This window comes from Balaenoptera acutorostrata, chromosome 5, assembly GCF_949987535.1.
Source record: "Balaenoptera acutorostrata chromosome 5, mBalAcu1.1, whole genome shotgun sequence".
NCBI lineage: Eukaryota > Metazoa > Chordata > Mammalia > Artiodactyla > Balaenopteridae > Balaenoptera > Balaenoptera acutorostrata.
This window is the reverse complement of record NC_080068.1, coordinates 108,364,412-108,508,590: the sequence shown is the minus strand read 5'-3', so window position 1 is coordinate 108,508,590 and position 144,179 is coordinate 108,364,412. Positions and strand designations below refer to the sequence as shown.

Genomic DNA, 144,179 nt, shown 5'->3' with positions numbered 1-144,179 from the left:
TTTCTTAGATTCCACATATAAGTGATATCATATGATATTTGTCTTTCTCTGTCTGACTTACTTCACTTAGTATGGTAATCTCTAGGTCCATCCATGTTGCTGCAAATATCATTATTCAAATTAGGCTGCTTTTTATGATATCAAATAATTTGGCTTAATTTTTAGTGTCTAGCTAGACTAACCATGGAATAAAGTTTTAAATGGTAAAACTGCAAGATATCAGTTAAACATCTACCTGTTTTATAAAAGATATTATTTTTCAGTAAATATTCAACTATCTTGCTTGAGGACAAAATAGGTATCTATGTGGCTAATACAAGTGAAATAATAACTTGATGTTTAAGTATCTTAGTTACCTAAAATAATTATTATATCAACAAATATGAGTCACAGCTTATATAAACAAAACAATTGATCTGGTTAATAATTTTAAAATTTTAAACAATTATTTTGTCATTTATGTAAATATAATTTAGCCTTACTAATAATATCTTACATTCAAGCTTGTGTAGTTATACCCTATAAAAGATAAGGATGAAATCTGAAATTATTTTTTAGGAAGGCATTCTATTACACATAAGTTAATATCTTATTGAAAGGCACTGTTTCACTCATTTATGAATGCTCCTATTATGTATTCTGTAATCCCAGAGTCTTTAGCAACATAACAAAATGTCTTGACATTCCCTTCCCCCTCCCTGCCATTCCCAAAGAAGATAGAAAGGTTCTTTATGAAATTCAGTCATTTTTCTTGAATAAATGGTCCTTGCATTTTGTAAGCCTTTAATTAATTTCCAGAGCTCTAAAAAAGTTGATTTTAACAAATTTGCCAGTTATCATTGCTTTTTTTTGAAGAGTGGATTTTCAGAAGTCCTTACTTTGATATTCTGGAAGTGTTTCTATACTTGATTCTATTTTAACATTTTTAATCTTGAGTTCTGATTTTTGATTACTAGTATATAGATAAGTCATTGTTTTATATATTTATTTTGTATACAGTTTCCTTGCAAAACTTGTTTAATTCTAGTAGCTTTAAAAAAATATATTTCACTAAATTTCCTGCATAGGCCATCATGTCTTTTTGCTTTCCAATTTCAATGCCTTTTATTTCTTTTCCTTGTGTTGGAAGCTCCAGCATAACATCAAATAGAAGCAATAAAAGTGGATCTGTGTGCCTTGATTCTGATTTTCAAAGAAGAGTGTTCAAGTTTTCACCATTAAGTATGAGGTAATCTGTATATTTTTTGTAGATTCCCTTTGTCAAATTGGGGAAGTGGCTAAGATGTTTATATAAGGAGTGGATATACGGTGTTGTCAAATGCTTTTTATGTATCTGTTAAGATGATCATATGGTTTTTCTTCTTCAGTTGGTTAATATGGTTAACTACATTTATTGATTTATGAATGTTGAATCAATCTTGAACTTCTGTGATAACTACCATTTGGCAATTAATGTTTTAGCCTTTTGATGCATTGTTGGATTCCATTTGCTCAAATTTTGCTACAAAATACCTCACTTACTTTCTTGAGGGTTATTGGTCTATAGTTCAATATTCTAGAATAATTTGCATAAAATTGGTAATATTTATTCCTTAAATATTAAGTAGAATTCACCAGTAAAGCCATTTGGACCTGGAGTTTTCTTTGTGGGAATCCAATTCATTTAATATAGTGCTATTCTGATTATCTGTTTCTTATTGAGTGAGCTTTAGTAGTTTGTGTTTTTCAAGGATTTGTCCACCTCATCTGGGTAGTAGAATTTTTTGGCATAAGGCTGTCTATAATATTCACGTATTTTCTTTTTTAATATCTGTAGATATTGTAGTGCTGATACCTCCTTAATTCCTAACACGGATAACTTTTGTCGTGTCACTTTTTCCCAAATCATTTAGGCTGAAGGTTTACCAATTTTACTGATATTCTCAAAGAGCCAGCTTTTGGTTATTTTGGTTTTCTCTACTAGATTTTTCTTTTTATTTCACTGGTTTTTCAGTCTAACATTTCTTATGCTTAGTTTGGGGTTTTTGTTCTTGTTCTTCTAAAAATTTTTTGTGGTGGCAGCTGAGTTCATGTATTTGGGAACTTATTTTCTAGTAATGACATTTTGTGATACCAATTTCTAAGTGTTCTTTTAGCTGCATCCCAAATAATTTTATATCCTGTATCTTCATTTCTATTTAGTTGAAAATATTTTCTAATTTTTTGTTTGATTCTTTTATGGAATAATGAATTATTTAACGGTCTTATTTAATTATAAATATTTTAGGATTTTTCAGATATCTTTCAGTTATTGACTTCTATTTTAATCCCATTTTGAGCAGAGAACAACTCTATATGACTTGAATTCTTTTAAATTTATTGAAACTTGTGTTATGGCTTCAAATATAGTCTATCTTAAAAAAGATTCTGGGCTTCCCTGGTGGCGCAGTGGTTGAGAATCTGCCTGCCAATGCAGGGCACACGGGTTCGAGCCCTGGTCTGGGAAGATCCCACATGCCGCGGAGCAGCTAGGCCCGTGAGCCACAATTACTGAGCCTGCGCGTCTGGAGCCTGTGCTCTGCAACAAGAGAGGCCGCGATAATGAGAGGCCCGCGCACCGCGATGAAGAGTGGCCCCCAAACTTGCCGCAACTAGAGAAAGCCCTCACACAGAAACGAAGACCAGACACAGCCATAAATAAATAAATAAATAAGTTAAAAAAAAAAGTTAAAAAAAAAAAAAGATTCTGTACACACTTTAAAAGAATATGTATTCTATTGTTATTGGTGGAGTGAACACTAAAAACACTTTACTGGGGTAAAATATAAATAACTAAATTTTAGTGTAATATAAACTCAGTAGTGGTTGCTAGTGTAGAGGAAGGTAGTGAATTTGTGTTCAGGTTTATCTGACTAATATTTGATCCTTTCCAAATTCTATGTTATCGTCTAAATCACTTTTAATCCTAAGCCTCATTCTTTTTTCCTTAAAAAAAGAGGGGGATTAATAATGCTTACATTACAATTTGGCCTTGATTATTTATCATGGGTGTAAATTTCTAAAACCAAGCTACTCACCTATTTGTTCTATTGAATAATAAGCTATAGAGGAGCAGGGAGCATGTCTCTACTGCTAAAAGAGTTTATCAACTGTGCCTAGGATACTGCCTGTCAAATAGTAGACACTCTGAGTATTTGTTCCAGTTTCCCTTGTTACTCAGTATTAGAATGCTCTCATAACTATCCATTAAAATCTATTTATGTGTGTGCTTTTTATTTCATCCTTCATATAATTTAGTTTACTCTTAATAGATAAAAAATATTTCCCAGCTTCAATGATGAGTCATACCTGAGAGAAGAACAAATTATGGAAATTGTGTACTAATACGTGATTTGTGATGGCCCATGTTGCCTCTACCTTTTAAAAAAGTTTTATTTATCTGTGATTCTTTGAAAAATGTCATAAAGCTCTCTGTGAGTAGTCATTTGACCTACTAAGAATAAGGGTACATTTAAAATAATGAAAATAAATATCATTTGTAATAATAAATCATAAGTCAATGAACATCTTATTTTTATAGCTCATTTCCTCTCAGATTTACTTGGCTGGAAATGTAGAGTGGTTGATCAAAACCACATTATGAAACCCTTTAAACCTCTTTAACATTGCCTGTCTCTACCATGAGGCTGGCAAAGCTAAATCTCATTTTTTAGTCTCCTTTCAAACTTAGGGTTGTCTATGTGACATAGCCTTGCACAAGGAAGGATTCCAGTGAGAAGGCTGTTACTTTACTGATAAACGCATATAGATGCTACCTGACTTTTTGCTTGATTTATTTGGGGAGGTTGCACCTTTTTTTGCCTTGAATAAGAACACAAAGTCTATAGATCTAACGGTCATGAACAGAGATCATCATATAAGAATGGCAGAACATAAAGATGGAGATGATCTAGGTCTTCTTATGGAATTATCTGGTAGAGAGTTCAACATTACCAAGTACTCAAATCTAAATTTCTTCCATGTGAGAAAAATATAACAGGAATTATTGTTTGTGTCTTGCTGTTAGTTCAGGCCATATTTCTAACCGATAAAGTTGACTTTCCTGACAAGCAAATAGTATAAATTCACACTTATTATTTATTTTAGGGTTAACATAATATTTAGAACTTTTTGACTCCTAGTTATTATCTTTAGTATGGGAAATGAAGAGAGAAATAATTAATAGTCAGATAGAATCTGTCTTTCAGAGAAGTTTGGACAATCAAAATTAAAGTGATATATATCATATAAATTAATTTATATTGCATGTATTAATATAGATACTACCAAGTGCTTAACACTTCCATACACCCAAAGCCTAGTCCTGGTCCTTTGAACCCTCATAGTTAAATCACCTTATACTTACTTAATCTTTCAGGTAGGTAAAAGTGTTTTCACATATCATCTCAATCATTGAAAAGTCCTGTGAAGGTGAATATTTTTATCCCATTTTTTTAACAGATAAATACATATAATAGTCTTTCTGATTCAAGCTAGTTAACTAAAACAGAAAGTTTTCCTTTCGTCTTTCTGAATCCATAAAAATAAAATTATAGAAATACAAGTAATAAACTTACTAAATGTGTTAAGATCAAATAACATTCCCCCCAAAATAAAACCATGAAGTTTTGTTTAAAGATATAAAAGAAATCACAAATAAATGTAGAGATTTCTCATGTTTCTCTATGGACAAATTTGATATTGTAAATATATTATTTCCTCTAAACACAGTCTATGAATTCAAAAGAATTCCAAACAAATCTCAAAGGACTCCTCATGGAACTTGAAAATGAATTCTAAAGTTAGTTTGAAAGAGAGAGAATTGTTAAAGAACAGCTAATTTAGAAAGTTAAAAATAATAGGGCAGTAATTACCAGGTTATTAAAAACATATACATATGGTTTTGGTGTAGGAATACTTATGGGATCAATGGACCAGAATGGTGAATACAGATACTGATTTCTGTTAATGTGAGAATTTAACATAAGAGAAATAGGGCATTTATTTTTTTGTAGATGAAATTTGACACTATTTTACAAATGGTTGTGGAAAAAATGGCTGTCCGTTTGGAAAAAAATATTAGATTTCTATCTCAAAGCATTTATCACATTCTAGACAAACTACAAATGCATGTTAAATACACACACACACACATACACACACACACACACACAAACTATAAAAACATTCAAGGAAAATACCTTAAGACAGAAAACTTCTTCCCAGGACAAAATTCAATATCATCAGAGGAAAGATTGTCAAATTTGACTACCAAAACACTAAAACCTTCTTTACAACAAAGATAGCAAAAAGTTAATGGACAAATGAACATGTGGGAAAATATTTGCAACATAAATTAATATTCATATCTACAAAAAGCTCCTACAAATATAAACTAAAAGATAAATGCCTCAATAGATAAGTGCATAAGGATCAATAGATAAATATATAAAGGTTATGAGCCAGGTAATTAATAGTAGAAGTACAACTGGCTAATAAAAATAAGAATTTCAACTTTAGTATTTATCAGGAAGACACAAATTAAAAACAAGGATATAATATTATTCACCCATCAGACTTTTTAAATTTCTATTTCTTGTCTGATTACTGTGGCTGGACTTCGAATACTATGTTAAATAGAACTGGTGAGAGTGGGTATCCTTGTCTTGTTCCTGATTTTAGAGCAAAGTCTTTCAGCTTTTCACCATTGAGTATGATGTTCTTTGTGAGTTTGTCATAAATGGACTTTATTTTGTTGAGATATGTTCCCTTTATGCCAAATTTGTTGAGAGTTATCATTAATGAGTGTTGAATTTTGTTAAATGCTTTTTCTGCATCTATTGAGATGATCATGCGATTTTTATTCATTGTGTTAATGTAGTGTATCACATTGATTGATTTGCAGATAGTTAACGGTCCTTGTATCCCTGGAATAAATCCAACTTGATCATCCTTTTTATATATTGTTATGATCTTTTTTATATATTATTAAATATGGTTTGCCAATATTTTGTTGAGGATTTTTGCATCTATATTCATCAAAGATATTGGCCTGTAATTTTCTTTCTTTTTTTTTGGTAGCGTCTTTATCTGCTTTTGTTATCAGAGTAATGGTTGCTTGGTAGAATGAATTTGGGAGTGTTTCCTTCTCTTCAATTTTTTGAAATAGTTTGAGAAGGATAGCTGTTAACTCTCCTTTATATATTTGGTAGAATTCCCCTGTGAGGCATCCAGTCCTGGAATTTTGTTTGTTGGGAGTTTTTGATTACTGAGTCAATTTCCATACAAGTGATTGGTCTGTTCAGATTATCTATTTCTTCCTGATTCATTCTTGGAAACTTATGTTTCTAGGAATTTATCTATTTCTTCTTGGTTGTCCAATTTATTTAGTCTTGATATGTCTTGCTGCGGGTCTCTTTGAGTTCATCTTGGTTGAAACTCTTTGTTTCCTGTACCTGGATATCTGTTTTCTTCTTCAGGTTTGGGAAGTTTTCAGCCATAATTTCATCAAATACATTTTCTACGCCTTTCTCTCTCTCTCACTTCCTTCTGGGGCCCTTGTAATACAAATTTTAAGATGCTTAATATTGCTTCAGAGGTCCCTTAAATTATCCTCATTTTTAAAAATTTGTTTTTCTTTTCCCTGTTCTGACAGGGGAATTTCCATTATTCTATCTTCCACATCACTTATGCATGTATCGCCTAATCTGCTGTTAAGTTCTACTGCGTTTTCCTTTCCGTTATTTTTTCTTCAGCTTTGACCAGTTCTTTATAAACATTTTCTAGGTTTTTGTAAAATTTCTCACTGTGTTCATCTATTCTTTTCCTCAGTTCAGTTAGCATTCCTATTACTATTGCTTTGAACTATTTATCAAACAAATTATCTCTGTTTCATTAGGGTTTTTTCCCAGCAGTTTTTTCTTTGTTCTTTTGTTTGAAACACATTCATCTGTCTTCTCATTTTGTTTAACTTTCTCTGTTCTTATGAAATTAAGTGAAAAAATTACCTATCCCACTCCTGAAGGTGTGTCCTTGTGTGAGAGTATCCCCATGTAGTCTTGTGTGCCCAGTGGCTTTGGTGGGAGAGCTGGATCTGAAGTGAGCATGGACTACGTCTTCTCCCAGGGTATGCTGGAAACCACTACCTTGCTGGGAAGTAGGGCTAAAGTTTAAGGGGCTAGAGCCAGAGCCAGGTCCAAGCTGAGGTTTCTCCTATGCTCAACAGCCGTCACTGTCGTATCAGGGGATGGGTTGGGGCTCGAGGGCTGGAACAGGGAGTCCTGAGGTAGTTGGGTCTCTCCCAGGTGTAAAGGCAGTCAGTTGTTGCCTCAGTTTGGGGCTGCATTTCTGTGCTTGTTTCATTTTTCCCTATTGTGCATGCCTTAGTTAGAGGCTGGGTCAGCCTGGAGGGGTTGGTTCCACACCACTGAGCTGACCCCACCCCCACCCAGTTGTGCACACGGTTGCTGGCTCTGGTGATGGCACTCTCCACCCTGAAGCTAGCCTCACTCCCTTTAGAGTGTGTGCAAGGACAGGGGAGCTGGCAATGGCTACCTCCACCCTGGTCAGAGGTAAGGTTGGTGTCCAAGCTTCCTCCATTCCCTCCAAGTATGCACATTCTCATTGGCAATGGCAGACTCCACCTTAGTGGGGAGCAGCACTGTAGCAAGAGGGGCTCAAGCAGGAGCCCAGTGCAGATTGTTGGGGGCACACTGGGGTAGTCCTGGCAAGATGGCCAGAGTCCCAGGCAATTTTCAATACGCTGCCTCTGCTCTGTGATTGGGAGTAAGCAAGTCTGCATGTACCCTCTTCAAGAGCAGAGTCTTGGTTTCTTACAGCTCTCCAGTAAGTCCAAATGGTTTTCAAACCAGCTAAGGGAGCTCGTCTCCCCAATATCAGACACCAGGCCTGGGGTGCCTAATATGTGGCTCAAATCCCTTGCTCCCCAGGGAGGATCCTCTAGTCTTTGAAATCCCCATCCTCTTGTGTGTCCCCCACTCGGGGTGCAAGTATGCACATCACTTCTCCCTTCCTACCAGAGTCCATATGGATCTTTTTTTACAGCCTTGGTTGTAGAAAGGCTGTTCTGCTAGTCTCCCAGTCAATTTCATTGAGTCGCTCTATATTTAGTTGTAGTTTTGATGTTTTAGTGAAGGGAGGTAAGCCCAGTGTCATCCTACTCTGCCATCCTGATCTCTCCTAAATCTTAATTCTTAAATGAATCATCCTAAACATTAAACATCAGCTTAATTCATTATAAATCAGAACCATTATAAGTTTGATTTACCCAATCTCATTGACACTGACTCCAAATTTTTTACGTATGGGGGAATAAGATTGTCGATATGCAACTTACATGAATTTGTACTGCTTCCTACTATGTCTCTGGCATATTTGCCTAGAGCTGATAAAAATATTTATTCGTTATGTAAACTGATAGCAGTCTCATTAGGTCCTGGAGATAGAATAATGACTTACATTTAATGAATTCTATAACTGAAAATGAAATGAAGCAAACATTTTCACACATGGCTGGTAGATACATAAATTCATGTAAGTTTTCTGGATAGCAATTTAATAATATATATCAAGATCCTTAGAGATGCTCAGAACTTTGACTCACAATTCTGTGAAAAATAATTAAAACTAAGGTAAAACAGAAAAAAGATTAAGATTTATGTACAAATATGTTCATCTTAATATAATCTGTAATCGCTGAAAATAAGTATTAAATAGTTGCAAGACTATTAATCAATTTTAACTAAATAAATTACAAAGAGAGTAAAACTAAGCAAGGGACAAAGCTAGAAGAGATACATACAAACTTATGTGTATATGTATATGGACACATAAGAAAACATTATTTTAATTTGTAATGTTAACAAATTTTAAAAATAAATCTTCAGTGGAGAATTATACCAGAACAAAGATTCTGGGAAACTCTTTGTAACAAAACTTGACAGCTATATGTTTATAATGTATTGTAATTTGTTTTGCTTCCAGTAAAACTACTGTTGTTGGTTTTGTTTCCCTCTTCTCCTCCATCATAAAGTCAATAAGTTTAAAGTTTCCCTCATGTGTCAACAACTTAGCAGGAATGATGATTTCATCATGGTGAATAAAGAAAATAAGAAGCTAGAACCATTAAATTTCATGGTCTAGTGCTTGAAAAATTGCTGGTGTTTATCTTATGTAATGACAATAAATATGTAGTATATTTATTGCTAAATATATTGATGTTTCTGTTGTAATGATGTTTAATGTTCTGAATTGTAAAATGTTTTATTAAAGCTCTATTATTTAATTTAACTTGAAGTATGAAAAGTTTATTAAATACTGAACACAATTTTTTATTTCTTAAATTGTTTGAGGGTAGGATTGGTAAGGAAAGCTATGATTTTTTTATGAAGTATATAAAAATGTTAAAAGAACAGTGGAAAGGAAATGCACAAAAGAAACTGTGTCAGAATATTACAATGAGCTTTCACATCTATTTTGTCTTACTGACACTACTTTTTAAAATATATCTGAAATCTGATGAATTCTCAGTATCTCTACTTCCACTACCATATCCCAGCCAACAATTTTTGCCTAGCCTACCATGATAGATATGTTCTCCTTTATTTCACGTGGTTCCTGTAATTCCGATAAAATGCAAGTCATTAAGTTCACATTATATCACTTAATGCTGAAATTTGTCCAATAACTTAAACTTGCCTTAAAAGAAAAAGAAGACCTACACAGTCTTTGTTATCTGTCATCTTATATCTCCAAAATCAATTACCACTTTAATCTTAACGTTTCACTCCACTTCAGCCAGACTGGCCATCTTGAGATGCTTTAAACATTTCCCTGCCTCAGTGCCTTTGCCAATTCCTACAGCTTTTCCTCCAAATATTTCCATGATTCACTGGCTCTCTTCCTTTGGTTTTTGCTAAACATCATCTTCTCAGAAAGACAAGCCTCTATCACCGTACCCTGTATTCCTTTTCTTTACTGAGTATCATAACTTGACTTTAATTTTTTTGAGTTTTAATATTTTTCTCCCTCTGGGGCAGAGATTTGTCCATTTCTGTTTGCTTGTTTTAAGATACTGTATCCAAAGTATATAGAATAGTGTTCTACACATAATAAGATTTATATTAGTTAAATCAAAGCGTGAATTTATCCTTAATAGATTATGATTATAAAGGTATCATACTGACTTTATAATTAAGGGCACTAAGTCTAGAGAAGCTTTTACTTGGTGAAGTGCGGAAGCTCACTCCCAGAACCCAGAGCTATGTCATTCTGAAAGGTATACCCTTTGGCATCACACTGAATGAACTCATTCCACTTTATAGACCTGAATCATCTGTGGATCTTTGTAAAAATATACATACCTGAGCTTCATCCAGGAAATGTTGATTCAGTAGGTCTGAATTGAGGTTCCACAGATAAGACTGGTATGCAACCAAGATTGCATAATATTTTATATATATATGTACTATTACATACTTTTAGAATTTTTGTGTCAATAATAATATACTATTACATATATGTATAAGTAATATACATTGTATATATATTAATGAATACACTATTATATATATCACCATAGCAACTACAATTATATATGATACATATGATATTGTGTATATATACAATATGCACATATGTAACAATGTATATTGTGTATATATACAATACATACATATATAATAGTGTATATATATAAATGATATATATCATATAAAATTAGACTCAATATATAGGTCACAATGTTGACATATATATGTAATAGTATAAATATATATACAATATATTATATTACATATGCATATGCAATAGTGTTACAAATATGTAATGTTACATATTACACATGTAATAGTGTGTGTATACAATATCATATACTGTATATATGATATTATGTATATTAACTCAATATTCATGACAATCTTGATTATATATCTTTCTTGAATTTCTATTTAAACGTATTTTTCTCGCTGGGAAAAAAAGTGGGAAGAATTCAACCCATAAAGGAAGCTGTTTTTTCCAATTCAGAAGAAAACTAACATCTCATTTTGGACATTTCAAAGATTACCTCATCTTGAAAGTGTTTTTGAAAGCCAACACCTGGAGATAAGCACAAAATGAACATGTAGTTTTAAAGGGAGCTCCGGAGAAAGTTGTATCCGATGGAGAGAAAAGTTAATAGGATTAAAAGCTTAATTTCAAGACCAAGTGACTAATTGTACTGGCAGTAAACATAAATCTAGTACTATAGGGAGGCCAGATGTATAGCAGTAAAGACCATGCTGAATCCTCGTTCTGCAACCTGCTACTTATGTGACCTTGGGCAAATTACTCCACTCTATATTTGATTTTGCCTAACTGAAGATTGTTGTGAATATTAAATGAGTTAATGCATGTCAAGTGCTTGGGAAAACGCTTGACACACAGTAAGCACTATGTGAATGCTTGTTATTTTAATTTTTACAAGCTGGGGAAGATATAGCCCCAGAATTAAACAAATAAACAAACAAACAAATATCCTTCCTCAGGGAGTATTAATTCCTGTATGCCTGATTGTCTTCACATATATCAATTAAAAGTTGTTCAAAATATTAGAAGTGTTGGAAATTAAATCATTTTTAAATTATTAAAAATCCAGAAAAATAGAGTAAATAATAGCAGTGATCATAAATACCTTTGTCTTTCAGTACATAGTATAACCTTGATAACTTTTGTTAAATAAATGAGTGAATTTATTATAAACAACATATTTAATAGGAATTCTGAAGATGAAGAGACCTCTGTTAGCTGAGGTGACCTGTGAAGATTTCAAGAGCCCAGAAAACACAGTGCAGCAATTTTCAATGTATCTAAGGTCTTTGCCTTTTACTAACATATTCCTAGTTGGAAGCAGTTGGGAACATTGTTTTAACAATGATAATACTACTCTCTCCAGTAGCCAGCACTTGGCTACAATGCAATACATATTATCTTGCAAAAACCAGAAAAACTGAAAATATGTCCCTTATTTTTCTTATATTGAAGAATATTGACTACATATGCTTCTCCTTGATTTCAATCTTCCAAGTAGTTTATTCCAAAAGCACCTATACCTAGTGGCATTATCTTCATCAAAATAGATGGCATTTTCCTATTGCAGGAAGCATTGGCACAACTCTGTATAAATAAGGTTGAATATTCTGTATAATCATTTTCTCTGCTGTGTTCTCTTTTACTTACAAAAATCAATATTATAGTTGGCCTCTGCACTGATAATCCACTCAGAGAGAACTCATATTATCTAGTAATACATAGGAAACATAGGTCTATTATTTAATGTTTAATGTAAATTAATACAACTTATTTTTCTTAGTTTTTAAACTAATATTTTCAGATGTAAATGAGGCCCCTGAGAACATAGACAGAATTTACTATGCCCATTTGCTCATTTAATAACTGCTCATACAAGTAAAATACTGAAAAAATGGCACAGAGGTAGTACTCATATTAACCTAGTTGAAACCATTTGGAATTTGGTGAAAAAAAATCAAATGATTAATCTGAATTCAGCCACCATTTACCATATCACAGACTTCAAAGACACCACAAGCATATCATGGATTATAGACACATCATAAACTGAAGGTGAATATTTTAATACCCCCTCTTCATTTCAAGGATACTTAAGGAAGGAAAACTCAAAAAATCTTCAGTGGATGAAACCACAAACATGACAGACCATTTTTCTTCACCAGTTTTAAAGAATTCATGGTTTCCTTTAAGTGTTCCATAATATTTTTTTAAAATTTTTATTGGAGTATAGTTGATTTACAATGTTGTGTTAGTTTCAGGTGTACAGCAAAGTGAATCAGTTATACATATACACATAGCCATTTTTTTTAGATTCTTTTCCCATATAGGCCATTACAGAGTATTGAGTAGAGTTCCCTGTGCTATATATAACATTTTATATGGATTATAAAAATATTATTTTTCTTATTTTTCTTCTTGACGCATCCCTGTGATCTCACTGTTTGTTCATTAGGATTTGTAGAATCCAAATTAACTGATAATATTATTTGTATGTGTTAAATAGATGATTTGAAGAAAATTTCCCAACTAATCTTTCTCCCTCCAACTTCCTTCTAGCACTCCCTACAGCCCAGCTACCTCTACTGCAACTATTAGCTTCCTAAAATTATGAAAAACATACATTTAATAGCATCACTCCACCTCTTAAGTTTCTCCTCAATGGTTTCCCAATGCTTTTAGTATAAAGGTCAAAGTTCTTAGTATGAGATACAAAGCCCTTTGTGGATCTGACCCTAGTTTACATAATCTCAGATCAAACTATCCAGCTCACACTTCGTGCTCCAATAATACTCTCTTGTGTCTGTGGTTTTGCACTCATCGTGTTTATTATGCTGGGAATAACTTTTTTTTTCATTACTTATCCAGCTAAATTCTAGTCACTTTCAAACTTCAGCTCCAGTTGTACCTTTCTAAGAAGAACTTCCCCAAGAGTTAGTAATTTCCCATCTTCTTTGCTCCTTAACTACCCAGTGCACACTCCCATTATACTATTTCTCCTGGTGACTTGCAATTTTTATTGGGTCTATGTGCCCCAATAAAGTCTGAGTGCAGTATTTTAGTATCCATATTATAGGTACAACACACAGAGTTGTATATATACAACAAGAGTTTTATATATACAAAAATTATACATATATATATATATATATATACACAATCAGTTAATGTATATTGAATTAATTACTCAACCACCACTTCTTATGGGTTAAAAAAAATTCCCTTTTGTCTGATTCTTCCTTGAGGTTAATGGCAGTAAAGTTCTTTCTTGAGAACTATACTAAAACTGTACACTCGCAGTAGCTAATATTTCTAACCCATCATATTTGAATTTAATTTTTCACTTAGTTAACCTTAATATTTTAAGCACAGCATAGCACAATAGTAATAAAAGTTCTGTGTATTATTATACAATGATTTTCCTGGAGGTGATATAGTATGGTAGAAAGAAAATGGAAATTTAAATTTAAAAAAAATCATGATAATGTCATAATATTACAAATTGGTTTCACTGTTATCTACTGATACACTAATAATTATTCTGTGAATTAAAGAATTCTTCGGCTAATAAACTTTCTAAGAACTACCAGAACTTAACATAGACTTTATACTAATAAAACTCTTTGCTTATTTGGTCATTTCATGAGTTCAGCTGCATTTAAAAGAGACTCAACTACAGCGGCTTTAGCCAACATGTTTCACAAACAAGAAATCCCATGTATAGTGGCTTTAGTAGGTTTACAAAGCATCACTGTCTTAGATTTGTTCTAACTTCTGCTCCACCACTCTCATAATTACCTCATATTACCAAGATGGCAGTCACCACTCACCCTCTCATCTGAATTTCAAGCAGGAAGAAGAAGGAAATGCCAAAGGGCTTTCAGAAGTCACCAGAAAGATTCCCACTGAAATTGCATTGACCAGAACTGACAACTTATCCTAGCTGAAGGGAGGCTGAAATATGATTTCTGGCTATTGTTGTTGCAATCAAAACTGGGCTTCTGTGAGTAAAGAATATAGGCATATTGGATATTGGATAAGCAGCTATCAGTGACTTCCATTATCATAAAACCATTTTTTGTTCACAAATGTCAAGGGACATTAATATACCATGAGGCAATTCTTAGAATAATGGTGCTTTAAAAACAAGTTAGAAACTAAATCTATGTACCTATCTTCTCCCACACAACCCTCCACCCCAAATTATCAGATATAAAATATTATAAAGCATAATTTATGAATTTCATCATATTAAATCAAAGTAAAATTCTTGGAATGAAATACAAATTGAAACTTTTCTTGTAGAAAAGAGCCTTTGCAATAGGAACAAAATGATTATAAAATCAATTGAAAATGGTTTATAAAACTTATGAAGTATCTTTTAGAAACAATTTCTTCCTTTGTGCATTATAATATTATGCTAAGTATATGGTAATGTCAATTCATGTTTTATGTGTAATTCTACCACTGCTTTGTAGCATTTACATAACTTAAAGTTTAAAATATCCTGCTTTTTGTTTAAAAGTTTCAGAAAAAAATTTTCCTAGAATCTTTGCCAAGAGTTGTGACATCACGAAATTTGTTTTAGCCCCTCTGTAGAAGTCATAGACTATTCCCCCACTCAACCTTACATGTAACCCTGTGATAATCCTCCCAACTGTGACTGCCTGCTGGATGTTCATCGTTCTTGTTTCAAGAGGGCAGGCATTGCTATGCTATGCACTGTATCTCTACCACACCACACGAGACATTTAATGAATACTAGCTGAATGGAAGCAATGCTTCAATAAACTAATACATTGTGAGACTCACACCAGATTAAACAAATCTGATTTCCTCTTCATTACCTTTAGAATATTCTGGCTATTCTGGGAACAATAAAAACTTGCTGTCTGTTTCGACAATCAGAAAGACAGATCAAAAAGACTTGGAGAACTACCGCTGTCAGAACACTGTGGTTATTTAAATTGTATTCAACATCTGTAAGAAAAGAGTAATTATGCCAATAACGTCATATTAATTGGAGATAAGGAAAAAATTCCTAAATTAGCAGCACCAAATAAAGCATTAACTGGAGTTCATTAAAATTTTAAGTTCTTCAAATTTTGATTTATTATAATCAGTATACTAACTTACTATTTTGCTTATTCACTATTATCAATAGACCAATATTGTGTTACGCCAGAGAGCCAAATACTACCTACAATTCAAAATCCTTTCACTTCCCTGAGCTCCTTTTTTTTCCCCACCAGCTATCTCTAATGATTAATAGCAATGCTTTGTGTTCATGCTATTACTCCATATTCAATAATAAAGAATAATTATTTTCTCTCTTTTTATAGTAGTACATATAAAATAATGCTTGAATTGTTTTATTATAATGAATTATTTTAAAAGATAAAGATGTATATAATGAGGACAAGTGGAGTGAATAAACAGAGAAGAGAAAAAGAATAATGCAAGTGGAGAGAAAATGAGAGTTTAGAGAGCAGTAAGGAAGTACAGTACATCTGCATTGGAGGAGGAAAGACTGGGGAAGACTGACACGAAACACTTTTCTAGTCTAACTTTCCAAATGGAGCTGGAATAAAGCTTCCCACTTTAAAAGTAAGACAATTCTCACATGCACCAAGGGGTGCAATCATTTCTGTCTCATCTCTTACTTTAAACTTAAAGTGCAAATAATAGCCCTATTATGAGTTCTAGAGAAAATGGGAGCAGAGAAGCCAATTTAAAATTGGTTATTTAGGCAAATGTTCTTGTTGAAGCTTCACAACTGTTGATCACCAGTATCTTCATTTATTACATCTCTGGTAGGTACTTAAATTAACAATATCTTTCAGTTTATGAATTTTAAAAAATCTCTTACATATGTAGAGCCTTTAAAATGAAGTAAATATAAGACAATTTATCACTCTATCAAAAATATATAATTGTGCACCCTGGTTTTTATTATGAAAAAATAGTATATCAATATCATTATTTTGAAATTTTGCCTTTGAACATTTTTACATGTAATTTCAAAGTTTTATTTCTTTAGGTATCTATTAAGTCCTTGAATTAATGTTATTTATAATCAAAGCATTCCACTAATAACAGTTCTCCTTTTAATTGTATATGCAGTAATCATTTCTCAAATTTTCCTCAAAACCATGCTATGCATTAACAAATAAGTCTACTAGGACTACAAATAGTCAAAAAAATACAGAGAAAACTTGCAAGCATTTCCATGTAGTACAGAAAAAACATTAGAGTCTCTCAAAGTCTCTGACATGACATTACTTAATGTTCAGTGACAATTTTAAATTAGTTTGTGGGACAAATGACAAAAAGCAGCCTCTATGATCAGTGGTCAATATATTGTGGCATGCAGCAATATTTACAGCTGAAAAAAGAACCAGAATATATAATCTTGTGATATCTTTTTATTTGGCATCTCAGCTTAATGTATAAGATATTTTACCAGGGCTAACTAGTTTATTGTGGTGGATGAGTATGTATTTTATATAGTTATCTCTTGCCTCCAAGTAACTCACTTCATTCTATGTTCTGTGTCTAAATTTGCTCAACTCTATAGTTGGAATATATGAATAAGTATTATCTTCATGCTGAGGTTAGGTTGACAAAAATCCTTTTGCTAGGTCAATCAAAGGTACTAAACCTGTGAAGTGAAACATCACAGACCAAAAGATATAATAAACTAAAGGATCAAAAAATTGGACTTACACTAAACAAAATGGTTTTATGTTTATGTCTGGGTAAACTCCTTTATGCAGTAAAAATCTTCATATGCTTTATACTAAAAATTTTTAAATCTGAGCTTTCAATAATGAAAACACTTCATAAATGAAAGTATCTTCTTACTCTCAAATATAGTCTTCCAATAGGATAAGACTCTAGTAACCATGAATGTGTTTGAATATATGAATAATCCTTGAACAACAGCAAAAATCCAAACTTCCCAAGCAATTTACTTCCAGTTTCATCAAAATGTAGTTGAGGAAGTAATTTCTTCCAGTCAGATATCTGGGTTTATTCTGGAGCCATTGCTTACCAGCTGTGTGACCTAGAACAAATTATTGCTCCTTAGCTTTCTCATGTCCGAGATAGAAATATGCCCTCTGAAATATTATCTAATATCTACCTCACAAGTGTGACAGAACTATTAAAAGATAGAACACAGGCAGAGGGTTTAGAAAGGGGCCAGCACACATAAAATTCTGAATAAATTCCAGATGTTATTATTTTTGTCATTCCTATTATTATTACCAATTGTTTTCCAAGTAATACACTTTGGTTGCTGATGTTCAACTAATTAACCAGTATTCTGTGAGTTCTCTTAGAAGTTAATGGATCATCTCTGCCTACTCTAGAAAATTAGAATTAGTAAGTAATATTGGACGAATGGACCCACAAAGGCCAGTCAAATTCTGGCACTCATACTCCTTCCCTCAAGAGAGGGAAGGCTTCAGGACAGTTGAAAGCACAGGAAAATCAATGACAAAAGAAAACAAAACACAGTCTAGTCCACTTGGATTTGAGTATCAAACTCTGATCTTAGGAATAATGTAGAGAGGAGCTAGCATACTGGCTTAAGTAGGGGATTTAAGGAACTTCTCTCCCTTCTAGGTCTTGGCCTGAATCTTTAAAATTTACCAGAATCGTCTTAGTAACTTTGAAGAAGAGAGTAAAAGGTAAGTAAGACGGCTGGGTGTTATCCTGTGTGGGAACAGTCTGGGCTCTTCACCACAAAAGGGAGAAGAAGCACTCCATACCTTTATGCATGACCTTCTAATTCAGCAGCTCCAACAACTTGCAATCATGGCTCAATCAGACTTCAAATCTGACAATCTGTAGCAACAGCCTGAGGCTGGAATCAACTAAAAGTTTATTTACTCATATGTCTGGCAGTGGATTCTGGCTGTCTTGTGGGACCTCAGCTGAGACTTCCCCATGACCTCTTCATGAGGCCTTGACTTCCTCATAATATGGCTGCTTCAGAGTAATCTAACTTCTTAAATAGCATTTCAGGGCTCCAAAAGCAAATGTCCCAGTGACAAGTTCATTACCTCTTCTGACATAGCCTTTGTAGTCATGCAGTATTACTTCCACTGCATTCTATTCATTATAATTGACTCAAAAGCCCACTTAGAATTCAAGGGAAGAGGATGAGAAGGGTGTCAAGATCAAATTGTCAAAGAACACACAGGATGGGAAATATTAGTGTAGCCATCTTTGTAAAATGTCATCTGTCACAAAGATATAGCATTACAATATATGAATAATATAGATCATATTAAAGAGCAAATAAATTAATCGCCAAATTTTGGAAATACACTATGAGTCTGAATGAATTTTAGGAAGTGTAGGCATCAGTGAAATGCCTACACTTAGGAGCAAATAACCTTATGGAAGAGACTGGCCCTGAATTGGACCTTGAAATATATGTGGTATCCTTTAACAATTCCTATAAACTTCAGAAAAAAGTACATATTAATGCCCAGCTGGTCTCCATTTTCCATTTAGAACAAGTTATAGTCTGCAATTTCTTATTAGAGCTAGTATTTAAAAGAGGTAGGAAACTTTAGTATTACTGACAATGACAAATATGAGAGTAAGAACTTCTAAAATAGGCTAAAACATAGTTATTAATATAATAACAATTTTCCTAATATAGCTAATAAAAAATTTTGTTTAATTATGGAAAAGAACAAAATCCTCAGGTTGTCACAAAATCCCAGATTAAAGAAATAAAGATAGCAACTATAAAGACTCCTCACTGAAAGAATATCAATGAATGGATTGTTCCATTTCATGTTAAATACCTTTTGAACAATACTTTTTGAGTATGTTTAAATAACTTGGAAGGTAAGAGAAAAAAAATCCTGCCAGCCAGCCTGATTCAAAACAAAGGACTCACTTTACATAAGATATTTTCTGAACATCAGTTGCTAGAAATAGCATTCTTTCTCTGAAAAACTAGAAAAGATGAATTTACTTTCAAAAAATCAATTTATAATACAGAAAATTGTTGCCTGAAATATTCTGAATACACTAAACCTAGTGGCTAAGGATATTATTAATTACTAGATAGTAGTAAAGTTTCAAATATAAAAATGAAACTGAAATTATATCAAATTTAAAAAATCAAAATGATTTACATTACAAAATGATATTTCTTTATTGAACAGATATGTCTGCTTGTGAAACACATCTAAGAATTATAAAGCGCACTGAGCCACAGATAAGATGGCTTAGCCAATAGGCCATTTTTTGGTTGTTTTTCGTTTTTAAATTTTTATTGGAGTATAGTTGCTTTACAACGTTGTGTTAGTTTCTACTGTACAGCAAAGTGAATCACCTATACGTATACATATATCCCCTCTTTTTAGGATTTCCTTCCCATTTAGGTCACCACAGAGCACTGAGTAGAGTTCCCTGTGCTATACAGCAGGTTCTCATTAGTTATCTATTTTATGCATAATATCAATAGCGTATATATGTCAATCCCCATCTCCCAATTAATCCCACAGCCCCCTAACCCCCCTGGTATCCATACATTTTTTTCTCTGCATCTGTGTCTCTATTTCTGCTTTGTAAATAAGATCATCTATCTACACCATTTTTCTAGATTCCATATATATGCGTTATTATACAATATTTGTTTTTCTCTTTCTGACTTACTTCACTCTGCATGACAGTCTCTGGTCCATCCACATCTCTACAAATGACCCAATTTCTTTCTTTTAATGGCTGAGTAATATTTCATTTTATATATGTACCACATCTTCTTTATCCATTCCTCTGTTGATGGACACTTAGGTTGCTTCCATGTCCTGGTTATTGTAAATAGTGCTGCAATGAACATTGTGGTACAGGTGTCTTTTTGAACTATGGTTTTCTCAGGATATATGCCCAGTAGTGGGATTGCTGGGTCGTATGGTAGTTCTATTTTTAGGTTTTTAAGGAATCTCCACACTGTTCTCCATAGTGGCTGTATCAATTTACATTCCCACCAACAGTGCAAGAGGGTTCCCTTTTCTCCACACCCTCTCCAGCATTTATTGTTTGTAGATTTTTTGCTGATGGCCATTCTGACTGGTGTGAGGTGATACCTCATTGTAGTTTTGATTTGCATTTCTCTAATGATAGTGATGTTGAGCATCCTTACATGTGTTTGTTGGCAATCTGAATATCTTCTTTGGAGAAATGTCTATTTAGGTCTTCTGCCCATTTTTGGATTGGATTCTTTGTTTTTTTGATATTGAGCTGCATGAGCTGCTTGTATATTTTGGAGATTAGTCCTTTGTCAGTTGCTTCATTGCAAATATTTTCTCCCATTTTTAGGGTTGTCTTTTCATCTTGTTTATAGTTTCCTTTGCTGTGCAAAAGATTTTAAGTTTCATTAGGTCCCATTTGTTTATTTTTGTTTTTATTTCCATTTCTCTAGGAGGTGGGTCAAAAAGGATCTTGCTGTGATTTATGTCATAGAGTGTTCTGCCTATGTTTTCCTCTAAGAGTGTTATAGTGTCTGGCCTTACATTTAGGTCTTTAATCCATTTTGAGCTTATTTTTGCATACAGTGTTAGGGAGTGTTCTAATTTCATTCTTTTACATGTAGCTGTCCAGTTTTTCCAGCACCACTTATTGAAGAGGCTGTCTTTTCTCCATTGTATATTCTTGCCTCCTTTATCAAAGATAAGGTGACCATATGTGTGTGGGTTTACCTCTGGACTTTCTATCCTGTTCCATTGATCTATATTTCTGTTTTTGAGCCAGTACCATACAGTCTTTTTTTTTTTTTTTTTTTGGCTTTGTTGGGTCTTTGTTGCTGCATACAGGCTTTCTCTAGTTGTGGTGAGTGGGGGCTACTCTTCGTTGCAGTGCATGGGCTTCTCATTGCAGTGGCTTCTCTTGTTGTGGAGCATGGGCTCTAGGCGTGCAGGCTTCAGTAGTTGTGGTGCATGGGCTTAGTTGCTCCGCGGCATGTGGGATCTTCCCAGACCAGGGATCGAACCTGTGTCCCCTGCACTGGCAGGTGGATTCTTTTTTTTTAATTAATTAATTTATTTATTTATATTTGGCTGTGTTGGGTCTTCGTTTCTGTGTGAGGGCTTTCTCTAGTTGTGGCAAGCAGGGGCCACTCTTCATCGCGGTGCGCAGGCCTCTCACTATCGCAGCCTCTTTTGTTGCAGAGAACAGGCTTCAGACACGCAGGCTCAGTAATTGTGGCTCACGGGCGCAGTTGCTCCGTGGCATGTGGGATCTTCCCAGACCAGGGCTCGAACCCGTGTCCCCTGCATTAGCAGGCAGACTCTCAACCACTGCGCCACCAGGGAAGCCCTGGCAGGTGGATTCTTAACCACTGCACCACCAGGGAAGGTCTACCATACTGTCTTGATTACCGTAGCTTTGTAGTATAGTCTGAAGTCAGGGAGCCTGACTCCTTCAGCTCTGTTTTTCTTTCTCAAGATTGCTTTGGCTAATCATGGTCTTTTGTATTTCCATACAAATTACAAAATTTTTTGTTCTAGTTCTGTGAAAAGTGCCATTGGTAATTTGATAGGGACTGCATTGACTCTGTAGATTTCTTTGGGTAGTATAGTCATTTTCATAATATTGATTCTTCCAATCCAAGAACATGGTATATCTCTCCATCTATTTGTGTCATCTTTGATTTCTTTCATCAGTGTCTTATAGTTTTTCATATACAGGTATTTTGCCTCCTTAGGTAGGTTTATTCCTAGGTATTTTATTCTTTTTGTTGCAGTGGTGAATGGGATTGTTTCCTTAATTTCTCTTTCTGATATTCTGTTGTTAGTGTATAGGAATGCAAGAGATTTCTGTGTATTAATTTTGTATCCTGCAACTTTACTAAATTTATTGATTAGTTCTAGTAGTTTTCTGGTGGCATCTTTAGGATTTTCAATGTATAGTATCATGTCATCTGCCAACAGTGACACTTTTACTTCTTCTTTTCCAATTTGATTCCTTTTATTTCTTTTTCTTCTATGATTGCTGTGGCCAGGACTTCCAAAACTATGTTGAATAATAGTGGCAAGAGTGGGCACCCTCAATAGACCGTTTTTGAAACAGTGGATCTTCAGCAGGCTGGGCTTTATCCACCAAGATTTGGTATCATTTTCCCTTGACCATTACAATTTTTGTTTATATGATGAGTCCTGCATTGCTCTTAACCTTCTTGCTACTTTGTGCAATTACATCTTGCAGTCTTCCATCTGGCATAGTATTGTCAAAATGTTATTCAAATAAAAAACTGCATTTGCTCCCTTTGGACTACCCACATTTGAAAACTCTAGTTATATTTCTCACCAAGCAACCCTGTCCATTCCTTTTCTTGCCTTGAAAGTGTAACAAAGTACTAAAGCACACAGTGCCTTTTTTGTTTCTATTTCAAGTTTACACAATTCAACATAAACTTTCTAGAAGACACTTCTAGATTTTTAATAATCCTGTATAAAATATAATCTATTTTAATTTCACATAATCATTTTAAAGCATGACAATGTTTATTGAATACACTATGAAATACTTCAATATTGCTAGATATGCATTCCTTTAAAAATAATACATAGCAAGAATCATTAGTTTGACAGTACACAAAAGCATGGCAGAAATATATGAAATAGATGTTCTAAAAATTTACTAGTAGACTTCAAGCTTCAGCTCTGACATGCAAAGATCTTGAAAGTCTTCACTCCTATCCTTACAATGAGAAATAGTTGGACAAGCGGAAATTTGATGACTTTGTTTAGACCTATCAGAGAATTGAGGTCATAGGGCAAATGCCACCCTGAAATGTGGAAAGAGATGTGTATACAGAGAGATACAACAGCCAAGATTTGCTTATCTGGAGCAGAAGCATACAGAGCTATAATGCTGAAGATACGTATGGCAAGAATTGTTGGAGACTGAGGACGGACTAGCATAAGAGGAGGGCTATAGTTTTAGAGGAACTCACACTTTCATGGGCTTCCCCTCCAAGAATCCTACCAGGTATTCATTGTGCGGCTACAGGAAAGATCCCGTTGTGGTTCTGTCAGAGTGAGGAGAAGAGTGACCACTGTGAAATACTCCCAAAACCTTCTCCAGACAGAAGCTGTCTCTCCAGGGGAAAGAACTTTGAAGCACAATTCTGAAATCCTATTTCAGCTCGATAAAGGGAATTCCTGCCTACTCCAGCCCTTCCTACCTTCCTGTCTCAACTACAGGGAAAAACTATAATTGACAGGGGACAGGGCTTTAAGGATATAAATTAGGAATTCTTTAGACAGGAAGGGAATAGGTGACAAAATTTTAAAAAAAAGAAACTATAAACTGGAAGAGGATCAAAAACACTGTGAAGGTCACAGCCTGAGGCAAAGTCCCACTAAAAGACTGAGAAATAATCAAAGGATTATAGAAAGTTTTCCCTCCCCGACACCTTACCATCCCTGCAAAAGGGCTCCACTATAATAATAGTAATTACAACTGAAAGAGCTGCAAAGCTGACTCTCTCTGAGGAACAATACATAGAGAAGCCTCTAGGACAGGAGAGAAGACAAAAATGAGGACATTAGAGGAATTTGAAGACTGTGGTACCTATAGCTACAACAAACATTAAACACAGTCCGACTACAAGACAGAGGAGCATAAATCCTCACACTAAAGGCCTATTTATTTTATTTCCTATTACTCAATACAACATGTACAGCTCTCAACAAAAAATCATAAGGCATGCAAAAAAGTGAAAACACACCATCAGAAAAGACAACACAATCATCTGAACTAGACTCAAATATTACACATATGTTGAAGTCATCAGAACAGAAATCAAAATATTACAATTAATGCTAAGGGCTTGTGAAAGAGTCCTCATGACGACCCTCAAGCTCCATGATTCCCTAGAAGGACTCTCAGGACTCAGGAAAAGCTGTTATACTCACAATAAGTTTATTACAGTGAAAGAATACAGATAAAAATCAGCAAATGAAAAGATACATGGAGCAAAGTCCTGAAGAAAAGAGGCACATGCTTCCAGGTGTCCTCCCCCAGGGATTCATGCAGGGCTGCACTTAATTCTCCCAGAAATATGTGAGAACACATGAGGAGTGATGCCAACAAGGGAATCTCATTCAAGCCTTGATGTCTTGAGTTCTTTTTTTTTTTTTTTTTAAAGCAAGGCAATGCTTTTTTTCTTTTTTTTAATTTTTTTTTTTAATTTTTTAAAATTTTTGGCTGTGTTGGGTCTCCGTTTCTGTGCGAGGGCTTTCTCTAGTTGTGGCAAGCGGGGGCCACTCTTCATCGCGGTGCGCGGGCCTCTCACTGTCACGGCCTCTCCCATTGCGGAGCACAGGCTCCAGACAGACGCACAGGCTCAGTAGTTGTGGCTCACGGGCCTAGTTGCTCCGCGGCATGTGGGATCCTCCCAGACCAGGGCTCGAACCCATGTCCCCTGCATTGGCAGGCAGATTCTCAACCACCGCGCCACCAGGGAAGCCCTCTTGAGTTCTTTTTGGAGATCAGTCACACAGGCATGCAGCAACCACGTGACTTAGCTACTCAGATTCCAGATCCCCCCGCCAAAAATAAAGCATTACATATATGTTAGAATAACTACAATACGAAAAGCTAAAAATAAAAATTGTTGGCAAGGATGCAGAGCAACAAGAACTTTCATTCCTTGCTGGTGGGAATGTGAAATGGTACAGCCATTTTGAGAGACAGTTTGGGAATTTTTTACAATGCTAAACATACTCTTACCATGATCCAGCAATGGCAATCCTAGGTACTTCCACAACTGATTTGAAAACTCATATCCACATGAAAGCCAGAACATAAATGTTTATAGCAGCTTTATTCATAATCACCAAATACTGGAAGAAATCAAGATGTCCTTCCACAGGAAAATGGATAAACAAACTGTGAGACATCCACACAATGGAATAATAGTCAATGATAAAAAGGAATAAGTGATATATCAAGTCCCACAAAAACATGGATGAATTTAAATGTATGTTGCTAAGTGAAGGAATTCAGCCTGAAAGTGCCATAGGATTTCATTTTTATGATATTCTGGAAAAGGTAAACTACAAATTTGATAAACAGATCAGTGGTTGCAGTGGTTTTCAGGGTTTTGTGGAAGAAGGATACTTTTAGAGTGGTTAAGCTATGATACGTAATACTGTAATACTGGATAACGTTACTCTTTGCATTTGTCTAAACCCATGATAATGTACAACCACAGAATAAATCTTAATGTATGCAAATTAAATTTTAAAATCGTTTACAAGTTTGGGAGAATCCCACAATGGAATGCAGACTGTGACAAAAGAATCTAACTGTATTAAAAAATGTATTAAATAACCTCATTTATGAGGATGGAAGAGAAAGCTCTGATCTAAGCAACTTTGGAAATGACTGGAAATTGTTTAAAGGTAAAAGAAAGTACACATAAGCACCTGTACTCTAATTGTTTTCTCACAGACAAGTTAACAATTCTGTAATCACTATACAAATATAATGGAATTGAACAATTAAGTAAATTAATGTCTGATGGTGAAATCCAGGTTTATCACAGTTGGAATGGAACATTATAGACAAGCAAAGAGAAGGCTAGAAAGATCCATGCAGTACTAGATTAGAGTTAGAGACATTAATACTAATACATATTTAGACGAATAGGGAGAAAGATGGATACATATAGAAATATTTGTCAAAGTGGGAATATACAAAGGCTAGTATTTACACATATACTTCCTTGCTCTGTCCTCTAAGCGGGTCTAGAAGCAAGAATAGCCCAGTAGCAATAAACATATTCAGAGCCCAGATTTTAGTTTCTAATACCATTCTCCAATCAAAAGAAACAGGGCTCCTCAGATAAATGTCTGATTCTTAAGGTGGGTCAGGAAATATACCTGATGACGCTAGACCATCTTAGAGTGCCAGAAAGTAAGAAAAAGCTGAAAAATAATAATAATACCACAACAATGGTAATTCAAAGGGACAGAGAAGCCAACTAAAAGAGCTCAATGGCCAAAGCTGGAATAATTTGAGCAAAAAATAAAGACAAAGTGGTACTAAATTATAACCCGAAGTATAAAATAAATATCCATGACTCAATACTGATATAAATAAATAATTTAATAAATAAATACATGGGTGATAAGAGAAAAATACCCCATGGAGAAGAATTCCAAATAATTTATGTAGCTACTCTGCCCTCAAGGAGGTGAAGCATAACTCCAATTCATAATTATGGGCTGCACATAGTGAGTACTGCCAAAGAATACAATATGGAAAGGGAGAAAAATATGAGAGGGACCTTCAAGATGGTGGAGGAGTAAGATGTGGAGATCACCTTCCTCCCCACAAATACATCAAAAAATACATCTACATGTGGAACAACTCCTACAGAACACCTACTGAACACTGGCAAAAGACCTCAGACTTCCCAAAAGGGAAGAAACTCCCCACGTACCTGGATAGGGTAAAAGAAAAAAGGAAAAACAGAGACAAAAGAATAGGGACAGGACCTGCACATCTGGAAGGGAGCTGTGAAGGAGGAAAAGTTTCCACACACTAGGAAGATCCTTCACTGGTGGAGACAGGGGGTGGGGGGTGGAGAAGCTTTGGAGCCACCTAGGAGAGTGCAGCAACACGGGTGCAGAGGGCAAAGCGGAGAGATTCCTGCACAGAGGATCAGTGCTGACCTGCACTCACCAGCCTGAGAGGCTTGTCTGCTCACACGCTGGGGTTGGGGGGTGGCTGGGAGCTGAGGTTTAGGCTTCGGAGATCAGACCCCAGGGAGAGGACTGGGGTTGGCTGCATGAACCCAGCCTGAAGGGGGCTAGTGCACCACAGCTAGCCGGGAGGGAGTCCGGGAAAAAGTTTGGAACTGCCTAAGAGTCAAGAGACCATTGTTTCGGGGATGCGAAGAGAGGGGACTCAGAACACTGACTAAATGAGCTCCAGAGATGGGCGCAAGCTGTGGCTATCAGCATGGACACCAGAGATGGGCATGAAACGCTAAGGCTGCTGCTGCAGCCACCAAGCCTGTGTGCAAGCACAGATCACTATCCACACCTCACCTCCCAGGAGCCTATGCAGCCCGCCACTGCCAGGGTCACGTGATCCAGGGATAACCTCCCCAGGAGAACACACGGAGTGCCTCAGGCTGTTGCAATGACACATCAGCCTCTGCAGCCGCAGGCTCGCCCTGAATTCCATACCCCTCCGTCCCCCAAGCCTGAGTGAGCCAGAGCCACCTAATCAGCTGCTCCTTCAACCCCGTCCTGTCTGAGCGAAGAACAGACGCCCTCAGGTGACCTACATGCAGAGGCGGGGCTAAATCCAAAGCTGAAACCCAGGAGCTGTGCGAACAAAGAGAAAGGGAAAGTTCTCTCAGGAGCAGCGGATTAAATCTCCACAATCAACTCGATGTACCCTGCATCTGTGGAATACCTGAATAGACAACGAATCATCCCAAAATTGAGGAGGTGGACTTTGGGAGCAACTGTAGACTTGGGGATTGCTTTCTGCATCTAATTTGTTCCTGGCTTTATGTTTATATTAGTTTAGTATTTAGAGCTTATTATCACTAGTAGATTTGTTTATCGATTTGCTTGCTCCCTTCCTTTCTTTATATATATGTTTTTTTTTTCTTCCTTTTTCTCTTTTTGTGAGTGAATATGTATGCTTCTTTGAGTGATTTTTTTTCTGTATAGGTTTGCTTTTACCATTTGTCCTAGGGTTCTGTCTCTCCATTTTTTTTATTATAGTTTTCAGTGCTTGTTATCATTGGTGGATTTGTTTATTGGTTTGGTTGCTCTCTCTTTTTTCTTACCTTTTTTAAAATTTAATAATTTTTTTTTACTTTTTATTTTAATCATTTTATTTTATTTTAATTTTTTTCTTTCTTCCTTTGCCCCCCCCCCTCCTTTTTCTTCTGAGGCATGTGGTTGACAGGGTCTTGCTGCTCTGGACAGGTGTCAGGCCTGAGACTCTGAGGTGGGAAAGCCAAGTTGAGGACATTGGTCCACCAGAGACCTCCCAGCCCCTCATAATATCAAATGGTGAGAGCTCTCCCAGAAGTCTCTGTCTCAATGCTAAGACCCAGCTCCAATCAACGACCAGCAAGCTCCAGTGTTGGACACCCCATGGCAAACAACTAGCAAGACAGGTACACAAACTCACCCATTAACAGAGAGGCTGCCTAAAATCATACTAAGTTCACAGACACCCCAAAACACACCACTGGACTTGGTCCTGCCCACCAGAAAGACAAGATACAGCCTCATCCACCAGAACACAGGCACCAGTCCCCTCCACCAGCAAGCCTACACAACCCACTGAATCAACCATACCCACTGGGAGCAGACACCAAAAACAATGGCAACTACGAACTTGCAGCCTATGAAAAGGAGACCCCAAACACAGTAAGTTAAGCAAAATGAGAAGACAGAGAAATACACAGCAGATGAAGGAGCAAGGTAAAATCCCACCAGACCAAGCAAATGAAGAGGAAATAGGCAGTCTACCTGAAAAAGAATTCAGAGTAATGGCAGTAAATATGATCCAAAATCTCGGAATTAGAATGGAGAAAATACAAGAAACGTTTAACAAGGACCTAGAAGAACTAAAGAGCAAACAAACAATGATGAACAACACAATAAATGAAACTAAAAATTCTCTAGAAGGAATCAATAGCGGAATAACAGAGGCAGAAGAAAGGATAAGTGACCTGGAAGATAAAATAGTGGCAATAACTACCGCAGAGCAGAATAAAGAAAAAGGATTGAAAAGAATTGAAAACTGTCTCAGAGACCACTGGGACAACATTAAATGCACCAACATTCGAATTATAGGGGTCTCAGAAGAAGAAGAGAAAAAGAAAGGGTCTGAGAAAATATATGAAGAGATTACAGTTGAAAACTTCTCTAATATGGAAAAGGAAATAGTCAGTCAAGTCCAGGAAGTGCAGAGACTCCCATACAGGATAAATTGAAGGAGAAACACGCCAAGACACATATTATTCAAATGATCGAAAATTAAATACAAAGAAAAACTATTAAAAGCCAAAGAGAAAATCAACAAATAACATACAAGGGAATCCCCATAAGGTTAACAGCTGATCTTTCAGCAGAAACTCTGCAAGCCAGAAGGAAGTAGCAGGATACTTAAAGTGATGAAAGGGAAGAACCTACAACCAAGATTACTGTACCCAGCAAGGATCTCATTAATATTCAATGGAGAAATTAAAACCTTTACAATGAAGCAAAAGTGAAGAGAATTCAGCATCACCAAACCAGCTTTACAACAAATGCTAAAGGAACTTCTAGGCAGGAAACACAAGAGAAGGAAAAGACCTACCAGAAAAAACCTAGAATAATTAAGAAAATGGTAATAGGAACATACATATCAATACCTACCTTAAATGTAAATGCATTAAATGCTCCCACCAAAAGACACAGACTGGCTGAATGGATATAAAACAAGGCCCGTATATATGCAGTTTACAAGAGAGCCACTTCAGACCTAGGGACACATACAGACTGAAAGTGAGGGGATGGTAAAAGATATTCCATGCAAATGGAAATCAAAAGAAAGCTGGAGTAGCAATTCTCATATTAGACAAAATCGACTTTTAAATAGACTATTACAAGAGACAAAGAAGGACACTACATAATGATCAAGGGATCAATCCAAGAAGAAGATATAACAATTGTAAATATTTATGCACCCAACATAGGAGCACCTCAGGGCATAAGGCAAAGGCTAACAGCCATAAAAGGGGAAATCTACAGTAACACAATCATAGTAGGGGACTTTAACACCCTACCTTCACCAATGGACAGATCAGCCAAAATGAAAATAAATAAGGAAACACAAGCTTTAAATGACACATTGAACACGATGTACTTAATTGATATTTATAGGACATTCCATCCAAAAAAAAAAAAGAATACACTTTCTTCTCAAGTGCTCATGGAACATTCTGCAGGATAGATCATATCTTGGGTCACAAATCAAGCCTTGGTAAATTTAAGAAAATTGAAATCATATCAGGTATCTTTTCGAACCACAAGGCTATAAGACTAGATATCAATTACAGGAAAACAACTGTAAAAAATACAAACACATGGAGGCTAAACAATACGCTACTACATAACCAAGAGATCACTGAAGAAATCAAAGAGGAAATCAAAAAACACCTAGAAACAAATGACAATGAAAACGCGACGATTCAAAACCTATGGCATGCAGCAAAACACTTTTAAGAGGGAAGTTTATAGCAATACAATCCTACCTCAAAACCCAAGAAACATCTCAAATAAACAAACTTTACACCTAAAGCAATCAGAGAAAGAAGAACAAAAAATTACGCCACAGTTAGCAGAAGGAAAGAAATCATAAAGATCAGATCAGAAATAAACGAAAAAGAAAGGAAGGAAAGATCAAAAAAAATAAAAGCTGGTTCTTTGAGAAGATAAACAAAATTCATAAACCATTAGCCAGACTCATCAAGAAAAAAGGGGAGAAGACTCAAATCAACAGAATTAGAAATGAAAAAGGAGAAGTAACAAGTGACACTGCAGAAATATGAAGGATCATGAGAGACTACTACTAGCAATTATGTGCCAATAAAATGGACAACCTGGAAGAAATGGACAAATTCTTAGAAAAGCACAACCTTCTGAGACTGAACCAGGAAGAAACAGAATATATAAACAGACCAATCACAAGCACTGAAATTGAAACTGTAATTAAAAATCTTCCAACAAACAAAAGCCCAGGACCAGATGGCTTCACAGGTGAATTCTATCAAACATTTAGAGAAGAGCTAACACCTATCCTTCTCAAACTCTTCCAAAATATAGCAGAGGGAGGAACACTCCCAAACTCATTCTATGAGGCCACCATCACCCTGATACCAAAACCAGACAAAGATGTCAAAAAAAAAGAAAACTACAGGCCAATATCACTGATGAACAGAGATGCAAAAATCCTCAACATACTAGCAAACAGAATCCAATAGCACATTAAAAGGCTCATACACCATGATGAAATGGAGTTTATCCCAGGAATGCAGCAATTCTTCAATATACGCAAATCAACCAATGTGATAAACCATATTAACAAATTGAAGGAGAAAAACTATATGATCATCTCAACAGAGGCAGAAAAAGCTTTTGAAAAAATTCAACACCATTTATGATAAAAACCCTACAGAAAGTAGGCATAGAGGGAACTTACCTCAACATAATAAATACCATATATATGACAAACCCACAGTCAACATCATTCTCAATGGTGAAAAACTGAAACCATTTTCACTAAGATCAGGAACAAGAAAAGGTTGCCCACTTTCACCACTATTAGTCAACATATTTTTGGAAGCTTTAGCCAGAGAAATCAGAGAAGAAAAAGAAATAAAAGGAATCCAAATCGGAAAAGAAGAAGTAAAACTGTCACTGTTTGCAGATGACATGATACTATCCATAGAGAATCCTAAAGATGCTACCAGAAAACTACTAGAGCTAATTAATGAATTTGGTAAAGTAGCAGGATACAAAATTAATGCACAGAAATCTCTTGCATTCCTATACACTAATGATGAAAAATCTGAAAGAGAAATTAAGGAAACACTCCCAGTTACCATTGCAACAAAAAGAATAAAATACCTAGGAATAAACTTACCTAAGGAGACAAAAGACCTGTATGCAAAAAACTACAAGACCCTGATGAAAGAAATTAAAGATGACACAAACAGATGGAGAGATATAACACGTTTTTGGATTGGAAGAATCAACATTGTGAAAATGACTATACTACCCAAAGCAATCTAAAGATTCAATGCAATCTCTCTCAAACTACCAATGGCATTTTTAACAGAACTAGAACAAATAATTTCACAATGTGTATGGAAACACAAAAGACCCCGAATAGCCAAAGCAATCTTAAGAAAGAAAAATGGAGCTGGAGGAAACAGGCTCCCTGACTTCAGACTATACTACAAAGCTACAGTAATCAAGACAGTATGGTAGTGGCACAAAAACAGAAAGATAGATCAATGGAACAGTAGAGAAAGCCCAGAGATAAACCCACACTCATATCATCACCTTATCTTTGATAAAGGAGGCAAGAATATACAATGGAGAAAAGACAGCCTCTTCAATAAGTGGTGCTGGGAAAACTGGACAGCTACATGTAAAAGAATGAAATTAGAACACTCCTTAACACTGTATACAAAAATAAAATCAAAATAGATTAAAGACCTAAATGTAAGGCCAGACACTATAAAACTCCTAGAGGAAAACATAGGCAGAACACTCTGTGACATAAATCACAGCAAGATCCTTTTTGACCCACCTCCTAGAGAAACAGAAATAAAAACAAAAGTAAACAAATGGGACCTAATGAAACTTAAAATCTTTTGCACAGCAAAGGAAACTATAAACAACATGAAAAGACAACCCTCAAATTGGGAGAAAATATTTGCAAACAAAGCAACTGACAAAGGATTAATCTCCAAAATATACAAGCAGCTCATGCAGCTCAATATCAAAAAAATAAACAATTCAGTACAAAAATGGGCAGAAGACCTAAAAAGACATTTCTCCAAAGAAGATATTCAGATTGCCAACAAACACATGTAAGGATGTTCAACATCACTAATCATTAGAGAAATGCAAATCAAAACTACAATGAGGTATCACCTCACACCAGTCAGAATGGACATCAGCAAAAAATCTACAAACAATAAATGCTGGAGAGGGTGTGGAGAAAAGGGAACCCTCTTGCACTGTTGGTGGGAAAGTATATTGAATCAGCCACTCTGGAGAACAGTATGGAGGTTCCTTATAAAACCTAAAAATAGAACTACCATATGACACAGCAATCCCACTACTGGGCATATACCCTGAGAAAACCATACTTCAAAAATATTTATGTACCACATTGTTCATTGCAGCACTATTTACAATAGCCAGGGCATGGAAGCAACCTAAGTGTCCATCGATAGATGAATGGATAAAGAAGATATGGCACATATATACAATGGAATATTACTCAGCCATAAAAAGAAACGAAACTGAGTTATTTGTAGTGAGGTGGATGGATCTAGAGTCTGTCATACAGAGTGAAGTAAGTCAGAAAGAGAGAAACAAATACCTTATGATAACACATATATATAGAATCTAAAAAAAAATGATTCTGAAGAACCTAGGGGCAGGACAGGAATAAAGACACAGATGTAGAGAATGGACTTGAGGACATGGGGAGGGGGAAGGGTAAGCTGGGATGAAGTGAGAGAGTGGCATGGACATATATACACTACCAAATGTAAAATAGATAGCTAGTGGGAAGCAGCCACATAGCACAGGGAGATCAGCTCGGTGCTTTGTGACCACCTAGAGGGGTGGAATAGGGAGGGTGGGAGGGACACATAAGAGGGAGGTGATATGGGGATATATGTATACGAATAGCTGATTCACTTTGTGATACAGCAGAAACTAACACACTATTGTAAAGCAATTATACTCCAATAAAGATGTTTAAAAAAATATGAGGAAATTTAAAGTAGTTAAACTTGACAAACACTACCTCAGTCAAGTTATCAAGGCCAACACCAACAATGATAATGCATATTAATAGCATGTATACTTGACATCATATAGTGAGAATGGCACTTTATCTCTGGGGTCTCCTCCCCAAGCCTTGTAACCTCAGTCTAATCCTAAGAGAAGCACCTATTAAACCCACATTTAGAGGCATTTTATAAAATACCAAACCAGTATCTCTCAAAACAGTCAAGGTCATCATAAACAAGGAAAGTGTGAGAAACTCTCACAGTCTAGAAGAGCCTAAAGGACATGATAACTAAATATATTATATTAAGGTAGCCTGGATGGCATTCTGGAATAGAAAAATGACATTAGGCAAATACTAAGGAAACCTGAAGAATATATGTACTTTAGTTTATAATAATGTATCAATATGGTTGGTTAGTTTTAACAAATGTTTCATTCTAATATAAGATTTTTAACAGTAAAGCATGGTTATCAGCTACATGTAAAATTTCTGTATTAGCTTTGTAACTTTTCTGTAAATTTAAAACTATTCTAGGAAAAAAATTGTCTTTAACATGATTACAATCATGAATTGATTATACTCTTAGGGGAAAGAATGGAGGTAAATTATTGAGTTTTAGAGATTTTTTTTCATAGAGAGTATCCTAAGAATAATCATTGTTTACATTTCATCATCAATATTAGAGACAAAATATATTTATTGCCAAAATGTTCATTCCTTATACTTCTTGTGCTTGTACATCGATGTACATAAATTTAGGTGCTAAAACTCCATCTTTGATTCAATAATTCAGTGCATGCCATTGATCCCATTATTAGTTGATTACTACCACCTCTGTGCATGAATGAGTGGTAGCATATCCATACACTACTCAGGCTATCTATGTTTAAGGCTAAGACACCTGATATCAAGCATGTGACTACTTAAAATTACACAAACATAAATAAGTTACATAAAATTAAAATTACATAAACTGGTATTAATTTGGTTGGAGAAAAAGTTTCTGACTTCTAAAAAATATATCAGTAGTCTTTACAATTTGGATTCCATATAAACTGACAGCAGTATTAGCATTAAGAGAGTGGAATCTTCTTGATTCTGCTATCTTTCATGTCTTTTGAGCTAATCCTACATTATAACAAGAAAGTGGAAGAGAAGCCATAGAAATCCATGAGAGAGAAATGGAACAGATGAGTAGATAGCAACAAATTATTGAAAATGTGCCCAACCCTAAGATTCACTCTAGAACAGATTTTTTTTCCTTTTGACACTTTCTCATCTATTATCCCTATATTAAGTCAGAATAAATATGTTTAAAAACAAGGTCTATCTGATATAAATATAGTATCTCCCGTAACACAACAATCCTAAAAGGCAGATAATAGTAATGTCTCCTTTACAGATTAAGAAATTGAAACAAAAAGAGATTAAGTGATTTACCCACAGGTATACAACAAATAGATAAGAATATCAAAATATAACTGAGGAAGATTATATCAGACTTTGCACATCTAAAGTACTGTGAAAAAATTGCTGCTGCTTGTTATCTCTGTCTTCTTAACATTTTTTTAATCTGTTCCCTACACCCTGTCTCCAACACTCTCTATCCACTGCTATTTCCTAAATTCAGGGGCCGTTACTTTTCATCCAGACTTACAATAGCCTATCATGCCCTTCCCCACTCATTGCAGCCTCATTACAATAAATTATTGCATTTATAAATATGATAAAAATACTTGCATGAAAATTTTTATTTTTGATCAAATGTAATGTACATCAAAATTTCTTGCATTAGAACAGTAATTATTTAAAGAATAAATTATAGCTTTCAATGTTTTAAAAACAATGCTCAGATAGCTTGGTTACCAGCTCACACATTTAAAAATCTAGTGAGTTCATACGGTGCAAAAGGGACTCAAAGCTAATTGACTAATGACTACATTACTTATGTTAACATAACTATTTGTTCTATAAAATGTTTATATATTTTCATTCTGTTTTATGAATTACAGCTCTATCTAAGGCCTCTTCCTTTTGAAAGAAATAAGTGCAGTAGAAGACTATATCATTGTCACATTTCATTAGGCAACCTGGCAGTAGTCACTCTGTGGTGTTTTTTGTTTTTTTGCTTTTGTTGAATATAGCTACTGGCATGGTTTATCACCTCTTTCCAAAAACTACTGAATAGTCATTGGGTACACCTCCCTCAAGCCATGTAGCACCCAAGGAATTACTTTTATGATAAAGTAAACTGAAAATAGTCTGACTATAAGAAATATTAAAAGAATACCTACATGTTAATAGAAGCATTAAACAATGTGTAAAATTTCCTTTTTGTGAGCATTTGCGCATCAATTGATAATGGTTGCCTGAATTAAATATTACATTGAGACTATGAAATGATGATTTTTCTAACTATATGATTCCTTATAAATGTGTTAGTTGGTATTTTTCCATAAAGAGGTCTTCTGTCCTCTGCCACTTTTTTTAGTATTGAAAAGGACACATGATTTCCTTGTATTCAATATATGTATTACTATCGTTATTATTTTCCAATGCTGACTGACCCAGTTTGACCAGTGGATGCCCCTTCAAGCTGGCTCTCTGCCCTTTTGCTCTGATTCTATCAATCTTTAAATACCTCCTTGTTTTCACCATAACAAGATAGAATAAGAATGCCACAAAGTGTATTTTAAGCAAAAGAAACGTGACTTTCCACTTCTCTGATTCCTATTGTGACCTCTTTCAGCATGTAATACATTTGGTCGTTTAATATTATATTTCCTTACACAATGCCACATGCAGTGTAGATACTCCAAAAAATATATATTGCAAAAATGAATTAATTGTGCATTTGTTGAGACAGTATTTAATTTTACTTCCCTTAAAGACAGATTGTGTGCAATATGCACAATCATCTTCAATAATACTTGTTAAATTAAATTAAATTATTAGAAACACAAAAGTGCTGTATAGTGCTCTGGTGTTAGTTATTAAAACTTTGACCCCTTGTAAACAGAAAAGGGTCCATTTGACCAAAACCTGGGAGTAAATTGCTCACATCATTTAATCCATTTTAGGCCTGAAAATTTTGATTCTAACAACCAGATAAGTTTCACCCAGCTCAATATCTGAAAGACTCCTTTTACAGAGAGGATTAAAAATAGCAAAATATTTGTTGAGAATGACTGAACCAAATTCTAGTGCCTGAGTTATATATAGTTTCTTATGTGTGCATATAAAAAAATTATGTGTGTTCTTATATATGCTTTTCCTAATCTTGCAAAGAAACAAATAATAATCCTTTACCAAAATGTCCTTATTGTTTCTATGTGTAATCAATACACAATTATCAATGAGTTATTTTAATTTGTTTTTTCATAGTAAGTGTTTAAGTCTATGTGTATTTTATACTTAATGCACACCTCAATTTGGACTGACCACATTTCCAGGCCTCACTAGCCACATGTGACTAGTGGCCACTATGGTTTTTTTGTTTGTTTGTTTGTTTTTCACAATCATACCTTACTTTATATCATGGACTTCAAATTCTTTAACTACAATGGATTTTTACTTAATTTCAAGTAAAATCTGTAGCTGGATATTACATTATACTGTAATATACTTGCTTTTAAAAATGGTTTTATTGATAATATATTTTAAGAGCAAAATCATATAAAAGGTGATTTGATTAAAAGTTAACTTTTAAAATTACAAAAATGCTGCAACTTTATTCTACAAAAGTGGAAAAAAAAGGTAAAGAAAAAAAATCTAAAAATTACCCTTAATCCCATTTTTCTTTTTAATTGGGGTATAGTTGTTTTATGATATTGTGTTACTTTCTACAATACAGCAAAGTGAAGTAGAGTTCCCTGTGCTATAGAGCAGGTTCTTATTAGTTATCTATTTTATACATATTAGTTTATGTACGTCAATCCCAATCTCCCAATTCACCCCACCCCCCATCCCCATCCCCCACTTTCCCCCCTTGGTATCCATACATTTGTTCTCTACATCTGTGTCTTTATTTCTGCCTTGCAAACTGGTTCATCTGTACCATTTTTCTAGATTCCACATATATGCATTAATATACAATGTTTGTTTTTCTCTTTCTGACTTACTTAACTCTGTATGACATTCTCTAAGTCCATCCATGTCTCTACAAAGGACCCAAGTTAATTCATTTTTATGGCTGAGTAATATTCCATTGTATATATGTACCACATCTTCTTCATCCATTCCTCTGTTGATGGACATTAAGGTTGCTTCCATGACCTGGCTATTGTAAATAGTGCTGCAATGAAGACTGGGTGCGTGTGTCTTTTTGAATTATGGTTTTCACTGGGAATATGCCCAGGAGTGGGATTGCTGGGTCATATGGTAATTCTATTTTTAGTTTTTTAAGGAACCTCCATACTGTTCTCCATAGTGGCTGTATCAATTTACATTCCCACCAACAGTGCAAGAGGGTTCCCTTTTCTCCACACCCTTTCCAGCATTTGTTGTTTGCAGATTTTCTGATGATGCCCATTCTAACTGGTGTGAGGTGATACCTCACTGTAGTTTTGCTTTGCATTTCTCTAATAATTAGTGATGTTGAGCAGATTTTCATGTGCTTCTTAGCCATCAGTATGTCTTCTTTGGAGAAATGTCTATTTAGGTGTTCTGCCCATTTTTGGATTGGGGTGTTTGCTTTTTTGATATTGAGCTTCATGAGCTGCTTGTATATTTTGGAGATTAATCCCTTGTCCACTGATTTGTTTGAAAATATCTTCTCCCATTCTGAAGGTTCTCTTTTCATCTTGTTTATAGTTTCCTTTGCTGTGCAAAAGCTTTTAAGTTTCATTAGGTCCCATTTGTTTATTTTTGTTTTTATTTTCATTACTCTAGGAGCTGGGTCAAAAAAGATCTTTTTGTGATTTATGTCAAAGAGTGTTCTTCCTATGTTTTCCTCTAAGAGTTTTATAGTGTCTACTCTTACATTCAGGCTTTAATCCATTTTGAGTTTTTTTTTTGTGTATGGTGTTCAGGAGTGTTCTAATTTCATTATTTTATGTGTAGCTCTCCAGTTTTCCCAGGTCCACTTAGAAGAGGCTGTCTTTTCTCCATTGTATATCCTTGCCTCCTTTGTCATAGAGAAGCTGACCATAGGGGGATGGGTTTATCTCTGGGCTTTCTATCCTGTTCCATTGATCTATATTTCTGTTTTTGTGCCAGTATCATATTGTCTTGATTACTGTAGCTTTGTAGTATAGTCTGAAGTCAGGGAGTCTGATTCCTCCAGCTCTGGTTTTTTTTTTTTTTTTTCTCAAGATTGCTTTGGTTATTCAGGGCCTTTTTTGTTGCCATACAAATTTTAAGATTTTTTGTTCTAGTTCTGTAAAAAATGCCATTGGTAATTTGATAGGGATTGCATTGAATATGTAGATTGTTTTGGGTAGTACAGTCATTTTCACAACATTGATTCTTCCAGTCCAAGAACAAGGTATATCTCACCAGCTGTTTGTGTCATCTTTGATTTCTTTCATCAGTGTTTTATATTTTTCTGAATACAGGTCTTTTACCTCCTTAGGTATGTTTATTCCTAGGTATTTTATTTTTTTGTTGCAATGGCAGATGGGATGGTTTCCTTAATTTCTCTTTCTGATCTTTTGTTGTTAGTGTATAGGAAAGCAAGTGATTTCTGGGCATTAATTTTATACCCTGCAACTTTACCAAATTCACTGATTAGCTCTAATAGTTTTCTGGTAGCATCTTTAGGATATTCTATGTATAGTATCATGTCATCTGCAAACAGTGACAGTTTACTTCTTCTTTTCCAATTTGCATTCATTTTATTTCTTTTTCTTCTCTGATTGCCATGGCTAGGACTTCCAAAACTATGTTGAATAATAGTGGTGAAAGTGGGCAACCTTGTCTTATTCCTGATCTTAGAGGAAATGTTTTCAGTTTTTCACCAATGAGAATATTGTTTGTTGTTGATTTGTTGTATATGGCCTTTATTATGTTGAGGTATTTTCCCTCAATGCCCACTCTGGAGAGCATTTTATCATAAATCGGTGTTGAATTTTGTCAAAAGCTCTTTCTGCATCTATTGAGATGATTATATGGTTTTTATTCTTCAATTTGTTAATATGGTGTATCACATTGATTGATTTGCCTATACTGAAAAAGCCTTGCATCCCTGGGATAAATCCCACTTGATTATGGTGTATGATCCTTTTAATGTGTTGTTGGATTCTGTTTGCTAGTATTTTGTTGAGGATTTTTGCATCACTGTTCATCAGTGATATTGGCCTGTAGTTTTCTTTTTTTGTGACATCTTTGTCTGGTTTTGGTATCAGGGCGATGGTGGCCTTGTAGAATGTGTTTGGGAGTGGTCCTCCCTCTGCCATATTCTGGAAGAGTTTGAAGAGGATAGGTGTTATCTCTTCTCTAAATGTTTGAAAGAATTCGCCTGTGAAGCCATCTGGTCCTGGGCTTTTGTTTGTTGGAAGATTTTTAATCACAGTTTCAATTTCAGTGCTTGTGATTTGTCTGTTTATATATTCTATTTCTTCCTGGTTCAGTCTCAGAAGGCTGTGCTTTTCTAAGAATTTGTCTATTTCTTCCAGGTTGCCCACTTTATTGGCATATACTTGCTAGTAGTAGTCTCTCACGATCCTTTGTATTTCTGCAGTGTCAGTTGTTATTTCTCCTTTGTCATTTCTACTTCTGTTGATTTGAGTCTTCTCCCTTTTTTTCTTGATGAGTCTGGCTAATGGTTTATGAATTTTGTTTATTTTCTCAAAGAACCAGCTTTTATTTTTATTGCTCTTTCTTATTGTTTCCTTCATTTCCTTTTCATTTATTTCTGATATGATCTTTATGATTTCTTTCCTTCTGCTAACTTTGGGGTTTCTTTGTTGTTCTTCTTCTTCTTTGCTTTAGGTGTAAGGTTAGGTTGTTTGAGATTTTTCTTGTTTCTTGAGGTAGGATTATATTGCTATAAACTTCCCTCTTAAAACTGCTTTTGCTGCATGCCATAGGTTTTGCATCGTCGCGTTTTCATGGTCATTTGTTTCTAGGTGTTTTTTGATTTCCTCTTTGATTTCTCCAGTGATCTCCTGGTTATTTAGTAGCATATTGTTTAGCCTCCATGTGTTTGTGTTTTTTACGGTTTTTTTCCTGTAATTTATTTTTAATCTCATAGCGTTGTGGTTGGAAAAGATGCTGCATGCGATTTCAATTTTCTTAAATTTACCGAGGCTTGATTTGTGACCCAAGATGTGATCTATCCTGGAGAATGTTCCATGAGCACTTGAGAAGAAAGTGTATTCTGTTGTTTTTGGATGGAATGACTATAAATATCAATTAAATATATCTGGTCTATTTTGTCATTTAAAGCTTGTGTTTCCTTATTAATTTCCTGTCTGGATGATATGTCCATTGGTGTAAGTGAGGTGTTAAAATCCCCCACTATTATTGTGTTACTGTTTATTTCCTCTTTTATAGCTGTTAGCAGTTGCCTTATGTATTGAGGTGCTCCTATGTTGGGTGCATATATATTTATAATTTTTATATCTTCTTCTTAGATTGATCCCTTGATAATTATGTAGTGTCCTTCCTTGTCTCTTGTAACATTCTTTATTTGAAAGTCTATTTTATCTGATATGAGTATTGCTACTCCAGCTTTCTTTTGATTTCCATTTGCATGGAATGTCTTTTTCCATCCCCTCACTTTCAGCCTGTATGTGTCACTAGGTCTGAACTGGGTCTCTCGTCGACAGCATATATATGGGTCTTGTTTTTGTATCCATTCAGCCAGTCTGTGTCTTTTGGTTGGAACATTTAATCCATTCACATTTAAGGTAATTATCGATATGTTTGTTCCTATGACCATTTTCTTAATTGTTTTGGGTTTGTTTTTGTAGGTCCTTTTCTTCTCTGTGTTTCCCGCTTAGAGAAGTTCCTTTAGCATTTGTCGTAGAGCTGGCTTGGTGGTGCTGAATTCTCTTAGTGTTTGCTTGTCTGTAAAGCTTTTGATTTCTCCATCGAATCTGAATGAAATCCTTGCAGGGTAGAGTATTCTTGTTTGTAGGTTCTTCCCTTTCATCACTTTAAATATATCATACCACTCCCTTCTGGCTTGCAGAGTTTCTGCTGGGAAATCAGCTGTTAACCTTATGGGAGTTCCCTTGTATGTTATTTGTCTTTTTTCCCTTGTTGCTTTTAATAATTTTTCTTTGCCTTTAATTTTTGTCAATTTCATTACTATGTGTCTTGGTGCTTCTTCTTGGGTTTATCCTGCCTGGGCCTCTCTGCATTTCCTGGACTTGGGTGGCTATTTCCTTTCCCATGTTAGGGAAGTTTTCAACTATAATCTCTTGAAATATTTTCTTGGTCCTTTCTCTCTTCTCCTTCTGGGACTCCTATAATGCAAATTTTGATGTGTTTAATGTTGTCCCAGATGTCTCTTAGGCTGTCTTCATTTCTTTTCATTCTTTTTTCTTTATTCTGTTCCATGGTAGTGATTTCCACCATTCTGTCTTCCAGGTCACTTATCTGTTCTTCTGCCTCAGTTATTCTGCTATTGATTCCTTCTAGTGTATTTTTCATTTCAGTTATTTTATTGTTCAGCTCTGTTTGTTTGTTCTTTAATTCTTCTAGGTCTTTGTTAAACATTTCTTGCATCTTCTCAATCTTTGCCTCCATTCTTTTTCCGAGGTCCTGGATCATCTTCAGTATCATTATTCTGAATTCTTTTTCTGGAAGGTTGCCTATCTCCACTTCATTTAGTTGTTTTCCTTGGGTTTTATATTGTTTCTTCATCTGGGACATTGTCCTCTGTCTTTTCATTTTATCTATCTTTCTGTGGTTGTGGTTTTTGCTCTGAGGGCTGCAGGATTTTAGTTCTTCTTTCTTCTGTTGTCTGCCCTTCTGGTGGATGAGGCTAGAGGCTTGTGCAAGCTTCCTGATGGGAGGGGCTGGTGGGGGGTAGAACTGGGTGTTGCTCTGGTGGGCAGAGCTCAGTAAAACTTTAATCCACTTGTCTGCTGATGGGTGGGGCTGTGTTCGCTCCCTGTTGGTTGTTTGGCTTGAGGCGACCCAGCATTGGAGCCTACAGGTTCTTTGGTGGGGCTAATGGTGGACTCTGGGAGGGCTCATGCCAATGAGTACTTCCCAGAATTTCTGCTGTCAGTGTTTTTGTCCCTGTGGTGAGCCACAGCTGCCCCCCACCTCTGCAGGAGACCCTCTGACACTAGCAGAGGTTCAGTCTCCTATGGGGTCACTGTTCTTTCCCCCTGGGTTCTGGTGCACACACTACTTTGTGTGTGCCCTCCAAGTGTGGAGTCTCTGTTTCCCCCCAGTCCTGTTGAAGTCCTGCAATCAAATCCTGCTGGCCTTCAAAGTCCAGTTCTCTGGGGATTCCTCCTCCCATTGCCAGACCCCCAGGTTGGGAAGTCTGACGTGGGGCTCAGAACCTTCACTCCAGTTGGTGGACTTCTGTGGTATAACTGATCTCTGGTTTGTGAGTCACCCACCCAGCAGATACGCAATTTGATTTTATTGTGATTGCACCCCTCCTACCAACTCATTGCGGCTTCTCCTTTGTCTTTGGATGTGGGGTATCTTTTTTGGTGAGTTCCAGTGTCTTTCTGTCAATGATTGTTAGTGGTTCAAGTGGCCACTAAGTTTGCGCAGACTTAATATCTTACTATTTGCCTATGTTCTTGCTCAAACTGAAGCCTTTAAGTATTGTTTTTTTTGTTTGTTTCCTTGTTCTGCCATTGTTATCTACTAAAGTTTTGCTTTAGACTAAAACTCTCCAATTCAAGATGGTCAACTGCTTTGCAGTTAATGAAATCATTTTTGTTTTGCTGAAGCTTTCTGCGTTTCTATATCTGAGAGTTCCATCTTACATCTGTGCTACTCTTCAGTGGATGTGGTATTCTCTGTAAATTGTGTTTTTATCTACATGCTTTGGAAAGAAATGACTTAATTTTTAGTGGAAAAAATAATGACCCATCCTTGTAATAATCCTATGAAACACTTCTAAATAACACTATTAAACATCCTCTTGCAAGAAAGAGTAAATTGGCATTATCTTGTAATCACTTCACAGGAAGAATAAATTTGATCCAATTTGAGCTCATTCAACTCTCCAAAATGCAAATTAACAATTTAGCTTTCTAATATATTCAAAGCAATTAATGTGTACTTATGACCAGTGGGTTTTGTTACTTACTCAACCCAATCTGGACAGTCTCTTACTGGAATTGGTCATAATAACCTCTCTCCCTTGAGATCACCAGGCCCTCCTGAGCAGTGTTTTTAAATGTTGTACTGATGGATTTTTCTTCCTTTAAATAAAAACTTTAAAGATAATATTTAATTATATTGAAGAGAGAAAAAAGGGCCTCAATCACTTTCTCTTATTTTTTCTCCTTCAGGCTTCAGATAAATTCTCTATGGCAGCACTATGGAGGTGAAAAACACAGTGAGAAAACAACTAGTTTACAGCAATTAAGAAGACTTAGAAATTCACATACATGTAGAGAAAATTTTCATCTTATTCCAAATCCTCCAATAGCTGTTGTAACTACCTATGCCATCCAAAATCAGATCCTAGCCAATTAAATATAAGTATAATCTGTAGAGCTATTTTTATGTTTCATTAGGTTATGTTTCCACAAAAATTTATACTGAAAACCTTGAGTATTTATAGAAATAAAACAAGTTCACACAGCATTATCACAGCTTCTGTTTTCTTGCTATCTTGCTTTTCATAGTATAGTTCTTGATATATTGCTTTTCTGTTGCATGCTTCTAAAAACTAATGAGAAACCTTTCCACTATAAGCAAGCTATATTCAGACTCTTTGGTGGGCACCAACTAAAATAGGAGGCATCATACAAAAATACTGAACGAAGTGGGGAGATAAAGTTGGCTATAAATAATGCCAAGGATAACATGTATTCTGAGATCATAGATTCTAGCTTCAAGAGCATTTATTGTTATTTCTTTTCTTCACTATATGACTCCCTTCAGTAAAGCTATTCTAGTAAGTTAGTGGAAATATTATTTTGTTCAAAATACTATTAGTTCCAATTCCATGGATCAAAAAAATGTGTAAAAATATATACGATTTTTAAAAAATGATTCAGGGAATTCCCTGGTGGTCCAGTGATTAGGACTCTGTGCTTCCACTGCAGGGAACAGAGGTTCGATCCCTGGTCAGGGAACTAAGACCCTGCAAGTCACGCAGCACGGCCAAATAACTAAATAAATAAAATTTAAAAATCAGAGGGGGGCCTTCAAGATGGTGGAGGAGTACAACATGGAGATCACCTTCCTCCCCACAAATACATCAGAAATACATCTTCATGTGGAACAACTCCTACAGAACACCTACTGAATGTTGGCAGAAGACCTCAGACTTCCCAAAAGGCAAGAAATTCCCCATGTACCTGGGTCGGGCAAAAGAAAAAAGAAAAAACAGAGACAAAACAATAGGGACAGGACCTACACCTCTGGGAGGGAGCTGTGAAGGAGGAAAAGTTTCCACACACTAGGAAGACTCTTCACTGGCAGAGACAGAGGGGTGAGCCGGCGGAAGCTTTGGAGCCACGGAGGAAAGCACAGCAACAGGGGTTCAGAGGGCAAAGTGGAGAGATTCCCACACAGAGGATTAGTGCCGACCAGCACTCACCAGCCTGAGAGGCTTGTCTGCTCACCCGCAGGGATGGGTGGGGGCTGGGAGCTGAGGCTTGGGCTTTGGAGGTCAGATTCCAGGAGGGGACTGGGGTTGGCTGTATGAACACAGCCTGAAGGGGACTAGTGAGCCACAGGTAGCCACAGGAAAAATGTCTGGACCTGCCTAAGAGGCAAGAGACCATTGTTTCAGGGTGCATGAGAAGTGGGGACTCCTTCCCCATTTGCCCACAGAAGGCAGAGCACCGCCTAAATGGGCTCTAGAAATGGGTGCAAGTTGCAGCTATCAGCTCAGACCCCAGAGATTTCCATGAAATGCTAATGTTGCTGCTGCAGCCACCAAGAATCCTATGTGCAAGCACAGGTCACTATCCACACCCCCTGGAAGCCTGTGCAGCATGCCACTGCCAGGGTCCCATGATCCAGGGACAAGTTCCCCAGGAGAACAGACGGTGCACCTCAGGCTGTTGCAATGTCACGCTGGCCTCTACTGCTGCAGCTTTGTCCTGCATTCCAATTATAAACACCAAACCCCTACCTCTCCCCGGCCTGAATGAGAAAGAGCCCCTTAATCAGCTGTTGCTTTAACCCCATCCTGTCTGGGAGGGAACAGATGCCTGAGGGCGACCTACACGCAGAGGTGGGGCCAAAACCAAAGCTGAACTCCAGGAGCTGTGCGAACAAAGAAGAGAAAGGGAAATCTCTCCATGCACCCTCAGTAGCAGCAGATTAAATCCCCACAATCAACTGGATGTACCCTGCATCTGTGGAATACATGAATAGAAAACAAATCATCCCAAAATTGAGGCAGTGGACTTTGGAAGCAACTGTAGACTCGGGGTTTGCTGTCTGCGACTGATTTGTTTCTGATTTTTAGGTTTATCTTAGTATAGTTTTTATTGCTTGTTATCATTGGTGGATTTGTTTGTTGGTTTGGTTGTTCTCTTCTTTATTATTATTTTAAAAAATTTTTATTTTAATATCTCTTTTATTATTATTAAAAAAAATTTTTTCTTTCATTTTTTTCTCCCTTTTCCTCTGAGCTATGTGGCTGACAGGGTCTTGGTCCGCTGGCTGGGTGTCAGGCCTGAGCCTCTGAGGTGGGAGAGCTTAGTTCAGGACACTGGACCACAAGAGACATCCCAGCCCCTCGTAATATCACTTGGCGAGAGCTCACACAGAGATCTCCGTCTCAAAGCTAAGACCCAGCTGCACCCAATGGCCAGCAAGACCCAGTGCTGGATGTCCCATGCCAAACAACTAGCAAGACAGGAACACAACCCCACCCACTAGCAGAGAGGCTGCCTAAAATCATAATAATGCCACAGACACCCCAAAGCACACCACTGGACATTGCCCTGCCTAACATAAAGACAAGACCCAGCCCCACCCACCAGAACACAGGCACAAGTCCCCTCCACCAAGAAGCCTACACAAGCCACTGAACCAACCACACCCACTGGTGGCAGACAACAAAAACAACGGGAACTACAAACTTGCAGATTCCAAAAAGGAGACCCCAAACACAGTAAGTTAAACACATGAGAAGACAGAGAAATATGCAGCAGATGAAGGAGCAAGGTAAGGTAAAAACCCACCAGACCAAACAAATGAAGAGGAAATAGGCAGTCTACCTGAAAAAGAATTCAGAGTAATAAAGGAAAGATGATCCAAAATCTTGGAAATAGAATGGAGAAAATAAAAGAAACCGTTTAACAAGGACCTAGAAGAACTAAAGAGCAAACAAACAATGATGAACAACACAATAAACAAAACTGAAAATTCTCTAGAAGGAATCAATAGCAGAATAACTGAGGCAGAAGAACGGATAAGGGACCTGGAAGATAAAGTAGTGGAAATAACTACCACAAAACAGAATAAAGAAAAAAGAATGAAAAGAATTGAGAACAGTCTCAGAGACCTCTGGGACAACATTTCATGCACCAATATGCGAATTATAGGGGTCCCAGAAGAAGAGAAAAAGAAAGGGTCTGAGAAAATATTTGAAGAGATTATACTTGAAAACTTCCCTAATATAGGAAAGAAAATAGTCAATCAAGTCTAGGAGGCACAGAGAGTCCCATACAGGATGAGTCCAAGGAGAAACATGCCAAGACACATATTAATCAAACTATCAAAAATTAAATACAAAGAAAAACATATTAAAAGCAGCAAGGGAAAAGCAACAAATGACATACAAGGGAATCCCCATAAGATTAACTGCTGATCTTTCAACGGAAACTCTGCAAGCCAGAAGGGAGTGGCAGGACATATTTAAAGTGATGAAAGTGAAAAACCTACAGCCAAGATTACTCTACCCAGCAAGGATCTCATTCAGATTCAATAGAGAAATTAAAACCTTTACAGACAAGCAAAAGTTAAGAGAATTCAGCACCACCAAACCAGCTTTACAACAAATGCTAAAGGAACTTCTCTAGGCAGGAAATACAAGAGAAGGAAAAGACCTACTAGAACAAACCCAAATCAATTAAGTAAATGGTAATAGGAACATACATATTGATAATTACCTTAAATGTAAATGGATCAAATGCTCCAACCAAAAGACATAGACTAGCTGAATGGATACAAAATCAAGACCTGTATATATGCTGTGTACAAGAGACCCACTTCAGACCTAGGGACACATACAGACTGAAAGTGAGAGGATGGAAAAAGATATTCCATGCATATGGAAAGCAAAAGAAAGCTGGAGTAGCAATTCTCATATCAGACAAAATAGACTATAAAATACAGACTATTACAAGAGACAAAGATGGACACTACATAATGATCAAGGGATCAATCCAAGAAGAAGATATAACAATTGTAAATATTTATGCACCCAACATAGGAGCACCTCAATACATAAGGCAAATGCTAACAGCCATAAAAGGGGAAATCGACAATAACACAATAATAGTTGGGGACTTTAACACCCCACTGTCACCAATGGGCAGATCATTCAAAATGAAAATAAATAAGGAAACACAAGCTTTAAATGACACATTAAATAAGATGGACTTAATTGATGTTTATAGGACATTCCATCCAAAAACAACAGAATACACTTTCTTCTCAAGTGCTCATGGAACATTCTCCAGGATAGAGCATATCTTGGGTCACAAATCAAGCCTTGGTAAATTTAAGAAAAGTGAAATTATATCAAGTATCTTTTCTGACCACAAGGCTATAAGACTAGATATTAATTACAGGAAAAAACCTGTAAAAAATACAAACACATGGAAGTTAAACAATACGCTACTAAATAACCAAGAGATCACTGAAGAAATCAAAGAGCAAATCAAAAAATACCTGGAAACAAATGACAATGAAAACATGACAACCCAAAACCTATGGGATGCAGCAAAAGCAATTTTAAGAGGGAAGTTTATAACAATACAATGCCTAAGGAAACAAGAAACACCTCAAATAAACAACCTAACCTTACACCTGAAGCAATTAGAGAAAGAAGAGCACACACAAAAAAACCCAAAGTTAGCAGAAGAAAAGAAATCATAAAGATCAGATCAGAAATAAATGAAAAAGAAATGAAGGAAATGATAGGAAAGATCAATAAAAATAAAAGCTCTTTCTTTGAAAGCTGAGCAAAACTGAAAAACCATTAGACAGTCTCATCAAGAAAAAAAGGGAGAAGACTCAAACCAATAGAATTAGAAATGAAAAAGGAGAATTAACAACTGACACTGCAGAAATACAAATGATCATGAGAGATTACTACAAGCAAGTGTATGCCAATAAAATGGACAACCTGGAAGAAATGGACAAATTCTTAGAAAAGCACAACCTTCTGAGACTGAACCAGGAAGAAATAGAAAATATAAACAGACAAATCATAAACACTGAACTTGAAACTGATTAAAAATCTTCCAACAAACAAAAGCCCAGGACCAGATGGCTTCACAGGTGAATTATATCAAACCAATCCTTCTCAAACTCTTCCAAAATATAGCAGAGGGAGGAAAACTCCCAAACTCATTCTACAAGGCTACCATCACCCTGATACCAAAACCAGACAAAGATGTCACAAAAAAAGAAAACTACAGGCCAATATCACTGATGAGCAGTGATGCAAAAATCCTCAACAACATACCAGCAAACAGAATCCAACAGCACATTAAAAGGATCATACAACCATGATCAAGTGGGGTTTATCCCAGGAATGCAAGGATTCTTCAATATATGCAAATCAATCAATGTGATGCCCCATATTAACAAACTGAAGGAGAAAAACCATGTGATCATCTCAATAGATGCAGAAAAAGCTTTTGACAAAATTCAACACCCATTTATGATAAAAACCCTACAGAAAGTAGGCATAGAGGGAACTTAACTCAACATAATAAAGGCCATATATGACAAACCCACATCCAACATCATTCTCAATGGTGAAAAACTGAAACCATTTCCACTAAGGTCAGGAACAAGACAAGGTTGCCCACTCTCACCAGTATTAGTCAACATAGTTTTGGAAGTTTTAGCCACATCATTCAGAGACGAAAAAGAAATAAGGGGAATAAAAATCAGAAAAGAAGAAGTAAAACTGTCTCTGTTTTCAGATAACATGATGCTATACATAGAGAATCCTAAAGATGTGAGCAGAAAACTACTAGAGCTAAGCAATGAATTTGGTAAAGCAGCAGGATACAAAATTAATGCACAGAAATCTCTTGCATTCCTATACACTAATGATGAACAATCTGAAAGAGAAATTAAGGAAACACTCCCAGTTACCACTGCAACAAAAAGAATAAAATATCTAGGAATAGACCTACCTAAGGAGACTAAAGACCTGTATGCAGAAAACTATAATACACTGATGAAAGAAATTAAAGGTGATACAAACTGATGGAGAGATATACCATGTTCTTGGATTGGAAGAATCAACATTGCGAAAATGACTATACTACCCAAAGCAATCTACAGATTCAATGCAATCCCTATCAAACTACCAATGGCATTTCTCACAGAACTAGAACAAAAAATTTCACAATTTGTATGGAAACACAAAAGATCCAGAACAGCCAAAGCAATCTTGAGAAAGAAAACCGGAGCTGGAGGAATCAGACTATATTACAAAGCTACAGTAATCAAGACAGTATGATACTGGCACAAAAACAGAAGTATAGATCAATGGAACAGGACAGAAAGCCCAGAGATAAACCCATGCACATATGGTCACCGTATCTTTGATAAAGGAGGCAAGAATATACAATGGAGAAAAGACAGCCTCTTCAATAAGTGGTGCTGGGAAAACTGGACCGCTACATGTAAAAGAGTGAAATTAGAACACTCCTTAATACCATACACAAAAATAAACTCAAAATGGATTAAAGACCTAAATGTAAGGCCAGACACTATAAAACTCTTAGAAGAAAACATAGGCAGAACACTCTATGACATAAATCACAGCAAGATCTTTTTTGACCCACCTCTTAGAGAAAGGAAAATAAAAACAAAAATAAACAAATGGGACCTAATGAAACTTAAAAGCTTTTGCACAGCAAAGGAAACCATAAACAAGCTGAAAAGACAACCCTCAGAATGGGAGAAAATATTTGCAAATGAAGCAACTGACAAAGGATTCATCTCCAAAATATACAAGCAGCTCATGCAGCTCAATATCAAAAAAACAAAAAACCTAACCCAAAAATGGGCAGAAGACCTAAAAAGACAGTTCTCCAAAGAAGATATACCTATTGCCAACAAACACATGAAAGGATCCTCAACATCACTAATCATTAGAGAAATGCAAATCAAAACTACAATGGGGTATCACCTCACACTGGTCAGAATGGCCATCATCAAAATATCTACAAACAATAAGTGTTGGGGAGGGTGTGGAGAAAAGGGAACCCTCTTGCACTGTTGGTGGGAATGTCAATTGACACAGTATGGAGGTTCCTTAAAAAACTAAAAATAGAACTAACGTACGACCCAGCAATCCCATTACTGGGCATATACCCTGAGAAGTCCATAATTCAAAAAGAGTCATGTACCACAATGTTCACTGCAGCTCTATTTACAATAGCCAGGACATGGAAGCAACCTAAGTGTCCATCGATGGATGAATGGATAAAGAAGATGTCGCACATATATACAATGGAATATTACTCAGCCATAAAAAGAAACGAAACTGAGTTATGTGTAGTGAGGTGGATGTACCTAGAGACTGTCATACAGAGTGAAGTAAGTCAGAAAGAGAAAAACAAATACCTTATGCTAACACATATTTATGGAGTCTAAAAAAAAAAAAAGGTTCTGAAGAACCTAGGGGCAGGACAGGAATAAAAACGCAGACATAGAGAATGGACTTGAGGACACGGGGAGGGGGAAGTGTAAGCTGGGAGAAAGTGAGACAGTGGCATGGACTTATATATACTACCAAATGTAAAAGAGATAGCTAGTGGGAAGCAGCCGCATAGCACAGGGATATCAGTTCAGTACTCTGTGACCACCTAGAGGGGTGGGATAGGGACGGTGGGAGGGAGATGCAAGAGGGAGGAAATATGGGGATATATGTATACATATAGCTGATTCACTTTGTTGTACAGCAGACACTAGCACAACATTGTAAACCAATTATACTCCAATAAAGATTTTTTAAAAAATAATAAAATAAATAAGTAAATAAATATAAGCTTTCACTTGAAAAAATAAATGAATAAAAAATAAAAATCATTCAAACGAGTAAAAGATTTTCATTACTGAGTTTGTTTTTCAAAGAAAATATTGAGGACTTTTTTTCACGTTTTGGTATGAATTTAAACATTTAAAATATAATATTTTCAGGCAGTTTTTTGTTGTTCTTTGAAGCAGAAATGAAAATGCAAAATTTCTAAATATAAATAGTTGTTTATATATATGGTTTTCTTTTAAATGTTAATCTTTCATTAAAAAAAGAATGCAAAAGTTAAAGGGATTTATATTATATGAGGAAGAAATTTGTTTCACATTCAGGTAGCAGAGGTTTAACAAACAATTCCTTAAAAAATTGTAAAACACAGAATGATCTTCACATGTACCCTTTTGAAATGCTGGCCTCTGCAATCAATTAAATATTTATTTAGCTCTTATACTGTGCATTGTGTATCTCTTACACGCATATGGTGAAGAAATTTTTAAGTTATAAAGTTCATTCTCTGCTCTCAGGAATATTATTAGCATATTCTTGAATTTATATTTTACATTAGAGTAGAGTATAATGGCTCTACTGAGGTAGATGTAAAGGGATTCTGAGAACAAAACTAACTGAACAAGGAGGTCTTCCTTCCTCCCTGCTTTCTCTCCCTTCCAGCCTTCTCTCTTGAACCAACTGGTTTCTGAGGCCTTCAGAGTGTTTCATTCAGGTGTTCTGGAATCTCTACTGAGAATAAGTATTCTCACCTACGGGAGGGGGTGTGTTTGGAGACCACTTTGAAAGAGATACTATATTGCAAAGCCACAATTCACTATCTGGACATAAATTTATTCTAAGAGATCTGCAGGTGCCATTGGGAATAGAATAATATCTGGCAGCTCGACTATGCCTAGCCTTTCTGGCCCCAAGAAGGCAATTAAGAGTTAGAAGGAGTTACTCTGTTATTTCTGCTTCTTAGGATAGAAAAGTAGAAGGAAATAGGCTTTCTTCTATTGCCTCAGAAAGATCCAGTTGCCTAGGGAGAGAAAGATGAGTTAAACAGAAGAATATCCAGCAAAATAGAGCTGATGGAAGAGGCTCTTGAATACAGGAGAAACTTGAACTTAAAAATGATTATTATGGTGATTATACGAATTGAGAACATTTTGCTGTGGCTTACCAGCTTAAGGAATCAGTAGATTAATTGAATGAGGAGACAGAAACAGCTGTAACTTAAGTTAGTGGCTTGGAAAATCAAGTTAACAAATATCTAAATCATAGAGCAAAATTGTAGAGAAATGGATATAATGAAGAAAAAGGTGAGAAGATTGGAGAATATATTAATGGCACATGAAGTATAAATAATAGTAGTTAAATTTTTTTAATGAAGGCACAGATGCAGAAGGATAAAAATTAAGCTATGAATAGAAGAAAATGTCCTCAAGATGGAGAGAAACAAAGTTTGAGGATTGAAAAAACTCACAGCTGGTCATGTCATTTCTGAATTTTAAAGAATCTGAACTCTAGGAATAAAAAAATAATAAGCACAGAAGTTTACCAATAGAAGTAAAATGCTTATCTACAAAAAATGAAACAAGAAATTTATATTGGAATCTTTATTTATAATACTGGAAGCTAAAAAACAGACTAGTATCTACAAAGTACTATGAAAGTGGGATGCAACACATGAAACTTGAAGACGGAGAAAACTAAGAAAAAATAGTGGTGAGAAATAAATTTTACAATATATTATAAAATGAGATAAAAATATTCATCAACAGACAAATGTGCATTAAAATTGATAATTAGTTTTCTTGAAACAGAGAGCTATACTTCAGGGGATATTAAAATAAAATTAAAGATCAAAAATACTAAACTACCTCATCAAACAAAGAAGTCGGAACAATGCTGAAGAGGGGAGAGAATAGAAGAGAGTGAGGAGAAAGAAATTGAGTTACGCCTATCAACCCTGTTTGACAGCCAGCCAGCTGCTCCTTAGCTTCCTAGATGATGGACAAATGATCACAGATGCATGAATAAGCAAGTTTTCCCCTTCTAAATCCATAACATTTTCTATAACAGCACTGCTGAGATTTTTTTTTTTTATCTATCAGTTATCTAAAGCTCATTTTCTAGATACATTGCTGGTTCACTGGCTATTGCCCTATAAATGTTAAAAATCTATATTATCATTGACCGGTCACAGTACAGATGCTTTCCAGATGAAGTGTCAACCCTCTGCTCTTGAGACATTTGTAAACCATGTTGAATTTTTAGCATCTTCAGATAACTGATTATTGGGTGACTCCCATTTAGCCAGAATGTTAGATAGTTCCTCAGGAAGATTTAACGAAGGACCCGAAGAATAATAGTCATGTGCTCATTTATTTGGTTGGTACCCTCAGTGCTTTCCCCTGTTGCATGTTCTTGAATATACCATTTCCACTTTCTGAGGAAAGACTCTGTGCACTTCCCACACTGTTGGGATGATGATTTGCTGTAACACAGGCCACAACAGGTATTTCAGGTCGCAGAATAACTGCATGTTATTCAACAATAGAAGCAGTTTTAATTAAAGCTGAAGAACTAGTTAGCAATTGCTAACTAGGCATGACAGTATGTTGAGCAGCAGTGTCCAGCAATACTAATAAAGTTTCTTCACTATCCCCCAAGCCATTTTATCTATAAAAACACAAATGGCTTGTCAACTCCTGGTGACTCAATTGCTCCTTCTCTAAGGGAACTGGATTAAGTGATCTCTATAGTCCCTCTAAAATAAGAGACCTTTGAATACTTTGAGTTAATTTTTCTCTCCCTTGATGTTATTTCTTCAGCCATCCAAGGAAATTTTTTATGTAGATGAAACAATCAGTTTCTTCTAAGCCCATAGAGAACAATTGTCTGAAGAGTTATAAACTCTTGTCTGAAGAGATATTTCTATAAATAAACTGCACCTTTTTATAAGTTTACTCTCTAAGGTTTCAGAGACACAGTCTTATTTATAGCTCAGCAGACATTTTTTATTGTCAAACAACAAATTGTAGCACCTGAAAAAGAGAGTGGTAATCTCTGAAAAGGCTATGATCAGAATTTTCCCATTTTAAGAGTGATTTACTCAGACTTTTTCGTCTCACTTACACATGATCTATCTTAACATAATAAACTAGAAAAAATCTCAGTGAATCTATTAGTCTGTTATTTCCAGAGAAATAATTTATAGATCTGGATAAAGGATTAATACCTGCTGAATAGAATGCAAGACATCAGGGTTAGCTTAAAGGTCTGCCAGGTAGAATGGAAATTATAAGCATAATCTCCTAAGGTAAAAAGAAAAAAAAAAAACTATTATGTAACCCTAATTTTCATACCACCACTGAGACTCAGGAAGATGGCACAAACAAGAGGGTAAATGTGGTCTTCTGTTACCCGGACATCGTTGTAGTCCTGCTAATTTAAGCCAACAGGGAAATATGTCAGGGGCAGAAGCAACGCATCTTCTCTGTGGCTGGGGAATGTGGTGTCAGTGGGAGAAAATGGACAGGGAAGGGAAGTACAGCATAAAGATCTTTTATAACAGAACTCCACCAATTGAAAAATTAGTGCATGCAGCACACACACACACACACACACACACACACACACAATCATCAATGTACAATTTATATCTTTGTTCTACTTTACTAACATGTAAATTTAAAAATATGTACTAATAACATAAAACATTTAAAGGACAAGATAAAGAATAAAAATAATAAAAGTTCAAATAGGTCCTCCCGCATCCTAATGAATCATCTCTAGCACTACATGGAGTATGTGCACCTCACTTGGAGACCAAAGGTATAAGGGAGAGATGCTAGGGTTAGAACCATTTATATTCACTTAGATGGAATAATGCTTCCCATTTCATCATTTTATAAATATTGTTATTCCTAGAGATTTTTAAATGTTATTTTTCTCAGCCTTTTCATATTTTCATACTGGTTTGTTTTATATAAACTTAATATATTTTCAAAACCTTACAAGAATTTTGAATCTAGAGCTTCAACTACTCTGGGAATTTTGCTTTGCCACAGAAAACCACAACAATAATGAGACTATGATGGTTGTTTCAAGGTTAATATAATTCTCCCATATTTAAGCATCAAATTAAAATGAATTTACTTCATAGATTAGAAAATGCATTTTTCTTAAAATATCCCTACAAAATTAAGATTGATGCTCCTGTTAATTAAAGACAGAGAGACAGAGAGAGAGAGAGAAATAACTTCCTGCCCTTGATCACATAACTTTGTAAATCCTAGATTCTACCACCATTAGATATTTGTCCTGTTTCCTAGAAATCCCTGATCTTTTTCAGTCAAGTAATTTGATCCTATCAGGAATCTGATTTTTCAGATTAATAATGAAACCATGGAGTAAAATACCCTCATAGGTGTTTTGTTTCTGTGGGAAATTGATAAGAACTCATTTCCATTGAAAATATCTACTTGGTATGGGAGTATAAATTAAATATAAATTGAATTGTAAATAGTTTTAAAATTGTTCCCCTTTACTTTCCCTTTCATCTTGTTAACTTTTAAGAAATATCGGTGTATTGTTTGTTTGTTTCACCCTGTCTATTTTACACTCTCTATGTGATGTTTTGATGTAGAAAACTACATTAGCCTCTTCCAGTGACTTCCCAATTAAATTGAGGTCAGAGAGTAGGTGATTAAGACTATATATGTTGCTGTTGAAACATCTGGATTTGAATCCTGGTCCTGCTAGTTAAGTTTCAAATTACTTCTCTCACTTTCCTCACTCATAAAATAGAGACATTATTCACAATTACGGCACTTTTTAAAAGTTGCATTAATAAAAACAGCACATATGGGGGAAAAGGACTAGTGACACCTCTCAAAATTTATATAATTTAGTTACAAGAGCACTAACAAAAGTTGCAATCAGTACTGGAGGAGAGACTTTGGACTACTGAAGCAAGTTTCTCAGCATGACTGGAGGCAGCCTCAGCAGATACAAAAAATGTACCAACTTCCCAATATAGTTATCATTCCCTCATTTGCCAAACATATGTGAACTAGCACCTACAAATACTTCAGTATCAAGTGTCATATCTTTAGATATTGAAACACTGAGGAGCTTCAAACATTCTCACGAGAGAAGATAGGATTTTATGGGAAGAAAAAAAGGGAAGATATCTATGTTTCAGTCAATTAGAAAATATATCAATACTATAAAACCTAGGACAGCCATTTCTGCATACACCTGCTGACTCCCAACTGCATAGGCAGCCATGGAAGTAGCAAGGTTGCTAACTAGTTTGTAGAGTTTGCGAGGGAAATGGCTATGCAGCATCATTAATATCATTTTTAATTAATTACGGAAGTAAGGAGAATTTTCATATCTATGAACAAAGCTACTTTGTGTAAATAGAGATTACATGCTAAGATGCTACATGTATATTTTCAAGACTATTGTCAATGGCCTCATCTTTCCTTTTTATTTTTGAATATTTTAAATATATGTAATATATTCATGCAATCATGCAATATATATAATTTGTAAATAAATAAAGATACATTATTGACAGTATATGCTTTCTTTTCACCTCTTGATCAATAACTTGTAGAATACTACACTAGTCAGCATATAATAGTACAAAGATTAGAATGTAATATGTACCTGAGAGAGTTAGTTATATTTGAATTTTTAATCTAAACCATGCTTAGATTAAACCATGTCAAATGCTGATTTGTTTATAGATTATGTTCTTAGAAATCTTCTTAGACCACTAAGAACATTTGGGAATAAATTTGTATCCAGAAAATTTTGTGCACTACTATGAGTAAATTTGACCTATATTCTCCTTAATATACTTCCATTTTTGTGGAGCCTGTGCAGTGATCAGATTTCAAATGAAAAATTATGCCAGCCATAAATGAAGCATATGTGAATAAAGATATCAGCACCTCCTATACATAATAATTTCTGATTCCTCCTTTAAATGAATGTGTGGCACAGAAATTATATACCAATCATGCAATCCTATAATTCTACTTAATTATAATTATAATTAACTCTGATCCAGTTAACAGATAGGAGATCTCCAAGGAGCTCTTATATTGAGTATTAAAAAGAAGCTGAATTATTCCACTACACACCTCCCTCAAATTCAGCAGTTGTTAAATTTATAGTAATAGATACTTTGATGGTTTTGAAAGATTATAATTTTTCTCTTAATTATGTCACCTGTATCTCTTGAATAAACATGGGAAACCCAGTGTCTGCAGATGTCTGACTTATCACACATACTTACTTGAATATAACCCTTTCTCCTCTTACACAAAAAAGTAAACAAATCCTAATGTGACTAGAATTATTTTGTAATTCATTTGTATGAGTATGTTTTTATTTCTTTGGAAAATTGTCTCCAAATTACTTGAAAGTAAAAATGCAGGTGGCAAAATTATCATCACTATATAATTCTATGGAATTATATCAAATACGCATTTAATTTTCTAAAATTCCAATATACTTGGAAAATAAAGAAGGTAAAAAGGAATGACATGTAGGGAGAAAAGAAAGGAGGGAGAGAAATAATTTACATTGTTCAGATAATACACTTCTCATTTCTTTCAGTTAGCATAATCCCAGGGAGAATAGGAGATGGGAGATAGGAATCTTCAATTTAGTCATTCTCAACTCTCACTGTGTAAAGGTTTTGTACAAACAAGTATGATTCTAATGTTTAAATGAGCATTTTATACCATCTGGACTTTAAATACAATCTAATACTTCATCTTGTGCTAAACTGAAGAAGATGCAATATATTCCAGCTTGAAGACTAGCTATTTTATTCGTTAGGAAATATGGTGTGTGTACATATTATACTTTATAGGTGATATAGAGAACTCTCAAGTGTGACTTTAATAATGTGACTTTCTCTTCAGATTGTAGTAGCCAATCCTCATGTAATCTGTGACTATGTTGTACATGTATATGTTTAAAAACATTGGCAGTGAGGGTATCAGTCATTTCTAAGTCATCACTGTGGGTCATATCTATATGCTGTAGTCCATGGTCCCAGTCTTTAAACCGTGGCTACTCCAGTCTGCCTTTGTTGGTTGGGTTAATTCTAAAGAAATTATCTGTTTGCTTGTTTGTTTGTTGATTTGTTGGAGTTTTGTTTGTCTTCTACAAAACACTCATCAGTGCTATACTTAAAACCCTGCATGTTTGAAAATGTCTTTCTGTTATCTTTATATTTGAAAAGAATTTAATCAATGGGATAAATTTTTTCAAACACACTTTTATTTCCCTAAGAATTTTTAAGAATTCCTTAACTCTATTCCAGCAAGCAATGTTATTGTGTAATATTTTGAGACCAGAATGATTTATTAAACGTACAGGTAATTTTTTTTGCCTGTTACGTCTAATGTTATTTCCTTATCCATAAATCCAGTGGTCTAGTAATTTCACTTGAATACATCTTGAATTGATTCTTTTGTATAAATTTTGGTTGTGACATAATGAATTTTTCTGACTCTAGCTTTTTTTAGGAACAGTTTCCTGTTTTAAGTAAAATTCACATAACATAAAATTTTATGTTTTAAAATTTTAGGCAAAATTTACAAAACATAAAATCCACCATTTTAATCATTTTAAAGTGTACAGTTCAGTGGTATTTAGTACATTCACAAAGTTGTGCAACCATCATCTCTAATTTTGGAATATTTAAAACATGCTCTTAAATGACAGGATAAAAGCACCTCTTTGAAAACACCAGGATTAATTTTTTGGACATGTTAAAATTATTTTACATGTATTCCTTTTACATTTTTGACCTTGTAAATATAGCTCCAATATACATTCTTGTGTAATTTTGTCTGAATTTCTGATTACTTCCTTACATCAAATCACTAGGAGTGAAATTATTGAACTCAAGGAGTGAGATTATTATTAAGATTCCTGATATATATTGCTTTATATCATACCAATTTCTATTTCCTTAATAATTTATACACCAGCTTTGAGGGCTATTAAGAGCACTTGGTAATTTGAAGGGGAGAGGGACTCATGGTTTTTTTACTTATTGTTTCCCACCGAGTGCTTGGTTTGTAATATCTATACACAGCAGATGAGTTGTCATTCTCTAATTTAAAACTCTTCTTAAATCAAACCTTAAATAAATGTTAAAACCTTCAACATTGAATTTGTTCAAACATTGTGAGTGAGTTAATTTCTGGATACTGTGAAGTTTCTCCCTCTATTACCATCTCTGTGGTCTTGCACAAATTAACCTCTTGAAGTCTCCGTTTTCTCATCTGTAAAGTAGGTACCTCCTGTACTTTAGTAGTATTTAAGGATGAAGTAAAATCTATGTCACTACACTGCCTTGCAGAATAAATGCTCCATAAATAAGGTATTTTAATTAAATTAAATGTAAAATCAATCTTTAAAAGGTAATATATTTTCATAGTATCTGTCCCCAAGAAAAAGGTACAGTACATTTAGAAAAACTCTATAGTCAAGCTGCATCAAAGCATAAGTCCTGTACAATTTCTATGCCTAGAACAGCACCTAGCATACAATAGAAGCTCAATAAATATTTTCTGACTGAGTGAATGCTGAGTAGCTTCTTGCCACACCACTGGAGGTTTCAAGTCTTTTATAAACCCAGGGAAAAAAATCATCTTTCCAGCTAAAGCCTATAAAAAAAGATCTGTTTGTAAATATCCAAACTTATGAGCATTTGTTGTGTCCTGTTAGAAAGAAAAAGAAAGAAAGAAAGAGGGGGAGAGAGAGAAGGAGGGAGGGAGGGAGGGAGGAAGGAAGGAAGGGAGAAAAGAAAGGAAAAGAAAAAAAAAAAGAAAATTATACCAGAGAAATAAGAGTTACGTAACTGAATCATGATACAAAATGACAAAAATGAGTAAAACAAGAAAGTTAATATAAGGTTCTGTTTTGTGAAAATTGTACATTTTCAAGGAAAGTTAATTATAATATAAAATTAATATAGTCCTCTGTATGGTGACATATTTTTTCTTTCTACTAATATGCAGTTAGAGGGCGTGAGAGAAATATTTCTAGTGAGGTTACCCAGAAATAGAAGAAAATCCTCATTTTCAATATATATTTTGTATAAAAGGGGAACAAAAACTGAAGTTTTGTGAATATTTAATATGATATTTTGTTACAAGGAATGAATGTGGTATTCAAATACTCTGTGTGCGTGTGTGTGTAAATCAAATGAATTCATAAAACCATGCCATTCTATTAAGTGTACAAGAATATGTAAGTATCTTGAGACAATTACGAACTTACTATCAAAATAAAATCTAATAAGATCTTCTGTGACTCTAGTGATAATGGTAGATAGTATTAACCTCAAGGTCTCTGGGATAAGGGGGAAAAAGACCAGTGCGTCATTTCTTAAGTAAAATGTACCAGTGTATTTTCCTACATAAAACAGAATTACTTCTTCCTAACATCATTGAAAACATGGACTAACTTCTAAAATTACCATTTTCAATACAACATAAATTTCACCTATAAATAACAAACCCAATAAAATAAACTTTATTTCGGAAAGGTCATATTTTTATAAATCAAATGTGCTCATAAATAATTCAATTTAGGGTTGTTAATTTCATGTAATATATAGAAAGAAGAGCTGGTCTATTAAGCATTTAGTAACTCCAATAACATATACTTGTTATAGATTCTAAGCTAGCCATCTGAATAAAGTTCATACTCGGCTCTTAAATGTCTTGTAGTTTAATTGGGAAGACATACAGGTAAATCAATAATTACAGGATGTTGTGAAAAGAGCCAACCTAATGACAGAAACAGGGTACTATGATAGACTGCCCCATCATAAGAAGCTTCTCCAAAAAGAAGGAAATAATCAAAATGAAATCTAAAGAACAGGTGATAAATTACAGGAAGGGAAAAGGTATTCCAGGAAGAGGGACCAGAACTGTGAAAACATGATGTATAAAAGAATAAGATATGTTGGAAGAATTGCCAGTAGTTTTAGATAGTTAAAAAGAAGAACAATGCAAGGGAGAAGTAAAAAATGAAGTTAAAAAAGCAAACAGGGACCTAATAATAAAGGGCCTTGTTGCTTTCCACTGAAAGCCTTTTGGCAGGGAAATGATTGATCTAATTTATGTTTAGAAAGATCTCTCTAAGCCATTGTAAAGAATAGTTGACAGGAGCAGTACTGACTAAAATCAGCAGTGATCCATTCACAAGAGTGATCCATTATGAGCCTGTCACAGAGTCCACAGATGAAGTAATAGAGGTTGAAAGTAGGAATCCACCAGCGGACACTTTCCTACTTTAAATATCTATTACTTCTTCTGTGGATGTAAGAACTTATAAGAATGCTGAATCTATTCTACTGGAGTTGGTAAGAGATTGGATTTGTGGAATAAGGAGAGAAAGACAGATGCAAAAAAAACCTAGAATAATTCCCCAGTTTCTAGTTTGGAGAATTAAATTCAGCCAGATTTATTTCCTTATTAACATGGGGAAAAAATGGAAAGAACAGGTTTAAGACCTTGAAGGTGAGTTCAATTTGGGTACTGTAGAGTCTGAAGTGACTGTAGAACATCTGAAGGGAAACGTCCAGTAGGTAGCTGAGTATATGAGCATGGAGAAGTAGATCTGGTAGACAACAAGACTAATGGTAGCAAAGATCTGCATTTGCATAAAGTAGATATCTCAGGGAGAGTATATAGAGTAATAAAGGCAAAGGATCAAGAAAGTAATCTTTGAAAACACTAAAAATAAATGGTAGGCAGGGGAAGTGAAGCCTTAAAATATATTGTTTGGATGTAGGGAGGAAGGAGAAAGCAGCAGACAGTTGTTCCATGGCCTTGTAGAGGGAGAGAAAGTTAAGAATGAAGAAATTAATAATAATATTGTGGGTTACATGGTGAGGAAGTGGGGTGCGGCTGTAAAAAATACTAAAAAATGTGAAATTGGCTGTGAAATTGGGTAGTAGATAGAGGCTGGAAGAATTGTGAGGTACACAGTAGTAAAAACCTGAATTGCCTTTAAGAGACTATTAGAAATATGGTTGTAAAAGGGGATTCTGGTGAGATCTCAGAAGAAAGTAAGGTAGTAAAAACCTAAATTGCCTTGCAGAGACTGTTAGAAATAAGGTTGTTACAGGGGATTCTGGTGAGATCTCAGAAGAAAATAAGAAATAGGTTATTGGAAACTGGAAGAAATGTTATCTTTGTTATAAACTTGGCTGAATGGTGTTTTGCTTTTGGAAAGTAGAACTTGTAACTGATGAACTTGGATATTTAGCTGAGGAGATTTCTAAGCAAAGCATGGAAGGTCAGGCTTGGTTTCTACTTGCTGCTTGTAAGGAAGTGCAAGAGGAAAGTGGTAACTTGAGCAAGGCACTGCTAAGCAAAAAGGAACTAGAAAACTTGGGAACGTTTGTAAAATTCTCAGCCTGTCCATATGGCAAAAGATGAGAATACTGTGCTCTGGAGAAAACACCAAGACTGTGGCTGGACTAACTTTTGCTGGAAAGATTAGGCATGTGATGGATCCAAACAGCCATCTTAGCAGAAACACTGCTATCCTGGACTGAAGCAGACAGAGACAGGATGAAATGAAGAAGGGCTGCTGGACTTCTGGAATTCTGTAGGCAGGAAAAAGGAAACGGATTACTAGAGACACTAGGCTGTAAGTGTGTGTTGCCTTTCAGGAAAAGGGAAGAACAACTCCGAAGGTGGCTGAGAGGCCAGCAGGGACGGCACCTCCTCAGTTCTAGAGAATAGGGTTACCACCTCCTTGGGCCAACAGGATGGGACCACCTCAAGCTAAGATGGCAGGACCACCACCAAGAGCCCAGAGGCAGGAACCAATAGGGCCTTGGTGGCCCCAGAGACAGGGACTGATGGACCCTCCACAGACCCAGAGGACAGAGCACCAAGCCACAGAAGATAATTCTCATGCCTTACATCTAATGGATTTTGTCTCGCTCGATTGTGAACTTTCTTTAAACCTGTGATTCCTTTATTCTGTCCATTATCTCCCTTTTCAAATGGGAATGCCTATTCCATGCCTGTCCCACGATTGTATTTTGGAAATAGATAACTTGCTTTCTAGTTTCAAAGATCCACAGATAGAGAGGAATTTTGCCAGAGGATGGACTATACCCAGAGTTTTAATGCTTACCTGAATTAGATGATAAGATTTGGGGCCTTTTGAGTTCATATTTAAATAAGATTTTGGACTTATAGTTGACATTGGAATAGGTAAAACTTTGGAGCATGTTGGGATAAAGTGAACACCTTTTATATAGGTGAAGACATAATTTGGAAATAGGGTCTTTGCAGATATAAGCAAGTTAAGATGAGGTATACTGGTTTGTGGTTGGCCTTAATTAAATGACTGATGTCTTTATAAGAAAACGGTAATTTGGACACATAAAAACACACAGGGAGGTGATGTAAAGACACACAAGAAGAATATCATGTGATGACAAGCAGAGATTGGAGTAATGTTATCTACAAACACAGGAACACTGAAGATTGCTAGCAAACAGCAGATACTAGGAGAGAGACATGGAACAGGTTCTCCCTCAGAGCTTCCAGAAAAAAAACAGCCTTGCTTACATCCTGATTTCAGATTTCCAACCTCCCAAACTGTGAGAGAATAAATTCTGTTTTAAGCTGTTCAGTTTGTGGTAATGTGTTATGACAGCCCTAGGAAACTAATGCAAATGTCAAATGCTAATGTTACAGAGAGGTCAATAAAGTTAAGAATGGAAAGTGGAAATCTGTTTAACATGCAGGTAATTGATAGGACAGAGCACTGACAAAAGAGTATTAAGAATTTTAATACCTCAAGATATTGTGAGTGAGGAAGTGGAAATATTAAATTTAGCTATTTTGTTTAAAAAGCTCATCTAGAAATAAAATAAGAGAGAGAAAAGCGGTAACTAAAATGGAATGTGGTCAGGAAAGGGTTATTTAATGTAGATTCTTGGATATGTCTCAATCCTAAAGAAAAAAAAAAAAGAAAAGAGGTGTTCAAGAGAGAGAGAAAGGATAAGAATTGTTGAAAGAACACGTAGTACAGATGAAAGAAGATAAACCACTTTCACAGAGACAATAATAAATGACTTAAAGATGGATGAAATGCACAGAAATGTGAAGTTCTTGGCTGGTGGTCTTACTTTTATCAGATAAACTGTAAATAACATCATTTGCTGAGCATAGAGAGGAAGATGGAGAAGAAAGAGAACTGCAGAACAGCTGAGAACCGATCACAGGCCCACATGGAAAGAGGGTCCGGTAGACAGCAAGAATTGCTAAGTAGCTGTCTACACAATTAACTGGAGATGATCAATTGTTGATTGTCAGCAATACTCAGCAGCCTGATTGTCAGAGTCCATAACTCAGAGGGTGGAAATGAGCCAGTGTAACTGCAAAGCAGGTACGATGAAATAATAAAGGGAAAAAATAAAGCAAGCAGCAAAGAGTGGACTATCAGGATCTGACATTGGTAAAAAGAAAAAAATATCTCAACATAGTGGGAAACTATGAACACACTGAAGCTAAAAGTGTGAGAGAACTGTCGCACGGAAGATTATTGTCAGAGACAGAAATCTGGAAATTTGACTTTTTCTTTCCGAAAATAACTCTTCCACTAGCCAAGCAACACTACCCGAAATTCCACCCTGATATGTTTATTTTTAGGAGGCCTGTTAAAATAAAAACACAAGCATGAAATATGCCATATTGTTTCCTCGAGTTGTAAAAGAGGAAAAAATAATTAATATATGACCAGCATCCATTCTATTAATATAAATTGTTAGCAAATTACTGGGGCACATCACCAGTATGTATTCTAAGCAAAAATATGGAGAGTAAATAACATTTGGAAGAAATGTAATCTATTATGCATAATAAAATAGGCTAATATTTCTTGGTCATTAGGAATAAACTGCAAGTACTCACATAAATGATCGTAATTTGTACTACAATTATTCAGTCAAACCAAGATTTACACACTATTATCTAAAACCTATTAATGTCTCCTAGGATACCATGCTTGGCTTATTTTCCAGGATCCTCATACATTTGCATAGGTGCATACTCACACACACTCCCAGGTTTTAAATGTGGGAGCATAGGATTCTCTCTAAGTTACCTTCTAGTGGGTTAACGTTTTCTCAGCCTCCCTGCTCCTTTCCTCAGTAGTCCAAGGCTAAGGCTTTTGGAGTTCTTACGGTAAGTGAAAGAGGATGAGAAAGAATTAGGAAACAAGAAGAGTAGGCTCAGATAAGAGTAAGATTCAGATTCTGGAGCTACTATGGTCAGATTATTCACCAAATTCTCTTAGTTGGGAAACTTCCTCCTTAACCATTATCTCCTAAACCTTCCCGTTTTTCAAGGCATAAGTTTCTGCTAAGTCTGTCTTTCTTTTTGGCACTTCATTTTATCCTCACAAAGAAATGTTTTAAGCAAAGTTAACAGAATCCAGTAGGCACACATCCTCCTACTTAGTTACATACTCCCATTTTTCTCTGCATCTTCCTATTCTACTACCCTTAACACTTGCTTTAATGTCAAAAACACTACTAGACTACAGGCTCCATGAGGACAGGGTTTGTATCTGGTTGTCTCATTGCTACATCCCTAGTATTTGGTACAGCTTTGGAAGGAAGTACACTCAATACACATTGAAGGAATGACTGAAGCAACGCATGAGCAATAACTACTCTACTGGGACACAGGGAAAGTCTCTCTATGTAAGGCAGATCTAAAAGGAAAGCCATGAGCTGGATCCCTCTCTTCCTCTGAAAGAAAACAACTCTTTAAACGCCTTTCATTGTAACTTCTTCTAATTCTATCACCAATCAATTTTTGTCCTATCTTCTACTCATGTTTAAGTCCAATAAGGACAAAATCACAACTTATAACGCTCTGTATGGATAAGTAAAACAGCAGTGTAAACTGAATAGATTTCTACACAACTAATTTTACAACTGTAAATATTTGATCAAAATATGCATAATTACCAAACCACATCATGACCCATTTTGTAATCTTGATAAATGGTGTGTTTCATACAAAGGAATTTTTTTTAACAATTCTCCATTGATTTCATTAGGGAAGAAAGAGGCTTTCACTTGTAACTCAAGTAATTTCCCAAGATGGTGAATTAACAGAAAGAAGTAATTTGCCTTTCAAAAGAAAACAATTTAATTTAGAATTAATAAGCAGGAAGTGTGGAGTCTGTTAACTTATGATTTATCACATGTTTTTGCAGGTCTTTCTGGGAAGAAATAGCAAATAATAACCTTTGATAATTATCATTTTCAGCATGCATTTATTTTGAAGTAGGGTTGTGTCCACAGAATTATTATCAGGTTGCCTCAAACTTACTTCTATACACTTTTTGTCATAAAAAATATAAGAAGGAAAATATTATTTATTACCAATCACCCTAAGTTCACTTATGCAATAATCCAGGTTTTTAAAGAATAGGTACTTAACTGGGAAACTAAAGAATACAGTGTGCACAAATCACAAGCTACTTTCTCTTGAAGCAAATAAAACTTGCTCTCAAATACATCTTACCTGGCAATGTTTAGATGAAATGCACATTGTAACAAGAGAGAAGGGCACTAACATTTATTGAGGTCTCCCTCCTGCCTGGTATTGTCGAAAGGCTGTTGAAACTACTCATCCCCATCATTACCCTGAAAATTAGATTTTTTAAAAATCTTCATTCTCAAGTGAGGAAATCAAAGCTCAAAGAGTTCAAGTGGGGGAAAAAAAAAAAGAGTTCAAGTGTTTTGGGGGGATTGCTAAAATACGTGTAACCCTAAACCTCTTCTCACCTGCCCCCCAAGAGACTAATAAAAGAGAGTCTTGGCCCCAGAACATCTTAATAAATTGCCTGTGAGATCCACCTAAGCACAGGCTCCAGCTTGCACTCCACCAAACACTCCAGCTCACCTGCTCTCACCCAAAGCTCAGAAGTCAGGCCTGCCTGTCTGCCCAGGAAATTAAGGTTATTCTTGCATCCTCATCAGTGTGTCCTCATGGTCAGGCCCTGAAAACTAAGGCTCCAAATGTCCAAAACCGTATAGCCATGTGTATGTATTTAGATTGCTTACAGGATACTTTCATCCCAGAGAAATGAAGAAATTCAAGTCTTGCCCTTGTGTTTCAAGAAAATCTACATCTTGGAATTTCTGATTTACCCTCATTGTTTTATGGCATTCCAACCTGAGCAGAATCCTCCAGGAAAAACCGTAGTCTCTCTCTGCCTGGGGGAGAGGAGGGGTCGGATTTCTGGTGATAGAGATTAGAGGAAGAGGGGAAATGGGTGGATTTGGGAAGGGGGAACGAGAAGAAACAGGATCTGAGAAGGGAGAATAGAAACACACGAGCAGAAAGTTGAGTGAAATTCCAAAAACCAGTGGCACCTAACAAAGCGCGCGGCTCTCGGTGCCCACAGTCCGCAGCCGGCCGCACCCACACATGCTCTAGCCCTAGCTGAAAAATCCCCGGGGACCGTGCCTTTGCTTTACGGGTGAATGGCTTAATTGGTTTAGAAAAGAATAGTCCACAGTAAATGTCTGAAAGCAGGGACCTCAGCAAAATATCTTGAAGTTAAAAGACGAAAAACAATCTTGCAATGATTCTAATTACGTATGAAAAAGTGCAGCCCTTCCTTCAGCGTATCAACCCGCCGAGTAGCGAATGAATGAAACCCAAAGGGCGGGGGTGGAGGAAAGGAGGGCAATCGTATCCCAAGAAGGGGCTCGTCAGCTCCGCACAACGTCACGGAAGCAGGGCACTATGACAAACTATAAAGCTCGCAGCAGCCCCCGATGCTCAGCGCTCCAGCCGGTGCCCGGGAACTCGCGCAGGGGCGACCCCGGAGTTCTCCGCGGGCGACAGCTCTTAGCATCTCTTTTTCCGACTGTCTCATCCTTCCTGCCTGCTAGATTCGCAGACTCCTCGGAGAAAGTGCCTCCCTTCTCCCCATCACCTGCAGGTTCAAAGCATACCTTAACCAGCAAGGGCTGTGGGTACCTTTCTACCTCGCTTTCAGGCGGGGCTGAGGTCCACTCCGCAGCAAAGCTACCGGGAAGCAGAGAAGAACTTCGGGGGAGACGGCCCGGGCGGACAGCGGGTGAGTCAGGGGAGCCGGGTTGCCGACCCATCGCTATGGTCTCGCTCCCCGTAGCCGCGAACTGGACGGACGGGGGAACAGCGGGGGCGGACGCCGGGAACCCGAGTGCCGCGCTCGAGGCTGGGGCAGCCGCGGGAGAGGCTGAGCCTGAGTGGCTGCAACTGCTCGTCCAAGCCGGCAATCTTTCCGCTTCCTCCTCCACGCTGGGACTGGCCGCGGCCTCGGCGGCGCCTTCGCAGTTCCGGGCCAACCTCACCAACCAGTTCGTGCAGCCGTCTTGGCGCATTGCGCTCTGGTCCCTAGCATACGGCGTGGTGGTGGCCGTGGCGGTCTTCGGGAATCTCATCGTCATCTGGATCATCCTGGCCCACAAGCGCATGCGGACCGTCACCAACTACTTCCTCGTGAACTTGGCTTTCTCCGACGCCTCCATGGCCGCCTTCAACACCTTGGTCAACTTCATCTATGCGCTTCACAGCGAGTGGTACTTTGGCGCCAACTACTGTCGCTTCCAGAACTTCTTTCCTATCACAGCGGTGTTCGCCAGCATCTACTCTATGACTGCCATTGCAGTGGACAGGTGAGGAGAAGACCGGGAGGAAGGAGGAGGAGGAGGGAGAGAGAGGGGCTGGGCGGTGGGATAAGGTTACAAAGGAAATGGTGACAAAATGGGTTTGATAAAAGGAAAGGGACCAGGAAAAAGTTCTTGAAGAAAGGAGGTCACTAACGCATTTGTAGTCCTCTAATGGCTGAACTGGTTTCTGCTTCTATGGCCTCCCCACTCCCACCCTAATCCCCTGATCCCCATTAAGGGCATCTAGAAGGACTGAAGAAGGTGAATGAGAGAGACGGGGAAAATCTGTCATTCCAAGTAGGACAAACTCAGCTAGAAACGCTTAGTACTCGCACATTTTCTCAGATGGCTTCAAGCAATTGCCACAAAAATTGTTATCTGTAAAATGTACTTTGTGGCCTTCCTTCTGTCAGTCATTATTCTGTCAGAGAAATGAATGATAAGTTACCCTTCTCCTCCCTCTGGTTTGCTGGTCCTCATCACCACCCAACCCCTTCCCCATCCTTGCCCCAAGGCCAACACTGGTTTGGTCTCCCAGTCATGGAGGATCCATCAGAGGCAACAAGCTCAGCTAGCAGTTTCCACAGTGTTTCAGGTAGTTTTCACTTCCAGTAGTCTGTGAAAGCCATGAGATGGGTAAACCCTGTGTCTGGAAGATGGCATCCAAATCATTCAAATGATGGGCAACAAAAAGTCCAAAGAATAAGTGGTTAAGAAATGAGGCACACCACTTTATAACTGTTGAAGATAATCTTTTAGAATGTCCCCCCATCTACAGTGGGGATTCTGAGATTCTCAAGCAATTTTAAGAAGCTGGAGAGACCTCCAACAGTTGTCCTCATGTTCCAGTTTATGAAATTTCTGTGTGTATTTTCTTTCTCATATTGAACATTTCGGACTATGCATACTGTGTTAACACAATGGTAAACCTCTACCTGTTACTGATAGTTACATTTTAATTCAATATTATGCTAAAAAAGAAACACACCAGTTGATTTTAGTCTTCATTTTGTGATTGGCAGCTTGCAAGGGGGATGCATGGAGGCGGGGGGAGGGGATTGAAGTCACTTTAACTTCAAGTAACAATGTTCTCATCTGTGAAAAGAAAAAAACACTTTTTTTCTATATTAACAAACTTGTTCAAAATAAAATGAGGCTTAATATTAATTCTTACTACATTAAGCCACCATTATGAGAAAAAAATAAGAAAAAACTACTTTTTTTTTCCATAAGTCCATCCTCTGTGTTTACTATTTTGAAATAGTGAGCACAGAGGTCTCGATGACATAAAGCTTTAGAAACAATTTTCAAATGCCACGCCCAGGGGGTTAAATTGAAGGAGCAGTGGTTAGTTGCCACTGACTAGGATAAGGAAGCATAAAACCACATTTTAAAAGCCTCTGAAACTGCCTATCTTCCTTTCCCCTTTATCTCTGATTTTCCACAAGTATCTCATCCCTTCATTTTTGTAGGGACAGAGGTGAGTACAAAGAAGAAATAAAATTAGCCCCAAGATGGAGAACAAGTGAAATTGCCTCTAATCTTGCTCTGCCAAGATAGAAAGTAATGTTTCTTTGGTTTGAGCTTTTTTTTTTTAATACATCTTTTTTGGAGTATCATTGCTTTACAATGTTGTGTTAGTTTCTGCTGTACAACAAAGTGAATCAGCTGTATGTATGCATATACCACCATATCGCCTCCCTCTTGAGCCTCCCTCTGACCCTCCCTATCCCACCCCTCTAGGTCATCACAAAGCACGGAGCTGATCTCCCTGTGCTATGAGGCTGCTTCCCACTAGCTAGCTATTTTACATTTGGTAGTGTATACATGTCAGTGCTACTCTCTCACTGCATCCCAGTCTCCCCTTTCCCTGCTGTGTCGTCAAGTCCGTTCTCAACATCTGCATCTTTATTCCTGGCCTATCACTAGTTTCATCAGTACCATTTTAATAGATTCCATATATATGTGTTAGCATACGGTATTTGTTTTTCTCTTTATGACTTACTTCACTATTTATGACAGACTCTAGGTCCATCCACCTCACTACAAATAACTGGTTTGAGCATCTTTATTTTTTGTTTTTGTTTTATTTATTTTTCTTTGTTCTGATCTGGAGGAGAGGCATTAGCATATCATGTTATAAAATACTCACAATGTTATTGAAATGTTAATGGTACATTATGAAATTTGATGAAAATTTAGTGTGTGAATTTGGTATTTCAAGTCTGTGAGGGGAAAAAAGGTCATTTTCCCGATCACTTTCTGCCAATATTTATACAAAATCTGAAATGGTCTTGGAGTTATTTTAATTGATAATGTAATGCTATTTCATCACACTCACTGGTTTGAAATCAATGAATACTACTTATTCTTTCCTATTTCTTTACTAGAAAACATTATTCAATTACCAAAACTATTCAAAATTTAGGAGCGTACAATTTGCAACAAAATCTGAAGCATACTCAGTTCAGATACTGAAAAACTTTTTAAAACTGTTAATTAAAAAATTAGTTTCCTGGGACTTCCCTGATGGTGCAGTGGTTGAGAATCCACCTGCCAAAGCAGGGGACATGGGTTTGATCCCTGGTCTGGGAAGATCCCACATGCCACGGAGCAACAAAGCCCGTGTGCCACAACTACTGAGCCTGCACTCTAGAGCCCCCAAGCCACAGCTGCTGAGCCCGCGAGCCACAACTACTGAAGTCTGCGCACCTAGAGCCCGTGCTCCGCAACAGGAGAAGCCACCACAGTAAGAAGCCCGCGCACCACAGCAAAGAGTAGCCCTGCTCGCCGCAGCTAGAGAAAGCCCGCGGGCAGCAATGAAGATCCAACGCGGCCAAAAATAAATTAATTAATTTTAAAAAAAAGAATAAGCTTAAAAAATAGTTTCCTTTGAGCAACTGACAAAAAAGGATTACAAAAATAGGGATAATTTTTAGAATCAAAGGGTATACAGATATAACAGAATTCTCAATAGTTTACCAGTCCACAGAATCTTTCTGCATTGGTGTCTTATCAAACATGAACTGAAAATACTAGTCCTGTGGTATCTGCAGTAATTTTATTGATTCAAGTTGGCAAGGTTGACCCATCCTAGGAAGTTTAGATGAGTCATGGTGCCTTTGGTTATGGCTGCATGGACTCCCTGCCCCATATAGAACATAGTTAACAGTATATGCTCAAGAAATTATCTTTCCCTATATAATTCATGCTTTATTGAGATAGCCATATAGTTATATAAACCCTAATTAGGTCTTAACTGATAAAGGAATACATCATTTAGACTGTGATACTAACACTTGATTATCGAATTGTGAGTGTTTTCTAATCCCATTTAATGTAAACTGAATTGTATACTCCCAGCCTAAATGGAAAATGTACTGAACCCACTGTGTCCCCCTGCCTAAAATCAAAAAGATCTTCTGAGGTTTAAAACTACTTCAGCTTTGACTCAGGCACTTATGGCTTTCCTTCAGCTGCAGCAAAATGCTTGCAACCTCCTATGACCTCAGAAATCTTAGACCTGAAAGGATTGTAGATGCTTCCTTAATGAACACCTGTATTTTACAAATTGAGAAACTCAAGCCAACAGTCACACATTTTGTTGAGTAAAGGCATTATTTTCCTTTAAGTGTTTTGCACTCATTCTGCACTGGGAGAATTGCTTGATTTCTAATTCCACATTTTTTATGTACTATTGATAACTCTACTAAAGATTTGAATGTGAGTTCATAGGTTCTGATCTTATCCTGAAACACCCTGTCCTTTTGCTTTGTTAGAAATTCTTGCAAAACTATGTTTTTATAGGCCAAGAAATCACCTTTAAGTTCTACATAGTTCCTTTTTGCCTGTAAGGCTACTTCACCATACACACGCACACATACACACACACAAACACACTGGAATTATTTGCCAATGAAGTCACTGTTTCTCTCCACCATCCTTCCCAAATTTGCCATTTTGAAATGTAACATTTAAACATAACATTTATCTAAAAGATGCTCAGCTTTTCCAAGATCATTCAGCAGAGCTTCAAACCACCACAGTCCACTACAGGACCTGTACTATTCTTAACCTCTAAACTCTCTTATAGTTCCTAAGGAGTTGTGGTGACTATAGGTTTAAATTAGAATTTAGCACTTGTTTATGCTATATGTCTTACATGTATATATAACACATCTTACATATATATTACCTATGTTTTAATTGAGAATGCAGATGTTAGAAAATTAATAGAACAGTTTATAATAGAAATATTATCTTTTTAAAAATTTATGGCATATCCCACTTGACATACAGGGATATTAGAAAATAGAAAATATTTTCTTCCATTTTCTAAGCACATTTTTGAAGTTAAGTTAGAAACTCTAGGAAAGTTTATTAACATATAGTAAGGGACAATTTCAGGGCATAGGGTCCAGTATTGATTAAAATATTTAAAGAATTTTTTAAGTGACAGTCACTGTTTTTTACCTGGAAACCTTAAGGAAGAAATTTAATATGTTTTATTTAATAATTCAAAAGCATTAACAAACACAGCAAAAAAAACTTTATATTCTTCAAACCCAGGGACACCTGACATAAATAATTAGTAAAATAAATATTTAATCTAACTGAAGTAAGTTATATTTCTAGCCAAATAGATAAAAATTTATCTTATATGCTATACTTTAAAAAATTTGCTTTTCATAAAGCTGTTATGCAAAGTATTCATAGAACCTCTATTTTTTTGAAGCTTATTATGGACAGATAAAAATATATAGCCATAAAAAATCATAAGGCCTCAATGTGGTAATAAATTATCTAAATGTATTGTGGTAAATTTTACCATTGCTTTAAATATTATGTTTATAAATACTTCGGTAAATTTTTTTAAAAAACATCTTTATCAGTCTTTAATTCTAGTGCCTGAGCCAATCTCCTCATTCCTCTCTACTTTAGGGAGAGCCACTGCCCATGCAGTTATATTCTTTATTACAGTAAGACTTGACTCATTATTTAGCCCAGATGATAAACTGCATGAGCTTAGCCTAAGATAAACTGCTTTACATTTGCATTCTTTGCAAAATAGTAACTAAAACTATGCTTTGAAAAAGATTACTTTTAGAAAATTTTTTATGAATCTTTAGCTCTTTTTACAATTTGTAGTTCTTATTCAAGGATTTTAAAATATCCCATTTGCAGTCACTAAGATTACTGCTGTAGTATGCTGTGAAAGTTCGATTAAAAGTATCAAACAAATTCAAATTCAAGTGCAAATTCTTATAAAATTAATCCTGAGTACATAATGAAAGCAACAAATGTGTATTAATGGAATGAATGAAACATAAAATCATGACAAAGGAAGGTGAAATCAGAAGTGTCTCTTAGATAACTAGCAGGACTCCAGTTGATATCAATGTTACATTAACAACACTGGGAGAAAAAGGAGTTTATATCATATTTAACAGACACAGTATAAAAAATGCTGAATATATAACATATTCTTACACACTAATAAAAATATATACCTCTAATATAAAAAGAACAAAAGTAACAAACAGAGAATTCACAAAAGAAGAAATAAAAGTGTCTAACAAACATTAAATTATGGATTGCTTATATTCTGTATCTCCATTTTTCACCTGTTATTTGCTTCTCAAGACATTCAAATCTGAACTCTTTTCCCAACACTCTACCCAAAGAGCCTTATTGAGAAATTCAGTGAGCATTTAGTCCTCAACTTCCTTGACCTTTTAGTAGTATTCCTCACAGGTGGCTATTGCCTCTTGGCTTACGACTGTCCTGATCACCTCCTACCCCCTCAGCCTCTCTTCCATGGCATTATTAATTCTCAATAATTAGAATTATTTCTAATTCTCTGCCTCTATGTAGTAATTAAATGCATAGGTTCCACAATACCAAATCCTGGACCTGATTTTGTCCTTACTTTATTCTCTAAGTGACCTCATTCAAACCCACAGCTTCATTTTTCACTTTTGAATGAACAGTTTCCATTTTTTCTATTATCTAATTGGTTTTCTTTTGAATTATAGGAAGACACATAACAATCCATACAATAAAGTGGACAAATATAAATGAATGAAAAATTAAAACTGGAAAAAATAGAAAGGGAGAAAATAAAAACAAGATGGGAGTGAAGTTATAACATGGACATTCAGGTCAAAGACTCCCAATCATTTATGAAAGTTAAGCTTCAAATATGTCTCTGAGCCTCTTAGTGAACACACAAAAAAGGAAATACAATTAGTAAATTTGTTTACACTGTCCATAAAAACAATATATACACATTCCTTAAGGGCTTAGGAATTTCTGATATTTGAGTTTCAAGAAATTCTTTGTATGGGTAATTAAGAGGACAGTGTCTTTAACCACAGTGTGGCAAATGCAAAAGAAGATTTCCCATAGGTGTTTGCTTAGCATTCCTCTGAGTAGGCCAAAGACATAGGCCAAAGCAGAACTCAGTGAATGATGTTCTCAGGGTAAAACCTCTATCTGAGCACAGTTCCCAGATGGTCTGGTTTGTTGCATTGAAAAAACTACGAAAAAGGATAAAATGTATTTCCTCCAAAAGTATTTTTTTTCACCTGAACTTTGGATATAGCTAGAGAATCAGATAATTCAAAGTTGTAACATACGGCAAAAGCTCTACAAATCATTCTCATTCCAGTCCCCAATCTCTGATCCTGATTCATCCGCTATACCAGTCTCTTATTTAAACTTATTTTCCCCTCATTCATTATAAGGATCATACATGCACAGTGAAAAAAATTAAAAATAGAAATATTAGAAAGTTAAATTTACCTGTAATTGTCCTACACCCCAAATATAGCCTATCTATGATCTTCACGTTCACATTTCAACTCTCCCCTCATTTTTTGTGATATGTATATCTCACATATTACATTATGTACATGCATAAATAAAGATATATTTTTTAATTACTAAAATAGTGCCACATTATCATGTCATTTTAAATTTACCATACAGGGTTATTAAAATTTATTGAACAAATTATAAATCTTGGACATTATATGTTATGAAGATATAGATGTTTATCTTACTCTATAACATTTTTACTTTAATTGTTTAAATTACAGTAAGTACATGTAAGATAGAAATAATACATACATATGTTTTAAAACTCAAAAAGTAAATGGATCACTGGCTTAAAATCCTCTAAACCTTCTTTGAGCTCTGCTCATGTACCTGATGTTTCCACCTGGGTGTCTGAAAAGCTCCTCAAAGTCCTCCAAACCCATTATCTTACCTCCAAACCTTTTCCTCTTCCAGTGTTTCCCATTTCAATAAACAGTACAAGCATCCATTCAGTTGTTCAAATAGCTCCCAATCTATTACCTTCTTTCTGACTCTACCCCCACTTCCCTAGTCCAAGCTACTAGCATATCTTTCCTGGACTACTAAAAACACCTCCTAATTGGTCTCCCCACATCCAATCTTAATCCACCTTAGTGTATATAAGAAGATGTTTCTGCACTCCTACTTAATGCTACAATGTTTTCCTATTGCTGTTATGAGAAGAAGAATACTCTTAATCCAGATAATAATACCTTGTATAGCCTGGTTCCTTGACCTGTCCAACTTCAACTCATACCATACCTCAACTTCCTAATCTTTGTTCTAGCCACTCTGATCCTCTTTCAAGTCCCTAAATGTGCGATGCTATCTTTTTGCCATAAAGCCTTTAAACACAGTTTTCCTTCTGTCTCAAATTCCCTTCTGCCCATTCCTCATTAGTTGAATGTACTCCTCATTTAGATAACAGCTTGAATCTCATTTCACAGGGAAATGTTCCATAAGCCTCCCAATTTAAATTAAATGTCACTTTGTAGATTCTCTTAGCACATGTTAGTCATAGCATTTTTATATGTTAAATTAAGAATACTTGATTAATAATTTCCTCTAATAAACTTATAAACATCATAAAGACAAGTTCCCTCTGTTCTTAGTCTTTATTGCATCCTTATGCCTATCATACTGTTTTGCACATGGTAAGCACACAATCCAGATTCCTGAATAAAAGAATCATAAAAGTAATCAAATAAAAATTAAAGTGATGAGATATAACTTTTTTCCAATAAAATCGGCAGAGATTGCTAAGTTGTAGTAAACATGGCATTTTAACACATGATTTTAGACTGGACCATATGTAATTGCCAGTTGTTATAGTTTAAAATGTCAATTAATATTTCATATGGTTTAATCTAACAGTTGGGTATATATTGTCAAAAATATTTCAGGGTGCAATTTTCCAACATGTTCAAAGATATTTTTCAAATCAAAATTCAAAGAACTGAAAACAACTAAAAAGCCCAACAAAAAGAAATGAATGATGAGGCATCTAAAAATGAAATTCTATGTAGAAATTTTAAAATTACATTTGAATATAACCTCAGTTCTCTCAAGTCTCTAGGCACATGTATATAAATGTGCTAACATTAACATGCATATCCAAATTTTTTTAGTCCATAACCTTTGCTTATAAACCATTTCTTGCTAGTCTCCAATTATTTCAAAGAATCCCTAGGGAAGTCTGATGAGAGTTCATCAGTAGTCCTCCTTAGCACTTCCATTCTCCTCACCATACCCTGGCCAGACAGAGAGAGAGAGAGAAAGAAAGAAACAGCAATGTCAACACTTTAGTACAGAACATAATAGCCATGCCTTTCTCCAGTTGTTTTGGGCACACTGCATCCAAATCTGCAGAAGTCATAAATTACAAACTGCCCTCTGCCTGAAGTTTTTGTGATGTCTATTTATGTTCCAAACAGAATTTGGAGGAATTATCTTGTCCCTAATCTTTGCTCCATTAACAAATTCTTAAAGACCAGTGTTCCTTCATCTTCTGCTTGCAACTCTCTCTCCCTGGGGCTCAGCTCTAAACCACATGTCCAGGATGAGGAATTGTTTCCCTACTTCCCTATGCCTCATTGCTTTGAGAATAAACCATTCTTATTGAGGCTTGCTCACTGGTACATTGGATAAATGGTGCAAAATATACAACTGGGGTTTGAAGCCCCACCACTTCATTAGACACAGTCAGAGTCTGAATCCCACTTTAGACTCAGCAGGATCTCTAACACATGATGAATTTTTAGACTATGGATTTAACAGGCTGATATAATTCTATATGTGCAATAAGATAGATATAGATTTGATTTTCTCTGAATGCTGAGATTTTACGTAATTTTGTTTTCCTTTATACTTTTCCTTTTCTAATTATCTACAACAAAATGTACTTCTTTTACATGAAACAAAATACATTGCTAATTAATTAAAGTTCTGAAGATGGATGGTGGTGATGGTTGCACAATAATGTGAATGTACCACTGAACTGTACACTTAAAAATAGTTACAATGGTAAATTTTATGTGTGGTATATTTTATCACTATAAAAATTTTAAATATTAATGAAATAAATAAATACTGTTTAAGGACCTAATAATGACTCTGAGATACATGCTAAAGAGTTTGGATTCAAGGAGAGAACAACTTGATTAAACTTTGTATAGATTTTTAGTGATAGATGTTTTATGGCAACATTTTTAACACACTTTCTAGGCTAATTTAGAAATCATGAAGACATCTCTGGCAAAAGAGTACCGTTAACATTACAATGGATTATTTTGTAAACTGTGAAATCTTTTTCTTGGGAATTATGCAAAGATATCACACCTATGTGGAGTAATTTAGAAGACTGCCTAAAGATACAGGGATAAATTAGCGTAGTATTTCTATTATTTAGTCTGGTATATGACAAAAGTTTTTAAATATTTGCTTAAGAAGTCCCCTATTTTGAGTTTGTATTATCATCTATGATTTTTTTTTACCTTCAAATCTGCCCAAGTATCAAGGTTATTTAAATTTTTCTTTTACGCATACCTGTAAGTAAGGAAAATGTGTATCTGATTTTATCACTAAGCAACAAAGGCCTCAATTGTGTTCTGGAGCTGATTTATACTTGTTAGAGGAAATCAATTGTGCACATTTCTTCTCAACTCTGCATTTAGTGATGTTACTTTGGTAGCTTGAAATCATGGTAGGAGTATTTACACCATAGAAATTTGCAAATGCTAGAAGTCATGAGTTTTGTTTTGTTTCTGTGTTTTTTTTTCCTTAGAGTGCTTGTGGTTAACCATTTACCAACACACAAATCACTATATTTGTAGTCATTCACTCAATAGCTATTTCTTAAGTACCTTCTAAGTATTAACATTGTATAGATACGGGGCACACTGGAATAAACAAGACAAACATGTCCCATATCCTAATGAAACTGTAATTAATATCTTCACTTGAATCCCTCAGCTGTAGTCCAGAGTCCTAAATCCAATAATCTATTGAACTTCAACATCTGAAAGTTTAATAAGCATCTCAGAATTTACATGCTCCAAACTGAGTTCCTGATTTTCCTCTGAAACTTACTCCTCCTACAATCTTCTGAGGTCAAAAATCTGAACCTTAGGTCAGAACTCTTGGAAGTATTCTCACTCATCTCTTCTTTCATACTCTATGTTCAATCAATCAGAAAATCTAATCACTTTTACTTTCAAAATATATGTAGAATCTAATCACTCCTTAAGATGTCTATCGTTGCCTCCCTAGTCCAAGTCAATATCATTTCTCACCTAACTGGTTTCCCTACCCCTGCTTTTGTTTCCCTTTGGTTTGTTCTCAATGCAACAATCAGAGAGATCCTGTAATGAGTCAGATCATATATCCCCTCTACAAATCCTCCAATGGCACCTCAGTTCTCTCAGGGTAGAAATCAAAGTTCCTACAATGGTCTATAAGAATTTATAGTAGCTGGTCCTTTGCTACTCTCCAACCTTATCTCCTACTACTTACACTCCACCACTCTGCTCCACCATCACTGGATTCCTCTGTTACATCAATATACTAAGTGTGTTTCCACCTCAGGATCTTACACTCCGTGTGAAATGTCTTACTCCAGACACATTGTTCATTACCTGTACTATTTCTGGACCCTGACTACTCTATTTGAAATTGCTTTAAATTTTTCTTTACCACATGTATCACCTTCTAAAATACTATATAATTAGCTCATCTGCAATGTTTATTGTTTTTTGTATGTCTGCCCTACTGGATTCTAAGTTCCATGAGGACAAGGCTAGACCTGTGTCTCAATTGAGTAAATGAAGAATAGATAGAGTCTATGGTAACTGGGAACACATAGCAGGGGAAAGCACATTTATAGTTTTAGAGCAGAAAAACACAGAAATGTAGAAGCATTTTTAAAGTTCCTTATTTTATAGAAGTATAGAAAATATCTCCTAATAAATTGGCTATGAGTAGTTACTATTTAAATAAAAACAAAACATTTAAAATATTCTATGCAACCTAATATGTGATTATCATATTAAACTGAATCATCTATAAAGAAAAAGATTAGGAGATTTTCAAATGAGCAGATGAAACAATTTTGAAGAAATTAAAAACTCACCAATTGAGTGTTTATGTTGAATAAGTACTATTAATCACAATTCAGAATTCTTAGATGAATAAACTTACTGAATTTAAAAGACATCACAGTGCCATATGTATTGATTTATATACCTTCAAATTAAATAAATATATGAAGGCCGTTTTCCCCATTAAGTTAACTACATGGTATAAAATAAATTCAAAACTCTTAAACTTACATCATGTTTTCATTAACTTAAAATGTTTTACTCCTAAAATAAAAATATTTTCAATATCTCTTCAACAAAGATTTACGTAAGCTAAATTTCATGTTGAAGGCTGTGGTATTTCACAAACAAACTAGTGTAATAATATTTTTTAAATAATAGATTACAATGCTTTCCTATGTAAGAAATTACTAACAATCCTCATTGACCAGTCACAAAACCATTGCTGAGACTATCTTTAATGGGCAAGAATGAAACAGGTCTCCTTAGAAACATATAAAAGGACACCATTTTAAAGTTTTAGCAGCTAAAAAATAGAACACATATGCCAAAGAACACACACACACATAACCAATTCTATGCATGCACAATTCAATACATGCAATCCTTACTTTGCACAAATTTCAGTTACCAAGATTATTTATTTATATAACACCAGTCCCCTCAACAGCATGGCTCAAGTTTTTCTTACCATGTCACATTAACTGTGAGTACTTGCATAAAGTAAAAAATTAGCTGCTAGCTCTTAAGCTCTCATGAATCACTCCACAAATAACAGATGCACTTCATAATCAGTGACCAATCATATTCCTATTTCTCAAAATCTGTTACTGATTGGTCACTGATTATCTTAGTTCATGCACAGACAGCAAAGCACATAGTTGCATTGCCTCATTGTCTTTCAATGATAAACTCAAATGACACCTTAGAAAAATGGCTAATCAAGAGAAGGACTTGCCAACAAAGAGGAAGAAATAAAAAGCGATAACACTGAAAGTGAAATTCAAATCCAATATAGGTGAAGATGAAGAAGAATAGCTGAATAAGGGAATGTTGACAGTCACTTTACAAGAGACTCTAAATATGCAGCCAGAGGAAATTAGTGAAGGTGAATTTATCAACATGAATGAGGAAAATGATAGTGACAAATGATGAAGATGTCCCAGAGGAAGAGGAGAATTGGCAAAAATCTTCATATGAAAAAAAAAAACAAACTCTCAGATACTTCACCACTTTCAAAGTTCAAGGATAAAATGTTGGAAGCTGATTCAAACTCACAAAGGAGAACAACACTCTTCCAAGGTATAGAAAACATGTTGGCTCTGCATATGTTATATGAAAGAATAAAGTAAACACTATTCAAACTACTCATGATACCTTTATATTTTTTTTCTAAGACTTTACTTTTAGAGTAATTTTTAGTTAACAGCAAAATTGAGGGAAGGTACAGAGATTTCCTATATATCCTCTGCCCCCCACACTTGCATAGCCTCCCTGTTATCAACATCTCCCACCAGAGTGGTACATTTTTTACCACTGATGAACCTAACTGACTCATCATAATCACCCAAAGTCCATAGTTTACGTTAGGCTTCACTCTTGGTGTTGTACATTCGATGCATTTAGGCAAATGTGTAATGACATGTAACCATCATTATTGTCTCCTTCAGAGTATTTTCACTCCCCTGAAAATTCTCTGTGCTTTGCCTATTCAACCCTATTCCCTTGAACCCCTAGCAAATACTGATCTTTTTATTGTGTCCATAGTTTTGTCTTTTCCATAATCACATAGTTAGAATCAAACAATATGTAGCCTTTTCAGATTGACTTCTTTCACTTAGTAATATGGATTTAAGATTTGTTGATGTTTTTTCATGGCTTGATACCAGATTTCTTTTTAGCAGTGAATAATATTTCATCATCTGATGTATTGGGTTGGGCAAAAGGTTCGTTTGGTTAGTGAATACATTGTTCAATAAAGTTATTCGTGAAAATGAAAAATGTGCCTTTTAGTTTTACTTAAAACCGAACGAACTTTTTGGCCAAACCAATACCATAGTTTATTCATTCATCTAATGAAGGACATCCTGGTTGCTTTCAAGTTTTCGGTAATTATGAATGAAGCTGCAGTAAACATCCATGTGCAGGGTTTTGTTTGTTTTTTGTTGTTGTTGTTGTTTTGGTTTTTTGGTTTTTTGTGGGTTTTTGTTTTGTTTGTTTTGTTTTGTTTTGTGGACATGAATCTTCAACTCTATTTGGTAAATACCAAGGAGCACGACTGTTGCTGGATCATATGGTAATAGTATGTTTAGCTTTTTAAGAAGCAGCCAAACTGTCTTCCAAAGTGGCTGAACCATTTTGCATTCCCACTAGCAATGTATGAGAGTTTCTGTTGCTTCACATCCTTTCCAGCATCTGGTGTTATGGATTTCCACCATTCTATAGGTGTGTAGTGGTATCTCATTGTTGTTTTAATTTGCATTTACCTGGTGATGTATGATGTGGAGCATCTTTTTGTATGCTTACTTACTATCTGCGTATCTTCTTTGGTGAGGTGTCTGTTAAGGTTTTTGGAACCTTTTGGGAACCTTATGCATATGTTAAATCTTTTGTAGTTGTCCCACAGTCCTTGGATATTCTCTTCCGTTTTTTTTCAGTCTTTGTTTTCTTTGCTTTTCAGTTTTTATGGATTCTACTTATATATACTCTAGCTGAGAGGTTCTTTCTTCAGCCATGCTCAGTCTACTAATAAACCCATCAAAGGCATTCTTCATTTCTGTTGCAGAGTTTTTCAACTCTAGCACTTCTTTTGGTTCTTTCTTTCTTAGGATTTCCATCTCTCTGCTTACATTGCCCAGCTATTCTTATATGCTGTCTGCTTTATCAGTTAGAGCCCTTAGGATATTAATCCAGTTGTTTTAAATTCCCAGTATGATAATTCCAACATCCCTTCTATGCCTGGTTCTGATGCTTGCCTCATCTCTTCAGGTTTTGTTTTGTTTTGTTTTCTTTGTCTTTTGATAGCTGGACATGATGTTCTGGGTAAAAGGAACTGCTCTAAATAGACTGTTAGTAATGTGGTGGTGAAGTATGGAGGAAGGCGAAGCATTCTAGAGTCCTATAATTAGGTCTCAGTCATTTAGTGAGCCTATGCCTCTGTTCTGTGAACTTCATAAGTGTTTCTCGTTTTTTTCTCTCCCTTTATTTTTTTTAAAATTTTTATTGGAGTAAAGTTGATTTACAATGTTGTGTTAGTTTCTGCTGTACAGCAAAGGGAATCAGTTATACATATACATATATCCACTCTTTTTTAGATTCTTTTCCTATATAGGTCATTACAGAGTATTGAGTAGAGTTCCCTCTGCTATACAGTAGGTCCTTATTAGTTATCTGTTTTACATATAGTATAGTGTGTGTATATCAATCCCAATCTCCCAATTTACCCCTCCCCTGCTCTTTCCCCCGTGATAACCATAAGTTTGTTTTTTACTTCTTCTTAACAAGGACTGCCCTCAGAGGAAACTAGTTGGCCAGAGTTTAATCTGCTGGGGTATTATCGGAGCCTAACTGTCCTGAGGGGAGGATATACTCCAGTCCAGCTGCATCAGCCTTCCACTTGGGTGAAGGGAAATAGCCAACTCTAACCTACTCTAGACATCTGTCCCATCTAAAGGGAGAGAAACATCTGTGTTAAGAAGAATAGTCTTTGATGCGTTTAAAAATAGTCCTTTTCCCCTTCATCCTGCTAAAATCTTGAGGGGGTGTTTCTCTGATATATACAGTGGGATCATGGTCCAGTTCCTGGAAGTAACTCACAGTATTGTGAAGGGCCTCTGCTATATTTCCAAAATGTGTATTTAATAATCTGAGGGGAAAATGTAACATTCTATAAAGCAGGACAAAATTATTCTTCCACAATTTTACTTTGTAGAAAGATCTAAATGTTCATATGCTTCCTCATTACTCTTTTATTCTGTTGTTGATTTACTTGTAGAAACCTGGACAATCGTTCTGCCTTTGCTGTAACCTGTCCCATACAACTCATCCTGAGCTTCATTACCTTTGCGTAGTAATTTCCATTCATCTTCTATTTGGATATGTTTAATTTGTTAATTTTTCCATTTGTTAATTTTTAGGGGAGAACATTCTAAAGGGTTCATTCAGTAAAAACAAAAAAATGAAAAACTACAAGCAACATATACAACATTTCAAAATAAATGGAAAGAATTGTTGACATAATGAATGCTCCTCTATAATTACATCACATTTGTTATGTTCAAATCTTTTTTTATCTTTACTAGTTGTTGTTGTTGTTTTGTCTTCTTCTATCAGTTATTGAGAAAAGTGTGATAGTCCAACTATGATTGGGAATGTATTTCTCATTTTAGTTTTGTCCATTTTGCTTTGTATATCTTGAAGCAATATTTATACAAATCTAGGACTGTTATGCCTTCCTATGAATTTATCCCTTTTATCATTATGAAATGTCCCTCTTTACATTTAGTAACATCTCATGCCTTAAAGCCTAATTTTTGTGATGTTTTTTGAATTTTATTTTATTTTTATACAGCAGGTTCTTATTAGTTATCTATTTTATACATATTAGTATATATATGTCAATCCCCATCTCCCAGTTCATCTCACTACCTACCCCCAGCTTTCCACCCTTGGAGTCCATATGTTTGGTTCTCTAATCTGTGTCTCTATTTCTGCCTTGCAAACCAGTTCATCTGTACCATTTTTCTAGATTCCATATATATGCGTTAATATACAATATTTGTTTTTCTCTTTCTGACTTACTTCACTCTGTATGACAGTCTCTAGCCAATCTTTTCTTTGGTTAGTGTTTACATGGTAACCCCTTTCACACAAACATTTTAACACCAAGAATGTCTAATATGATTAGAAGTCACAAATTTGATCGCATGATGTGTGGAAATGTAAATTTTAATTACGTAACTTTATTTCATTTTTAAATTAACATGTACTAAAATTGACTTTAATTGATGTACAGATTTAGGATTTTTAATGCATGAATCTATTCATGCAACAGTCACCACCATCAGGACACAGAACAATTTCATTACTACAAACAAACTCCCTCATGCTATACCTTTGTATTCATACCCTCTCTCTGCCCTAAAACCTGGGAAGCACTGATTTATCTTTCTCCACTGTAGTCTGGTCTTTTTGGGAAAATATCATATTAATATAATCATACAATATGTGAACTTTGAGACTGGCTATTTTCACTCACCATAACATCTCTGAGATCTAAGTTGTTGAGTGTATCAAAAGTTTGCTCGTTTTTTATTGCTGAGGGTATTCTTTGTATGGAGGCACCGAAGTTTACTTGTTCATCCACCCTTTGCAGGATATTTGGGTTGTTTCTAGTTTTGAACAATTATGATCTATTCATAGATCGTAAACATCCATTAAAGATTTTTGTGTGAAAACAAGTTTTCATTTCTCTAGAGTAAATAAGTAGGAGTGGGATTGCCGAGTCATTTGGTAAATGTATATTTAACTTTATAAGAAATTGTGGAACTGTTTTCCACAGCGGCTATACCATGTTGTATTCATACCAACAGTGTATGAATGTTCTACTTGTTCCAGATCTTCATCAGCAATTGGTATTGTCAGTATTTTTGTTTTAATTTTATCCATTTTAATGTGTATCTTGATGTGCTTTTAATTCACATTTCATTAATGGATATTTATATTAGACAAGTTTCATGTGCTTATTTGTCATTAATGCATCTTCTTTGATGAAGTGCCTATTCAAGCCATTTGCCCATTTTTAAATTGGATTGTTTGTTTTCTTACTATTAAGATTTTATTTTTAACAGCTTTATTGAGTTATAATTTACATACCATAAAATATACTCATTTTAGGTATATGATTTAATGATTTTTAGTAAGTTTTTAGTTATGTAACCATCAACACAATATAATTTTAGAACATTTCCATTACCTCAAAAAGAAACCTCACTTCCAATTTTGTAGTCACTCCCCATTCTACACGCAGCCCTAGACAACCACTAAGCTATTTTCTCCTGTTACAGATTTGACTTTTCTGGAATTTGATATAAATGGACTCATTTTATATCACATATAGTCTTTTGCATAGACTTCAAATTATTTTCTCTATTTTTAATTGGGTTATATGTCTTCTTATTAAATAGTGAGAGTTATTGTGTATTTTGAACACAAGTCCTTTACTGGACATATTATTTGCAAATATTTCCTCCTTGTCTGTGGTTTGTCATTTTACTTTCTTCATTTCATATTTGAAAAACAAAAATTTTTAATTTTCATGAAGTACAACATATCATTTTTCTCTTTTATTGTTTGTGCTTTTGTAGTCAGTTCTAAAAAATCATTAGCTATTCCAAGGTTGTGAAAATTCATTTCTATGTTTTTTTTCTGATAGTTTTATAGTTTTAGATCTCACATTTATATGTGATACATTTGGAGATTATTTTTATGTGTGGTGTGAGATAACAGTATAATTTATCTTTTTGTATGTGGATATCTAATTGTCCTAGCACTGTTTGTTGAAAAAATACAATTTACCCCCATTAAATTGCCTTGGCACAGTTGTCAAAAATCAATTGAACATAAATGTAAGTGTTTATTTCCGGACTCTTGATATTTTTGCTTCACTGATCTACATGTCTATTCTTATGCCAGTACTACACTGTCTTGATTACTGTAGCCCTGTAATAAATTTTGGAAAGTATAAGTCCTTCAACTTTGTTTTTATTATTCAAATTTTTTGACTATTCTAGAAGGTCTGTACTTCCAAATTATTTTTAAGATCAGTTTTTTAAATTCTGGAATTAGAATAGGAAGTTTTATAAGGAATTGTTGAATTTTTCAGTCAATTTGGAAAGCATTGTCAGCTTAACAATATTGAGTCTTCCAATCCATGAACATGGACTGTCTCTCCATTTATTGAGGTCTTCTTTAATTTGTTTCAACAATGCGTTGTAGTTTTCAATGTATGTCTCCATTCTTTTATTAAATTTCTTCCTATATTTATTAAATTATTCCTTTTGGTGCTACTGAATAGACTTTTTTGAAGTTCATTTTCAGATTGTTCATAACTAGTATATAGAAATACAATTCATTGAACTTGTATTCTGTGACCTTGCTGAACTTATGAATTCTAATGGGTTTGGGGTTTTGAGGATTCCTTAGGAAGATCATTTCATCTGCTAATAAAAACAGTATTACTTCTGTCAGTAATAAAGACAGTATTCCTGTTGAATCTGGATGCCTTTTATTTCTTTTCTTTCTTTCTTTTTTTTGTAGTTGTTATTGTTGCTGTTGTTTGCTATTTTTTTTTTCATATCTGATTTTTCTCTTTAATTATATTTTCATGATATCTTATTAAGGTAATTTGAGCACAAATTATTCAATGATAGAAAATGACTGAAAAACAATTTTAAAAATCACCTCCATTCATTCATTAATTTAGTCATACAATAAATATGTATCAGGTGCCAAATACGTGCAGTCATTATCCTAGATGCTATGAATATATTTATTATCTAAGTATATATCCAAGAATATATTATTATCCCAGTTTAGAGGTTATCTATACCTTCTTTCTTCCATTTGCACAGTTAAATAAGCATTTACATCATCACAGCTTAAATACCTGAAGATTGGGTACTCCTTCTGCTTGATGGACAACATCATCTTTCTGAGTTTAAGGATAACAGAGTGGAACTGCCACAGGCCACTTCAAAAAGGAGTTTAATATGGTATAGGCCATATTAAACATAATTGAAGGAAATTAATTCCTAGTGCACCCAAAGAACTTACAGAGGCTCCAAGTATAACATTGAACATTTCTATTTAATCATTGAACCACTGAGCACTAGTTGCCCTGACTGATGTTACATAGAAGACCATAGTACTCTCCATACAAGAAATTCTTCTAAAAGGAGAGATTTGAAAGAGAAATAACCTATAATGCACTACCCTGATGGAACAGTTTCTGTTGAAAAGTTAAAACAATATCAAAAGAAGTTTGGTTTTTTTTAATCCTTAGATCAGAATTTTGGCGTGAACTTATTTTTCTTTCTACTCTGATCACAACTAGCTAAGAACCACATTAAATAAGTTATCTTTGCTTATTTTTGTCTCGAGCTTACCACAACAAATTTTTTAAAATTCTCAAGTGTTAATTTCATTTTATTCAATATAGTTTTAGAGTGATTTAGGTTGCGTGTCTACTGTGCCTGATATTACCTAAGTCTCCTTGAATACATTGTGTTATGTAATGTCATTTTAACCTCATAATCATACTCTACGCCATGTTTATTATTCCCATTTAGCAAAGTTAAGAAAACTGTTCCTTTTAAAAATTGTGTACATGCTGAAGTTTTTATTTGTAAACAATTATTCACCCATCCATCTGTCCAGATATTCAACAACTATTTGCAGTCACCATTCGACAATGATTTTGACTACTATAGATACTTTGTTAGGTGCTACAGAACACAGAGAAGAATAAATCATATCTCCAATGAGCTAAAATCATTATGAGCATAATGCTGTTGCAGCACTGAGGAGGTAAAGACTAACTCTGCACAGAGAGAGGGGAAGAATCTATAGTGATCAGTCTGTAATCTGAGTGGAAATTAAAGGATGGTTAGAAGTTTTCCAGTCATAGAACTTTAGAATAACACATGAAGCAAAAGAAAAATCACTTCAGCAAGGAAACTAGCATGTGAAAAACATGAAATTATTATCTGAGCTGGATAATTTCCATTTTTCAGTTCATATCTACTCACTATCTATTCCACTCTTTTTTTCTGCCCCTGCCCACCAGGCTGACTACGTCTGTAGACTGACTGTATCAATAGGGTCCCTCACTCTTGGGTCTCTTCTTGGCTTTTCCTAATGGGAGACCTCTGGAGGGGATGGGAGGAAGAAGAGTGCCTTTGGGATATATCTACCACTCTTGCCTTTCAGGATTGCTGCAAATCGGCTAAGTCTCCAGCTGTATACATATCTCTTACCAAGTGCTCCTTCCTAAGGCTTCATCTCCTCACTTCAGATTATAGGATCCTGAATTTACAGACTAAAGCAGTGTCTACTGTGGCCAGAAGCAAACTGGAAAACAGTAAAATCTATATTACTTCAGGCAAATATTACTTAATATAATCAAGTAAACATCTGAAGACTGCACTCTGTCTTTTTTATTTTTTTTATAAATTTATTTCTTTATTTATTTATTTTTGACTGTGTTGGTTCTTCATTTCTGTGCGAGGGCTTTCTCCAGTTGTGGCGAGCGGGGGCCACTCTTCATCGCGGTGCGCGGGCCTCTCACTGTCGCGGCCTCTCGTTGCGGAGCACAGGCTCCAGGCACGCAGACTCAGTAGTTGTGGTGCACGGGCTTAGTTGCTCCGCGGCATGTGGGATCCTCCCGGACCAGGGCTCGAACCCGTGGCCCCTGAATCGGCAGGCAGACTCTCAACCACTGCGCCACCAGGGAAGCCCTGCACTCTGTCTTTATACCAAAAATTTTAAATGTATATAAGCATGTAAAGATCCAGAAACAGAGCTTAATAAAAATGCTACCAAAAGGAAAAATTATACCATATACCACGAACAATTACAAAATGGAAAGGCTTACTTACTGAGAGTAGTAAAATTATGTCAAAAAATTGTTTTGCAAAAGACATCATCTTTTTGATGAAAAAGACCCCTTCAATTATGTCAGGAAAAGAAGTACATGGTAAAGGAAATTGGTCCTGTATTAGAGTGAAAAGGAAAACTAATAAAAGATGGCATTGTAATGTGAGCTTCTGATGGATATTTCTGAGAATTTCTTCCTCTATGAAAGACAACAAAATTGACTTTAAAACTTGTTTAGGTGATATGCTAATTGGAAGAGGAAAGAGTCCAATCTTAGCTATTCTTTGTGAAACAGTCAGACTAAGGAGACTCTAATGTATTTGAGAATCTATTTGGTGGGGAAGAATGGTAATGAGAAGCTCAGACAAACACCTAGGAAAATCTAGTGTGATCATATCAAAGATATATATTTCTTTAAAGGAAGAATAAAGTACTGACAATCATTTGAATGAGATTGTATCCTGGGTTTGATCATTTCTTCTCAAGGTCCAGAGGGTATTTATTTGACCCTAAGGATCCATTTGCATCACGCCTACTGTTGAGCAAATTATTATTCCAGGAGAGAGCCACAGAATAGGAAATGTTGATGCCACAGTGAATTCTTAGTCACCAATTTCAAATTGGTCTTCAGCAGTGCCTGGAAGTTCTACCTACCTCTTTGGTCAACTGGCTCTCCCTTTCTACAATATTTCAACATTTCTTTGTTTTCCTCAATCATTAATGTAATTCAATCTCCAGTGGTAATACTCTATTCCAAGCAGCAATCATCTCTCACCCAAACCAAAACAATAATGAGGTAACTTATCATCTCCCTCCTTCAATCCATTTTCCAGACTAAAATCTGATTACTCTCCCCTCCTGATTGAATCACCTCAATTACTTTCCAGAGGACAAAATTCTATAACCTGAACTACAACTTTGTCTCAAATCACTTTCCCCCTTCACTTTCAGCATTTCAATTACATTAGCCCTTAGTTCCTCAAGTGCACAATGCACCCACCCTTACCCATCAAATTGGTTTCCTAGGGCTACTGTAACAAACTAGCACAAACTGAGTAACAACAGAAATTTATGTCTCACATTTCTAGAAGCTAGAAGTCTGAAATCAAGGTGTTGGCAAGGGCCATGCTCCCTCTGAAACCTATGAGGAAATTCTGCCTTGCCCCTTCCTAACTTCTTGTGGATTGCTGGCAGTCTTTGGCATTCCTTGACTTGTAGATACACCACTCAATCCTCCATCTTCATGTGGCAATCTCTGTGTGGTTCTCTGTTTCCAAAGTTCTCCTTTACACCTTATACTGACCCTAGTCCATCGTAATGACCTCATTTTAACTTGATTACCTATATAAAACTCTATTTCCACATAAGGTCACCTTCTGTGATATTGGGTGTTAGGACTTCAATGTACCTTTTTTAGGGGGACACAGTTCAACCCATAAAAACCCACCATTAACACAGGAGTTTTTCACATCTTGTTTGTTCCCCCAGAAATCTTGGCAACCCTCACCCTTCTGCTACCTTGCCTAGTCACCCTTTCAAGTTTCAACCCAGGATGCTTTTCTTAGGGAAGACTGATTCACAATCTAAATGTTTTCCCCAGTAAATGCACTCACACAGCCATAAACATTGCCTTTGTAACACTTATTATATTTGTAATTTTATGTTTACTGGCGAGATTATTTGATTAGTATCTATCTACTTCACTAGACTGTGAGTTCTGTGAAGGTCATTTTTTCTCATTGTTGTATTACTACAGTATCTGGGATACTACAGTAGACATCCAAGAAATGTTGGCTGAATGAATGAATAACAGATCAGACCAGAAATGACAAAAATGTCAGCTTGAAGTTTCAAAATTTCTACTCTCACTAAAGTGTTAGTTAGTGAGAACAGAAATTGACTGTTTCCATACAATTCAAATAAAACAATATTCTACTTGTCAGGAAAGAATTTCTCTAACATTAAACTAATTGACAAAATAATCAATAAGAAATTTGCAGTTTATTTTGAATTGTCCATGCTGTAGTAGCTGTACAAGACTCTAAACCTGCTCACGTCACTCAACTTCTCATTACAGTCTCAAAAAATCAGCTGTCTAAATATTCAAATAGCATTCATAAATTTCCAGGCAAGCAAAAAAGCAAAGATTATGATAAGATTGAGGAATCGTCAGTTCAGTACAACAAAATTTATTGATAAGTACTGTGTCTGACTCTGGAAACACCATAAAGCAACAGTTCAATGTAATGAGAGAAATGCTATGGTGATTTATAGTCCATAGCAATGGGAACAGAAATGACCAATCACAATTATTGCCTTTATATATTTGACTTTCATCTTTAATATTGCACATAAATGCTTTTGAATTTAGAGACAAGATGCGACTTCTGATCCTCTTCAAGGCATCTACCTTATATATTTTTCTTTCTCTTCCATAATTCCTTACACGAATGGTCATATTCAAAGCCATAATCTGTACCTATGTAGACTTTGAGGATTGGCAGAACTGGTTTAGAATTCCAATTCTTACTATTTGGGACATTTTTAAACAATTTACTTAATCTTTAAGCCTCAGTTTTCTTTTCTGTAAAGTAGAGATAATATTAGTTGATTTATTGAATTTTTCTGGATACTAAATGTATATATATGTATATATATTGTGTGCAATAAGTTGTCTAGTCATGCTTAGCAATCAATATATGTTGCTATTATTATCTTTACCAACATAAGCATGAGAGGTGAATTTTAAACAGTTTTCAGTTTCAAGCATGTGTATTTTATTTTCTTTGTATGGTTCACTTTATTTCCCTAAACCAAGGTACCATTTTATGATTATTTTTTTCATATCTAACATTCACTTTTGCCTAATAGCTGTCATACATAATAAATTAAGAGTACTTCCTTTAAGTAAATTACAACTAAAGTTAATATTATGAATAGTAGATAGATAAGTTCCAATATATCTACTGAAGATCTAATTCTGCCTAATAGTTACAAAAGCAAAGAGCAGTAAGCAAATTAATGAATTATCCTTACATTGAAATAGTTACATTCATAAGATTAAATGTTTTTGGTTTAAGTAATACTCATTCTTTGATAAAAATATTACCTTTGAAAATTTTTCATAAATAAAAATATATTTGAGAAACACAAAATGGCCAATAGTAAAAATAATACAATTAAATAATGTGCTTTATTGATAGAAATGCCAAAATATAATTCATTTGATGTATGTTATTTTCTACTCTGAGTATTAGCCATAATTTGGCAATTAGCCATTTTATCCAATTTAAAACTGGAATTTAATTCTCCCAGACATATTCTTACTATTTTACCAAGTGAATAAAGCTTGACTTCTGTTACCATATTCAAACAGTTTCTAATTTCTCAAAAAGTTGCACTCTAAAAATCATATGTAAATATTTTAGAGCCTTAAATATATTTTCCTATAACAATTGTTATATGTAGTTACATAGATAAATATTATGAGATTTATATGATACAGTATGAATTCAATTTTAGAGGTAATAGGAAAGCATAGCCTCAGTCAAACTTGATTTATTCATCCTTAACTAAACCCTGAACTTGTCTCTGGACACTTTTAAATGGCTATGTTGACAATATCCTTCTGAGGGATTCCTCATTTTGTCAATCATGTAGACATTATCCATATTAGTTGTCTAGAATTTTCTTTTTAAAAAGTTAAACATACATAAGAAAAATGGAGGTCTTGGGGTACAGAATTCATATTTTTAAGCACTTAATACGCATGTTTCCAATTCCATCCAGCAGACGTGTGAGTTCTGATAATGTGTTAGGCACAGCAGCAAATAATCAATACCTTTCACTTACATTATTTCTATTGATCGTTACTTCACCACTAAGAGAGGGGTGTTCTTATTTCTATTTTAAAAATAATGGAGTTCAAAAAGTTAAATAAGTGACAGGATAGGGTTTGAACCTTGATCTACCTGATTCCTAAGACTATGCCATAATTATTCTATGCTGCCTTTATACAAGCAAAATCTTTTTCAGTTTGTTTACCAGAAGAGATAACCCTGACTCTAGAAACTCCTCTGAAACTCATTTTAAACTCCACTAACAAGATGGCCAACAAAATGGTTTTGTTTGTTTTTATATAGGTATATGGCCATTATTGATCCCTTGAAACCCAGACTGTCTGCAACTGCAACCAAGATTGTCATTGGAGGCATTTGGATTCTAGCATTTCTACTTGCCTTCCCTCAGTGTCTTTACTCCAAAACCAAAGTCATGCCGGGCCGTACTCTTTGCTATGTGCAATGGCCAGAAGGTCCCAAACAACATTTCACGTAAGTTAACGCTCTATTACAATTTTCAACTAAATGTATTGAACACTTAATGAACTACAGGTTGGGAGCAACAATTACATAGATAAGCCATAGACATTTCCCTCAAGGGCTCACACATTACTTGGGAAAGAGACACGTAAAAATACTATACTACAATATGATATAGTCAATTAGTTTGTATAAGTTACAAAGGTTTCTAACTGGAAAAATGTGAAGACCTCTATGTGGGGTAGCTCTGGAGAGTTTCTGGAGGAGCTGATAAGATCACTGGAAATGAAAGTGCAAAGGAAAGCCAGGTTGTTATCCACTGAGAAACGAGCCAGAAGGGAGGAACTGAAACCCAAAGGTGCAGATTGCTCTTTTAAGAAGCCTGGCTGAAAGGAAAGAAAGTCTTAGTAGGTTCTTGGTTGTGTTCCTTTGTTTTAGCATTAAAGAAACTTAAGCACTAGGTTAGAAAGGAAATAGGAATGCTATATGATAGAATTTGATATTTCATAATTTGAACCCACCTTAAGAAAAGCAAATAAAAAAAACATAATTGTTCAGTTGTTTGCATTTTGTTTTTTATGCTGACCATTTAAACTTTATTTCAAAAAATTCTTATTTAGTGAACTATTTTTTCCGTTAAAAATAACAAATGACGCAAAAACAGTGATCATCTTTTAAAGCAGCCATTTTATCAAACTCTGCTCTACTCAGAGTCCAGATTTTTAAAGAAAAACATTAAGAAGTACTTATTAAAGGAAAAGCAGGCAGCAGTTATTAAACTGAGGACTGCATTCTATCCATTATATACTATTAATAATTCTTAGGTTGTATGATAACAAAGTTAATTTAATCAAAATAATAAAATTAAATTATTTGTTGACTTAATTCCCCATTGGCTTTAAGTTAATACTTAATAAGCTGTCAGGGTACAGAAGTCAAGAAGATTTAAGATTCCCTTTACCAAAAAAACAAAACAAAACAAAAAAAAACTGGGATTGAGAAGACTAGCATGCCAAACTCTTTAATTACTTAAAGTCTTCATAAGATAGTAGAAGCCACCCAAAAGTTTATACAAATTCTAATTTGGCTATTATATTATTGGTTGCCCTTCTAGTCCTCCCTAATTGCATCCTTATAATTTTTATTGAAAGCTATGGATTCCCAAAATTTAGTTATAATTTATAGTATAATAATTTTGATGTGACTAACACACCTGTATATTATTTACCAAATTTAATGATGCAATCAAATGTACCATGACTTTGGAAAAATGCCAATGTGACTCAGAGCATCTAGTCACATTTTTTTCATTTGGATGAAGAATGATTTATTTCAAATATGACTGATGTTGTAGGATATATGTAATAGTTTTACATAGGAGAAAATATGTCAATTGATCAGTTTAATCTGTACCATCTCTTTTCCTCCGATTATACATTTAATTAGGTTAGCTCAATGACTACCAAGCAGAGAAAAGGCACTCATCCTGAGCTTCTATGCAAGGGAGAACGTGTGTAGTTTAAATGAGCACTACAGTTCAGCTATAGTTTTCATACACGAAGTAAAGATTGGCAAAGATCAACTGGTAGCATTTGGATGATTGTAAGTGACAATAGCATAGTATTGTGATGGATTTGTGAAATGAGGACTTAGAGAAAATGTGGGAATAATCTTTGGCATGTTCAATTATGACTTAAAATGGAATGAATTCAAAGTCTTACTGTTTCATTCCAATACGCTCTTCAGCACATATTTTTCTTATTTCTTACAGTTACCATATTATTGTTATTATACTGGTGTACTGTTTCCCATTGCTCATCATGGGTATCACATACACCATTGTTGGAATCACTCTCTGGGGAGGAGAGATCCCAGGGGACACCTGTGACAAGTATCATGAGCAGCTAAAGGCTAAAAGGAAGGTACTGTTTCATATAATTTATCCAGCATTTGTGTAAAGAGAAGGGAAAAAACCCAGTTATGGCATTTTAATATAATATGATTTGATGCTTGACTCCTACTTTATTCCTGTTTTCTTCTTTTTATCAATTTTTAATTTTACTTTCCTTTTATCTTCTATAAGCCACTGGCCATGTACAATATCAGTCTGGGATATTGTTACTTCCTTACAGAAAGACTTTTTATTACCTTTTGCAGAGTATTCTTAATTACACCACGTGAAACTTCTGAAATTTCACTGTTGGAGTCCCAGTGGATTGTATTTCTGCAGCTCTAGCTATCTTTGTCCTTTATTGAACAGAATGCCTCTGATGTACTATATAGTCTTTCAGAAGTTTCATTTATCCCAGGAATGGTATCTTTCTTAGTATGTGCTATAATTCTGTAATATCCATTTATCTATCCCTCCCTCCTTCCCTTCTCCACACCTCCTCACCGTTCCTCCCCTTTCCCTCATCTGGTGTCTGATTAAGAGATGAAGTTACATTAAAACCCTTGTACAACTTATTGGGTGACATGATAAAACCTATTTTTGAACAATTCACATTAAACAAGAAAACCTATAAAAATTATCATAGTGATATTTTACTAGGATTATTTTTTTCCTTTAGTTTTTTTCTGGCTATCATTATGTGATTCAGTGAGTGAGATATTTTAATAAATTTGTGCAGTTAAAAGTAATCTTAAAGTCATCTATTCCATCTTCCTCTCTCCAATTGATGAGTACCTAGTGCAAGTCAGAGAAGTTTTTCCAAGGGTAAGTGAGACATACTGATTATGGCAATTACTGTTTGTTCCAATTATGACATGGACACTTACCTACAAACACTCACTTAACAACAATCAATCAGGTTTTAAAAATCTAGTATAGAAAATGAATTCTATTTTAACATTAATATGTGTTTCCTCTGTTATTGACAAGTGTGCAAAGCTTATGTTGGGTTAACATTTTATCATGATGTCTAGTATTTGAAAACAAATTTTTTTCACATATATTTAGTCATTTCAGCCTAAAATATATATATAATTTCATTTTATTTCATTAAAAATGAAGTGCATAATCCCACTCCTGGGCATATATCTGGAGAAAACTATAATTCGAAAAGATACATGCACCCCAATGTTCATAGTAGCACTATTTGCAGTAGCCAAGACATAGAAACAACTTAAATGTCCATCGATAGATGAATGGATAAAGAAGATGTGGTACATATATACAATGGAATACTACTCAGCCATAAAAAGAATGAAATAATGCCATTTGCAGCAACATGGATGGACCTAGAGATTATCATACTAAGTGAGATAAGTCAGAAAGAGAAAGACAGATACTATATGATATCACTTATATGTGGAATCTAAAATATGACACAAATGAACTTATCTACAAAACAGAAACAGGCTCACAGACATAGAGAACAGACTTGTGGTTGCCAAGGGGGGTGGTAGAAGAGGGACTGGGAGTTTGGGGTTAGTAGATGCAAACTATTACACTTAGAACGGATAAAGAACAAGGTCCTACTGTATAGCACAGGGAACTATATTTAATATCCTGTGATAAACCATATCAGAAAATAATATGAAAAAGAATGTATATATATATATATATATATATATATATATATATATATATATATGTATAACTGAATCAGTTTGTGGTACAGTAGAAATTAACACAACATTGTAAATCAACTACACTTCAATAAAACAAAATATTTTAAAAATGCAGTGTACAATGTCTTTACCACATTAAAAAAAATCATAGAACTAGCAGAACTTCAGTAGCATGATCATCTTATAATTTTGACCCTCATTATCTAACATCTTACTCATGTTGCAAGATACTCTTTGGAGGGGCAGTATTTTCTAACAGTTATGTTTTAGGCATAATCACATTAAATAACTGATGTGATGGTCTGCATACTATTTTTCAGAATAATTTGTCTTTGCATTTCCCACCTAGTTTCTTGTCTTTTATTTCTTTGCTACTACTTTAAGTATTTTTAAAATATTTTTCCCATGTTTAATTTTAGTAAAATTAAAATAAGTCCAGTAATTATAGATTATAGTTCCTTTTCCTTCATAGTCATGTAATATTTTTCTAGGAAGAAATGAAAATTTAATCTGAGTGCTCCTTTTTATTTTTGAGTTGAGTCCCAGAGGGAACAAAAGAAAGAGGGAATGTTTTTGCATTTGCCCCCATATAACGGATGAGAGTAAGGCATAAGTATTCCATTTTTACTTCATTACTCTATAATTTCAAAGTATAAATATCAATTCAAACTGAGACTGTGACTCTTCTAGAATATCTCAAAAATTAAGACATTTAAAAGTTCTTGTCCATATTTCTTTTTCTCAGATTGTGTTCTGGGTTGAAATAGTATAAAATGACATTTATGACATGGACTTCTCATAATAAATCACTTTGTCCTTGTACTTCTTTCACAGTCACTTATTGATATTACCATCAGTATCTCAGAAATAACACCAATTCTGCTCAAAAATTTAAAATTTCACAATAAAGACAGCTCTTCTCTTAATTTCTTTTTTAATCTAAAATTTAAATATGGTCTGGTATGGATTGGAATACAGTTATTTCTAGTAATCATGCTCTTTTCATATTTTAGTATGACTACTTAGGTCAAAGATATGCATCTTACCCTGGATGGGCGATTTAATTATATGCCCTCTCCTAGAGAATACATCTTTGATATTAACAGATTGGACTTGAGAGTTAAGAGAGTATTGGTTACAAGAGTGCGAACTCCTCATGACAGTTGGGAAAAACAACTCCATAAACAACTCCGAGCCAGCGTACTACTAATAAAAGGATAGCAGTTGCTGACGGAAGCCCCACATATACATGAACAAGAATAAAGAAAAGCTTAAGACATTTTAGTCAAATCACTGAAAAGATCTTTGCAACTACTGAGAAACATTGCTTCCATTTCTCTTTTCCCACAATCTTCAGGAAGTGTGTTCAGTTTCAAGCCCTGTAGATTAAATTCTCTGAAGAACAGCCAGAACTAAATTACAGGTCTATGTTATTTAGAACCTAGCATGTCTTAAATTGAAGCTAATATGAAACTTTCAGATAATTTAAGATTAACTGCCCCCACTCAAACTTTACATTTGTCCTGCCTAAGTATATAAATAGTTTGAAAATAATACCAGTGGTTCTAGCCAGTACCAGGTCAAAAGACTAAATATTAGTTTGGAGAAATAAGGTAATACCTCTAGAAATATGTGCTTATCATTAAAATTGGAATGTTGAACCTGAAAATCAGTATTAAAATTCTATGGCTGCAAGCAGCTTATTAAACTCTAGGAGGCAATTTGTAGGACTGTCTAACATTTAAGTCCCATATGTAGAACTAGTCTTTCCAAAAGAGTTAGCAAGCACACTAATATACTCTTTCTTATATGATGTATTTTACAATTTCAAAGCACTCTGTACACCTCATAACTGAACCAAAGGTATCCTTAACTTACAGTAAGTTTTCTGAGTTTTAAGACCCTGTATGCTATGTACCCATTGGCTTTAAATATGTCTACTTAAATATGTATATTGAAATAATAATGCCTCTTTAACTTCAGAATCCCTGCACTTTAAATAATGGTATCTTCAGATAGTAGAAAAATATAAAATATCAATTAATATCACACAATCCCCAAAGCCTTGGCTAAGGTTAATTCTGTTGTTTTTGGTGGTAATTGGTTAATATTCTTGCCAAAGCTCTCCTTCAGGAAATATGTACTATTCAGTAGATTGCTATAAAATTCAAATTGAAAATTAAAATTATTATTTTTTTATAAATTTCTAGGACAGAATGCTCTTCTAACATTATTCTCTTTTCTGAGCATTATTGTATTAATGCTTACATTCCAGTGTGAGAATAATTTAGTGCATAGAAAAAGAAACTGACCTTTGTGTATTTTATTTTACTTATTGTCAGATATAGTCACAGATTTTGGCTACCTATTAAAACCTTGGCTAAAATACTATAAATGAAAATTATTATTAAAGCTATCTATTAAAGTCATAATAATTATACAGCAAAACTTGAAACCTTCTCTCTTTATGTAATATACCACATGTTGGCATATGAAAAGTCATATTTTAATATATAGTGTTCAACTCACAAGCTGATTTAAAATACATTTGCAGTTTTGAAAAGACCTATTCTAGAATGGTAGATCTGATCAGAACCTAAAATTTCATGAACCCCTTGCCTTACTGCTGTTCTTTAAGGCAGCAGATTAAAATCTTGCCACAGTCAAGAAACTGGCAAAAAGCTTCCATCCTGTACATGGTGCTCTTTCTCTCTCATTTTTTACTTAAAAAAAAAACCAAAAAAAAAAAACAGGAAAATGCATCAGATTTGTGTAAATGAGGATATTCCAAGAGGGTGGCCAGTTTTGCTTTATGATCTTATGAAGGAAATTTGTGACCTGCCATATATATATATATGTGTATATATGTATATATCCCAAACCAGTAACAGGACTTTGTTTATATTGCAAATCAATATTAATTTTTCTTTAAAATTTTTAAATTAAAATCAAATTCAGTGTAAAATTGAATGTAGAACTCATTTCCAGACATTTATATCTGACTCTCATTTTACTTCTTTTAATTAATAAACAATTTTTATTTAAGACAGCCGTAGGTTTTATCAAGATTTATAGTGAAGGTAAATTACATTAAGGATAGAATCAGTTTCCAAGTGACCTAAAGTTGCTTGTTTTTTTCTATGTATTAATTTAACAAGAGATACAAATGGCAATTTTCCTGTGATGACATTTAACTAATGTTAAAACATCTCAACCATAGGAGGAAGGGAAAAAAAACAGTTATTTTCAAATTTTTCAGATTTAGCCTATAAAAGCCCTTACTCTTGGAGAATATCCATTTTAAAAAGGTGAATCAAGAATTTGATACCATACTTTATTTTCTGTGTTTTAATATTTACATCACATTTTATGATATTAATCTGAGTTTTTTTCTTAACCGTTGTCTTCCTTTACTAACCAGCTGTAGCAAATAAAGTAACATAAAATGTATATATTTTTCTAAGAGAGCACTTACTGTGCACTACCAGCAGTGGTAAATGTCAGAGTACTTGGGAATCTGCCGAAATGCTGACCTTGAGAATAAACTAGAATTTTTCTGTCTAATTTTCCCCATAACCAAGTTCTTTATCTCTATGTACTTTGCTTACTATGTTGCAATAAAAAATACTTAGAATTATCCATATGACTTATACTTCGAATAGTAATACATTATGTAGATGTACAAGCTTATATACAATGCAGTATGGCTCACCTATCTGTGTCCTTCTCTCATTTCTACATCTCCATGACACACTACCACTTATTTCCAGGCATTTTTATCCAATAATTTGTCATATTATTAATCATAAAACCATATATCCCTTTAAAAATATATCCATACTTTAAAAATACATACCCTGTGTATTCTACTTTCTTTTAAAAATGTATATTATCGGGACTTCCCTGGTGACACAGTGGTTAAGAATCTGCCTGCCAATGCAGGGGACATGGGTTCGATCCCTGGTCCGGGAAGATCCCACATGCCGCGGAGCAACTAAGCCCGTGTGCCACAACTACTGAGCCTGTGTGCCACAACTACTGAAGCCCATGCGCCTAGAGCCTGTGCTCCACAACAAGAGAAGCCACAGCAATGAGAAGCCTGCTCACCACAACGAAGAGTAGCCCCCACTCGCCGCATCTATAGAAAGCCGGCACACGGCAATGAAGACCCAACACAGCCAAAAATAAATAAATAAATAAATTTGTTTTAAAAAATGTATATTATCATCCAGGTATAAAACCAACATTTTAGTAGTAGATTTTCTAGGGAAATTAAAGTCAAAAACCATGAAATTATCTTTTTAAGTTTCTGTCATGTATAACACGATATTTCCCCAACAAAGAAAAATAAATATTGTAAGCACTTTTATATAGAAGTCCCTAATTTTTTACCAAGTATTTTTCATTAAGATATTTTGAGAAAAGTTTGTATTTTGGCTGATAAATCAAAGAACACCATTAGAACATATCTGCTTTTTATACTTCTGAAATTATATAAACAGTTTAATTCATCAGGATATAATGAAAATTTATCCAACTGGGTATTTCAAAACCCCATCGTCTTAAAGGAAAATAACTAAAATCAAAACAAAGTCAAAAAGCACCTAAAATTTATAACAGATATGAATAATATTGTCATGAAATACTTCTAATTGAAGCAGTGAAGTGTAAAGAAAACTAATAGCTGTTCGTTCCCTCTCTCTAACTTCTACCCCACCAGGGATACAACCTGCAATCAGGTGTACCGCCTACCTCTAAGCTTTGCATTGATTGCAAATGTCACTTGCTTTGATTAAACCTTCTCCCTAAGTGGCAGTGGATAGGAATTATTTTGAAAAGCCTAGAAAAGTTTCTGTGTATTCCTTTCGAGTTTGCTACAGTACTTGAGAAGTGGAAATGTTTATTCCTTTCGAAAAATATAAGAAAAGATAGCACTTTAGGAGGAAATATCTGCAGCCCTTTAGTGCGTGGCAATCACTTGAAAAGATTCCTCTATGGATTACCCATTAATATTTCTCATGCTGCAATTATAGGTGCAGGGAAGATTGCAACCAAGTTTACACAATGTGGATTTCTCAAAAGAAAATTAAGTTTAGCATATGAAATCAATAACAAATGCTACACCATCAACATAGAGAAATTTGTTGCATTTCTACACACTAATAGCAAACTATCAGAAAGAGAAATTAAGAAAACAATAACACTTACAATTGCATCAAAAAGAATAAAATATCTAGGAATAAGCTTAACCAAGGAGGTGAAACACCCATACACTGAAAACAATGAGACAGTGATGAAAGAAATTGAAGAAGACACAAATAAATGGAAAGATGTTTTGTGTTCATGGATTGGAAGAATTAATATTGTTAAAATGCTCATAGTACCTAAAGCAATCTATAGATTCAGTGCAATTCCTATCAAAATTCTAATAGCATTTTTCACAGAAATAGAACAAATAATTATAAAATTTGTATGGAACCACATAAAAACACCGAATAGCCAAACCAATCTTGAGAAAGAAAAACCAAGCTGAAGGCAGCATGCGTCCTGATTTCAAACTATATTACAGAGCTATAGTAATTAAAACAGTATGGTATTGGCATAAAAACAAGTGCATTTATCAATGGAACAGAATAGAACCCAGAAAAGAACCCACACATATATGCTCAAGAAATTTACAACAAAGGAGCCAAGAATATACAATGGGGAAAGGACAGTCTCTTCAATAAATGGTGTTGGGAAAACTGGACAGCTACATATAAAAGAATGAACCTGGACCACTATCTTACAATTCTCAATACTTCAGAACATGCTCTTGTGTGTGAGAATAGTATCAATTATTGTCGATTTTTAAAAATCACTCTTTATATGGATAGATTAGATTAAATCAAACTCTTCTAGTGGTTTCATAATGTGTTTGTTGTGAAAAATTTAGATGTAGCTGAAGTTTATTTATGTAAGTTGTGGAATGAGACTCCAGTATTATTTTCTAGATGTTTTCCTGTTATATCTACTTCCATTTATTGAGTAACCCATCTTTTCCAACACTAACTTAAAATGTTACAATTATCATATTCTAAGTTCTCCAATGTGTTTGAGACTCAGTCACCTTTCTACTCTGTTTTATCTGGCTGTTCATGCATTATCACCATACTGGTTAAATTAATGAAGCTTTATATGTACTTTAATATCTGATAGGGCAACTCTTCACCTCTATTTACTCTTTTTTTCCCAGAATTTTCTCAGTGATTCTTGTTTATTTTTACATATAAAAATTCATAAAATCATTTTGTTTAGTTAAAAATGAGTTTTTGTTTATGGAATTAGATTATATTTATTAACTTTGAGAGAATTGGAAAATACATATTCAGAGAAACATAGAATGGGTTGATGAATGGATAAATAAATGGCATTCTTTTATGTTACTCTTAGACAATTTAATGTAATGACTGGGAACAGAGACTCTTATTCAGTGTGCCAAGTTCAAATGCTGGCTCTGGCACATACCTTGGGGAATATAACCTATCTGAGTCTCAGAGAGGTTACAATCCCTATAAGCTGAAATGAAAATAATAATAATGCATATACTATGTGGTTGTATAGGGATTAAATGAGGCAATACGTGTTAAGTACTTCAAAAAGTGCCTGGCACATAGAACTGTTCTCAGTAAATGGTACCTGTTACTTTAGGCACTTTGCTGTGAATATATATGCCAGTACTGTGAAGATAAGAAAGCATCATGTGGTAGAAAAGTAAAGAGGTATAAAACTGGCCATTTATCTTTTTAAACATAATATTGACCTACATTTTACAGTGAGTCACAGTTTCTAAATAACTTTCACATGAATATTATTTAATTCTCATAGTATCTATGTGATTTTTTCTTGTTTTACATAAAAATGAAATTGAATCTCAAACTCACAAAATTAATAAGTGGCAGAACTTGGACTTGAATCCTGGACAAAAGTTTTTAGAGTTGAGTTCTTTTAGAGAACTGGCTCAAAGGACCAGGTTTCAGAATGATACTTTACTTCTGAGTATTTATATTATACAAGTTGTATTCTCATACATAGACTGTACTAATCTTCACAATATCCCCAGGAGGTAAGCCTGGTGGAAACTATTTTCTTCCATTTTTAACAAATCAGGAAACTCAAGCTCTTTTACCTTGCTTAAGTAGTTCTTAATGTAGACTTAAATAGTCTTAACTAGACTGTTTGAATAATTGAAATTTCACTTATCTCAACAACAATATATCATTTAATATCCATTTACAATTCTTCAGTTTATAATTAAACCTCATTTAAAAATAAGTTCAAGTACTGTTAGAGTATACAAAAAAATAAAGGAGGAAAGAATAAGGTACTTTAAAATTAGGTTAAGTTAAAATGATGATTGGTAATGTCCCTAAGAAATGTGGGGCATTTTATCACAGGTAAATTCCCAAATCTGTTGTAGACTACTGAACAAGAGAAGTGCTGTACTCACTATTGTCTCCTCAGCGCCTAGCATAATGATTTCTGGATGGATGGATGGTGAATTAATAAATGATTGAAAGAATAAAGTTTTGTGAATCAGCTGCATTCTCATTTTATACATAAGAAAATGCAGTCATGTGATGTGACTTGCTAAAGGTCAAAAATCTTTAAACGGAGAACTAGTTCTGGAAATTAGGCTTCCTGAGTTCCAACCTGATACTCTGCCCCTAGACCCAGCACACAGAGGAAAGATTTTAGTCTGAATCTTCAGGACAAAGTTCATGTCTTCAGGATTATATTATATCCTCAGGACCAAAAATGAGGTCTACTTATCTATTGCTGAATAAATGAAACTGTTCTTGAAAGTTTTCCATATTTTGTTAAATAAAAATATTTCTTAGCCCTGCCACTAGTAAAATAATATAGGACTCTCCCCATTATAGATTATTGATATAGTATTCCAGTAAACAAAAAATTCATGTTAGTAAAAAGAATTTACACCATGCATATACTTTTGTTTTTACAAGGGTTTTCTATATAAGTTTGCTAGACGTTAACACATGTATTTTGTGATCAATAAACAGGTGCTAATTATTGGTGATAATGATTATATTAATTAAAAAAATTTTTATTGGAGTATAGCTGCTTTACAATGTTGTGTTAGTTTCTGCTGTACAGCAAAGTGAATCAGTTATATATACACATATATCCACTCTTTTTCAGATTCCCTTCCCATTTAGGTCACCACAGAGCACTGAGCAGAGTTCCCTGTGCTATACAGTAGGTTATCATTACAGTATGTTGTCCATTTTATATATAGTAGTGTACATGTCAATCCCAATCTCGCAATTCATCCCACTCCCCCCATCCCCCTTGGTAACCATAAGTTTGATTTCTACATCTGTGACTCTATTTCTGCTTTGCAAATAAGTTCATCTGTACCATTTTTTTAGATTCCACATATAAGCCACATTATGCGATATTTATCTTTCTCTTTCTGACTTACTTCACTCTGTATGACAATCTCTAGGTCAATCCACGTCACTGCAAATGGCATTATTTCATTCCTTTTTATGGCTGAGTAATATTCCATCGTATATATGTACCACATCTTCTTTATCCATTCCTCTGTTGATGGACATTTAGGTTGTTCCATATCATGGCTATTGTAAATAGTGCTGCAATAAACACTGGGGTGCATGTATCTTTTTGAATTATGGTTTTCTCTGGGTATATGCCCAGGAATGGGATTGCTGGGTCATATGGTAGTTCTATTTTTAGTTTTTTGAGGAAACTCCATACTATTCTCCATAGTGGCAGTACCAATTTACATTCCCACCGACAGTGCAAGAGGGTTCCCTTTTCTCCACACCCTCTCCATCATTCATTATTTGTAGATTTTTTGATGAAGGCCATTCTGACCAGTGTGAGGTGATACCTCATCGTAGTTGTGATTTGTATTTCTCTAGTAATGAGTGATCTTGAGAATCTTTTCATGTTTTTTGACCAACTGTATGTCTTCTTTGGAGAAATGTTTATTTAGATTTTCTGCCCATTGTTTGATTAGGTTGTTTGTTTTTGTGATATTGAGCTGCATGAGCTGTTTGTACATTTTGGAGATTAATCCCTTGTCGGTTGCTTCGTTTGCAAATATTTTCTCCCATTCTGAGGGTTGTCTTTTCATCTTGTTTATGGTTTCCTGTGCTGTGTAAAAATTTGAAGTTTAATTAAGCCCCATACTTTATTTTTGTTTTTAGTTTCATTACTCTAGGAGGTGGATCAAAAAAGATCTTGCTGTGATTTATGTCAAAGAGTGTTCTGCCTATGTTTTCCTCTAAGCGTTTTACAGTATCCAGCCTTACATTTAGGTCTTTAATCCATTTTTAGTTTATTTTTGCATATGGTGTTAGGGAGTGTTCTAATTTCATTCTTTTGCACCTAGCTGTCCTGTTTTCCCAGCACCACTTATTGAAGAGACTGTCTTTTCTCGATTGTATATTCTTGCCTCCTTTGTCATGGATTAGGTGCTCATAGGTGCGCGGGTTTATCTCTGGACTTTCTATCCTGTTCCATTGATCTATATTTCTGTTTTTGTGCCAGTATCATACTGTTTTAATTACTGTAGCTTTGTAGTGTAGTCTGAAGTCAGGGAGCCTGATTCCTCCAGCTCCATTCCTCTGTTTCACGATTGCTTTGGCTATTCAGGGTCTTTTTTGTTTCCAAACAAATTGTAAATTTTTTTGTTCTAATTCTGTGAAAAATGCCATTGGTAATTTGATACAGATTGTGTGGAATCTGTAGATTGCTTTGGGTAATATAGTCATTTTCACATTATTGATTCTTCCAAGCCAAGAACATGGTATATCTCTCCATCTGTTTGTATCATCTTTGATTTCTTTCATCAGTATCTAATAGTTTTCTGAGTACAGCTCTTTTGCCTCCTTAGGTAGGTTTATTCCTAGGTATTTTATTCTTATTGATATGATGGTAAATGGGATTGTTTCCTTAATTTCTCTTTCTGATCTTTTGTTTTTAGTATATAGTAACGCAAGAGATTTCTGTGTATAAATTTTGTATCCTGCAACTTTACCAAATTCCTTGATGAGCTATAGTATTTTTCTGGTAGCATCTTTAAGATTTTCTATGTATAGTATCATGTCATCTGCAAACAGTGACAGTTTTAGTTCTTATTTTCCAGTTTGGATTCCTTTTATTTCTTTCTCTTCTCTGATAGCCATGGCTAGCACTTCCAAAACTATGCCAAATAAAAGTGGTGAGTGGACATCCTTGTCTTGTTCCTGATCTTAGAGGAAATGCTTTCAGCTTTTCACCATTGGGTATGATGTTAGCTGTAGGGTTGTCACATATGGCCTTTATTATGTTGATGTAGGTTCCCTTTAAGCACACTTTCTGGAGAGTTTTAATCATAAATCGGTGTTGAAAGTTATCAAAAGCTTTTTTCTGCATCTATTAAGATGATTATATGGTTTTTATTCTTCAGTTTGTTAATGTGGTGTATCACATTGATTGATTTGCGTATATTGAAGAATCCTTGCATCCCTGGGATAAATCCCACTTGATCATGGTGTATGATCCTTTAAATGTGTTGTTGGATTCTGTTTGCTAGTATTTTGTTGAGGATTTTTGCATCTATGGTCATCCATGATATCGGCCTGTTCTTTTCTTTTTTTGTGATATCTTTGTCTGGTTTTGGTATCAGGGTGATGGTGGCCTTGTAGAATGAGCTTGGGAGTGTTCCTGCCTCTGCAATATTTGGAAGAGTTTCAGAAGGGTAGGTATTAACTCTTCTCTAAATGTTTGATAGAATTTGCCTGTGGAGCCATCTGGTTCTGGGCTTTTCTTTGTTGGACTTTTTTTTTTTTTTTTTTTTTTTGAAATATTTATTTATTTATTTATTTATGGCTGTGTTGGGTCTTCGTTTCTGTGCGAGGGCTTTCTCCAGTTGTGGCAAGCGGGGGCCACTCTTCATCGCGGTGCGCGGGCCTCTCACTATCGTGGCCTCTCTTGTTGCGGAGCACAGGCTCCAGATGCGCAGGCTCAGTAATTGTGGCTCACGGGCCTAGTTGCTCCGTGGCATGTGGAATCCTCCCAGACCAGGGCTCGAACCCGTGTCCCCTGCATTGGCAGGCGGATTCTCAACCACTGTGCCACCAGGGAAGCCCGTGTTGGACGTTTTAAAATCACACTTTCAATTTGAGTACTTGTGACTGGTCTGTTCATATTTTCTATTTCTTTCTGGTTCAGTCTTGGAAGGTTGTTCCTTTCTAGGAATTTGTCCATTTCTCCTAGGTTGTCCATTTATCGGTGTATTGTTGCTTGTAGTAGTCCCTTATGATCTTTGTATTTCTGTTGTATCCATTGTAATTTCCCCTTCTTCATTTCTAATTTTATTGATTTGAGACCACTCCCTTTTTTTCTTGATGAGTCTGGCTAAAGATTTATCAATTTTGTTTATCTTCTCAAAGAACCAGCTTTTAGTTTCATTGATCTTTGCTACTGTTTTCTTTGTCTCTATTTCATTTATTTCTGCTCTGATCTTTATGATTTCTTTCCTTCTACTAACTTTGGGTTCTGTCTGTTCTTCTTTCTCTAGTAGCTTTAGGTATAAGGTTAGGTCCTTTATTTGAGATTTTTCTTGTTTCTTAAGGTAAGATTGTATTGTTATAAACTTCCCTCTTAGAACTGTTTTTGCTGTGTCACATAGATCTAGGATCAATGTTTTCATTGTCATTTGTCTCTAGGTGTTTTTTGATTTCCTCTTTGATTTCTTCAGTGACCCATTGGTTATTTAATAACATATTGGTTAGCCTCCATGTGTTTGTGTTTTTTATAGATTGTTTCCTGTAATTGAGTTCTAACCTCATAGCATTGTGGTCAGACAAGGTGCTTGATATGATTTTAATTTTCTTAAATTTATCAAGGCTGGATCTGTGACCCAAGATGTGATCTATCCTGGAGAATGTTCCATGTGCACTTGAGAAGAAAGTGTATTCTGCTGCTTTCAAATGAAATGCCCTGTAAATATCAATTAAGTCTATTTGGTCTAATGTGTCATTTAAGGCTGTGTTTCCTTATTAATTTTCTGTCTGGATGATCTGTCCATTGGTGTAAGTGGGGTGTTTAAGTCCCCCACTATTATTGTGTTACTGTTGATTTCGCCTTTTACGGCTGTTAGCATTTGCCTTATATGTTGAGGTGCTCCTATGTTGCATACATAAATATTTATAATTTCATATCTTCTTCTTGGATTGATCCCTTGATCATTATGTAGTGACCTTCCTTGCCTCTTGTAACAGTCTTTATTTTAAAGTCTATTTTGTCTGATATGAATATTGCTACTCCGGTTTTTTTTTTGATTTCCATTTGCATGGAATATCTTTTTCCATCCCTTCATTTTCAGTCTGTATGTACCCCTAGGTCTGAAGTGGGTTTCTTGTAGACAGCCTATATAGGGCCTTGTTTTTGTATCCATTCAGTCAGTCTAAGTCTCTTGGTTTGAGCATTTAATCCATTTACATTTAAGGTAATTATTGATATGTAGTTCTATTGCCAATTTCTTAATTGTTTTGGGTTTGGTTTTGTAGGTGTTTTTTCTTCCTTTCCTCTTTTGTTCTCTTCGCTTGTGATCTGATGACCATCTTTAGTCTTGTGCTTGGGTTGCTTTTTCTTTTTTGTGTGTGTATCTATTGTAGTTTTTTGGTTTGTGTTTTCCATGAGGTTTTGATAAAGCAGTCTATGTATATATACAAGGTTGTTTTAAGTTGCTGGTCTCTTCGTTTCAAATGCAATTCCCATTTCCTGCATTTGTACACTTCTCTTCTCACTGTTGCTGATTTTAACATTATATTTTTTATGGATGATTTCCTACCTTTACTGTATGTTTGCCTTTACCATTTAGCTTTCCCATTTGTGATTTTCTTGTTTCTAGTTGTGGTCTCTTTGAGGGTTTTTTTTCCCTGCCTAGAGAACTTCCTTTAGCATTTGTTGTAGGGCTGGTTTGGTGGTGCTGAATTCTCTTAGCTTTTGCTTGTCTGTAAAGCTTTTGATTTCTCCATTGAATCTGAATGAGAGCCTTGCTGTGTAGAGTATTCTCGGTTGTATGTTTTTCCCTTTCATTACTTTAAACATGTCATGACACTCCCTCCTGGCCTGCAGAGTTTGTGCTGAAAAGTAATCTGATAACCTTACGGGGATTCCCTTGTATGTGATTTGTTGCTTTCCCTTGTTGTTTTTAATATGTTTTCTTTGCATTTAATTTTTGTTAGTTTGATGAATATGTGTCTCGGCATGTTCCTTCTTGGGTTTATCCTGTATGGGACTCTCTGTGCTTCCTGGACTTGGGTGACTACTTCCTTTCCCACATTAGGGAAGTTTTCGACTATAATCTCTTCAAATATTTTCCCACGCCCTTTCTCTTTCTCTTCTTCTTCTGGCACCACTGTAATTCAAATGTTCTTGTGTTTGATGTTGTCGCAGAGGTCTCTGAGACTGTCCTCATTTCTTTTCATTCGTTTTTCTATATTCTGTTCCATGGCAGTGATTTCCACCATTTTGTCTTCCAGATCACTTATCCATTCTTCTGCCTCAGTTATTCTGCTATTGATTCCTTCTAGAGTATTTTTCATTTCAGTTATTGTATTGTTCATCTCTGTTTGTCTGTTCTTTAGTTCTTCTAGGTCTTCATTAAACATTTGTTGCATCTTCTCAATCCATGCCTCCATTCTTTTTCCGAGATCTTGGATCATCTTTACTATCATTATTCTGAATTCTTTTTCAGGTCGATTGCCTATCCCCTCTTCATTTAGTTGTTCTGTAGGTTTTTATCTTGCTCCTTCATCTGCAACTGATTTCTCTGTCATCTTATTTTGTCTAAGTTATTGTGTTTATGGTCTCCTTTCCACAGCCTGCAGGATCACAGTTCCTCTTGCTTCTGGTTCCTGCCCCCTGGTGGGTGAGCTGGATATTGAGCTGGGCCTCCCCTTTGCTCTGTGGTTGTCACTGCCCTATCAGGGGTATGGTGTGCTCCCTAGTTGTTGAAGTATAGGCCCTGAGATATGTTTCTTAGCTGTGTTTCTGATCTGCAATGTGAGGTAGGCAGGATTGAAGTACTCCCACTGGGAGAGAATCCTCTGAGTATTCCTCCTCTGGGGTTGTTCACCTGTGAGTGTGCTCTGTTGTGTCCCCTTTCATGCATTGTGTAGGCTCATAAAGTACACTGTTGTTGGCACTGCTGTCAGTCCCACCTTAACCTTGGGTATGCCGGCAGATGGTCCTGGTGACTCACAGGTGTTGTTTTCACCAGGCCACCGGTGCAGATTTATTGAGGTCAGGTTCCAGGACTGCACTAGTCATGCACCTGGACCTGCTGTGGGAGCTATTGAGGCAGCTCAGACTCTGGCCTGGCATAACCCCTGCATGTACATGCCCACAAAGCCCACAGCTGCTAAAGCCAGACCTGTCTCAGCTGCAGGAACACTTGTTGTCTATTCAGATGTTCCACAGGCATTGAATTTAGGAAGTCACCAGTGGAGGTGTAACTCTGAGGTTTGCATAACCATGAAGAGAGATTCTAGCTCTTCTTCCTTAGTTGCACAGCCCCTCCATGCATATACTTCTCATTGTAAAATTCCAAATTCCCTTAACATCAAACTATGCTGAAAAAAAAAAATGCCTTCTTTCTTTCATAGAGGAAAATAACACTTCAGTGTTTTGCAAAACTAACTTTATCAACATCAAATATAAACTGCCTGATCAAGAAAATAATTAATAGAGAGGTTAAGTTAAGAGAATGATGGATAGCAGGGAGTATACTCTTAGGCTTAAGTGGTGTATATCTCCAAAACAGATTTACTAGCCCAGCAAATATTTCCACGAGCCTCCCATTCTACCCCAGGCCCTCAGCTGGTAACATCAGCTAAAAATATTTTTCCTAAAAACAAAAATCCTTTCTAAAATGCAAAGAATACATGAATAATCTCTTTCTTGACAGCTAGGACACAGGGGTTGATACAGTCAAGGGCTTCCTGGCACCGAGGAGGATTTCTGCTCTGCTATAAAGATGCAAGTTTCCTGGCAAGTGAGACAGCTCTTTAATTAGGGTAGTGCTCCTCTCCACTTCATTCTAACAGGCTTAACCTTAAACAGAAAGAAAACCGAGGAAACTGTTTTTCTGTTTGTTCAACTTGAACATTTTACTCCCTTATCTCATCCCCAGTTGGCTGTTTGCTTTTGAGAGCCCTTCTATTTCCCCTTTCTCCTTTACTCCTCTTTCTTCATTCCTGCCTTAGAGGAGACAGTTCCTTTTGAAATTATTTTGCCGTTCCATCTTTACATAATCTTTGCAACAAGGGGCAGTGCAGTCCTTAAAAGTGCCTAGAATGACACCTGTCTGCCCCACACATAGTGCTCTATAAGTATTTCTGACTCTTGATTTTGTACGATAGCTAGTTCCCGATAACCTACTGTTTTCATTTACCACTATTCATATGACCCAGATTTTAAGTAACTTCATATATATCACTTTTTTCATTTTCATGTATCCTGAATGACAGGTGTAAATTTTACTGAGGATTTTGTACATTAGCCCAAAGAGAGAATTTGCCTCCCAGAACATAAAACTCTTTTGGCATTTCTTTACAAGTCAGCTCCCAGGCAATTGTATGTGTCTCTCTCTCCCTCTTCATCTCCTTCCCCTTTCCTTCTCCCTCTTCACCTTTCCTTCTTGCAGCCTCTCCTTGATCTATTTCTCTGCCTCAGAAAGCCTATTCACCCATTATTTTTCAAGACAAATCCAGCGCAGTTCCCATAATCCAAACTGTAGCACAGACCCTATGATTCAAATAATTCCAAACTTGCAATCCCCATCTACATCCGTTACCCTTCTCAGCAAACACAATATTCTCCATAGACCCAATTTCACTCTCCTTCAAGTCAGGAGAGGATTATAAATAGAAAACTAATGTTGTTGTTGTTGTTATTGTTGTTTCTGTCACACCAGGTTGCACATGAACCCTTTATGCATGTGATTCTAATTACCTGCTCCAAGTCTTTTCAGATGTCTTTCTGCTACTGTTTTCATTTTTATTTCACTTCTGAAAAGACTTCAGAGAGAACTTCACCTCTACTACTTTGCTTAAGTAGTAGATCCCCCAAAGGACTATGATTCTCTGTACTTATATGTGCTTCACGCAGTGTATTTCCAAACTTATGGATTTTTCAAATTATTTGTATTTCTCCCAAACCTGTTTTTAACCTGTTTTTATTTGGAAATATTTAGATCAGTGAATTAATATACTGTAAATAGTTCTTACCTTTGGAGTCTCAGATATTAGCATCAGATTATTTCTGCCGAATTATTTCATCATTCTCCAACATGATCTGAAATGAAAATTATATAAAGTCTCTGAAATAGAAATTCCTAAAGCCTTTTGCCACAGCCACCTAAGCCCAGATGAAAAGAATGATTTTCACTGACACCTTAAAGGAACATATACATGCCTCACATATTAAATCTGTAAAGGAAAAAAGCATCCTAAAAGAACTGAAAACAATGGACAGAATAGTAGTTGCAAAACCAAGGGAATAGGAACTCCAGTAATAATTAGAATAAACAACAGGGCCTTCAAATGCTACCCATGCTGATTAAAAAGCAGAAGATCAAGTATTAGATAATAGTTCCCTTCATACACAGTGCCTCAAGGAAATTGAAAACTAATGACTGGTGACAGTAAGTTTGTATGCCACAGTTAATCCAGTTTGAACAAGAGAGAGTGTTCAATTTTAGACAAGGCTTCATGGAGAACTAGAAGACACTTTTTCTTTCACTTGACTGAGAATACCAGCCAGGTCTCTATCATTACAATACCTGGAACATTACAATCTAACTTCTAGACATAAGATTTCATGAGGCATCTCCTGGAACATTTCATTATCAGACCACATATTTTCACTAGGAAGTATTCAGTACAGTGAGCACAAACTCCAGTGTTTTGAGGCAATAAATAAATCAGCTTACATTTACTTAAGGATCATCTGTAATACAATGAATGGGAGATCCTAGGTCTTACAATTCCATTTCTATTGCTCTCTTATCTTCTTCCTATAAGATATCTGAGAATTTAGGCAGCTTTGAGCAAATGATTCAAAGGTAAAGGTGTATACCCATACCTCCTTCAAGTCTCATAGCCTGAGATGGAGGCATACTTCAGGGACATTTTGCTGTAATGATCTCATTTCTTAATGTATATAAGGCATATCAATGGCTACTCTGTTATATTCTGTGATAACAAGCCAAAAAATTTTGTTATAAGCAAAAGGGACTATTTTCCACACAGGAATTTATTAATGTTATTTTAAAATTTTAGACGAAAGTCACAGAATCTCTGCCTTTGGGTGATTTAACAGCACAGATCAGATTCTCATTTCTCTGAAATGGATCAGTTTTTTCATCCAACTAAAGTACCAAGTTATACTAGTTGAGTGGGAAAAAGCTTATAGCTTTATTTACATTAACTTTAAGTAGTAGGAGAGAGAATTTATCTATTCATTTTGAATCCTTTATCCAAGAAAATTGTAGGTATACTCCAATTTGAGAGCAGGTAGATCTAGCAAATGACCTCACAACATTCCCATCGGTCATGTTTCCCTACAATTCATTTTGATTAAAACTTTAATATGCACTTCATTTTATTTTTGTAAGTGTGATTCCTTAAAGCTGATGAATATCTTTCCCCAGTCACGTTGATACTGGTCTCTTCCAGGTCTGATTGTTCCTTGCAACTGAGCTCCACGTCTTCACAACAACACAGCTCTTCTGCAGTATTATATTTGGATTCACTTCAACGCGGGGATGGGGGTTCAAGTGGCCACAGACTGCCGACTAGGCTCACTGTCCGCACACGTCATCCAGCTACTGCTATCTTCCTCTGATCACTGTCTTCTTATGTTTTTCATCAATACATTACCTGTGTTCTAGATCCTTGGCGCCTCCTTCTCAAGAGTAGTCATCTCTCAATTAAACCATCTCTCTTCTGAACCATGACCTCTTTCACTTCACTATTATTCTCTTCCAAAATGTAAGCACACTCACATCTCTTCCATCTTGTGTTGTTTACATTTGCTTTCTCCTCTTGTTTACCAATCTTTTGCTCCTCTTGTTAATGCTTTGTGACTTCCAACGTACCATTCTGCTGAAACTACCCTTGACAAAGATACCTGTGCCTTCTTTGTTGTAAATTCATTGGATATATTCAGTCCTTGATCAGATTGACACAGTAGATACCTTTTCATCACTCACCATTTGAGAAGCCTCTCCTTCCATGGAATTTACCTCCTTTCTCTCTGCAGGATATTCCTCTTTAGTATCCTTTTCTGACTTTTATTCCTAGACTTCAATGCTACTCTTTACCCTGGAGGCCCATTCTTCATATTTTTATAGCTTTCATATACAGTCTTATTTGGATAATTTCATCCACTCTCACAACATCAACATCTTTGAAAATTACTCCCAAATCGATATTAACATTATGCCCATATCTAGACTTCTCTTCTGAGGTTCAGGCTCTGAGCTCCAGATTAAAATTCTATTAACCATCTCTTGTCCTAACCCTATGTATAACAGACAGTTCAAAATAAGCATGTCAAAGTGAAATAACTGTCTTTGTCGAGACTTTGAAAGTCTTCTTCCCATTTCATAGAATATTACTAATATCCACAAAGTGACCAGAAAAAAGAAACTGGAAATAATCTGTAACATCTCTCTTTCCTCAACTGAAACTCAGTCAGTGAGAAAGTCCTTCAAATTAACTCTAAAAGCACTCAAATATAAATATATATTTTTCTTTCCTAAGCTTCTGCTCTACTTTTGTTTAGACTACATAATTTCTTACCTAGATTAATATACTCATCAACTAAAGATCCTCCTGCCTCCGTTAAATCTGATTCAAATAAAATCGATTCTACACTGCTTTCAAAGTAATCTCTCTAAAAATCTGAATTTATTAATACTCTCCTTAAAATCCTTTAATGGCTTCTCTGGCCCACCCTAATCTCACTTCAATCCATTTCTCTTACTTTCTTCATCAGCATATCTTATATTATGCGCTACATCCCCAGTCAGTCAAACTATTTGTAGTACTAGAGTGAGGTATGAGCTTTGCATATTTTATTTATGTGACTAGGACACTCTTCCCCCCACTCTCCCACTCCTTTTCTGCTCCTCTCACCTGGATATTTCCTATTTGTCTTCAAAGCTGTATCACAGGCACTTCTTCCTCTAGAAAGCCTCTTTGAAACTTCCACCCCCAATCTGCATTCAGTGTTCGTCCATGTGCTCCCATTACATCACACAGCAAACTCTAGCATGCAACTTACAACTTTACATAAGAAACATCCATTTGCTTAACTATCTCTTCCAACAAACTTTGCAAAGCTGAAGGGCTCAAGTGAATCATTACTTTAAAAATAATTATTATTACACATGAAAGTTTATACTTATTATAAAAGGCAGAATATTTCAAAATGAATTAAAGTTTTCTATTTCTTTGTTTGCTTATTTGTCTTAAACCATGACTCAAATGACTCACAGTCTTCTAATATTTATGACTCAAATAAAATATTAATATTAAAAGATCATGACTCATTTTGGCTCTCCAAATCTGGTTTTCATTTTTGATAAGGCACTGTACATCAATTCTCGTGTTTTGTGAGTTGCTAGCAAAAATAGACTCTAGCCGGAAACAGAAGCAATTAATGTGGACTCAGCACTTCAATGATTTTGCTAGTTTAATGGTCCTAAAAAAGTATTTTTCTCTTCTAGTAGTAGTAGAAACAAAAGGAATGTCTTATTCTAGGAGTATAATCTTAGAAAGTGATAAGAGATACTGACAAAATGGATCAAGCATTATCAAGTACTTATCAAATATTTACATAGTCAGAATTGAAATGAAACATCTAATACTTTATTGAATTACTTCAGATATTGTTCTAAGATTTCCATCTGAATTTTTTACAGTTTTACAATTTTCATATATCTCCTGAAATTCTCCATCTTTTAAGCCATCTGTTTCTATAAATACTTCAACATATTTTTCATAGTTATTTAAAAACCTTACCTATTAATTGCAAAACCTACTGACATTTTTTCTTCATTATGGGTCACATTTTTATATTTCTTTGCAGGTACGACAATTTGGAGTTGTATACTGGGTATTGTGAGATATGATGTTAAGACTCAGGGTGCCATTCATCTGAAAAATGCTGTGCTTTCTCTGAGCAGGCAGTTAACTTGCTGGTAGATCATTCAAATTTGCAGAGGTTTTGTACTTCGTTAGGATGAATCTATTTTAGTTTTGCCCTTAGTTTTAAGGTTAATTTCTTAATCCTAGGCATAGTATTTAATCTTAAGGCCTAGACCTTGTGGGAAAACCCAAGTTGTCTACTGAGACTCTAGTTTGAAGATACTCAAACTCTAAACTCTGTCTCTCTTATGAGGAGTAGCTGCTAAAATCTCTCCCCTCTTACAGCCTTTCAGCTGTTTTTCACCTCCTAAGATGCTCGTAGCCTTGTCTTGTGCATTGCAGGGGAAGCCAAGGAATTCGGAGAAGTTTATATAGGTATGAATCTCACCCAGGTTATGTAGTCTCCAGTTTCAGCATACTTTTGACCACTCTCCAGTGCCATAAAACAGTTTTGTAGTTGTTATTGTAATTTATACTTTTTCCAGAGCTTATAGTTGTTCTCAGGGAAAAAAGATAGATAGATAGATAGATAGATGATAGATAATAGATGATAGATAGATAGATAGATAGATGATAGATAGATAGATAGATAGATAGATATAGATAGATATACATATATACACTCAAGTTACTCTGTATATATTATATACAATATACACTCTATATACTCTATACAGTATATACAAACTATACAATATGTTGATGTTTCTGATATTAGAAAGATCTTTATAATATATACTGTCCTTTATCTTTGGTTGTATCTTTCATGCGTTGTAGTGACCCACAAACTTATACTAATGTTTCACTTATAATTCAGTAGTCTCCCAATATCCTTTCTAGGAGTTTCCTCTAGCACAAGTCACTAATTTCTGACATTACTAGTCTAACTGAACCCATAAAATTTAATTTTCTGGAACACCACCAGTTTTCCTGACATATCATGAGGACGACTTAAATTTGATGCTTTAAAATATATTTCTGGAATTGTTAGAGTAAAGGATATTTCTCTTTCCCAGAAATTATTCATGCATCTAAAGGAGTAAATATATAGACAGGTTATTTTTATTTTTCTCAGATGAACTTTGCAAACAAATTGAGATCTTAAATACCAATAAAAAAGATACTGAGATTATATGCCTTGGATTAATTTTATGCTCTAAATATTATAGTTAACAGTTAAATGGGCATTAGAGTCTAGGTATTTTTTAACTTTTTTAAAATATTTATGGTCTTTTTATTGTTCAATTAATATTTTATTAAATACATTTCAAGTTCTTAATTCTCCAGTTATAAAACTAAAATATAAATCAAGAACAAAACATTTATTATTCTCTTTCTTCCTCTGGTAATAATCTTAATCACTTTTTTCCTATAGGAAAGATTTTCAAGGAACATCTGTTATGTTGTTATTTTATAGAAATATGCTGTGTTGAAGACGTGACAAAGCCATTGTGACTATAGAATGATTGGGCTTGTTATGTTTTAAGCTGTAATGGAAAACATGGAGTGATGCCATATCTCTCTATCTCTATCTCTATTTCTATTCACAATCACACAAACACACAAACTCAGATTAGCAGGAATTATGATTTTAAAACTCCTATTGTTTGCATATCTTCTCCCACAAAATTTGATAGAATACCTTGGCTCTCCAGTACCCAATTTTCATTTTACCCACTGTCCCCCACCCCACCACCATAGCCCTCCATTGCCTTTATAAAAGCACATTCATAACCAACTTAGGCCCCAGTACCAATAATTTAAAATAAGTTAGTCAGATCTTGGGAATGAAGTAAAAATGAATATCTCAGCATGCTCTGAGTATTTTATGAGCCTGGCATTCTCATTTCCATTTAATCCTCACAATCCCTTGTATGATGAGTGTTCTTATCTCTACTAATAAGACTATTGATGTTCAGAAAGATTTAAGTAATTTACCCAATGTTACATAGCTGTTTACAATCAGGGCCTAGATTTAAATCAAAGTCTTTGAGTCCAGTGCTCTTGACACTGTTGTACACTACTGTGTAATGAACTTCAAAGTTCGCTTCTATCTATTCCATAAAGTTATGTGCTTAAATGTACACCACTGATCAGCCACTTGATAAGCCATTTAAATTCTTTGCCTCAATACTAAATAGAAACAAGTTTAAAACTTATACTTTAAAATATCACGGAAAGAATTTCTCTCAACAACTCCCTAAATAAGTTGTGTGTCTCTTCCAATTTGGGAATTATTCTTCCCAGGCCAAACAATGAATTATGGTATATTAATAGAAATGTTAAAACTAATATCAAAAGAAAAATGTTACTTTCTGGAAAATATCAATAGGTAATTACCAACTCAAAGGGAAACTCTAGAAAATAATAGACCTAAACACATTGACAAATAAGAACTTGATATTATAATGTCTTACATTTAGTATTACTAAAGACTGAATTGTGTCTCTGCTAAATTCATATGTTGAAGCTCTAACCTCTAATATGACTGTATTTGAAGATAGGGTCTATACAGTGATAATTACAGTTAAATGTGGTCATCAGGATGGGGCCCTGATCCAAAAGGATTAGTGTTCTTGTAAGAAGACACACCAGAGAGATCACTCACTCTCCCTCTCCTTAAATACACATGGTGGCCACCTACACACCAGGAAGCAGAACTTCACCAGAAACCAATCATGCCGGTACCCTGAACTCAAACTTCCAGTCTCCAGAACTGTGAGAAAATACATGTATGTTATTGAAGCCACTCAGTTGATGGCATTTTGTTATAGCAGCCTGAGCTAATTAAGACAATTATTATTTTATTATTATCTATTAAAATATAACAATAGCTTTGACAGCAAAGTCCAATTAGGTGGTTATTGCATTAGTCCAGGAGAAAGATAATGATGCTTTCTCAGAGATTATAGTAATAGAGATGACAAGACAAAAAGATTTAGACATATTTTGGTGACTTGGCCAACAGGATTTGCCTAGGTATTGAATGGGGCAGTGAAAATGAGGGGATGCAAAGAAATAAGCATGACTTCTAAACGTCTGGATGGGTGGTGGTGCCACTTACAGAGATAGGGAAGCTCACAGAAAGAACAGCCTTGGAAGGGGGGGTGGGGAGGGGGAGTGGAGAATGCAGGGAACTTTTTTAATACATAAAATTTGAGATGTCTTTGAGATATTCAGACAGGTTACCTATCTGGGGAAGATGGTGGCCTGAGTTCTACCTTCTCATCTGCCACATGCTAAGTCTTCTGAGTGAAGCAGCAACTGTGATAGGAGAGTGGGCAGAGCTCAGAGGGGTGTGTGAAGCCAGAAAGTGGTGCAATCAAGGAGAGAAAAGCACAGGGTTTTATGCATCAACCTCATTATTCCTGAGACTGTGAAAGTGCTAATACGCCCACTAGGGCCACACGGGGCAGACTAGACTGTCTTTCTCCATCTTCCGAGGACACATAGCTGACCAATAGGAAAGAAGACTGTGCTCCCTCTGTCATGTCAGATTTGCAGTCCCGAAAAGAACACTCAGTTTATCTTTACAGGCAAAGAGACAGGGCCTAGACTTGGCAAAAGGAAATAAAAACAAACCTTAGGGAACCCAGCTGCTAGAAACAAGACAAAGAAGCAGAGCACTTAGAATAATCTGTACTTCATGGACTAAAACACAAAAGATAAGATCTCTTAATTATGGAATGAAAATCATGAGACTAAATGTATCATTTTTAAATTTAAAACTCCAATTGTTGAAAAAGAAGATGTCACCATTGAAAAGTGAAGAAATATATCAAAACACAAACAGATATGCAAAACACCTAAGGATCACAAGGGAAAAAACAACAGAAGGTTAGAGGAGAGGTCTAGCTTAGCAATGTGGAGTCATTCACTTGAATAGAATTTAGTGTACAGAGAGATGTTCTATTTACCTTTACCTCCAGAATCAGCCTCTTCTACTTCTTGACAACACTCCCTGTTAGAAAATAAATTCTTACCTACTAGACATTTCACTTTAATTAAAACACAGTTAGCTAGGCACCTCCAATACATACCAATGGCATTAATTAAAATGAGCATATAATGCATACAATGCAAGCACAGTACCTTGCACATAACAGGGCCTCAACAAATTTTAGTTTCCCTTCTGTCTTAGGAGGCAACTGTTTGTCCCTTACTTTTACTCTTTGAGATTTTATTTATTATTTATTAATTTACTTATCTATTTATTATCCTCTTTCTTAAACAGTCTTATAAAACTAAATGTACCTACATATTGTTATCTTTTCTGAGTTATTCCTTTCAATAAAAAGCAAATTCTTTCTTTTTACCATTGCTGAAATTAAGGGGAGAAAGCACAAGCTTCTAGAATATGTGTTTTGACTTATATTTACCTTAGGGTATAAATAGATCTACACTGACATAATATCACACATCATAAAAACGTTTGTGTATGAAAATAGTTTCTTTAGCCACCATTGAAATAGAATGCAATGAACAATCCAGACATGTATCTATCTTTCTCTATTAGTAACATACTAAAATTCAGTTCAATGGCATAATGAAGCCTATGCTATTGTAATGGTTCATTTTATGTGTCAACTTGACTGGGCCACCAGATACCCAGAGAGCTGGTTAAATATTATGTCTGGGTGTGTCTGTGAGGATATTTCCAGAAGAGATTAGCATTTGAATTGGTGGAATAAGTAAAGCAGATGGTCCTCCCCAATGTAGGTGGACATCATCTCATCTGTTGAGAGCCTAAATACAACAAAAAAGCAGAAGAAGGCTGAATTTGCTCTCTGCCTGACTGCTTAAGTTGTGACATCAATTTTCTCCACCAGCCTTCCTGGGTCTCCATCTTGCAGATGGCAAATTGTGGAAGTTCTCGGCCTCAATAATTGTTTGAGCCAGTACCATATATATGCATATATATACAAAACGCTCAATAAATATTTGCAGAATCAATGAATTAACAATGTATGAAGCAATGCCATAATGCCATTAGCTAAACTGATGAGGAATAGATTAGATGATCAGAAAAAAATGTATTCTCCCCTAGATCAAATATATTTTTATATAAAAATGAAAGTGCTCAGAAATTGGACTACTTCTAGGAAGGCCAAAAATATGGAGTATACAATAGGGAGCTGTGCAGTATAATTGATATATAGCAGTATTAGTCAGGGTTCTTCAGAGAAACAGAACCAATAGTACACAATATATTCATTCCTATCTTTCTATATTCATTCTTATATTCATTCATTTCCATGACATTAAGTATCATCTATAGATCTCTGACTCTCAAATATATATTCCAAATCAATACTTCCTCTATGAGCTCTAAGTTTATGCAATAATCAGCTGCATACTTGATGTCTTTGTTTTGGCTATTTCTGAGGTATTTTTAGATTATAATATACAAAACTGATCTTTAAGTCTCCATGTCTGTCATAAAAGCAGACTCTTTCTACAGTCATCCAAATATTAGTAGTTGGCACTTCCATTCACCCAGATATTAAATTCTGAAAAGAGTCATTTTTAAACTTCCCTTTCCCTCTCACTATCATCTAATTCATCACTAAATCTTAATGAGTCTCCTCCCTAAAAATATCTCCCATCTCCGTACTTCTCTCCACTTCCATTGAAATAATTCTCCAAGATACTATCATTACAACAGCCATTAGGTCCACTACAACTGCCTCTCCAACTCATTTCCCCAGATCTACACTTGTTCTCTTCAAATTTATTCTCCATTCAGCATCCAAGATTTTTTATTGAGATATAATTTAAAATATAACATTATATTAGTTGTAGGTATACAACATAATGATTTAATATTTGTATATATTGCTATATGATCACCACAGTAAGTCTGGTTAACATCCATCAGCACACATAGTTATAATTTTTTCTTATTATGGGAACTTTTAAGATCTACTCTCCTAGCAACTTTTCAATATACAGTACAGTATTATTAACAATAGTCACCATGCTGTACAAGATGATGTTTTTAAATTCTAAATCAACTCATGCAATCTGCCTAGTTTTTCAGTGGTTCCCCGATATAGTTAAGAAAATAGATCAAAGCAATTGCAAACCCCCAAAATAACCTATGAGATCCTGCAGAATCTTGCTACCGCTTACTCTGCCAATCTAATTCTATGAAACGTCACTCTTCACATACTATGTTCCAGTGACACTTGCTCTCAGCTGCTCTAGCACATCAAAGTTTCTCCCACTTCTCAGTCTTCACTCACACTATTATCAGGACATAGAATGATATGCCCTTCATTCTTCTCTCTGTACAACCTCTAGGTTCCAGCTTAAATATTACTTCCTCAAATAGAACTGCCATTGCATTCCATAAACCTAGATATAATTCTTCTTCTCTATAGGATTCATCATAATTTGTAATTTCATATTATTTGTGTATTTATTATTTAATGACTACGTCTTTAATAGGATGTAAGTTCTGTGAAAATAGACAACTTATTTTTTTCTTTCTTAACTTAGCACTGTATCTCGAGGGCCTAGGGCCTTGGTTTCTTTAGAAAAGTGGCATTATTTTTTTTTTTTTTTTTTAAATATTTTTGCCTTGTTTTGTGTCCTCAATTGGTTTTTCACTTCAGTTACTTTTTTTTTTTTTTTAATTAATTAATTTATTTATTTATTTATTTTTGGCTGTGTTGGGTCTTCGCTTCTGTGCGAGGGCTTTCTCCGGTTGTGGCAAGTGGGGGCCACTCTTCATCGCGCTGCGCAGGCCTCTCACCATCGCGGCCTCTCCCGCTGCGGAGCACAGGCTCCAGACGCGCAGGCTCAGCAACTGTGGCTCACGGGCCCAGCCGCTCCGCGGCACGTGGGATCTTCCCAGGCCAGGGCCCGAACCTGCGTCTCCTGCATTAGCAGGCAGGTTCTCAACCACTGCGCCACCAGGGAAGCCCAGAAAAGTGGCATTATTGTAGAACAATTGTAATTTAAGGATATAATAGATTAAGTAAGCAAACATAACTGAACTTCTTTCTTAAAGCTGTACCTTCACATGGTTCATATAGCTATTCTTTCCAAATATCCTGCTAAATACAAAAGTCAAGGACAATAACAATGATTTTAATTTCGGTTTAAAATATATAAAGGTGTTTTTGTTTTATTCACTGAAGTAATATTTTTGAAATCCTATTATGTGCATGGTAGGGCAAAACACTGGTAAGACAAAGATAAATGATATTTTTTGCAATTAAAGTGTTCATAAAATGGGTGGTAACATTAAAATATCCTCAGTCAATAGGTATTTATTGAATGTCAAGAACTATGCTAAGTTTTGGAGACACAAAGATGAATAATGCATGTCCCCATATCCAGACAGAAGAAAACAGAAACATGCTTGACTGTAACATGTATCTGTGTTATAATATGCTAAATCTAATTAGGAAGTATCTAACCCTACCTGCATGAAGAAATGAGAGAAGCTACTCCAAGAGGTGAAATTGAGGTACTCTCCCAAAGGATGGAGAGAAAATTTTACGGGGAAAGAAATTGGATTAGGGTATTCCAGCGGTAAACATGTGCAAATCATGTAGATTTATTTCAAGGTAACTACAAATAAGGACAACATTTATTTATAAACCATGTTTTCTTAGTTTGTCATATACTGTAGAGAAAAAAAATAATTTTCAGTGACTGATCTTATCTTCTATAGAAATATAGAAAAGAGTAATCTTAAATATTCTAGATTTATGCTGTTTCAAAAAACAATTAAAGTAGGCACACCTTTAAGATAAAAGCCAACTGCAAAAGACACTGGCTGGCTCAGTATTTCAGACCACAGTTTATTAACAACACTGTGTTTCTAAAAGGACAAGATATATAAACACATATCAAGACATAAAATCTGCTGTTCTGGCAAATGATGTCAGCCTAGCCCTTCACCTGGTCAGGCACATTCTCAAGATACCAGATCCCTCCTTGCAACTTCTAGAACAGAGAAGGATGAGATGACCTGGCAGTTGATTGCAGCTCTTTCCTCTTTTACACCCTCTTCCCCAGAAGGGTAACTGAGACAGAAATCTTCTTGACTCTCTCCCCCACTTCTGTCTGTCAAAAGATCCTAAACCCTAACAGTAACTATTTATTTGAGACTAAAACAGTCCTTTCAGCAGACTTGCTTTATGATTTCTAGGTATAATGAATATATGATATTGTCAAAGATTTATACTTTTTTTTTCCATTTGTCTTTAACTGTGTTTGACATAAATAAATAATGCGGAAGTAAGTGGTACCATATGAGCACATAAAATATTTGAAGTATTGAGTCCCTATTTCATAGTTTTAGTACAGATAAATCTGTCCTTATTCATGTAGTGTTAGATAAGCCAGGTTCCAACCTCAAATTCTCAGGCCCACTCCACCATTCCAACTTATTTTCTCACTCTTTCCCCTTCCAGATTTAGAAAAATATATCACATAAATCTCATTTGAGCTGTCCCTTAGTGGAGTAAGATTCTTTGACTACCCTTCACTTAAGCATCCCCTGAGAATGCTACGTGAGGAGAGAAGCAAAGGCTATTTTTCAGGGTCTTGAGAAGCAGAATGTATACAAAATGATCCCTAGCTAATGAAGAATGAAGAGGCCCAGTAATCCTAGCTCTGAACTTGCCTTTGGGATCTTAAGAAATCATTTCCCTCCTTGGTTTTAAGTCTCTCATCCATAAAATGGAGAAACTATATGGTCAAAGGTTTGTCATGGAGTTTAAATAAATTCATATATTTGAAAGTTTTAAAATGAATATAAAAAGCATTAAGCCTTTTACTAAAATCAAAGAGGGACACAACTGCACTGACTCATACACCACTTCTGCCCTCAAGTGTATCCACTGGCCATACCTCTCTCAAACGACAATGTAACTATCAGCTTGACTTTCCTTTAGTGATTCTCAAAATGACTGTTAGAACTACCTGGCTGAGTGCATCACCCCAGCAAGCCGAGCACTGTTTCTGTAGCACAGAAACTGTGTCATCACAAACTAGCACAGAAAGGTAGTAAAGGGAAAGATAAGGAAATAGAAGTCTTGAAGGACAAGATAAGAAAGTCTTTAAGTAGAGCACAGAATGAGAAATTGTAAAACACTGCTATACCTTCCAGAATTTAAGAGAGAGAAATTTGAAATGTAAAGTCAGGAATGGGCTCTCTATTGCTGTCCAGTTACAGTGTAACAACCCAGGCCATCTCAATAAGTAAGAGCAGAAGAAATTGATCAAACAATTTCAAATTCCAGTCCTATTACCAAACTATAACCTTGTAGTTCATTATGAATGATACTTTTATATATTTTGTCCATATGTTCTGAGTACTATAATTTTATTACATTTTTGTGTTATTAGCTAGATGTATACCTTTAAAGTAAACCACATTTTTAAACCGTATTTTGACATTCTTCCCTATTCTACTATAAAAGAAGCCTCAAAGACATGACTTGGCCCCAATATTCATAATATGTGACAATTTGGTTTTTGTTAATTCTTGTTGAAATTGGTCTTATTTATTTGAATAGCTGAAATACTGGTAAATAAATTTGCTTCTATTGTTTTATAAACCATAGAAATTTTTTCTGGCTATTTTCTGTTTTAACTATCTTCCTCTAAATACTAATAAGCCAGATCTGCTCCTTCAGAAGTGAATACCTAAGTTTGATAACAAAGAAGCCTTTTGCCTTAATCAAAGGAACCACTCTTCAGTCTAAGCTCAAGTGACAGATTCAATTGGATTTTTGACTTGTATAACAACCACAAAGAATCTATCACCTTGCCCAGCAAGTAAGCTTTCTTTGTGCTTGTCATTTCTGTTACAAAGGAATTATCATGGAAAACAGTGCTTGTGAGGAAGATCATATATAACCTAAGAGAGGCTCAAGTGTTGGAAATAGAGATCCTGGTCTATCCTTTACTTCCCTGAAAGCAATTTCCAGGCAATCAAAACCTCTCTGGAAGTCTCCATTTTCACTGGGAACTTGTATAGTATTTTGCCTCCTACTTTGTTGGAATTAAGCCATATGTAATATACTCTCCTTAGCATTTTAAACATTGTATTAATCTACTCAGGCTGCCATAACAAAATACCATAGACTGGTAGTTTAAACAACAGAAATATTTTCTCACAATTCTGGAAGCTAGAAGTCTGAGTTCAAGGTGTCGTCAAGGGTTGGGTTCTTCTAAGACTACTCCGCTACGTTGCAGATGGCTGTAACCCTCTATCTTCACATGGTCTTCCTTCTGTGTATCTGTATTCTAATCACCTCTTCTTTTAAGAACACCAGTCGTATTGGTTTAGGTCCCACCCTAATGACCTTATTTTAATTTAATTACTTCTTTAAAGACCCTGTCTCCACATACAGTCACATGCTGAGGTGCTGAGGTACTGAGGATTAGGACGTCAATCTATTAATCTGGGGGAGTGACATCAGCAAGATGGCCAAATAAGATATCCCTCATCATAGCCCCACTCAACAACAACAATTTGGCATCTATCCATGGGCAAGAGTGCCTCTGTAGAAACTGGGAGATCCAGGTAGGAGACTGTGAAACCGCAGTGCAGTCCAAGAATAAGGAGAGTCACTTTGAGAAGAATGGCCTGCACCCTGGCGGCTGACTGGCCTACCACCGTCTCAGCTACAGATCCAGAAACAGTTCCATACCTCTGAGGACTTGGCTACAGCCCCATCTGGCTTTGGTTCCATCACCAGCACCATATCTGGGAGAGTCTTGCCCACAGGAAGACAGATAATAGACATACAGACCTCTGTCTGGCTGTGAACCCCTGAGTGGCCCGTGAACCAGCTCTGCCCCCCCCCTTAGCTGTGAACCAGGAGTCCCTTGAAAAAAGTGATTTAGACAGTCACCCACGGATCAGAGAGCCTTTGTGGAAGTCCAGGAGTCCAGCAGAGAAGTTCCAGCAGAAAAAAATCTGAAATTGGATGCCCTGGAAAGAGTAAGAGGAACAAACTGACTTTACACACATCACCTCTTCCCCAGGGTGACACAGCTCAGTGCCAAGAGGGCCTTCTCAGCTGTGATTTCTCCCTGGGGGGGCAATACGAGCATGTGACGGGGGAGTGTCAGGCTTCCTCGGATGTGTGGGGCCCTGCCTAAGATGCCCATCTCTGTCTCCCTCCATCCAGAGGACTGTGGAGACCTGCACACCTAGGGGACAGTGAGCAGCTGGGAGAACGGCAGGCCGGGCTCCAAACTGAACGTATCAAAGGGACTTGGATCCTACTAACCCATCACGGTCTCCATCAGGAAGCCAGCTCACAGGCCACTGGGGATGCCTCGCAGATGTTAAGAGAGTAGATCTTAAATGTTCTCAACACACACACACACACACACACACACACACACAAAGGGTAATTATGTGATGTAATGAAGGTGTTAACTAACCCACCTGGGATAATCATCTCACAATAGATTCATGTATCCAATCATTATTTTGTACACCTTAAACTTGCACAATGTTACATGCCAATTATACCTCAATAAATCTAGAAAAAAACTTTTAATAAATAAAAAGGTATATAAACTTTAAAAAATGTGGTGGTGAGGACATAATTGAGTCCATAATAAGCCTCTATAAGTTTTTATCTTTAACCACGATCCCATAACATCAATCTTTATTTCCTCTTGCCTTAATGGACTTCCTATTCTAATGTCCTCCTGTCTTCCTTTTTGTGGCTGCATTCCTTTTTATGTCTTCAGATCATCATAAACCTGAAATCTTACAATACTTTAAAATTCTAAGTTTCCAATGGAAAAGTAAAATTACATTAAAAATGAAGCATGACCAATGAAGTGTAAAGAAGTAGAATCCAAACACAATACTGCACACACACACAGAAATATTTTCCACATTCCATGTATATACACATAGGGTTTTCTCATTTGTTTCACATTGACATAATTCCTTATAGGCATTGCTCTAAGCTAATGTTAATTGGATAGTCATGCTAGCTGGATTTGGCAACAGTGTCAAATTTCTTGGATGACACTAACAAAATACACCTATAATCACATTTAACCCTGAAATTACTGGCAAAATTCAACTCATCTTCTGGACTATCCTGAACTTTTTTCACAAGTGTTACTACTTAGTTCTCTTTTTCTCACTTGGGACTGAAATTTTTAAGCATGTTCTTTTAAACTGAAGCAGCAAAAGCCCAACCTAAATAGTCCAAGAAGTAGTACTTCAGATTTTGATGCTTGTCATTAATTTTTTTCCATATCTTACTCTTGAGAATATTATTTTAATTTGCTGATATGAAGTTAGAATAAGCAGGCCTGTAATTTTGACCTAAGGAGATATAATGGTTATTTAAGAACATCTCTGCAGATAAAAGGTACAGAGAAGTGGTAGGGTATAGTCCATGGGATGGTTCTTCAAAACATGCTCTGAGGTTTTAATCAAAACAAGAAGTTTCTTCTCACATAGAGTTGACCATTTCCAATTCAGACATTTAAAAAGAATAAATTCCCCCTTGAAGAATATAATTCCTAGATTTTTTTAAGGTTGGCAATATTTCATTTAATTTCCTAGACTGATTCTTTTTTCTCTTACAACTTAAAACCTCAAAATCATCCGTCCTGCATTAATTTAATATGATAGATAAGAACAACTGCAGGCATTCCAGTCTAACCTGTACAGGATAAAAAGTCAAAGATTTTTTTCCCTGATACCTGAAGAAAAGGTGCCCAAAGCTTATTCTCACTAACTTATGACATGCATTTCCATCCTGCCTACATGAGTAAAGTGGATTCCAAACTATTAAGAAGAGGCAATGTTGCTATAAGAGCTACCTCCCTTGTCCCACCTCCCTTCTTTCTCAGCTGGTAAGTCCCTGTGCCAAGGACAATGGATGGCCACAACTCTCCATGTTGCCATGGAGAGTAAATCCAGTCGCCTCAGAGGCTGGATATGTCTTCCAGCTTCAAGAAGTACCCAACATCGATCAATCTTTGTATCAAGTTACAATAAAATTTGTTAAGGCACGGTGAAAGATTTGAGTCATCTCTATCCCAGTCTCTTGCCTAAAATATATCAGGAGTTTCAGAAAGTCCACCAACTTTCCCACTTAGCATATGTAGCCTGTCTGAGCTAGTGCCATTGTCCAGCCATGAGACACAGGGGAACTGAGCAGTTGCACATCTATCATTGCTCAAGGTTTGTGCTTCAAAGTGCTCTTTCCCTTGCCTTTTTACGAGGAAGATGATTACAATTTCTTGATTTCAGCGTTTCACAAAGCAAGGCAGTTTTGTCCACCCAGGAACCTACTTTTGCATTTACATCAAACCTGGGGGCCTGAAAGTTTGATATATGAAATCATTCCAGAAGATTTTATGAGCAGAGGCCCAAGGTTATGGGTAAAATGTATTTGAGAGCAATAAATCAATAAAATATAGCTGTTGTTTCACAATAAAAGATCCTTTCTTTTAGGTTCTTTTAGATTTCTCCTAAAAATCTTCAAATAGGTTTCTAAATGTTTTGCAACAGGGTCCTTAAGGCCATATATATGTGAATTATAAGTTATCTGATACTCTGTTTCTATACATGCACTTTAGTTTTCCCACATTCCAGACTTCTTCCACATTGATGGTAGGAAGTCACATTAAAAGACTCTGATAGCCTTTGCAGCTCTTCAGCTATTGTTGAAAGACAGTTTCATGCAAAGGGAAACCGGTTAGTCTGTATAAAAGCAATTAAATAAGCTTTTATGTACATTTGCTGATTCTGTATTTAACATAGTAGCTTGTACCATGTTCACATTGTCATAAATATTTTTCTTGCCCTTAACATTTATTCAGAATGAAATGCAATGCTTTCATGCATCCAAAATAATATAGCAGTAATACTGTTTGTGCACTAATATGCTTTACCTGAATTTGTTTGCCTAGAAAAGGGAAATAGTTCATTTTATATACACATGCTCATTTTAAAGCTGGAGGACAAATGATACCAGTAATTCATGACAGAGTAAAACTGTGAACATCACTTAACCAACTACATGTCTTTTAGTTTCTTTTTGTATTCAGTTTCATTTACTTATTTTTCAAAACTTTGAACACCAATTATGTGTGAAATCCAGTCTACATGCCTGAAATACACAGGTAAAGAAAACAAGCAGAACATTCTTGCTTTTTTTGTATTCTACCATAAGAAGAGGGAGAGGGAGGAACCAGGGAGAATAATCTTGGACAGGAGCTTGTGCACCATGTTCAAGGAGCAATAGGATGTTCACATATTCAAGAATGAAAAAAATCAACCAAATCCATGTCCTTCAGTCTAAACTTCCCTGAGTCTACAGGTAACATGCATTGAGTCATTCCTGCTTATAATAAAGTAGTAAGTTTCATTCCTGCTTATAATAAACTAGTAAGTTCTCATAAATATTTTCAATTTATTTACACATTTGCATCCCCATTCCTATGCAGTTTTAATTTACGTTTTTGCATTTTTCATTATATTATAATCTTCTTCAGGATAAGGAATTGGTTCTCTACTCATTATTTTTCTCTATTATGTATTTTAGACCCAATAGGCATTCAATAAATCTTATTAATTGTAAGCAGAAAAAACAGACTTAACAGGCTGAGTTTTAAAAATCTTAGATTCCATGAATCACAGTCATCAAATCTTTTTTGGTCTTTGCCTCAGCTTCCTAAAGTGCAATTGAAAACCAATTAATAAGTTGTTAGATGTGTGAAACATTGTATAAATGTAAAATTATAATCAAATAGGCTCCTTACTTGTATTCTACAATTATATGAATAAAGAATAGGAGAGATAAAACGCAGAATTCTGAACACAGTTATTCAGAAAAAATGCAATTGACAGAACATTGAGAAAATCAAAACACTGCATGGTGTGGCCAATGATGACATTCTGTGAGCTACTGACCTGGATTTTCAGCTCTGATGGCCAATTACCATCAGCTAATACTAAATACCTGGATGCTAACGTGATTAGGCCCTTGGGAAAGCTTTGCCTTCCACATTGACCCACTTCATGCCTTGTCTATTTCTAGAATCATGTCTCTCATGATTTTTAATCTTGTCAACTTTCATCTGAATCCCAACTTGCAATCAAATAATGAATCCAGTACTTAAATAATGTATTTTCATAGTTTCAAGATGCTACATAGGCTTTTTACATCAGGACTTTCTCTGATTGGTGTTCTAATATGACTGTGGTTAAGCCTCAAAATTATTTTGTTTAGTATTTATTATTCTAAACTTTTTACAAATTCCCAAAAGAAGTATGAACAAATTTACTCGACAGATTGGTAATGAGAAATATTAAATGAGGTTATCCGAGGATGTTATTATTATTTCCTTTCACATAGAAAGCCAAGCTGCTCACGGTGTTCAATAATTTTGAGTCTACCTTTCTTATAGACACAATGGAACAGATTTTATCTTATTTACAGACACACAAAACATCCTCCCATTCAACTTCCTGTTACAAATTGTACATTGTCGTTCATTACTCATTCATTTTATATCTAATTATCTATCTCCAGCAATACACTAGGGACTGTGGTAGATGCTGGGGACGTTAATATAATTAAGACATTCTCTATGTCTTTTAGGAATTTAAAGACTAGTGCAGGAGAAATAGATATTGACATTCTACTTTGATTAGAGCTTTCCAGCGTATTGTGGTTCAAAAGTGTAGAACAGAGGAAATGACCCATGCTTACCAAACTCAAAGAAATTGATATATAAACCAGTTGTATAAGCCAGTTGCCTACTTACAAATTTAAAAGTAGTGGTATTTTCTCAGACTAATGTGAATATCCTTTATCACTATCCAGAGGAACCTTTACCAATATCAGATTAGAAAAGAAACCAAGGTAACATTCAGATGGTTTCCCAGCGAGCATGGTATTAAAGAAATCTAAATAGTCATAAGCTATACTCAGGCTATAATAAATACTGAAGAACACGCTGAGCCACTACAGCCTGATATACCTCCCTGGTGACTCAACAGTCAGTTCTCTAGATATAATGTCTTCACTATTTTACAGTTCAGGCTAGCACGGCCAAATCCTAGCTCTTGCTTCTTTCTCTCCCAGGCTTTTTGATGTTTTATAAACACGTATTTTCTTCAAGCCAATTAAAATATATTTGGTTCTGTTTGAGTGATTGCCACCCATTCACTAGGTGACACAAGCACGCTTTCTTGAAACTTACCTTAGGTAACTATCCTTATATTACCTTGCCATTTTTTAATATATTGACTATTTCTTAGGCATGCTATGTATTTAACTGTATTGGCAGAAAAATACGATTTGCAGTAAGCTATTAGAACTAATAGATATAATGACTTTTATATTTGCCAAAAATGACCTCTTTCTGTCTTCCCAGGTCGTAAAAATGATGATTATTGTCGTGGTGACATTTGCCATCTGCTGGCTGCCCTATCATATTTACTTCATCCTCACCGCGATCTATCAACAACTAAATAGGTGGAAATATATTCAGCAGGTCTACCTGGCTAGCTTTTGGCTGGCAATGAGCTCAACCATGTACAACCCCATCATCTACTGCTGTCTGAATCAGAGGTAAACACAAGATTACCAAATGCAAGTTCCTTGTCACTTCTGACTTCACTGAAAGCATATAAGGCTGTTCCAGCTCCCTGATGCACATTTAAAATTCAAAAGGAAGGGAAAATTGAAAAATTCACTGAGAGGAGCACAGAGCTAGATATTTTTCTAGACTCCTCCCTATTTAATGAAATAGCTCACCTTAACAAGTACCTCCTCAAAACAATGCTTTTAGGGGTTCTAACTGGGTGGTTTTTTATATAGGCCAAATTCTCTCTCCAAACCCTTTAGAATTATACTTGCCAAAGAAAAAGAAATGCCCTGTTATTAAAGGAGGAGAGTTGAAAATGTGCTCAAGTCCTCGAAGAAATGAAGGCACTTCGTAGAAATGCACAGACGGAGAGATGATGGCATATGTGAGCGGACTCTATTAAAAAGGAGGTTTTGCAAATAGACTTCAAAATAGAAGGCGTTGTGACAGCAACAGAAGCAACACTCAGGAAAAGGATGACAATCCTCCTTCCAGCATAATGAGTTCAGCGAGTTAGACAGGCTGCAGCCTCTGGAGGAGGGGGAGCTATTTTTTAAAGTGAAGTTGGAAAGAAAAGTAGAAATATTCACAGTTAAATTTAAGACTGGAAAAAAAAAAAAAGGTAAACTGTGGTTTCCAGATAAAAAACACCTTAGTTGTAAGGTCAGCACATGGAGGAGGAGGGTTAAATTTCATAGGGTTAATAATTTCCTTAATAAACCAATGTGGTTTAGCACAAGCAGATACTGAACTTCATGTAAGTAACTACATGACCTAAACTCTAAGCTCTCTTTCCAGCTGGACCTCTACCACACCGTTCCTCAAGTTTGTTAAAAACTACTTAATTCTTGCTTTTTTTCAGTAAGTGCGTAAGCCATATATCAATTCAAACCACTCCATAAGCAGTACATCTGTTTTTAATCAACTTCATTTAATGGTTTACAAAGCCAAGGATTTTGCACTTTCATATATGATTAGATAAAAACCATCCAGATGAGCAATTAATTTTAATATTAAATGAGACTTTATAAATGTGTAATTATTTCTGTAAGAAGCTATTTTGAAATATGTCATTTTTAAGTGCCTTACCCAGCAAGCTTAATTCACTTATGTAAATGTATAAAATTATTGAAGAAATGTACACTGTTTCTTTGGCATATTGATTACTGATACGTGCTTTTACTATTTGATGACTTGCTTTTCATTGATGGAAAATTAAGATTCAATTCAAACAAGAAGAACGTAGAAGACTAGTACCAATACTGTGGCATAAATTCTAAGAGTTTGACTAGAAAATTAAATTAAAAAACTGAGTTGGCTTAACTGCATTAAGTAGGGCTTCCTGCACCAGTTGAAGGAAATTTCCACTTGAAAACATGACTTTTTCTTCCCATGGCCTGCTTCTCCTCAGATTTCGAGCTGGCTTCAAGAGAGCATTCCGCTGGTGTCCTTTCATCAGAGTTTCTAGCTATGATGAGCTGGAGCTCAAGACCACCAGGTTTCACCCGACTCGGCAAAGCAGCCTGTACACTGCGACCAGGATGGAGTCCATGACAGTGGTGTTTGACCCCAATGATGAGGATAAGACCAAATCCAGTCGGAAGAACAGAGTGCCTCCAAGAGACCCAAGCTTCAATGGCTGCTCCCGCCGGAATTCCAAATCTGCCTCCACCACTTCAAGTTTCATAAGCTCACCTTATACGTCTGTGGATGAATATTCCTAAATCCATTTCCTCAGCTGAAAGAGTAGGGTGAGGCCATCATGGTGCCACCATAGGCCCACACCCTCCTGATTGTTGGTCCGCCCTGTCCTACCTACTCTCTGGAAATAGAAGAGCAATTTGTAGGCAACTATGTTTCAAATGAGAAAGGTAGCATATTAGTGTAACAAAGACACGATTCAGATATTTGCCCCCTCAAAAGTAAAATGGCCTTTCAATTTATGCTTTGAAAACTGAATTATTATATGTAACAGAAAAATATACTGAAAAATACTTGTAGAGTGTTCCATTTTTCTCACTGAAAAACTACAATATACATTTGTGACACTAAAGTGGCATGATTTTCCCAAAAGATTAAAGAACCTTTAAAATATAATTATGTGAATGAATAAAAACAAAACCTTTATAAAATGAAACATTTTCATCTATAGCTATAAAAACAGAAAAAAAGTTATATGACTAATTTTACCACTAGAATGATGGAAAATTAACCTCCAGGCGTAAAAATTAATGAAAATCTTTGCAAAAGAGAACTAATTCTGTGGAATAAAATTTTTTTGAGATTTAAAGATTTTCTCCAAGAAGTGTAACTGAAAAAGAAATCTAATCAAATTATTAGGTATCTGTGCGTATTATTTTCTTTACATTTTTTTCTGGGAAAGTGGCTTCAAAAGAAAAAAGCATAATTATTTACTTTTTGACCATTACATATATTAAAGTGCCAAGCTAAGAAACGAAGTTAGGACCTTAAAATGACAAAGCAAATCCTTATGATCCTCCCTATTTTATTTTTCACAAATATTTTTAAAATTTTTAAAAAGATAGGTAGATTACAAAACACTAAAGATGCTTTCTAATGAAGAAGGGAAGAATCTCTGACTACCAATTTTTAGGCAAGAATTAAAGATAGTAATTCATAGTTATGACAGCAGACAAGAGCATCTACTAGCTCCAAAGGGAAATGTGTTTCTCCTCCATAACCCAAGGAAAAAGTTTAAGGTGGATGTCAACTTAATAATTGTACGGTGCCCTTATTCTCTCCCCTTCCCCCACCGAAAAAAAGAGTAAGGACTAGGGGAAAGTATCAGAAAATATATTCAGATGCAAAGCCTATGGACAAAAAGTTTATGTACTACCTATATGTATATTAGTACCTATAGGTAAATCAAGTAAGATGTAGAAAGCTGAATCAACTGTTAGAATAGAAAGCTGGACAATACTTGGATAAATGTGAACTAATACCAGGCGAACAAGAATAATATACACCTTTCCACAGAGAGAGCCTTCCCTTTGTCTGCTTAGATAATTCAGAAATTCCTCCAGAAAGAAATGAGCTAATGGTCCTAAAGAAGCATCTGTTTTACTACAAGCAAAAATATACTGACATTTCTGAAACCCATAATAAAACAAGGTACACCATTAAGCGTAGAATTTATCTTCCAGACCTCAGTGCTTATAAACCATCTTTTCTTGAATTAGGGATATTGTCACTCCTGCTCAAGAAAGCAGAAACCTTCTGAGAATGTGGTTGTATAGTACAAACTTCTCCTTTAAAATAGTCAGTTAGATTTTTAAAGCTATCCAGCTAAAATAATTACCTATAACACTTTACTGGATTGTTATGCCTCCATCAATACAGAACCGACTATTCTTTTTAAGAACAAGAAAAAAGCAATTATTTCAAGAGAATATCACGGTCTGTTGCTCCTACAACATCAAATTTTCCAATCCTACCCTGTTTTGGACCTGAAGTCAGAAATATTTAAATTGTTACAAGGTGTTAAAAAGTCTACACACCCCTCATCATATGTGTTTAAGCTGAATTTCTTCTGATTACACCAATAAACAAATAGAAACACATACATACATACACACACATGCAAGTGTGAAGACACATACAGTCTGTTTAATGTATGTAAGAACTTCAAAGAATTAAATTCAAAATTGAATGCTGAAATAGTAGTGGCCATAACAGAGTTGCCACAAACAGTTCAATAAAGCCTGTGAAGCTTGTATGCATGCTTTAGATAAGCAAATGTATTATCATTTAGTACCTAATCGTTGAATATAATGTTTTTAAGTGTTCATTCCAAAATATGTAAATGCTTATCATACAATGTGAAAGTGTCAAGAAAAAGCCTAATATTTTAAAGCAAACATTTCTTCTTCTTAAATTTATAAATGATTGTGGGACTAGCATTAATGAATGTTCTAGATACATGGGACCATATTCAGCTGTAGAATAGGAATGTGAAGTCTGGCCCCCAAAATCAATGTAATCATCCCTCACCAAAATACATTAATACTGGGTCATATGGTAGTTCTATTTTTAGTTTTTTAAGGAACCTCCATACTCTTATCCATAGTGGCTGTATCAATTTACATTCCCACCAACAGTGCAAGAGGGTTCCCTTTTCTCCACACCCTCTCCAGCATTTATGGTTTGTAGATTTTTTGACATGGCCATTCTGACTGGTGTGAGGTGATACCTCATTGTAGTTTTGATTTGCATTTCTCTAATGATTAGTGATGTTGAGCATTCTTTCATGTGTTTGTTGGCAATCTGTATATCTTCTTTGGAGAAATGTCTATTAAGGTCTTCTGCCCATTTTTGGATTGGGTTGTTTGTTTTTTTGATATTGAGCTGCATGAGCTGCTTGTAAATTTTGGAGATGAATCCTTTGTCAGTTGCTTCATTTGCAAATATTTTCTCCCATTCTGAGGGTTGTCTTTTAGGACAGGAATAAAGACGCAGACATAGAGAATGGACTTGAGGACACGGGCAGGGGGAAGGGTAAGCTGGGATGAAGTGAGAGAGTGGCATGGACGTATATACACTACCAAATGTAAAACAGATAGCTAGTGGGAAGCAGCCGCATAGCACAGGGAGATCAGCTCCGGTGCTTTGTGACCACCTAGAGGGGTGGGATAGGGAGGATGGTAGGGAGACGCAAGAGGGAGGAGATATAGGGATATATGTATATGTATAGCTGATTCACTTTGTTATACAGCAGAAACTAACACACCATTGTAAAGCAATTATACTCCAATAGAGATGTTAAAAAAAAAATACATTAATACATCTGAAAAACATAACTCCTGCCTTCACACATTATGGAAACTCAGTATAATTTAGCAGGACATCTAAGGAAAAATATTGCTCCAATCAGCTGTTTTGTTTGTATTCTTTTTGTTGTTGTTGCTTTGTTTGCCAAGTATCATCCTTCTGGCATGATGGAAATACCTGAGGTCCAGAAAATATCTTTAATACTTTTTAGGGAAAACTGACATCATTTACTCAATACTCATGACTCTTAAACCAAGACCTTATGAAGCAGAATATTTTAGGTTCAAAACTTTGAAAAGTAATAATAATAAAATGAATACAATATGAAAAAATGAAAGAGATAAGATTTTAGTCCTTTTGTTTGAATTTTGACACTGAGAACGGTAGAATAATAAACATGGAAACCAGCTTTAGTAGGAGTCATGTTAAATAAAGCTATGCCAGTAGTTTCATATTTGTCAGGGTTTGGAAGAATTTGCCTCCAAAATTCACTCTACCCTCTGATGTTCAAGTTCACTGTGAATCTTTTTCATTGTTTGTAGGCAAACAGTGGCTAGAAATACCAGGCAGATGGTCAAAACATCCTAGGTGTTTTTGTACTTAGATCAACAGCAGAAAAATACAAACTATTTTGAGAGAATTCTAAAAGACTCAAAAAACCTTGCATCATTTTAAATACTGTTTCTAAAGACAAAAATAATAAACATTGTATTTTCATTATTTTTCATCTGGACAAAGTGTTTTTGAAATTCCCTGCATGGGAAAAAATTAAAGCAAACATGATTACTATAGAATCCAATCAAACATCTTTCATTTTTTTTAGCAAGCTCAGTATGCTGCTGCATTTTTCTATCGCCCAACTTCATGACAATGACATTTCTGACCCAGCAGCCAAATTCATATTCTTTTCCAGAATCTGCCAGTCTCTTATAAACAGAGATCCTATGCACTTCAAAGTGAACTCCACCCTTACAATGCACACAGAAGAACTCCAAGAAGCTTAGTATCATACCTCAGAAGAACAAAATAAATGTGAAAAATCAATGCTGGCCAGCTCAGAATTTGAATTTGATTTTTGTTAATGCAGAATTTCATCAGAAAACTTCTGATTAGTGTCTGGTAAATTACTCCATCAAATACAAAGGCAGGAAAATTATAACAATTTCTCACATTTATCAGTAACAATTTGAGTTCCCACTTATTTTTGTCCGTGTGCCAAAAGTTAAGAAAATTCAAGCATGACACTGGCCAGGTTGTAATATTTTCCTTCGGGACAAGCAGGAATGGAGAATAATGTCCAATAGTTCTGAACAAGTTCAGTAACTGTGTGTTGTAAAATAGCTTGGCAAAAATTCTGTGTACATAAGAAATAAATGTATATAATGTCTGTAGCTAGTGAATAAAGTATTTTCAAGTTGTGATAATTATACTGAGTAGATTTAATACATTCATTACCCTTTGTATATGTGGTAATATGTAACAGATTTGATTTCTTTTTTATTTTCCTTTAAAAGCATTAAAGATAATATTAAAAATAAAAGCAGTGGGCTTCCCTGGTGGCGCAGTGGTTGAGAATCTGCCTGCTAATGCAGGGGACACGGGTTCGAGCCCTGGTCTGGGAAGATCCCACATGCCACGGAGCAGCTGGGCCCGTGAGCCACAATTGCTGAGCCTGCGCGTCTGGAGCCTGTGCCCCGCAACGGGAGGGGCCGCGATGGAGAAAGGCCCGCGCACCGCGATGAAGAGCGGTCCCCGCACCGCGATGAAGAGTGGCCCCCGCTTGCCGCAACTGGAGAAAGCCCTCACACGAACCGAAGACCCAATACAGACAAAAATAAATAAATTAAAAAAAAAAAAAAAGAAAGAAAGAAAACTTGATTTAAAAAAATAAATAAATAAAAAAAAAAAGCAGTCAATATTTTCCTACTGCTTAGCAAAACATATGTTATGGAAAGTCCTACCTTGTCTAAACACACTCACCTAACCATCCCTCAAAACTATATTGCGCTTCCTCCTTTATTTTACTTCATAAAAATGTCTAGTTTTCCTAAGTTACCTTGATTCAGAAAAAGCATCTATGCGGAGCAAAGGTATCAAACTGCAGAAGAATATTCTGAGTAGTAAGCAGGAGCACGTTAATTGGAACATAGACTGAAAAGTGCATGTAGCTGAGTATAGAGCAGAGCGTCTTAGAGCCATGGCATCAGAGCTATAACAACTGACAGACTCCAGTTTAAATCCAAGTCCCACCATCTGCTAGCTGGGGGACCTGGGGCAAGTGATTCTCTGCACTGAGCTTCATTTAACTCATCAATAAAAAAGAGAAAATAATAATTTCTTCAAAGTGCTAATGTGAGGATTGAATGAGCCACTTCATGAATAAGGCAGAGCCAAACATTACATAAATGTTCAAAAACATCTTTAGTATCATTATGTGCATGGGGGGATTAAAGAAACCCTTGTTGCCCATATGATTCTGCCCCCATCCAAAGCTCTTTGAAGGGCATAAGGAGCCTATAGTCTCCTATTCCTGAGCCCTGGGCTGTTTTCAGAGTCCCCACAAGATCTCAGGGATTACGAGTGTTCTGGAAATTTGCCATCTGGCCATGGGCCCTGAGCAGGGAAAGCTACACAGGTGAAGGGTTAGAAATGGCCAATTAAGAGAAGGAGTAGCTTCAGACATGTGAAACTAAACTCACTTCTTAGGAAAGGTGCAGCCATTTTAGGTTGAAGAATAAAAATGTTGAACTTCAGAAGATAGTAGATGACGGAGGAAAAGCAGAAATTTTTCTTTCTGGTTTCCTTGGCAGCATCACTGACTGCTCTCTCAGGGCCTCCTCCCCCATGCTCTGAGGAAGACTGCTCAGGGACAATTCCAGGTCAGGTGGCAGCAATGACCCACACTGACTCTCCATTTCCACCAGCTGCAAGGACATCTTATTTGATTCAGTCCCTCAACCCCATTTAGATACAAGCATTCCCTAACCTATCCTACCGACTCATCGAAGAAGTGGGAAGGAGAGAAAACAGCAAGGGGTCTTCACCAGCCCACCACCCATCTAAAGCATTGGGAAATCCTCTAAGCTCTTAAAAGATATCCAATGTTCTATTGACTCACACTATATCAACTGCTACAAACATGGTCCAAGTTGCCATCATTTCCTGCCTGGATTACTGCAATAGCCTCCATCCAATGCTCTCCTTAAAGTTTATTCTCAAGAAAGCAACCAGAGAGATTCTTCTAAAACTGCATCACATCATCTC

The 144,179-nt window shown here is 35.5% G+C and overlaps 1 protein-coding gene across 1 annotated transcript; it reads left to right on the top strand.

Annotated features, from left to right (window-relative positions):
• The first annotated feature begins 69,744 nt into the window (after window positions 1-69,744).
• Window positions 69,745-137,851, top strand: TACR3 (tachykinin receptor 3). Its single transcript, XM_007190977.2, has 5 exons — window positions 69,745-70,289; window positions 95,533-95,721; window positions 97,481-97,631; window positions 135,915-136,111; window positions 137,539-137,851. The coding sequence occupies exons 1-5, from the start codon at window positions 69,745-69,747 to the stop codon at window positions 137,849-137,851; spliced, it is 1,395 nt and encodes a 464-aa protein (XP_007191039.2).
• Window positions 137,852-144,179: the final 6,328 nt, after the last annotated feature.

What these genes read in the sequence shown, in the direction of transcription:
- TACR3 (XM_007190977.2), top strand. Translation starts at nt 69,745, where the DNA reads ATGGTCTCGCTCCCCGTAGCCGCGAACTGGACGGACGGGGGAACAGCG. An exon ending in ACTGCCATTGCAGTGGACAG is followed by an intron (nt 70,290 to 95,532) that starts GTGAGGAGAAGA and finishes GTTTTTATATAG; the next exon opens with GTATATGGCCATTATTGATC. An exon ending in TACTGCTGTCTGAATCAGAG is followed by an intron (nt 136,112 to 137,538) that starts GTAAACACAAGA and finishes GCTTCTCCTCAG; the next exon opens with ATTTCGAGCTGGCTTCAAGA.